General features: G+C 46.1%; 6 protein-coding genes and 1 long non-coding RNA gene across 13 annotated transcripts; 4 read left to right on the top strand and 3 right to left on the bottom strand.

Moving 5' to 3' along the window:
* Positions 1 to 8,522: 8,522 nt before the first annotated feature.
* On the top strand, positions 8,523 to 9,457 carry LOC101286278 (olfactory receptor 4D1-like). The gene is given in 2 exon segments (XM_012533755.3): positions 8,523 to 9,156; positions 9,159 to 9,457. Coding segments are annotated over 2 exon segments (933 nt in total).
* Positions 9,458 to 23,737: 14,280 nt separating this feature from the next.
* Positions 23,738 to 25,347, top strand: LOC101286026 (olfactory receptor 4D2). Its single transcript, XM_033431796.1, is given in 3 exon segments — positions 23,738 to 23,741; positions 24,438 to 24,572; positions 24,575 to 25,347. Coding segments are annotated over 3 exon segments (912 nt in total).
* A 19,094-nt stretch (positions 25,348 to 44,441) lies between these two features.
* Positions 44,442 to 59,237, top strand: EPX (eosinophil peroxidase). The gene is made up of 13 exons (XM_004271777.3): positions 44,442 to 44,568; positions 44,676 to 44,769; positions 45,027 to 45,202; positions 45,347 to 45,464; positions 45,555 to 45,684; positions 46,546 to 46,752; positions 51,930 to 52,248; positions 53,742 to 53,902; positions 54,258 to 54,513; positions 54,927 to 55,097; positions 57,462 to 57,699; positions 58,266 to 58,478; positions 58,790 to 59,237. Exons 1-12 carry the CDS (start codon positions 44,493 to 44,495, stop codon positions 58,465 to 58,467), a joined length of 2,148 nt encoding a protein of 715 aa, XP_004271825.1. The 5' UTR covers positions 44,442 to 44,492; the 3' UTR covers positions 58,468 to 58,478; positions 58,790 to 59,237.
* LOC125962136 (uncharacterized) lies at positions 55,810 to 58,270 on the bottom strand. Its single transcript, XR_007473605.1, has 2 exons — positions 58,142 to 58,270; positions 55,810 to 56,753 (listed from the first exon to the last, which is right to left on the bottom strand). It is a non-coding gene; the product is annotated as an uncharacterized LOC125962136 (long non-coding RNA).
* Positions 59,238 to 59,500: 263 nt separating the features above from the next.
* On the bottom strand, positions 59,501 to 70,859 carry MKS1 (MKS transition zone complex subunit 1). 6 transcript variants are annotated; one of them, XM_004271776.4, is made up of 18 exons: positions 70,716 to 70,859; positions 70,193 to 70,302; positions 69,000 to 69,070; positions 68,371 to 68,526; positions 67,272 to 67,369; positions 66,956 to 67,084; positions 66,588 to 66,692; positions 66,039 to 66,147; positions 65,452 to 65,508; positions 64,331 to 64,373; positions 64,009 to 64,074; positions 62,460 to 62,530; positions 62,056 to 62,125; positions 61,850 to 61,957; positions 61,038 to 61,171; positions 60,466 to 60,548; positions 60,282 to 60,379; positions 59,501 to 60,174 (listed from the first exon to the last, which is right to left on the bottom strand). In XM_004271776.4, exons 1-18 carry the CDS (start codon positions 70,793 to 70,795, stop codon positions 60,083 to 60,085), a joined length of 1,680 nt encoding a protein of 559 aa, XP_004271824.2. In that variant the 5' UTR covers positions 70,796 to 70,859; the 3' UTR covers positions 59,501 to 60,082. The 6 variants fall into 6 exon arrangements, 5 of the variants coding, with proteins under 5 accessions (XP_004271824.2, XP_049558289.1, XP_033287619.1 ...); XM_049702332.1 differs by lacking the exon at positions 60,466 to 60,548 and having other exon boundaries at positions 70,716 to 70,826; XM_033431728.2 differs by lacking the exon at positions 70,716 to 70,859 and having other exon boundaries at positions 70,189 to 70,709.
* Positions 70,860 to 94,010: 23,151 nt separating this feature from the next.
* On the top strand, positions 94,011 to 126,425 carry LPO (lactoperoxidase). 2 transcript variants are annotated; one of them, XM_004271773.3, is made up of 14 exons: positions 94,011 to 94,021; positions 102,724 to 102,792; positions 106,564 to 106,641; positions 107,873 to 107,960; positions 112,356 to 112,516; positions 113,829 to 113,946; positions 114,389 to 114,518; positions 115,269 to 115,475; positions 116,700 to 117,024; positions 118,876 to 119,036; positions 123,295 to 123,547; positions 124,390 to 124,563; positions 125,335 to 125,572; positions 125,759 to 126,425. In XM_004271773.3, exons 3-14 carry the CDS (start codon positions 106,566 to 106,568, stop codon positions 125,964 to 125,966), a joined length of 2,139 nt encoding a protein of 712 aa, XP_004271821.1. In that variant the 5' UTR covers positions 94,011 to 94,021; positions 102,724 to 102,792; positions 106,564 to 106,565; the 3' UTR covers positions 125,967 to 126,425. The 2 variants fall into 2 exon arrangements, with proteins under 2 accessions (XP_004271821.1, XP_004271823.1); XM_004271775.3 differs by lacking the exons at positions 94,011 to 94,021; positions 107,873 to 107,960; positions 112,356 to 112,516 and having other exon boundaries at positions 102,764 to 102,792.
* A 1,405-nt stretch (positions 126,426 to 127,830) lies between these two features.
* Positions 127,831 to 137,899, bottom strand: MPO (myeloperoxidase). Its single transcript, XM_033431800.2, has 14 exons — positions 137,875 to 137,899; positions 137,638 to 137,715; positions 137,395 to 137,488; positions 136,674 to 136,849; positions 136,354 to 136,477; positions 136,125 to 136,254; positions 135,848 to 136,054; positions 134,707 to 135,025; positions 132,740 to 132,900; positions 131,117 to 131,372; positions 130,484 to 130,654; positions 129,472 to 129,709; positions 128,543 to 128,757; positions 127,831 to 127,920 (listed from the first exon to the last, which is right to left on the bottom strand). Exons 2-13 carry the CDS (start codon positions 137,711 to 137,713, stop codon positions 128,550 to 128,552), a joined length of 2,160 nt encoding a protein of 719 aa, XP_033287691.1. The 5' UTR covers positions 137,714 to 137,715; positions 137,875 to 137,899; the 3' UTR covers positions 127,831 to 127,920; positions 128,543 to 128,549.
* Positions 137,900 to 141,646: the final 3,747 nt, after the last annotated feature.

The following is a 141,646-nucleotide window of genomic DNA, read 5'->3' as shown; positions in this document are numbered from 1 at the left end:
ATACATTCTTAAACAACAAATGAATCAAAGAGGAAATCACTTGGGAAATTAGAAAATACTTTGAGATAAGTGAAAGCAAAAGCATAACAACCAAAACTTATGGGGTGCATTGAAAGCAGTACTTATAGGGAAGTTTATTGCTCTAAATGTCTACATTAAAAAAGAAGAAAGGTCTCAAATCAACAATCTAACTTTACCCTGTAAGGAACTACAAAAAGAAGAAAAACTAAGTCCAAAGCCAGCAGAAAAAAGGAAATTATATAGATTAGAGCAGAAATAAATGAAATAGAGAGTAGAAAAACAATAGAAAGAATCAACAAAACCAAAAATTGATTCTTTGAAAAATGAACAGGGACTTAATGGTGGTACAGTCGTTAAGAATCTGCCTGCTAATGCAGGGGACACAGGTTCAAGCCCTGGTCTGGGAAGATCCCACATGCTGTGGAGCAACTAAGCCTGTGTGCCACAACTACTGAGCCTGCACTCTAGAGCCTGTGAGGCACAACTACTGAAGCCTGCACACCTAGAGTCTGTGCTCCGCAGCAAAGACAAGCCATCGCAATGGAAGCCCGTGCACCACCACGAAGAGTAGCCCCAGCTCGCTGCAACTTGAGAAATCCCGCTTGCAGCAACAAAGACCCAACACAGACAAAAATAAATAAACTTATAAAAAAATATATTTAGAATGTTTTCAAGATAATAGAGATTTAAAGCTTCAGCAGACTGAGGAATTTGTACAAATTCAACATAGTACCTTCTTTAAAAAAAAAAGAAAAGAAAAATGAGCAAAATTTACAAGGCTTTAACAAAACTGACTAAGAAAAAAGAAGACACAAATGAACAAAATCAGAAATGAAAGTGGGAAGGTTACTACAACCATATAGAAATGAAAAGGGTTATAATGGAATAATACAAGCAATTACATACCAACAAATTAGATAATCTAAATTAAATGGACAAATTCCTAGAAAAACACAAATTACCAAAGAAATTACTCAAGAAGTAATAGAAAATCTCAACAGACCTATAGCAAGTAAAAATTGTATTTAGCAGCCTCCCAACAAAGAAAAGTCGAGGACCAAATGGCTTCGCTGGTGAGTTCTATCATTTAAAGGAGAAGTAATGCCAGTACTGCTCAAATGTTCCCAAGAAATAGAAGCAAAGGGAACACTTTCCAACACATTCTACAAGGTCAACATTACCCTGATACCGAAGTCAAACAAAGATACCACAAGGAAAGAAAACTATAGACCAATATTCCTTATAAATATAGATGCAAAAATCAATAAAATACTAGCAAACCAAATCCAAAGGCACATTAAAAGGATTATACGCCGTGACCAAGTAGGATTTATCCCATAAATGCAAATATGATTCAACATAAGAAAAAAATCATCAATGTAATACAACATATTAATAAAACAAAGGTACAACGCACATAATCATCTCAATAGATGCAGAAGGAGCATTTGAAAAAATTCAACACAGTTTCATGATAAATACACTCAGCAAATTAGGAATACAAGGGGGAAATTTATGAAAAACCCACAGCTAAGCATCATACTCAATGGTGAAAAACTGAAAACGTTCCCCCACTAAGATCAAGAAAAAGAAGACCACTTTCCCCGCTGCTATTCAATATTATATTGGAAGTTCTGGCCGTAGCATTTAGGTAAGAAAAAAAAATAACAGGCATCTACATCAGACAGGAAGAAGTAAAAGAAGTAGTATTTCTATCTTCAGATGACATGATTGTATATATACAGAAAATCCCATAGAATCCACAAAAAACTATTAGAGCTAATGAACAAATTTGGCAAAGCAGGGTCCAAGATCAACATACAAATGTAGGTTTTGCTTCTATAAACTGGTAAACAATCAAAAAAAGAAGTTAAGAAAACAATTCAATTTACAATAGCATCCAAAAGAATAAAATACCTAGGAAAAAGTTAACCAAAAAGATGAAAGACTTATGTACTGAAAACTACAAAACATTGCTGAAAGAAATTAATGAAGACCTGGGCTTCCCTGGTGGCTCAGTGGTTAAGGATCCACCGGCCAATGCAGGGGACATGGGTTTGAGCCCTGGTCCAGGAAGATCTCACATGCCGCGAAGCAACTAAGCCCATGCACCACAACTACTGAGCCTGTGCTCTAGAGCCTGCGAGGCACAACTACTGAGCCCATGCCCCACAGCTATTGAAGCCCATGCACCTAGAGCCCATGCTCTGAAACAAAGATAAGCCACCACAATGAGAAGCCCACACACCACAACGAAGAGTAGCCCTTGCTCACTGCAACTAGAGAAAGCCCACGTTCAGCAACGAAGACCCAAAGCAGCCAAAAATAAAATAAATAAATTTTTTTAAAAAGAAATTAATGAAGACCTAAATAAATGAAAGGACATCCTGTGTTCATAGATTGGAAGGCTTTAATGTTGTTAAGATGGCAATACTCCCCAAAGTGATCTATAGATTCAGTACCATCCCTATCAAAATTTCAAATATCTTTTTTGCAGAAATGGAATAGCCAATTCTCAAATTCATATGCAATTACAAGGGGTCCCAAAGAGCCAAAACAACTTTGAAAAGGAAAAACAAAGTTGGAGGACTCACACTTGCTAATTTCAAAACTTACTATAAAGCTACAGTTAATCGAAACAGTGTTGTGTCAGAATAAGGATAAACTTATAGACCAGTGGAATAGCATTGAGTGTCCAGAAGTTAACCAAAGGCATCTATGGTCAATTGATTTGTTTTATAATGGTGCCAAGACCATTCAATGGAGAAAGAATAGCCTCTTCAAAAAATGGGACAACTGGATAACCACATGCAAAATGATAAAGTTGGGCCCCTACTTCACTCTCTATATAAAAATGAATTCCACATGAATCAACTACCTAAATATAAGAGCTAAAAAACTATATAACTCTTAGAAGAAGTAAATCTTCCTGACCTCAAATTTGGCAACAGAGTTTTAAAATTTGACACCAAAAGCATGAGCAAAAAATGAAAAAATAAATATATTAGACTTCATAAAAATAAAAAACTTCTGTGCATCAAAGCACTTATCAAGAATGTGAAGAGACAACCTACAGAGTGGGAGACAATATCTGTAAATCACACATCTTATAAGAGTTTAATATCCAGAATTTGAAAAGAACTCAAAAAAAACAAAAAGACATCTCAATTTAAAAATGGACAAAGGACTTGAATAGACTTTTCTCCCAAGAAGATATACAAATGGCCAACAATGAAAAGATGTTCAATACCACTGATCATTAAGGAAATGCAAATCAAAACCACAATGAGACACCATTTTACTCCCACAAAGGTGGCTAAAGTAAAAAGACAGATTATAAGTGTTGACAATGATATGGAGAAATCATCACTGCTCATACAGTACCGGTGGGAATATAAAATGGTGCAGCCACTGGAAAACAAACTGGCAGTTCTTTAAAAGGTTAAACATAGAGTTACCATGAGCCAGTACTTCTACTCCTGGGTATATACCCAAGATAAGTGAAAACATATGTCCGTACATAAACTTGTGTACAGATGTTATAGCAGCATTATTCATAATAGCCAAAAAGGAGAAACAACCCAAATGTCCAAGAACTGATTACTGGATAAACAAAAGTGGTATCCATGCAATAGAATATTATTTGGTCATAAAAAGGAATGAAGTACAGGCTACAATATGGATGAAACTTGAAAACATTATGCTAAGTGAAAGAAGCAAGACATAAGAGACAACGTATCGTATGATTCCATTTACATGAAATGTCCAGAGTAGGTAAATCCGTAGGAACAAAGAGTAGGTTAGTGGTTTTGCCCAGGACCGAGGAGAGAACAGAACGGGTAGTGACTGCTAAAGCGTACGAAGTTTCTTTTTGGAGTGATGAAAATATTTTGGAGTCAATGCTGATGGTTACACAAGTTTGTGAATATACTAAAACCCACTGAACTGTGCATTTTAAAATGATGAATTTTATGGTATGTGAATTCTATCTTGAGAGTAAACTTAGTTGATTTATATTGAGAAATTCACTCTGGCTGAAAGGACAGCAGATCAGAGGCTGGGGTGAGAGATACCTAAACAGTTGTACATGTGAAAAACGCTTCAGAGTTTACTCTCTAGAGGGTGTGACCTGGACCAGGTCCTAGGACCTAGCTCACTTTTTCACTGACTGGTGGTAGGAGAGGGTGGAGCACTGCCCATGGTGCTGACCTCAGGGAATTTGGCTCTTGTAAAACTCCCTGGGAATTTATTTCCTTTAAGCACTCTTATCCTTCTTCATCTTGGTCCTATGATCAGAGCCCCTGAAGTATTTTGTCCCAAGACAGTTTCTTAATGATAATATACATCTGATGTAATAGTTCACATACTTTTTAATAACTCCCATTGCTCTCGCCCTCAGCAGCCTGAGCCCAGCTATATTTCATGAATTAAGCTTGAGTTTTGTCCCCCGAGGAATGTCCCTCTGCTTAAGACCAATCCTATATGTGTTCCTGGTCTGAGAGAGGCCAAGAGAAAAATGGAGCTGCAGGAGAAGGCTGGCCTGGATGATGGGAAGCTCTAAGTCCCCTTGGCCTCTTTGGGCTGGAGGTTGGTGATGGCTCCGGGGTCCTTCCCATGGACCAATCAGCCTTGAGAAGGTTCTTGCCAAAGCCCATTGTAACACAGGCATGGGGTGGAGGGAAGCTATGGGGAAGTCTTTGGGCAGAATGCTGGGGAATGGGATTTGAGGAACAGTTGATTTTATGTGGAGCTAAGACTTTTGTCTGTACTGGGGTATGTGTTGGGTGGAATTTAGGACAGAGTGGGAGGGAGAGCAGTATATAAATGTGAACGGTTTCTCCTTCACCTCCCACACATGTACTACAGCTTCTTCCCACACCTAAGAGAAAACAAACCAGGGCTTTCTCTCTCCCTTCCCGCCCTCTAATGTTTCCCTTTTAATCTCTTTTCTCCCTCTTCCTCCTGCTTGCTGCCTCTCCCACTCACTTCAGGTTTTTATTCCTTCTCTGTTGCTATTCCTCCATGTTTTCCTTCCTCTTAAACCTTGTGTTTAATAAAAACTCTTAATGTTTCCAAGATGACCACAGAGTAGATTCACCCCCATTTTTGGAACCACTTATATCTCCTCCCCTCCTCTCTCTTTGTCCTGTGTCAACTAATTTCCTGAGAGCAAGTCAGGTGGGAGACAGGACTGAGTAATAACAGAAAAGGGTCTGGAATCCTTGCCTTACCCCACACATGTCCATGCCCCTCCTTCATGTTTCTTTATTTTCTTTCCCATCTAGAATCCCTCTAAATCTATTCTCTAGACATGTAGGTGAAACAATCATTTCCAAAGATTATTTATGAGTCTGTAGAAAGAATTCTGGCCATGCTAAGATGATGCTTCTAGGATTGTAAACCTGGTGTTGCTGGGAACTAGGATGCCTGGATGCCCTTCCAGGTCCCTTAAATTGAACCCCTCTGTTCAGTGGCTACTCTCTCTCCTCACCTCTCACAGAGGTCTGCCCATCTCTCCGCCCACTATCAAGCATTCTTTTTTTTTTTTTTTTTTTTCCGGTACGCGGGCCTCTCACTGCCGCGGCCTCTCATGTTGCGGAGCACAGGCTCCGGACGCGCAGGCTCAGCGGCCATGGCTCACGGGCCCAGCCGCTCCGCGGCATGTGGGATCCTCTCGGACCGGGACACGAACCCGTGTCCCCTGCATCGGCAGGCGGACTCTCAACCACTGCGCTACCAGGGAAGCCCAATTTAACCCTTTTAAGTCTCAGTTTACTTATCTGTAAAGTGGGGATAATTAATAGTACTTAAGCATGAGAATAATATATGAGAATTAAACAGGATAATGCTTATAAAATGCTTAGCATAGTGCCTAGCACATAATAAACACACAGTAAATGTTAACAATCATTACCACTCAGAGAGGCCAAACCATGCTATTGAAGCTGCTGCCTACCCAGTCTGACCTTGACACCATGTGGAGGAGCGAAGACACAAAGCCAGACTAAAGCGTATTACCCTTTGTAGGGGTTGCTCTGACAACGCCCCAGAAGTGCTGTTCCGCTCTTGCCTGTCTCAGGGCTTCCTGCCCTACTGTGCTAGGATAAACCCATTTTAACCCTGTTTCATCACATCACTTCCCTCCAAAAGTCTTGCGGGGGTCTCAATGGCCCATGGGGATGCTTTTCCAATGGTACTATTCAGAGAGTAGATGCAGCCTGCATAAACAATAAAGGGCATCTTCCTGGAACATCATTTTTACACAAATATTTGAGGATAAATGTGAGTTTTAGATGAGATAAACGTGGTAATATTTTGAGTACTGTAATATCTCACAGATAATTTTAGAGAGAATTGTTTTATATTTGTCTACAGAAGTTGATAGAAATCTTTTTACATGTATTCATTCAGTTCCCTTGTAAAAAGAACTTCAGTGCATTTGCTGCTGCCCTTCCCATACTTCAGGTGGGGATCTTTCTATGTTCTATTATCTTTGCAGGGTGGGGCCTCAGGGCAAAATTTCCTGAACAATTACAGAAAACAATTCTGGAAAAGTGTAATCTGAGGGAATGGATTTTAACACCAAAGAACTCAGTTTAAGTGGATGTCCTCTAGAACTTTCACTTACTGAACTAAAGAAACATGTTTCTTCCTTGTCATATATATTTTCCATATCAATGACCAAACTTTAATGAAATAACACGCTTCACCAGCATTATTTCTAGGTCAATTCAGTGATGATTCAACAAAATGAACAGCTCATTTAAAAGGATGCATAGTATTACTATAGAGGAAAGAAGTACGTAATATTGAAGAACATTTACTTTTTAATCACATGAATACAAACCTTACCACGTGTGAGTTTGGTGTTGCCCACTATGTCTCTACTCTCTCTGATAGAAATCTCTCAAATATAAAACGTGAAGAGTCCCTACTTCCCTGTGTCATTATAAAGACAAAATAAGATCACATCTGCAAAGCCCTTGACAAAATTGGACATGTTATGAAAACTCAATAAATGGAAACTCTTAATTATTGTAGACTCTTCTATTTCTTCTATTGTTAGATTTTAGATTATTTCCTATTTTTTCTAGAAATAACAGTGAACTATACATCTATTTTCATAAGTGTTTGTTTACATTTTATAGTATATTTACAGGCTCAAGTTCCTGAAGTCACAATACATATTTTTAAAACTCAGACATAGGTTAATAAGTTGCATTCTAGATAAAGTATATTAATTTATACTTTTGCCGCCAGGGTGTGAGAAGGCCTATCTCAATAATCCTTTACAAGTGGATTTTTTTAAGCTGATTTGAATTTGAATTTCTTTGATTACTAGAGAATATGCATCATTTATTTTTAATGTATCAGTCAATGATACTTCACCTTTCGTTTTTGTCCTTTTTCTCAGAGTGTTATTTACAAATATATATTTTTAAATGTTCTTGACAGTTGTGATTTCCAGTTTGTATTTATTAATTGAATATCATTTACCGGTTACATGGGGGTTTTCTTGTCTTTTCGGATGTCTGAGGTCTTCCGTCAGCGTTCAATAGCTGTTCCGTGTGAATCGTTCCACTGTAGATGTATTTTCAATGTTTTTGTGGGAGAAGGTGAACTCCACATCCTACTCCTCTGCCATATTGATCCCCCTCCCTCCCCTATCCTATATTTTCTTTAACACCTTGGTCTTACAAAGTTTTACAAGCCACAATACTTAAATTTTAAGCCTCCCAAAGATTGTCTAGAGATATATGTTTAATAGAAAATTCACATAAGTTTTAAAATATAAAACATGAGAGTTCAAGGAGATTTTGCACTTGTCCTGGGCTGCTTTGAGTTACCCCTACAGATGGCCCCATGGCAACAAATGCCATTCAAGAAGTATTTATGTGGAAAAGTTTCAGAAGCTCTAATCATCTCAGCTTCACTACAGCCAAAATCATCTGCTTGTTTTTCTTCACATTTGCCTCTGAATTTGTACATGACAATTTCTTCTAATACACATCTCTCTTCCTTCAGCAATGAACCATAGGCAGCCCCTCAAATGTTCACTGAAAAGAAGTCTCTATTTGTTTATCTAAAATCATTAACCTCTATATCCCTCAAGATTGATGCACCTAGGTTGATGATGTTTGTGGTCATAGGTACTTGGTGACATGTGTATTCATCCATTGATTGGTTCATCTATATCTGTAGAGCCTGTGGTTCACAGGCACAGCAAGTGTGAGACATGAAACCCATGGACAAGGACAGCATGGTACAAAGGGAAAAAGACCCATAAACGCCATACGATGTAGGGTATGGTTAGGGAGATAAGTCTGTGAAAGCCTTGAAAATGTATTTATCTCCATGGAAGGCTCTTCTAAGCTCCATTTGGGAATGGTACTCAACCAAGACTTTGATTAACTCAATCCTGACTCTCCAAAGGAGAACGATTAAATTTTTATGGTTTTTGTTTTGAATAGTTTCTCTTCTAGGCATGTGGGGAAGATCCCATGGAACGACAGAACATCACACAGGTGTCAGAGTTTGTCCTCTTGGGGTTCTCACAGACCAAGGAGTTCCAGAAATTCCTGTTTGTGGTATTCCTATTTGTCTATGTCACCACCGTTGTGGGAACCCTCCTTATCATTGTCACAGTGACTTTTGACTCTCAGCTCCACACACCCATGTATTTTCTGCTCTGAAATCAGTCTGTCATAGACATCTGCTCTTCTACAGTCACTTCCCCAGAGATGCTAGTGGACTTCTTACATGAGACCAAGATCATCTCCTACCAGGGCTGCATGGCCCAGATCTTCTTCTTCCACTTACTGGGGAGTGGGACTGTCTTCTTCCTCACAGTATTGGCCTATGACCGCTACATAGCCATCTCCCGGCCCCTCCACTATGTCTCCATCATGAACACTCAAATGTGTGTGGGGCTGGTGGTGACCGCTTGGGTAGGGGGCTTTCTCCACTCCATTGTCCAGCTGGTTCTGATGCTCCCATTGCCTTTTGGTGGCCCCAACATCCTGGATAACTTCTACTGTGATGTTCCACAAGTGCTAAGACTTGCCTGCAAGGACACCTCCCTCCTGGAGTTCCGTATGATCTCCAACAGTGGGATGTTGGTCCTCATCTGGTTCCTTTCCTTCTGCTCTCTTACACTGTCATCCTGATGATGCTGAGGTCCCACTCAGGGCAGGCGAGGAGGAAGGCAGCTTCCACCTGCACCACCCACATCATCGTCATGTCTATGGTCTTCATTCCCTGTATCTATATCTATGCCTGGCCCTTCACCTCCTTCCCCATGGACAAGGCTGTGCCCATCAGCCAAACTGTCATGTTCCCCATGCTCAACCCCATCATCTAAACCCTGAGGAACCAGGAGATGCAGGCGGCCATGAAGAGATTAGGCAAGCACCTAGTGATTTTCAGCAGGAAGTGAACTTAAAATAGGTTGACTTTAAATGACAAATCTTCTCTCTGAACTTTTGTTTTCCCATGTGAGAAGTGGAGGAAAGTCTTTATTGAGTGTAGCCGTTGAGGTTAAACTAATATTTCTATGGACCTACTCCTGTGGCAGGTATTGTGTTAGGCACTTTCGCACTTTTATCTCATTCTCACAAAACTGACAATGGATATGTTCTTTTATATTAAACAGTTTTACAAATGAGAAAACTCAGAGAGAAGTGACCTGCTCAATGATGAACAGCAAGGGAGGGGCAGAGCTTGGCCATGAGATTGTTCCTCTGACTCCAAGTTTCGAGGCAGGAGATATGGGTGTGGTTTGAAACTCAGGGTCTCCCACAATCACAAGGGGAAACTTAGAGAGTTCCTCATCTATGGATGAATATCTGTGATGAATGCTCAACACTTTCATCTTTTTTTTTATAGCCTCCATTAGGACTTTATTAATAGATTTTTGTCTTTACAATACTAGGTAAAGACCAAGGAGTTCCAGAAATTCCTGTTTGTGGTATTCCTACAGCCAAACATAATATCCATTTCCATAAAATACTCAGTTAAAAAGACACACAACTTCTTTATATAAAACCTGTTTAAGTGTTCCAACTTTAATAATCCTATCAACTCTTACATTTTAATGTTCTCTCAATTGAATTGCAGCCTAACACTTTCATCTCAACTTTGGAACAATCACATTCTTTTCTGCTCCCTGCCTCTCTGCCTCCTTCACCGCGGTATTTGGGAAGTGTTCTCACTTTTAACATTTTTCTAAATATTTCCCATAAAAGTATTTTCCCTTTGGATTTATTCCTTTTCTAGAAAAATTCTTTGGATAATCTGAAAAGTATTCTACTTTCCCAACCTAATCTTTACATCATTTGGATGATATGGCTGAGAAGAAGATGCTAATAGTATGGTTGGGGAACCAAGGTCAGAGGGCAGGGCCATGTCTATTAGTGGTCCAGATTTGAGGCATGGGTTCAGTCCAAAGCTGTCACCTCATGGGTTTTTGCCTTTCTCTTTGACTTTCTTCCCTGGGATGAGGGCTTCTTGAGGGCAAAGGTGTGTTTTATTCATCTTTATATCCTCCCAGCACCTTGAACAGTATTTTATACAGAGAGGCATTTCTGCTTTTTCTTGCACCCTATTCTTTCCCTGTCGAGTTCAGATCTACTTTTTATTTCTCTCTCTGTAACTTATATTTCTTTACTCCATCTTTTATTTTCAAATTGGAAATTATCATGAATATTCAGATTTTTTTGCTGTACATTTTAATACAGTATAATAATTATTACAAGCAAAAGATTATGTGTACAATGCATGTAAGCTATAAAACACTATATTGTATGGACACTCACGTGCACACTACTCAGTTCAAGAACCATATGGCACCAATAGCTTATACCTGCCTGTAGGTACTCTCCATCACATCATTGCTCCCCGGATGAAACTATATTGTTGAATTTTGTGTTTATCATTTCATTGCTTATAAAAATAATTTCATCACATTTTTACATAATCAGTGTATTGTTTTGTTTTGCTTTTTTTGAACTTGATAAACATATCAGACTGTACTTAATATTCTGAGGGTGTTTTTCACTCAACATTATGTTTCTAAACACCCATATTGCTCTGTTTGACTGTGGTTCATTCATTTGCGCTGCTATATTATATTCCATTGTGAGAATAAGTTATTGGGGTTGCTCCCAGTTTTTGCTCTAGCAAACAGTGCTCTTTTGAATATTTTTTCTGTTTGTCTCCAGTTGTTATATTGTGGAGCTATGGCTCATTAACTTGAAGTGGAATTGCTGAGTCATGAGATCTTCAAAGACTTACCTTTACAAAATCGTGCCAAATTATTTTCCAAAGTTGTAACACATTACATGTTCATCAGCAGAGTTGAAGTGTTCCTATTGATTCACATCCTCCTAACAGCTGATATTGTCAGACGTCTTCATTTTTGCCAGTGTATGGGTAAACGATGATATTTCACTGTAGTCAATTTGTATTCCTCTAACATTTCTTTCCATATTTTTTACTGCATTCAGGTTTCCCATGAATGCCTTTTGTTCACTTTTCTACTGACTTTTTCTAGTTAATGTAGGAGTTCTTATATAATTTGCTGATCTATTCTCAGCTATATTTATTACAATACCTTCTCCTAGTTTGTGGTTTGTCTTCTTTATTTTTGGTGTTAGTGTTCATGTAGTCAGGTATATCAATCTTTTATTTTGGTATTACCTCTTACTGAGATCTAATTTTTAAAAATTGCTTCTTATCCAGAGGACAAAAAGATATTCTGCTACATATAATAGTTCTTTTTTTAAATATAAAGTTTGTTTATTTATTTATTTTTATTTGGGCTGCGTTGGGTCTTCGTTGCTGTGTGTGGGCTTTCTCTGGTTGTGGCGAGCGGGGGCTACTCTTCGTTGCGGTTCACGGGCTTCTCAGTTCAGTGGCTTCTCTTATTGCAGAGCACGGGCTCTAGGCACGCGGGCTTCAGTAGTTGTGGCATGTGGGCTCAGTAGTTGTGGCACGCGGGCTCTAGAGCGCAGGCTCAGTAGTTGTGGCGCACGGGCTTAGCTGCTCCGCGGCACGTGGGATCTTCCTGGGCCAGGGCTCGAACCCGTGTCCCCTGCGTTGGTAGGCGGATTCTTAACCACTGCGCCACCAGGGAAGCCACATATAATAGTTCTTCTATTTTAACTTTTTTAAAAATTTAACTTTAAACACCTTTTTAACTTTTTGAAAAATCTCAAACTTACACTAAAGTCGCAAGTATAGTATAAAGGACTTTTTTTTCCCCTGACGGTTTGAGGAAACCGGGTAAGTTGCCAACCTGATGTCCACCTTAATATTTGTGTGTATTTTCTACAAAGACATTCCCTCCAATACTGCCATACAGTCACTAAAATTGATACACATCAATACATTGTTAGAATCAAATCTTTAGCCTCTACTCAAGTTTTGCCATATGTCCCAAGAAAGTCTCATAGAAAGAGAATCTGCTTCAAAAACATGTGTTGTGGGTCTTCCCTGGTGGTCCAGTGGTTAAGACTTCGCCTTCCAATGCAGGGGGTGCCAGTTCGATCCCTGGATGGGGAGCTAAGATCCCACATGCCTCGTGGCCGGAAAAAAAAAAAACCACCCAAACATAAAACAGAAGCAATATTGTAACAAATTCAATAATGATCCACATCAAAAAAACCTTAAACAAACAAACAAACAAAAAGACCATGTGTTGCATTTAGTCGTCATGTGTCTTTAGGCTCTTTTGATCTGGAAGAGTTTCTCCTTGATTTTGATTATCTTGGAACTTTAAAAAATTATTGGCCAATTATTTTGTAGAATGTCCTTCAGTTTGGATTTGTCAGATGTTTCATGATGATGAGACTCAGGTGATGCATCTTTGTCAGTTTGCCAGGAATATCGCAGAAGTCATGCTGTGTTCTTATTACAACCTATGAGGGATGAGTGATTTTGCTTTGTCTCTTTACTAGTGTCCCATCACTCTTTTTTTTTGTTGTCCCATCACTTTGATTACTTGACTAAGAAGTGTTCATTAGGCTTCTCACCTAAGTTATTCATTTTCCCTTGGAAATTAGTAAATATTTTGTGGAAAGGTACTTTGAGACTATGTCAATATCTGGTTTCTTATCAAACTTCCAATTTATTTATTTATTTATTATCTGTGTGAACTTGTATTTTCCTTTTTTTATTCATTAAGTTATAATCCATTATTATCATTATTTACTTTGATGCTCAATTTACCCCAGATTTGGCCAGTCATAGTCTCTTCAGGCTGGCTTCTATGTTCTTTTTTTTTTTTAATATTTATTTGGCTGCATCATTGTGGCACGTGGGCTCTAGAGCACGCAGGCTTAGCTGCGGCATGCATATGGGATCTTAGTTCCCTGACCAGGGATTGAACCTGTATCCCCTACGAAGGCGGATTCCTAACCACTGGACCACCAGAGAAGTCCCATATGTTCTTTCTATTCTTTGAGCACTTCCTTTCTTACCGGCCCAATGAAATGCCCCATGCTTATCTTGTACTTTCTGTGCTCCAGCTCTGGAATCAGCTATTTCAGTAAACAGTCCTGCTTCCTTTGAGTGGAGAATGGTATTTAGAAGGCAAACTTGGGTGCTGGGTGTGCTCACTGTTTCATTCATATATATATATATATATATATACATTTCTCCTTTCCCAATCCAGCATCACAGAACTTAGAACTTATTCTGTTTTTCCCTTTCCACACTTATAACTATTTTCTCTGCTGAGGAACCTGGCTCTCATAATCCTTTATATAAATATATGAAATTCACTTCACCTAAAATTAACTTTTTCAAGTGTACAATTTAGTGGCATTTAGTATTTTCACAGTGTTGTGCAGCCATCACCTCTGTCTTGTTCCCAAACATTTCATGCCCCCGAAAGGATTTCCCATACCCACTAAGCAGTCATTCCCCATCCTCTCCCCTCTCCTCAGCTCCTGGAAACCACTAGTCCGCTTTATGGACTTACCTCTATGGACTTACCTCTATATTTCATAAAGTAGAATGATAAAATATTTGTGTCTGGCTTCTTGCACTTAGCACAGTGTCAGTAAGGTTAGTTTACACTGTAGTATGTATTAATACTTCATTCTTTTCTGGCCATGACGCATGGCTTGAGGGATCTTAGTTCCCCCATAAGGATTGAATCTGCGCCCTCAGCAGTGAAAGCATGGAGTCCTAACAACTGGACTGCAAGGGAATTCCCTGTACTCCATTCTTTTTTATGGCTGAATACTATTCCATTGTCTGGATACAGCACATTTTGTTTACCCATTCATCTGATGAAAGACATTTTAGTTGTTTACATCTTTTGCCTATTGTGTGTGGTGCTGCTGTTAGCCTTTGTAAGCATTTGTTTGAGTACCTGTTTTCAGGACTTTCAAGTATATACCTAGGAGTAGAGTTGCTAGGTCATATGGTTAATTCTATATGTAACTTGTTGAAGAACTGCCAAAGTGTTTTCCACAGCAGCAGTACCCTTTTTTGTTCCCACTAGTAATTATGAGGCTTCTAAATTCCTCACATCTTCTCTAACACTTGTAATTTTCTATTGTTATTATTATTACCATCCTATCATGTATGAAGTGGTATCTCATTGTGATTTTGATTTTCATTTCCCTAATTACTAATGACGTTGAGCATCTTTTCATGTTGAGCATTTTTTCTTGTTGGACATTTGTATATCTTCTTTGCAGAAATGTATATTCAAATCCATTGCCTATTTTTTTTAAATTGGGTTGTCTTTTTTGTTGTCAAGTTGTAGCAGTTCATTACATATTCTGGATAATAGATCCTTGTCAAATTTTGATTTGCAAATACTTTCTCCCATTCTTTGGAAGAAATCTTTTCACTTTTTTCATAAGGGTCTTTGATGCACACATTTTTAAATTAGGATGAAGTCCAATTTATCATAATTTCTTTTGTTGCTTGTGTTCTTGTTATCATACCTGAGTATGCCTTGCCAAATCCAAGTTCATAAAGATTTACCTCTATGTTTGCTTCTAAGATTTTTATAGTTTTGTCTCTTACATTTAGGACTTTGATCCACTTTGAGTTAATTTTTTGTAGATGGTATGAGGTAGTGGTCCAACTTTATTCTTTTGCATGTGGATATCCAGTTGTCCCAGCACAATTAATGAAGAGACAATTCTTTCCCCATTGAATAATCTTGGCACTCTCGGTGAAAATCAATTGACCATAAAAATATGGTTTATTTCTGGACTCTCAATTCTATTCTCAATTCTATTCTGTGTAGGGATGGGCCCTTGGAGTTCCCTACTCTGCCATTTTCTCTGACATCACTCTATCCTTAATTTTTTAACTTGTTTCATTCATCCCCCTGTATACAACCATCTCCCATAGCAGTTCTGTCCATGTTTCCACTCTCTCTCCTGATGCTTTCCTCACTCCAGTTGGGCTTTGGTATCATACAGCAGACCAGCCCCCTGCTCAGACACTTTCCTTACCCTACTCGTGCTCCAACACCCCCATCAGAATATCCCCCATGTGGAAACCCTCCTCACCCTGCTTGGGCTCTGACACCTGACATCAGGGTGCACCTGTGCATAGACACCCTTCTCATCCATTTGGAGTTTTGCTCCCCACACTGAGTCATCCCACTATGGGAATATTCTTCTCACTGTGCTTTAATGTTCACAACTGGTGGCTCCCAAAAGGGATATCCAGGCTCTGACAACCCATGCTGGGCCCCATCCTGTGGAAACTCTATTCAAACTGTGTTTTTATTCTACACTAGGAGGATTTTCTCAACTCTACCTTCCAATCTCTCTATTAAAGTTTTCATTTCTGTCAACATATTTTAATATCCAAGAACCCTTTTTTGTTCTATGATTTTTAATACCATCTTGTTCTTATTTATGGATCCTATGTCTTCTTGTTTCTCTGAAAGGATGTTAATTATATAAACTTTTCTTCTATTTCCTATGTCATTTCTGTTTGCGTCTCATTTATTTTTCTATTTATTTTTTTTCCCTTTTGTATTAGTGGTCTTCCTGTTGATCCTTAGCTATCTACATTTAAGAGTAAGGGAATAAAATATGAATTCATACCTCTATGTATTAAAGCTTTTAAACTTTACCTTAGGGGTTCAGATGGAAATCAGCTCTTTACTGGAGGACACCCAAGTACCAATACATGGAGATCTATTTTTCAGGAGTTGTTGTTTCTGCAAAGAAAAATCTTGATTTCCTGTCTTTGGCTTAGATGCTCAAATTTTGTTCTGGGGTGAGGAGCGTGATGATCCTCAGTACTTCTTAGACAGAGAAATTACCGCTGACCTCCTTTTCTTATTTGAGTGTGTGACCTCACATTTGAGTTCATGACCTCTACTGTTAGAAGAGTTATCCTACATACGACAGACTTTGCATCCCTGTCAGTATTCTCTTGCCTCTGGTCCATCATGTTCATCCCCGTTTCCAGGTGCTTTATAAGAAGATAGCCTTGTTCTTGGGTGTCTACCCAAAGCCATTGCCAACCACCTCCCCCTTGCTTGTCCCCTATCATAAGTGTTCACCTTCCCAGAACACTTAGAAGCCAGGAGTGCTCATGTGTTCATGTGATCCGGTTCATGTGATCACAACAAACAGTGTGTTAGCCTAGGAGATTCTGGGAAAGATTTCTCCTCCAGGAGTAGAGGCAAGAGATGCAGGAGGAGAAAGAAACTGCCCTCCACCCGTTTCCTCCCCACCAACCTTTGAATGAGATCTGTGAGGACTTACACCATAAGGAAGCATGGAGGCCATCTCGGCTCATGAGGGAGAGGCCAAGGGCACCACAGACCCACTGAATCAGGGTCTTGATATCACTGAGCCATGGGTCCTTGTTGGCTCGTCGGCTTTCACACTCTGAATTTTCTTAATTACCTATTTATCCTCCTCCTTCTGTTCTTAGCTCCCATCTCCTTTTCCCTTTCTCCTCTAGCTCTTCACCCTCCTCACATCTTTAATGATTTTGAAGCTGGGATGGGCTGGGTAACGAACACAGAACACTTATAAGCTCCTAACTGCCCTCACGAAGTCTCTTCTGAAACAGGATGGGGTATGAATAAACAGAGGAGCTGCACCGCTATGTTCATCCTCTCAACTCTCTCATCTCTCTTCCTCCCTGCTGCCAGAGAGGCCCGCATCTGTAGGTCATTCTTCTGCATAACGTCCTCCACCGGCTTCTCACCTCCCTCAAGGTAAAACTTAAGTGTATGAGCCTGATCTCTTAACACTATTCACAGTGATTCCTGCCTCCTTTCTACCCTAATGTCCCTTCACTTCCCCTGTGCTCCAACCTTGCCAAGGCCCTGAGGGCTCTTGGAGTGTATGCTGTGCCAGTTCATCCCTGGACCTCTGGTCTTCCTGTCAGAAACACACTTTCCCTCCTTTGTCTGCCTAACACATTTGAACTTTACCTCTGTAAAGTTCATCCCTGAGCATTTTTTCTTGTTGGACATTTGTATATCCAACAAGATATTTGTATAGTCTCCATGTGTTTTGTATAGTCTCCATGTGTTAAGACTCCGAAGTCTTCCTTCTCTTCCAGTCATGGTTAGCTGCTCAGCCTTTTAACCGTTGGCCATTCTGCTAGTAGAGGTATCTCCTCTCTGAAGTGCCTTTATGTGTTCCTGGGTCTGTTTTTCGCATCAACCTGTGAGTTCCTTGAGAGGAGAATGGATTTCTTATTTTTGTATCCGCAACATTGTGCATTGAGGTGTACCCAACCTTCCTTTTACTGCTCTCCTATTCTTAAAAAAGGATAACTTTCAGTTATGCTAACAAATAGACTGCCAAATATTTCCCAGCAAAGATGGGTTTATTCAGGATCAGCAGAGAATTGCAATTCAGGGTCTGCACCCATAGTGAGCAACGTGCAAGTCCCCAGTGGGAAGGGAACTTCTTTCTTTAGAGAGAAAAAAGAAGGTGGCAGGCTTTAGTAAAAAAAGAGCCCATGGCTTTTCTTTGGCTGAGTTCTTGCCAGGAAAGAAGTAGAGTCTTTCTTTTTCCTGTTGGGCTCTGCTATTGTCACAAGGTTTGAGAGCTCCCTCTTCTGGTCTCTCAACACTATTTAATTGAAGCTTCTGTTTATTAATTTTTACACATTTATTGAATGTTCACAACGGCCCAAGTACAATAACTCCAAAACAATAAGCCACATTGTAATCAATTTCTAAAACAGATAACTCGTCCACAATCATGCTCTGAGGAATCAACTTTGGGGTTGAAATGTGTTTACAAACATTTATGTGACTTGAGAGGAGAAATATATAAAGTAGAAGATATAATGGCTTTCTTATTGAAAACCAAATCAGAATTATAATGAATTAGTCCAGGTAATTTAATTAGTTATTGTTAATAATGTTACAGTTAGTGACATCTGACAGTCAAGGAGATTGATAAGACCTAGTCCCTTCCCCAGCCTCAACCCAGGCTATTTTAACGGGTGGTTGGTTTTTAAGTGGAATAAAGCTCTAAATGTTGGGAAGAATTCATGTTTTTTTAAATCTATATCTCTTGTATTTGGACAAAACCAGAGCTTCAGATAGTGTTTTTCTATGTTCTTGCTAAGTATAAATATTTGTAACAAAATAACTCAGATCATCCTGGAAATCTCATGTAGAAAGGAAAGCTACTGGACACCAAGATTAGAAGTTCCAATTCTGGTTCATCATAATAAGAAAATATATGCACTTCCTGTACTAGTCCTTGTATGAAAGGAAGGATCTTACTGAGTAATAATTCATATATAAAGGGTACTAGAATGTTATAGACGGTGCAATAGAATTGGATATGGATGGGGAATCAACCTTGGGATCCGGTTGACAAAATAAAAGACAGATTTATAGGTTTTGTTTCCAATGTAGTATACAAATATCTTCCCACCTATAATGTTGTCCAAGTCAAGGTCAATTAATTCTTTTTAAAAAAGTAAACTATTAAACCAGTCGCCTTGATGATGCTGTGAGAAAGAACTGTTCATTCTGCTGACAAGAACAGTGAAACTCAAAGTCAGTGGTTCTCAAACTTTGAGATAAGCAGCATCAGCATCACCTGAAAACTTGTTAGAAATGTGAATTCTCAGGCTCCACCCAAACCTACTAAGTCAAAAATTCTGCATGGGAGTGTCTGTGTTTTGACATTCCCTCCAGGTGATTCTAATGCATGTTTAAGTGTGTGAACCACTGGTCTATGAAGTGGGTCCTTCCAAAAATCCCAGAAATTTTGAGAGTTTCTGGCCTTTCTAACCTTGATCTCCTAATCTTACATGTCATGAATCGCTACAATTTTCATTGTCATTGGTGGGTTTTTGTTTTGTTGTTTTTTGTGGGTTTTTAAAAAAAATTTTGTTTGCTTGCTTGCTTTTTGCCCTCAAGGCAGACCTTTCAAATAGTAAGTGTTATTTTTTGTTGCTGTGTTGTTTTGTTTTTGGAGTTTTCATATAGAATTATTTTATTTGCACTTAAGCAGATGCATTAACAGAAGGTAGTTTGGTTATAGTCTCCATGTGTTAAATTATTTGCTCATGCGTTAATTCAGTTAATATTCATTAAGCTTCCAATATGTTCCAGGTATTCTTTTTCTGGGGGGAAAGGGAGTTTGCAATTTTTTAAATTTTATTTTTTATACAATTTTTCAAGGTTACACTCCCTTTACAATTATTACAAAATATTGGCTATGTTCCCCGTGTTGTACAATACATCCCCGTATCCTATCTTACACCCAATAGTTTGTACCTCCCACTCCCCATCTCTATATCACCCCTCACCCCCCTTCCCACTGATAACCACTAGTTTGTTCTCTGTGTCTGTGAATCTGCTTCTTTTTTTGCTTTTTCGCTAGTCTGTTGTACCTTTTTAGATCCCACACATAAGTGACATCACACAGCATTTGTCTTTCTCTGTCTGACTTATTTCACTCAGTGTAATGCCCTCGAAGTCCATCCATGTTACGGCAAATGGTAAAATTTCATTCTTTTTTATGGCTGATTAGTATTCTGTCGTATCTATATACTGCATCTTTATCCATTCATCTGTTGATGGGCACTTAGGTTGCTTTCATACTTTGGCAATTGTAAATAATACTGCTAGGAACATTGGGGTGCATGTATTTTTTTCAAATTAGTGCTTTTGTTTTTTACGGATATACACCTAAGGGTGGAATTGCTTGGTCATATGGTAGTTCTATTCTTAGTTTTTTGAGAAACCCGCATACCGTTTTCCACGTGGCTGCACCAATTTACAGTCCCAACAGTGTACAAGGGCTCCCTTTTCTCCACATTCTGGCCAACATTTGTTATTTCTGTTCTTTCTGATAACCATTCTGACAGGTGTGAGGTAATGTCTCATTGTGGTTTTAATTTGCATTTCCATGATGATTAGCATTGCTGAGAATCTTTTCATGTACGCGTTGGCCATCTGCATTTCCTCTTTGGAAAAAATGTCTATTAAGTTCTGCCAATTTTTAATTGGTTTTTTTGTTTTATTGATGTTGAGTTGTACGAGCTGTTTATATATGTTGGCTATTAACCCATTATTGGTCCTATCATTTGCAAATATTTTCTCCCATTCAGTAGGTTGTCTTTTCGTTTTATCGAGGGTTTCCTTTGCTCTACAAAAGCTGTGAAGTTTAATTAGGTCCCATTTGTTTATTTATTTTTTATTTTTTGCGGTACGTGGGCCTCTCACTGTTGTGGCCTCTCCCGTTACGGAGCACGAGCTCCAGACGCGCAGGTTTATTGGCCATGGCTTACGGGCCTAGCCGCTCCGCGGCATGTGGGATCTTCCTGGACCAGGGCATGAACCCGTGTCCCCTGCATCAGCAGGCAGACTGTCAACAACTGCACCACCAGGGAAGCCCCCATTTGTTTATTTTTGCTTTTATTTTCTTTACTTTAGGAGACATATCTCAAAAAATATTGTGGCAATTTATGTGAAAGAGTGTTCTGCCTATGTTATAGTATACAGTTGTACATTTATGTCTTTAATCCATTTTGTGTTTATTTTTCTATATAGTGTTAGAGAATATTCTAATTTCATTCTTTTATATGTAGCTATCCAGTTTTCCCAGCACCAATTATTGAAGAGCCTGTCTTTCCTCCATTGTATTGCCTCCTCTGTTGGAGATTAATTGACTATAAGTGCATGGGTTTATTTCTGGCTATCCTGTTCCATTGATCTGTGTGTCTGTTTTTGCGCCCATACCATTCTGTATTGATTACTATAGCTTTGTAGTATAGTCTGGAGTCAGAGTGCATAATTCCTCCAACCCTGATCTTCATTCTCAAGATTGTTTTGGCTATTTGAGGTCTTTTGTGGTTCCATACAAATTTTTAAATTATTTGTTCTAGTACTGTGAAAAATGCCTTTGGTACTTTGATAGGGATTGCATTGAATCTGTAGGTTGCCTTGGGGAGTATGGTCAAATAGCAAGTGTTTCTGAAAGACTTAGAAACTTTTCTTTTTTTGCGGTACGCGGGCCTCTCACTGTTGTGGCCTCTCCTGTTGCAGAGCACAGGCTCGGGACGCGCAGGCTCAGCGGCCATGGCTCACGGGCCCAGCCGCTCTGCGGCATGTGGGATCTTCCTGGACTGGGGCACGAACCCGTGTCCTATGCATCGGCAGGCGGACTCTCAACCACTGCGCCACCAGGGAAGCCCGACTTAGAAACTTTTTAGCAACTCCCATTGTTCCCTTGTCCCCAGCAAGACTCATTCCAGCTCTGCTTCCTGTTCCCAGTCCAATAATTTCTCCCTAAGGATATCCCTTCGTCCCCAGGGTCATGCCGATGAGTTGTGTGTGTGAGGTATGGGCAGAGATCAGAAAGCTGTGAAGCTGCATAGAGAGGACCTCCCAGAAATATGTAAGACCTGAACTCTCTTCCCCCATTCGGGGCTGAAGGAAGGTGAGAGCCTGAGGGTTTCCACACTTCCGAATAGGTCAATAGTAGCTAGGTTCTTGAAAACACCTGCTGGAGGCTGGAGAGAATAAAAAAGTGATATAGACTTGATGGTACTAAGTTTAAAGTTGGAGGAGAGCCTTGGGAAGTAATTGAGGGGATGTGCTTTTAAGCAGCTGCTTTAGGTTGCATGTAAAACCCAGTAATTTTAACAACCAGTTATAGATGTGGCTTTATGAGATAGGGAACATAGGATAAGTAAATTCACTTTAAAAATCTCCACATAATCAATTACCTCCTTAATACATTAACTTGACAATATTTACTGAGCATGTGCTGTATCAGAGTGGCTGTTCCAAGTCCTGGGGTTGCCAAGATATTGAAATTACGATGTAGTAAGTTGAGGAGAGAAGCTGAAAAAATGAATGATGATAAACCTATAGCAGAGTATGTTTTCGATGTTTAAGAACACTGAAAAATGGGGAATTTGTTCTGTATGGGAGAAATGGTGACAGGAATGACAGAGAGGGTGATATTTTAGTGGGCCTTTTCTAGGGTTGAGAAGGTATGAACAGAATTCCAGGGAACCAACATGGAAATAAATAAATATGGAGTGTGTTTAAGACTTTAATCCATCAAAGAGCTAGTGGTTCATCAGAGGCGGAGATACCGATTAGAAAGGCAAATGGAGCTTACGTTTTACAGCCCTGTATGACATGCTGTGTTGCATGCACGTGTACGTGTATCCACCCTGACTTGATCCACAAAGTATTGGATGTGGCTCCTAAGGGGCTCTGGTGAGCATCACTACAAGGATAGAAGTGAGGGGAATGTGATCATTTCAGCATTTAGAAAGGTCTCATGGACAGCTGTGTAGAAAGTGGACTGGAGTGAAAACAAATTGAAGTGAAAAATAAGGGAGTGATCTCTCAGACATAGAGAATAAATGTATGGATACCAAGGGGGGGTGGGATGAATTGGGAGATTGGGATTGAAATATATACACTGCTGTGTATAAAATAGATAACTGGTGGGAACCTACTGTGTAGCACAGGAAACTCTACTTGGTGCTCTGTGGTGACCTAGATGGGAGGGAAATCCAGGAAAGAGGAAATATGTGTATACGTATGGCTGATTCACTTTGCTGTACAGTGGAAACTAACACAACATTGTAAAGCAACTGTACTCCAACAAAAATTAATTAAAAAAAATAAGGGAGTGGTCTCTGATAGATAATGGATTGCATGAGGTCAGAGTGGGAGATGAGACGAGGCAGGGGGAGTGGGGAGGGCACTTAACCCTCACCTGTCACCTCTATCTCTCAACCTCTATGTCCTTCTTCCCCTTTGTTCCCATTCCCTCCCCTGCCCACCATCTTTCCATCTCTTCTTCCTTCACTCATTCTATTCCCCCATTTTCCTTCCTTATAATTTCCTTCCTCCTTTAATTCTTCATCTATTTCCATTTCTTCTCCTTCAATATTTTTTTCTCTTCTACTCTTGGATTCAATAACATCTTCTGAAATTGCTGTCCTTTCAGAAGAGCTCTAAGTCTCCTCCAAACAATATATTCATCATCTATTTCTTCACTAATGATAGTTACCCCTCTGCCTCTTGTCTCCACCTCTGATCTGGGGAGCCTCACCTAGTAAGGGACCACCTACTGTGAAGGATGGAAAGAAATGGAATGCCCCAGATGTCCAGCTGTATCCAGAGGCTCCCCTGCATGGACCTGCACACGCAATAGCTTTTCACCCACTCAGCAGTTAACACCAGCTATTTATTAAGTACTGACTATGAGCAAGGATGGGTACTGCAGGGCACAAATAAATTATGAATCAAGACTTATGTCTCTAGCATATTATGAATTGTGGAGGAAAAATATAGACACATGAAAAATTCATTAACATTATGATGTGCTAACTGTTGTATGAAAAATGTTTGGTACAAAAATGTATTAGAGACTGGAAAGGGGAGGAGGTCTTTAGAGCAGGAGACTACACAGAGGAGAGTGATTACCATTTATTATTCCAGGCACTGTTCTAGGAACCTTATGTGTTATTTTATTTAATCCCCTAGACAATTTCTATAAAGAAAACATTTTCCTTATAGATGTGGAAACTGAGATTAAGAGAGATTAAGTAACTAGCTCAAGGCCAAATCTCAAGGAAATAGAGGCTTTGAAATTTGACTGCAGGTCCGTTGGACTCCAAGAGCCTTCCCACCACTATATTACACTGAATCTTGGAAAGGCAGGTTGCATGTGTCTCTGGATGGCTTTAAGATATCTCAAGAATGTGTATTCCAGCACCAACTAGTGAACTCTCCAGAGACAAGGCCATTTAATCAGAACTGGTATTACGATCTGCACATAAATTTCCATCAGCTAGACCTGGACACTGAAAGCACTAAATGGGCAAGTAGTGACTTCATGCATCTCTGTCTGTGGTTTGTGTTGTTTAGGTGTATGGAGAAAACACAGTGGAATCAGGGAACCTCACGTGAGTATCAGAATTTGTCTTTCTGGGGCTCTCACAGACTCAGGAGCTCCAGCTCTTCTTGTTTCTGGTGTTCCTGTTTGTCTCCACCTCCACTGTCATGGGAAACCTCCTCATCATGGTCACAGTGACCTTTGATTCCCACTCCAAACACCCATGTATTTTCTGTTCTGAAATCTGGCTGTGTTAGAGCTCTGTTTCTCCACAGTCACTGCCCCAAAGACGGTGGTGGACCTCCTTGCTGAGAAGAAGGCCATCTCCTATCAGGGCTGCATGGCCCAGATCTTCTCCTTCCACTCTGTGGGAGGGTCCATGGTTTTCTTCCTCTCATTTATGGCCTATGATTGCCTTGTTGCCATCTCTCAGCCCCTCCACTATGTCACCATCATGAACACTCAGAGCTGTGTGGGGCTGGTGGTGACTAACTGGGTGGGAGGCTTCATCCATTCCATTTCCCAACTGACTCTGATGATCCCCCTGCCCTTCTGTGGCCCCAGTGTCCTAAATAATTTCTACTGTGATGTTCCACAAGTGCTGAGACTTGGCAGCACGGACACTTCCCTCCTGGAGTTCCTTATCATTTCCAATAGTGGGGTGCTGGTCCTCATCTGGTTCCTCCTTCTGCTGACCTCCTACTCAGCGATCCTGGTGATCCTGAGGTCTCATTCAGGGCAAGTGAGGAGGAAGACAGCTTCTACCTGCACCACTCACATCGTCGTGGTGTCTATGGTCTTTGTTCCAAGCATTTACCTCTACACCCAGCCCTTTACCTCCTTCTCCATTGACAAGGCTGTATCCATTAGCCAAACTGTCATGACCCCCATGCTCAAACCCATGATCTACACCCTGAGAAACAAGGAGATGCAGGCAGCAGTGAAAAGATTAAGGAGGTACCAGCTGGTTTATAAAAGGGAGTGACAGTGGGCGGATCACTTCTCTTTGGCTTTGTTTTCTATTTATAAGGTGGAGTGACAGCCACTGTTTACTGCTTCATAGCTTTGGAAATGTTGTGAAGTTCATCTTAGAACTTAATAATTTTGAAATTAAGCAACTCAGTTTTTTAGGAAAAAGGAAAATATCTTTATTTTTTGTGTGTGTGAAGGTTGATTTGAACACTTCTATGACAGTAAGATATGTTCCCTTGGAAATATGTTGGAAAGCCACACTCTCCTTTATGCCTCTGGTGGACAGTTTTCCCTTAGGATGACAGCATTTCCCCAGAAGAGCCGTTCTGTTTTCTGCCTTTTGATCTCTTTTCCCGATAACCCTTTTGTTCTTTGTCCAGAGTGATAGAGAAAGTGCAGAACTTGGAGACTTGGCCCTAAACTGGGAGCCTTTGTCCCATTACTTACCAAACTAGTAACCTTGAATGAGCCACCTGACCTCTCTTGCATTCATGGATTCTTCCTCACCAAACTAGCATAAAACAATATCTGTCTCAATAATCTCACTTTTGTTATAAGATTCAAATTTTAAAAATGTGTAAGAATATTTTGTAAACCATGGAAACTACGTAAGGATTATTGTTGTCATTATTCCTGACATTTATTCTTCCATCAGTTGAGTAGTGTTTTGGAAGTAGGGCAGATATTCCTAAGTGCAGTGACGGAGGCATGGAGAGGGTGGGGGCTGAACTCCAAAGGGGTCATGCAACATGCCCCAGGGTGAAACTGAGACTAGAGAGTGACATAAATTCAGGGGCATGCAGACACTATCAAACTCTTAGAGGAAAACATAGGCAGAACACTCTATGACATAAATCACAGCAAGATCCTTTTTGACCCACCTCCTAGAGAAATGGAAATAAAAACAAAAATAAACAAACGGGACCTAATGAAACTTAAAAGCTTTTGCATAGCAAAGGAAACCATAAACAAGATGAAAAGACAACCCTCAGAATGGGAGAAAATATTTGCAAATGAAACAACTGACAAAGGGTTAATCTCCAAAATTTACAAGCAGCTCATGCAGCTCAATATCAAAAAAAACCAAACAACCCAATCCGACACAGGTGGAAGTCTGCGAGGGCAGAACCCAGGGCACGCAGATCCAATAGTGCCTGGTTCAGGTTCTTCTCCCTAATAATGGCGACTTCGACAGCGTCCTGGGTTTTATTCCACTCATCTTGAGAAGGCTTCTGCACATCCTGGTAGAGGGCGCGGCCGCAGCACTGGTTTTGCATTTTCAAGAGACACTGGGCGTCCTCACGTTTCTCCTCGGCCAATTGGTGAAAAAGGTGGCCCACACCATCCAGAGTCCCATTGTTGCTGTTGAAATAGAAGCTCAAACAGAGCCACGTGGAGGACAGGCTCTTGGTGCTCCAGCCAGGCATCAGGGCTGTGCCACTGAGGTGGAACAGCCAAGTTCAGGACACTGGTCCACAAGAGACCTCCCAGCTCCACGTAATATCAAATGGTGAAAATCTCCCAGAGATTTCCATCTCAACGCCAAGACCCAGCTCCACTCAACAACCAGCAAAATACAGTGCAGGACACCCTATTCCAAACAAACAACTAGCAAGACAGGAACACAACCCCACCCATTAGCACAGAGGCTGCCTAAAATCATAATAAACCACAGACACCCCAAAACACACCTCCAGACATGGACCTGCCCACCAGAAAGACAAGATCCAGCCTCATCCAGAACATGGGCACCAGTCCCCACCACCAGGAAGCCTACACAACCCACTGAACCAACCTTAGCCACTGGGGACAGACACAAAAAACAACAGAAACTACGAACGTGCAGCCTGCAAAAAGGAGACCCCAAACACAGTAAGTTAAGTAAAATGAGAAGACAGAGAAAAACACAGTGGATGAAGGAGCAAGGCAAAAACCCAGCTAACAAATGAAGAGGAAATAGGCAGTCTACCTGAAAAAGAATTCAGAATAATGATAGTAAAGATGATACAAAATCTTGGAAATAGAATGAAGAAAATACAAGAAACGTTTAACAAGGACCTAGAAGAACTAAAGAGCAAACAAACAGTGATGAACAACACAATAAATGAAATTAAAAATTTTCCAGAAGGGATCAATAGCAGAATAACTGAGGCAGAAGAACGGATAAGTGACCTAGAAGATAAAATAGTGGAAATAACTACTGCAGAGAAGAATAAAGAAAAAAGAATGAAAAGAATTCAGGACAGTCTCAGAGACCTCTTGGACAACATTAAGTGCACCAACATTTGAATTATAGGGGTCCCAGAAGAAGAAGAGAAAAAGAAAGGGACTGAGAAAATATTTGAAGAGATTATAGTTGAAAACTTCCCTAACATGGGAAAGGAAATAGTTAATCAAGTCCAGGAAGCACAGAGAGTCCCATACAGGATAAATCCAAGGAGAAACACGCCAAGACACATATTAATCAAACTATCAAAAATTAAATACAAAGATCAAGTATTAAAAGCAGCAAGGGAAAAATAACACAAAAGGGAATCCCCATAAGGTTAACAGCTGATCTTTCAGCAGAAACTCTGCAAGCCAGAAGGGAGTGGCAGGACATAATTAAAGTGATGATGGACAAAAATCCACAACCAAGATTACTCTACCCAACAAGGATCTCATTCAGATTTGACAGAGAAATTAAAAGCTTTACAGACAAGCAAAAGCTAAGAGAATTCAGCACCACCAAACCAGCTTTACAACAAAGACTAAAGGAACTTCTCTAGGCAGGAAACACAAGAGAAGGAAAAGACCTACAATAATAAACCCAAAACAATTAAGAAAATGGTAATAGGAACATACATATTGATAATTACCTTAAACGTAAATGGATTAAATGCTCCAACCAAAAGACACAGACTGGCTGAATGGATACAAAAACAAGACCCATATATATGCTGTCTACAAGAAACCCACTTCAGGCCTAGGGACACATATAGACTGAAAGTGAGGGGATGGAAAAAGATATTCCATGCAAATGGAAATCATAGCAATTCTCATATCAGACAAAATAGACTTTAAAACAAAGACTGTTACAAGAGACAAAGAAGGACACTACTAATGATCAAGGGATCAATCCAAGAAGAAGATATAACAATTGTAAATATTTATGCCCCTAACAAAGAAGCACCTCGATACATAAGGCAAACACTAACAGCCATAAAAGGGGAAATCAACAGTAACACAATCATAGTAGGGGAATCTAACACCCCACTTTCACCAATGGACAGATCATCCAAAATGAAAATAAATAAGGAAACACAAGCTTTAAATGATACATTAAACAAGATGGACTTAATTGATATTTATAGGACATTCCATTCAAAAACAACACAATACACATTCTTCTCAAGTGCTCATGGAACATTCTCCAGGATAGATCATATGTTGGGTCACAAATCAAGCCTTGGTTATTTAAGAAAATTGAAATTGTATCAAGTATCTTTTCTGACCACAACGCTATGAGACTAGATATCAATTACAGGAAAAAGTCTGTAAGAAATACAAACACATGGAGGCTAAACAACACACTACTTAATAACCAAGAAATCACTGAAGAAATCAAAGAGGAAATTAAAAAATATCTAGAAACAAATGACAATGAAAACACAATGACCCCAAACCTATGGGATGCAGGAAAAGCAGTTCTAAGAGGGAAGTTTACAGCAATACAATCCTACCTTAAGAAACAAGAAACATCTCAAATAAACAACCTAACCTTACACCTAAAGCAATTAGAGAAAGAAGAACAAAAAAACCCCAAAGTTAGTGAAGGAAAGAAATCATAAAGATCAGATCAGAAATAAATGAAAAAGAAATGAAGGAAATGATAACAAAGATCAATAAAACTAAAAGCTGGTTCTTTGAGAAGATAAACAAAATTGATAAACCATTAGCCAGACTCACCAAGAAAAAAAGGGAGAAGACTCAAATCAATAGAATTAGAAATGAAAAAGGAGAAGTAACAACTGACACTGCAGAAATACAAAGGATCATGAGAGATTACTACAAGCAACTATATGCAAATAAAAGGGACAACCTGGAAAAAATGAACAAATTCTTAGAAATGCACAACCTTCTGGGACTGAACCAGGAAGAAATAGAAAATATGAACAGACCAATCACAAGCACTGAAATTGAAACTGTGATTAAAAATCTTCCAACAAACAAAAATCCAGGACCAAATGGCTTCACAGGAGAATTCTATCAAACACTTAAAGAAGAGCTAACACCTATACTTCTCAAACTCTTCCAAATATAGCAGAGGGAGGAACACTCCCAAACTCATTCTACGAGGCCACCACCACTCTGATATCAAAACCAGACAAAGTTGTCAAAAAGAAGGAAAACTACAGGCCAATATCACTGATGAACGTAGATGCAAAAATCCTCAACAAAATACTAGCAAACGGAATCCAACAGCACATTAAAAGGATCATACATTATGATCAACTGGGGTTTATCCCAGGAATGCAAGGATTCTTCAATATACACAAATCAATCAACGTGATACACCATATTAACAAACTGAAGGAGAAAAACCATATGATCATCTCAATAGATGCAGAGAAAGCTTTTGACAAAATTCACCACGCATTTATGATAAAAACCCTCCAGAAAGTAGGCATAGAGGGAACTTTCCTCAACATAATAGAGGCCGTATATGACAAATCCACAGCCAACATCATCCTCAGTGGTGAAAAACTGAAACCATTTCCACTAAGATCAGGAACAAGACAAGGTTGCTCACTCTCACCACTCTTATTCAACATAGTTTTGGAAGTTTTAGCCACAGCAATCAGAGAAGAAAAAGAAATAAAAGACCATCTTATTATTTCTGGCTTCTCTTTCTGTATCTCAGATTAAATTTACTTATCCCTTCTCATTCTGGTCTCTATCACCTATTACCCTTTTTGGATAATTTTTCAGAAATATTTTCTGAAATATATCAGTCATTTTTCTGAAATATATAAATACACAAATATATACACATAGACATTATGTTTATATACTTAACAACTTATTATTTTTGTTACATATATTTTCTGTTTTATATATGTACATTATCACATGCATATGCATACATTGTAGTTCATTAATTCTCTTCATCTAATGTCTAATCCACCTGCTTAATTTTTAATCATATTTTTAATTGAATAGGTCATATTTGGTTATTTTACAAATCTAATATTTTCTGAAATTATGTTGGTCTTCCTGTATCTTTCAATACCACTTTAAGTCTGTAAACATTTTACACATTAAAAACGTTTTATATAGTGAAAAAAAGAAAGAAAGAAAGAAAAGGAATCCAAATTGGAAAAGAAGAAGTAAAGCTGTCACTGTTTGCAGATGACATGATACTATGCATAGAGAATCCTAAAGATGCTACTAGAAAACTACTAGAGCTAATCAATGAATTTGGTAAAGTAGCAGGATACAAAATTAATGCACAGAAATCTCTGGCATTCCTATACACTAATGATGAAAAATCGGAAAGTGAAATTAAGAAAACACTCCCATTTACCACTGCAACAAAAAAAATAAAATATCTAGGAATAAACCTACCAAAGGAGACAAAAGACCTATTGCAGAAAATTATAAGACACTGATGAAAGAAATCAAAGATGATACAAATAGATGGAGAGATATACCATGTTCTTGGATTTGAAGACCAAACATTGTGAAAATGACTATACTACCCAAAGCAATCTACAGATTCAGTGCAACCCCTATCAAACTACCAATGGCATTTTTCACAAAACGAGAACAAAAAATTTCACAATTTGTATGGAAACACAAAAGACCCGAATAGCCAAAGCAATCTTGAGAAACAAAAACGGAGCTGGAGGAATCAGGCTCCCTGACTTCAGGCTATACTACAAAGCTACAGTAATCAAGACAGTATGGTACTGGCACAAAAACAGAAGTATAGATCAGTGGAACAGGGTAGAAAGCCCAGAGATAAACCCACGCAATATGGTCACCTTATCTTTGATAAAGGAGGCAAGAATATACAGTGGAGGAAAGACAACCTCTTCAATAAGTGGTGCTTGGAAAACTGGCCAGCTACATGTAAAAGAATGAAATTAAAACACTCCCTAACACCATACACAAAAATAAACTCAAAATGGATTAAAGACCTATATGTAAGGCCAGACACCATCAAACTCTTAGAGGAAAACATAGGCAGAACACTCTATGACATAAATCACAGCAAGATCCTTTTTGACCCACCTCCTAGAGAAATGGAAATAAAAACAAAAATAAACAAATGGGACCTAATGAAACTTAAAAGCTTTTGCACAACAAAGGAAACCATAAAAAAGACAACCCTCAGAATGGAAGAAAATATTTGAAAATGAAGCAACGGACAAAGGATTAATCTCCAAAACATACAACCAACTCATGCAAGTCAATATCAAAAACACAAACAACCCAATCCAAAAATAGGCAGAAGACCTAAATAGACATTTCTCCAAAGAAGACATACAGATTGCCAACAAACAAATGAAAGAATGCTCAACATCATTAATCATTAGAGAAATGCAAATCAAAACTACAATGAGATAACATCTCACACCAGTCAGAACAGCCATCATCAAAAAATCTAGAAACAATAAATGCTGGAGAGGGTGTGGAGAAAAGGGAACCCTCTTGCACTGTTGGTGGGAATGTAAATTGATACAGCCACTATGGAGAACAGTATGGAGGTTCCTTATAAAACTAAAAATAGAACTGCCATACGACCCAGCAATCCCACTATGGGGCATATACCCTGAGAAAACCATAATTCAAAAAGAGTCACGTACCACAATGTTCATTGCAGCTCTATTTACAATAGCCGGGACAGGGAAGCAACCTAAGTGTCCATCGACAGATGAATGGATGAAGAAGATGTGACACATATATACAGTGGAATATTACTCAGCCATGAAAATAAATGAAACTGAGTTATTTGTAGTGAGGTGGATGGACCTAGAGTCTGTCATACAGAGTGAAGTAAGTCAGAAAGAGAAAAACAAATACCGTATGCTAACACATATATATGGAATCTAAAAAAAAAAATGGTCATGAAGAACCTAGGGGAAGACGGGAATAAAGACACAGACCTACTAGAGAATGGACTTGAGGACACAGGGAGGGGGAAGGGTAAGCTGAGACAAAGTGAGAGTGTCATGGACATATATACACTACCAAATGTAAAATAGCTAGTGGGAAGCAGCTGTATAGCACAGGGAGATTAGCTCGGTGCTTTGTGACCACCTAGAGGGATGGGATAGGGAGGGTGGCAGGGAGGGAGACGTAAGAGGGAAGAGATATGGGGATATATGTATATGTAGAGCTGATTCACTTTGTTATGAAGCAGAAACTAACACACCATTGTAACCAATTATACTCCAATAAAGACGTTAAAAAAAAAATTCAGGGCCATGTCTGCAAGACTCTGACTACTTACTGCTATCCCCCCACCCCCCCCCATTTTCAGACTCAACACTTCTTGCAAACAGGAATGGGAATATCCACTCATTTCCTCATTCATTTATTCATATTTGTAAATATTCCAGCATTCATTTGGGGCTTAATGCATTACTTATCCATAGAAAGTGCTCTATAATGGTTTGTTGATTATCTATCTCTATATATACCCCCCATTCCCCTTCCTCTTTCCCTCTCTCCCTCCCGACATTGATTTCTGCCAGTTTAGTCTTCCTTACATCCATCTGGGAATTTCCCCCCAATTCACTGGTGTGCCTTGCTTGCTCTTTGCCTGGACCTCCATGCCACACACCCATCATTTCTCTCCTCCACTATCACACTGGGGCTTTGGGGTTAAGCAGAGTTGAAGAGAAGAAATAGGCTATGGTTAGAGTTGCAAGGGGCTGCAAACCCAACAAGTTTAAATAAAAAGAGGGTGTTTATTTTAAGGATATAAAGCTCTTCTTGAAATAAAGTGAAATTTGGTATTACGGGAATAAGCAACTGTCAGGTCTGACACAGCAGCTGGTCCCTCCTTCTCCCCCTCTCCATTCATCAGTCCCTGCCTATGCAGTCGCCTTGTACATGGCTCACATGGGAGCCTCTGCCCCAAAACCTGACCTTTTCATGCTCCTTCATCAGTCAGCTAGGTCAGTGTCTCTGGATTCAAATTCCAAAGTTCTATGAGAATAATCTGATTGGCTGAGGTTGGACCACATATCCCATGTGGCTGAGGGATGTGCAGGTCGTGTGACATAAGTGTGGCCATCCAAGCCCACCCCTTCAGCAGGGATTGTGGGTGAGGGTTGTCCCCAGAGAAGGAGCGTGTAGGTGGACAGACTCCCCCCAAACATGTCTGGCATGAAAGGAACAAGTAACACACCTCTTCATTGGCACTATCCAGGAAACTTGTCATTAGTTATATCTAGACATTCATGTTTTTATTCATTCATTAAGTATTTATTGTGTCTACAATTTACTCCTTCTGTCCTACTTTGTTCTTTTTACCCCTAGGTTCTTGGAAAAGTTCCTGAGTTTGTTTTGTCTGAACCAAAGAAAGAAAGGACAGGAGCCTGAGGAAGCAGGGCATTCTGAGAGGACACAGGTGGCTGTGGCAGTGGCTGACCCAGGAGGAGCCATCCGCTGTTTCTGAGGGAGCTGGAATAGAGAGAGAGCTAAAAGCAGGAGAAGAGGCAGCTGGGGCACCCAAGGGCAATGACGCCTGCCTGGATGTCTACCTATGGCCGTGTCTCCTACACTGCATTGACACAGGGACATACCAAGGACAGGGCAGAGGGTGCCTGTACAGGCCATAAGGGTTTTCTTTTTCTCTGTTGAGTTTTAAAACAACAGGAGGTGCTTTTATAATTGCTATGCTCACTAAATAATGTCAGTGCTAAAATACTCCTCCCTGCCAGGTGGGTTGCTCCCTACTCTTCATAAACCTGGTACGTGTGTGTGTGTGTGAGAGAGAGACAGACAGACAGACAGGATTCGAGAAAGTGGGAGAATTAGAATTAGAGAGGGAAGAGCAGAGGCCTTATGAGGGAGGAGTGTGAGCGGTTGGAAGAGGGGATCACGTGCTCCCTTAGATTCTGCACAGGTGTAAATAAAGCAGCAAGGCTGTGGGGTGGCCGCTGAGGTGAAGGCTTGGGGGAGGGAGGAGGGTAAGCTGCAGCCTGTCTTCTATGACAGAGAATGTGCCCCAGGAGTCCCCGTATAGCTCTCCCAAGAACCTGGACACGGGGCCATGGGCCTTGGGCTAACCCCGCAGTGCGAACAGACAGAGAAGCCACGATGGCCAGGAGGCCTGCTGCTTTGCACTGGGAACTCTCATGGGGAAAGGACATATTGTCTCCGCTTCTCATCCTCCCCACCTCAATACCAGACGGGAGGGGCTGGAAAGAGGAAGGAAGAAATGTGAGGAGATACACAAGTAACAAATGGACAAATAAATAAATAAGATAATTTCATAGAATAAAAGCTATGAAGGAAATGCAGGGGGTAGTGTGACTGATAGGATGGGCAGCATTGTAAAATGTGGCTGGTGACGCAATCTCTGAGGAGGGGCTAATTCGGCAAAGACCTGGGCAATGAGAAGGAGACAGTCAGACAAAGATCCAGGTGACGGGCAAGCATTCCAGAAAGAAGAAACAGCTCGTGCAGAGGTCCTGGAGGTTAGAATGAACTTTTTGCCCAGAGGAAAAAGAAAAGGGGACAGTGTAACTGGAGTGTTATGAACAAAAATGATCTTGGTAGGAGGTGAGGCCTGAGGTGTTATGTTAGTTATCTACTACTGCCTAACAAGTCAACCTCAAACCTAACAGCTTAAAACAAAGCGATCATGTATCATCTGTCACAGGTTCTGTGGGCCAGGAATTCTGGCAGGGCATGGGGGAGACAGCTCATCCCTGCTTCCAGATGTCTGGAGCCTCAGCTGGAAGACTCAAAGGCCAGGGATGGAATCGTTTGCACTTTCACTCACTTACGTCTGGCTGTTCATGTTGGTGTCAACTGGATGCCTAGGTGAGGCTATTGACTAGTTTCTCCATGTGGCCTGGGACTCCTCACAACATGGTAGTTTCCAAGGACAAGTGTCCTAAGAGAGAGAAGGAGGTGGGAGCTGAATTCTTTCTACATCTAGCCTCAGACATCCCATAGCATCACTTCTACCACGTTCTATTAGACAGAAGTGAGCATTCAAGGGAGGGGAATTAGACTCCATCTTTTAGATGAGGAGACTCAAAGAATTTGTGGGCATACCTTTAAATTACCACCGATGTTGATAGGAACCAGATCATGAAAGCGTTTGAATTTTATTCTAACTGCAATGAAAGTCTTTGGAGGGTTTGGGTGTAGAAGGGAGTAGTGGCATGATATAACTTATAATTTAAAGAGGTCGTGTTGGCTGCTAGGCAGAGAATGGTTACAGAGGTCAAACCTGGCGGAGTGGGTTAAGAAGTCGACTTGGATTCAACTTCAAGTTCTCGCACTCATCAGCCGTTACCTTGGGCAAGTCTCCTAACAGTGGAGGGTAGGAGTATGCGTTTACATTTACATGGATTTACGTAGAGGTTTTTCCTCCTTCAGACCTACAGGGGCGTGTGTTTCATGCCTTGCCTCTGTTAGATGCCTGTTTTTGTTCACCACCGTAGCCCTAGCACCCAGGGCAGGCCCTGGATTGTAAAGGCTGTCCATAAATTTTTGTTGAAAGCACAACCAAACAAATAATATTGTAAAACCCCGCATTAGTCCTTGAAGACAGTATCCACCAACCCAATAAGCCTTTAGTAACTGGGAGGAGTATCGGGGGAGCACCTGACTCCGTCTCTTCTGGGATAATCCTGTACCCATTCTGGATGTGAGGCCTGATTCCATTCAGAACCATTATCACTGCCTAGATAGACACAAAGAGAGCCAAGAGCCCAGCACAAGTGGCAGACCCAGGACAGCCCACTCTGGCATCCAGTCGTGGTGCATTCATGGGACGACGTGCCTTCCAGGGACGAGGGGGGAGGAGCAGGGCAGAGCCTTATTCCCTCCCGTGAGCATCTCAGAAGACTGTATTGGGGGCGTAGGACAGCAAGAGGGGCGAGAGAGAGGAACCCTCACTTAGCACAAAGGGCTCTGGCTAGTGGACTTTCTGTCCTTGACACTGGACGCTGGCTCCAGCCACCTCCAGGGCTGCCAAGGGGCTGGGACCACAGACCCGCAGACGCATCACCTCACCAGTGAGAAGCTGAAGAGGCTGTGGCTGGCGGGACGGGGATAAAACCCGCACGATCGTTCAAGTCTTTGTTTGCATTTCTGAACCTTCTAAATGGTAAGCGCCCCACGCAAGAGACTATTGCATTCAACAGGGGGTCTAAATTCCTACCGCTTTCAGGCATTCATTCCTTCTGGATGCATTGAGGTGCCAGGAGGCAAAAATGGATGCGTGTGGGCTCTTTCTGGTGGAGAAACTGCGCAGCAGTCCCTCTCAGGCTCTGGGACCCCGCCCACCCCCCTTGCTCCAGACTGGCTCCCATCCCCGTGCTGCAGCGGCCACCCTAGAGGTGGGGAGCTGAGGAGAGACAATCGGAGCAGCCAGGGCGGCCTGTCAGGCCCTCCTCCAGTCCCACCCGTGGGGCAACCTTCTCAGGCCTGAGGCACCTGCCAGCCTGTGTGGAGGCTTCTCTCATCAGGTCACACCCATGCCCTTGGGAGCCTGGGGCAGAAGGAAGCAGCTTGTAGAGTCAGACCCAGGCTGAGATCCCTTCCTGGCTCCAAGATGGTGACACCTTCTTTCCTCTGTACCCCAACAATAAAACTGAGGTCCCGGGCGGTAGCAGCTGCCTCGTAGGGGTGTTGTGAGCACTCAGATGAGTGCAGTAAAGCACAGAGCACAGGCTGGCGAGCAGCAAGGACTATGGACCACCCCGAGCCAGCCGCAGTGCCCCCCGCCCCTGCTGGAACCCGCACCTCCCGGCCTGTTACCCTGCAAGCAGCAGTGCCCGGCGGCTCATATGTCCCACTGAGTCCTCTCACTCATGACGTCGCTCAGGCAAAACACAGTCTGCCGGTTGTGCAAGCCCACGGTCCTCCTCCCCTAGCCCCGCGCCTGCCCCTGGGAGTCCCCAGTCTGATGGAGGAGGTGAGGTACAGCTCTCAGGTAAGGCCAAGGCAGGCGGGAGGGGAAGGGATGGCCCTCAGCTGCCCCCACCCCCAGCCTGGACCTGCACATCTCAAGTGCTCACCAGGGACCACCCCTGCCTCCTGAACATCCCTGCCCTTCGCTGATTTTACCAGCTGATCAGAGAGGTCAAGCAGCCAGGGTGGCACTGGGCTCCCAGGCCAGCTGGCCAAAGCCCCATGGTGTTTTTCCCGGCTTCCCAAAAAACAGAACACTCTGAGCTGCCTCCCTCTGGGAGCCCTCAGCTCCGGTGCATACCCATACACACAGGACTACACGTTCACACACCCTTGGCCTGCCCCGGCCTCTGGCCCGGGGTGCAGCCGCTGTCGTTTGAGCCAAGCCCCTTAGTCTCCCTGCAGACCTCAGTGTTCTTGTTATGAGAACAGAGCCAAGCGCCCCATTCCCAGGCACCCCTGGGAACAGGAGCAGGCCCTGGGCCCCGCTCCACTGCAGCTGTCCCCACGGGGGCCGTTGGAGCTGAGCAGATAAAGAGATCCAATCAGGCCTGTGGCCAGCAGCTCCACCGTGGCTGGCAGACGGTTCTTGTGAAAGCAGTTGCAGAATCTTGAGGTTTCAAGATGGCCAGAGGAGGGCAGGAAGGAAGTTTCTTTGGTATTGGCAGCTGAAAGATGCCAGGGTTGGAAGGCTCCCTCGCGGTCCAGGGTCTGGGCGTCAGCCTGGTAGGGCCAGGCCTGCAACAGTATCCACTGACCCAGGGCTTGCCTGGCCCTGACCAGAGGCACAGGTCCTAATAGATGTACAGGCACAAATCCACCCCCTGACCCGAGAGCTGTGACAGGCGAGGCCGTAGATGTGTCCATTCCACACATATGTATTAAAGCCCTGCCAGGCGGTGGGTTAGAGGCTGAGGCTACAGTGAGCAACAGAGCAGGTATGTATCTTCTCTGTGTGGCTCTCACAGACCTGCAGGGAGCTGGGGCTTAATAAAATTCAAGCACAGAAATACATGTATAATCACAGCTCTGCTAAGCTCTAGGAACGCAGCTGCAAGAGTAAGGAACAGGAAGACCTGGCCACCCGAGTCATGGCCAATGGGACCGGGACAATAAAAGCTCCGTGTGGATGGGGCCTGGAGGGTCAGCAGGAGTCACCAGGCACAAAGGAGAGGGGCCTTTTTGGTTGAGACCCATCGCACGTGGCGGGAGGCCTGTCTCAGGAGTCGATGCCAGCGGGGGCAGAGGAACAGAGAGAGGAGACGGAACTCTGGAGAAAGGGGGTGGCTCACCCAGTCTGGCTCCTTAGGAGACGCTGCTTGGAGGGCCAAGATGAGTCCCAGAGGGGACAGCATGCTGGGACCAGTGTGCCAAGTCCCCCAGGGCCTCATACTCCCATGGTCACCAGGGAGGGAGCTGGTGGAACACAGTTGAGGAGCTGGCTGGTCAGGGCCCCAGTCCCCAGGTGTTCCCAACCCTTCTTATGGCCCCCTTATTCCTAGTAGCCTCATCTCCTGTCACCCCAAATGGTCTTTTTTTTTTTTTTCCAAGTGGTCTTTTTGACGGGTCTCACTACAAAGCTTTTCCTCCTGTGGGGCCCCATCTTGGACTCTTATTTTGCCCATTTCTCTTTCAGAGGAAGAGCTCTCCCACAGCTCCCCAGCCGCTGAGGTCCAGCCAGGCCCCCGGCCTGTAAGGAGCCTGGTTCATCCCCAGCAGCGGGTTCTTGACTCCGCCTATAGAGGCAGGAGCTCACGCAGGCCTTGCAGGGAGCTGAGCTTCTCAGACACCCAACCCAGGGGGGCATCCCACCCTGGCCTCCATGCTCAGTGGGCTGCCCGTTCTCACACCCTTCCTGCAGCTCCCACTTCAACCGCCTGCAGCTCCAGCTCCTGGCCTCTTGGCCTTGCACCAGGAATAGTCATGGGGCCCACCTAGTGCCCACCCGAAGGCTCCATGTCTCCACCATGGTGGCACTCAACCCCCTGCCCCACTCCACCTACCTGGCCTATTGGGGTCAGGACCCTGGGAGCTCCAAACTCTCATCCGGGAAAGGAAGAGGAAATCGCATCTGGTGGGGGAAGGGACATGTCCTCCTTTGCGGGGTGAAAGAGGGCGCGTGGACTCATGGAGCTAAATCAGGACATGACACAGTTCACTCATGCTCCACAAACATTTCTGAGCACTGGCCAGGCCCCGTGTGTTGGGTCCACAGGTGCAAACAAGATCGGGTCTGGGGTCCCCGTGGTCAGTCCAGGAGGGGGACAAGGTGAGAGCATGCCTTCAGTACAGCCCATTTTGTGCTGACAGAGCATCAGCATAGGTTGCTCTGCAAACAGAACACAGACCATGTTGAGGGGTGAACGGGAAAGGGATGAGGGAAGGCTTCCTGGACGAAGTGGTGTCTCAGCTGGGCTGTGAAGATGAGTAGAGGTGAGTCAGGCAAAGGGAAAGTGTAGGAGGACCCAGAGGCGAGGGAGAACATGGTGCATTCAGAAAGCTTCTGGGAAGTCAAGGCTGGAGTGTGGTGGGCAGTGGGGAGGGGTGAGTGGAGGCTGGAGAGGTCCTACGGGGCATGGGAGAGTGGAAGGATTGGGGGGTCCCTGGGCTGCTGCTGAAGGGACATTGTGCATAGGCCCTGCGGACCATGGCTGTGCACACTAGGATCCTGGAAGGGCCCGGGCTCATCCCAGGTTCAGCACATGAGCAGCCCCTCCCCCACCCTCAGGCACTCAGAGCCCGGTGCTCCCCCTCGACCCCCTCCCCAGGGACCCAAACTTGGGATGTGTGTGGAAGGATTTGAAAGCTTCCTGACTTGGCATTTAGTGAGGGCAAGAGGAAGGGGCAAAATGCCAGTACCAAGGCCAGGGCAGAGGACGAGCAGGAGATGGGGGGCATCGTCTGTAGGGAATTTAAAAGTACCAACAGCACGGATGAAGTGTTGGACTGCTTCCTGTGCTCGTCACGTGTCAGCAATTCTGAACAATGTCAGTGATGAAACGCTTCTCCCCAAAGACATCTTTCGTTGGTCTAGATTCTAAACAATTGCTGCAATTACCGTTGCTTTAACAATTCTATGTGTAAGCTTCAAATGAATGCATTTTTATTGCTTATCCTTTTTTTTTTTTTTCCTGCTGTACGTGGGCCTCTCACTGTTGTGGCCTCTCCCGTTGCGGAGCGGCCATGGCTCACGGGCCCAGCCGTTCCACGGCATGTGGGATCTTCCCGGACCGGGGCACGAACCTGCGTCCTCTGCATCGGCAGGCGGACTCCCAACCACTGCGCCACCAGGGAAGCCCTATTGCTTATCCTTTAATATGTACTGTGTTCCACGTGGAAGTCAATTTGCAGAATTCCCAGTTATACGGTGGCTCCCTCAGTTACCTGCATTGGCTTCGAGGGTAAGTTCTAAGGGTTCAGAATCATCCGAGCTGGCTCTCGCTGTGCTTTGTGCCCCTCATCCCCTGTAGCATCACATATTCTTGCTTTTAAACGGTTGGCTTAACATAAACAGTGTTAACTACTGTGATTGCGAAGAATGAAGAGACAGAACTTGACTTTCTTCCATTCTGTCACTCTTTGTGACCATTTGGAATGAGAATTTGTGTTTAAGATTTAAAACAGTGAAACAGTGCAAATTGTGAAGTATAATAGTTTTAAAGTGAAAATTTAAATTATTATGTGACTATTTTACTGAATTTGAATATCGTTAACGTTGAGATTTGTTCTTTAAATTTTTTTTATAACTAAAAAAACGCATCACGAAAACAGAAACTGTAATGATACATTAAGTATTAAAGCCACCAATACGTAGGTAGTTTTTTCCCTTTATTTAAACACATTCATGTCATTAAAAAGTATTAATCCACTACTCTCTTCCTTTTTATATTGTAGTATTTTATTTTTATTTCATTACTGGGATAATTATGTCCAAATTTAATAAGTGAGAATTTCCACACATTTCCTTTCTAGCCATTATTATTGCTTTTTTTCATTTAATGAGTGTTACTGAAAATAATTTTGCGGTGGAGAGGAGGAGGTATCAAAAACGAATCTGCTCCCATATCAGATACTCCAGGTCGCCACTGGGCAACACTTAGCCCCGAGGAAAATCTCTCCAGTGAGGTCCCAGTGGGCATTATGAAAAGCCCATGGGGGCTTCTGAGGGACCTGTGGCCCTTGCCCACACTCCTCTCCTGTTGTCTGTGTGGTTGACCCTGACCACAGAAAAAAAGCAGATGACACAGCTGACCACTGTGAGACCTGGCGAGGGCCACGCATGTCCAGGCCTGCCCCCCAGGGAAGGTCAAAGCGGGAGAGGGGGCGGATCCCCCCAGGAGGGCTTCTCCCTCCATCACTGTCGCTCCACTCAGTTTCCAGTGGCCCTGGCTTGGGCAGCCGGCACGCCCACTCCGACGGGAGGGTGCTCGGAGACCAGGATCTGAACAACCCTGACTTTGGAGGCCTCCCTTCCTTTCTTCCTGCCCTCCTTCTTCCCAGGCACCGGGGCCTGGATGCTCTGCAAAGCTCTTGCACTCACTGCCCCCCACCCTTCCACCTCATGGTAGCTGCTGGAGTAGGCTCAGCAAAGGAAGCAGCAATAGGGCAGGATGACAAGGCTTGTCAGACAAACACCGTCCAGCACCTGCTGCATGCCTGGCCCTGGTAGCGTTTCACCTCTATTCCATAACAGCTCTGCAAGGTAAACAGAGAAAGGCCTTCTGTTAGACAGTGAGGAGGCAGGCTCTGAAGCTGAGCAGCTGAGCCAGGTGAATGACGGTGCTGGGATCTGGACCCAGGCCAGGTCTCTCTCACCTCTCTGTACTGCTCTCAACAAGCTCCTGGGTGCTAAGTGCTGTGGCTCCCAGAGGGAGCTTCCTGCAGCATCAGCAGAAGCCTGGGAGCAGACAAGAGGGTCAAGGTGGTTGCAGAAGAGGGGCAGGGTCCCTTGCCTGGACACCGCCTGCCTGTCCAGCCCTGCAGCCCCGGGAACCCGCCTTCCATAGACTGGTTGTGCAGGGATTCTTGGCGGCTCCTTCCTATCTGCTTCCCTCCATCACCACCTGGAGCGGTCAGCACGCCAAAACCCCCCAGAGATGGGCCAACATGGCAGGGATGGGCCTAGAGCCCGGGTTCTATCTCAAGCTTGTCCCAGGGACCATGGCAGCCCGCAGCTGCGGCAAAACCCGTGCACGCCTCGCTACTGCTGAAGAATGAGAGTCCTCTCGGGGGGAGAGCAGAGCTCAGTCTGAGTCCTCTCCGGGGGGGACCCTGGAAGGAGAGCGACCTCGGTTCCATACACCCTGCCCCAGCTTCCAATCTCCCGGGCGCATCTGGGATCCTGAGGGCAGGGGAGGCGAGCACATTTGGGGAGCACTCCACATCTTTTGCAATCTCTCTCCTTCCTGAGGGTCACTGTCCCACTCTCACAGGCCTGGAAGCTGAGGTCCGGGGAGCGGTGCGGTCTACCCCGGTCACATGGCGGGTCAGCAGCAAGGAACTCGGTGGGCGTGCTGCAACTGCACGGTGACGGTCCGTCCTGACCCTGTGCAGGAGAGGGGCCCCCGCTGAAGACAAGGAGATAAGATCAGCTGGCCCAGGCCCTCAACTGGGGCTTGTGAAAGGGGTTGCTGAAGTGGCTGTTTCGAGAGCAACCGGCGGGCCGGTGCTGTTGCTGTGGGAAGAGGCTGCGGAGGGCCCGGCGGTTGCGTTAGGCGGGGCGGGGCTCGGAGGGCAGGAGGCGGGGACACCCAGCAGGCACAGCGACTGCTCCGAGGAAGGGATGGAGGAAGGGATGGACACGTCCACCCGAAGAAGGGGCGAGCGCAGGCAGGCTGCAGGGTGCAGCGAGGGTGACTCTGGGGCTGAGCGCTGTCCAGGCAGACTAGGATGGGGTCGGAGCAAAGGATGAGCTTGGCTCATCCAGTGGCAGAAACCAGGAGGAAAGGCCAAGGGGTGTGAAGGCCTGGGCCCTGGAGGGAGCGCCGACTGGGGGCGTTCTACCCTTCAGATGCAGAAATGGAGGCCCAGCCAAGGTGGTGCAGGCCGAGCGGGGTCCAAACCCAGGTGGGTCGGAGCCCACCGCCTCCCCTAAGGAAGCCACTGCTGACCAAGCCCATAGAAAGTCAGAATTTACACCGAGCAGGTGGTGCAAACCTGCTACTGACGCGCACTGAAGAAGCGCGCAGAGAAGCGCTAAGCACCAGGCAGGTCCTCAGCTTGCACGGAAGCCTGCTGCCATCACTCCGCGGGGTGCTTCCCGGTGACTTCGCACTGTGTCCCCCAGGTGGCGCATAAGGCAGCACCTTAATTTTCACTGCTAGGCCCTGCTTCCGCCATCACCTCACCTTCCCCTGCATCTTGGAGAGAGCTGGAGCAAGGGGGAGGGACCGAATCATTGACCCCACATCATTCATCCCCTCAATCAACTTACTGAGCACCTACCGAATACTAGGCCTTGTGCTGGGGGCTGGGGAGATAGGACAGTAAGACAGACCCGGCTTCTGCCCTGTTGGAGGAGGAGAGGGGCCTTTCCTATTATTTAGCCCAAGTCCCATTTTAGGAATGTGGAGACTGAGGCTCAGAGAGGGGAAGTGACTTGCCCGAGACCATACACATAGTTAGGGGCAGGACCAGGCGCAGCGCTCTTCTGAGGCACACCCAGCAAATATTCACTGAGCGACGGCTGTGTTCTAGGCACTGCTCTGGGCCCTGGGAGAAATATATCAGTGAACTCGATAACAAAGAGGCGGGGGATGGAGTGAGCAGATGAAAGAACATCTCCATGTTGGTGAGGGGTAAAGTGGGGTGTTTCAGTGTCACAAATGCCCCCCAAACGAGAGGGAAGTCCCAGAGCTCCACCTCAAGAGGCTGGGCTTCTGAGGCCCAGAGCTCCCCTCCCTCCCCCAGGACAGGCTATAAAAGTCCCTTCCCAGCTACTTCCACAGAAGAGCAGGAGGAGGTGAGAGGTGTGCTCGCTTACCCCCCTGTGGCTGGGGTCTCGCTGCAGTGATGAAGTTGCTCCTGGCCCTGGTTGGGCTCCTAGACACCCTCACCCTGGCCCGGCTCTCTGAGGGCACCACCCCAGGTAATAGCCCCTTGGACAGCCAGGGAGGAGGGCAATGGAGGGGGAAGCACTTGGGTCTGAGGGACCTGTGGCTGCCCTGGACCCTAAGCCTCCTTCCCTCTGAACAGCCTCCCCTAGGGTAGTGGAGACCTCAGTCCTCCAGAGCTGCATAACAGAGGCCAAGTTGCTAGTGGATACTGCCTACAATCAGACTGAGAGGAGGTGGGCCCGGGCCTGGGTCTGGGGACTGCATGGGCCTGGAAGGGTTGACGATGGGGGATGGATGGACTCCAGCCAAGGTCATCTCACCCATCACCTGCCCCTGGGCACCTTGGGACAGTGCCATGTCGGTAGAGAGTCTCTCTTCTATCCATCCTTCTGTCTGTTTACACCGTGCTGACTGTCCACTGCCCAGGCTAGGGCTCTGCTGGGTGTGTCTGCTTCCTCTCTCCAGCCCTCCCTTCTCCTCTTCTGGGCAGCATCAAGCAGCGGCTTCACAGTGGCTTGGCCAGCCCCATGGACCTCCTGTCCTACTTCAAACAACAAGCAGCGGCCACCAGGAGAGTCGTTCAGGCTGCCGATTATATGCATGTGGCCTTGGGACTGCTGGAAGAGAAGTTACAACTCCAGGGGCCCGGATCCTTCAAAGTCACTGGTACTGCGGAGTGGAAGGAAGCCAGGAGGGGGTTGCAGGGTGCACGCCTCGGGGTGTTGGGAGGGGAGAGGGGAAGGGGATGGGAGGTACAGAACAGACCAGCTCTAGAAGAAGCTAGAACCCTGCCCACTGTCCCACCCGCAGATGTGCTAACGAAATCCCAAATGCGGCTGCTGTCCCAGGCCAGTGGCTGTGCACCCCGGGATGAAGCCGAGAAGTGCAGTAACAAGTACCGAACCATCACTGGGAGATGCAACAACAAGTGGGTGCTGGGACAGCACCTAACCTGGTGGGGCCCAGTTCCCTCCTCTCCTCCCCAACCCTGCTAACCCCAGCCCACCCACCACTGCAGGAGGAGACCACAGCTGGGGGCCTCCAACCAGCCCCTGGCGCGCTGGCTGCCAGCCGAGTATGAGGACGGGCTGTCGCTCCCCTTCGGCTGGACCCCCGACAAGAAGCGCAATAGCTTCCTCCTCCCCCTTGTGAGTCAGGGCTGAGGGGCTGGAGGACGTTCCATCTCTTCTAAACGTGGGGAGTAAAAGCAAAGCCCGGAGTCAGACAGGGCTCGAACGAGGCTGTCCCACAGGCTGGCTGATGACTCTGGGCAAGGACTCCAGCTGAATCGGTTTCCTCAGCTGTAAAATGGCCGTAAAACCCACTTAATATTGCTGTTGTGACTATTAAATAAAGTCCTTGATATAAACATCCGTGTAGGATGTGATATATTAATGCTAGCCATTACAATATTGTTTTTTTCTGAACGAATTCATGTCAAAGTACCTTGCTCAACATGAGAAGCAATACATCTTAATGTAGTTCTATCTACTGACCTAAACTATTTCACGTTTAACAATTTATCAATCTTCTCCTCATATGCCAAACTAACAATCTGTCATCTACCCATCTATCAACATCTATTTATCAGTTTTTCTTCCGTTGATCTTTCCATCTATCCAATTCTCTATTTATTATCCATCGCCTAGCAACCAGTCCTTGCATCTATCAATCAGTTCTACCATCTAATTATCCATTAGTCTATAAATTGATCTATCAGTTTCATCTATTTATCTCTCTGGAGAAGCTGGTGGGGTCTGAGCCAGCCAACCTGGCCCGTCCCCTTCCTGGAATTACTCCTGGAGTCCTCAGGAGCTGGGCTGGAGAGCATCCTTGTAGGAATGACAGCCACATAGGAAGTGGGACAAAGCAGGAGAGGGGAGGGGAGGGCAGGGGAGGAGGAGGGACTGTGTTAACTCCAGCAGGGGCAACCTGCCACCCCCTGAGTCCTGGGTTGGCTCTGACACCCTGCAGAGTCAGCGCCGCACGCTGATCTATCTCCCCACCAGGTCCGAGCCGTCTCCAACCAGATCGTGCGCTTCCCCAGCGAGAGGCTAACCACCGACCGGGGCCGGTCCCTCATGTTCATGCAGTGGGGCCAGTTCATTGACCACGACTTGGACTTCGTCCCTGAGTCCCCAGCCAGAGTGGCCTTCACTGTGGGCGTCGACTGTGAGAGGACCTGTGACCAGCTGCCCCCCTGCTTCCCCATCAAGGTACTCAACCCTGACTCCCAGGCTCCTGGTGTGGCCTCCACCTCTGGCAGAGAGCTGGGGCTGGGCATCTGGTACCTAGTGCACCTGCCTTAAGGAGCTGCCTGTGACTCTGGAGTATCAGACAGAGATGCACAGTCCGGCACAGACGCCTGGTTCTGTGTGTGTTTGGGGAGGGGGCGGGGGGCAACCTGCCAGGAAGTCCCGGTGCTGGCCTCACAGAAGGGGAAGAAGTTGAGACTAGCCTTGACCCCTGGGTCCCTTTCCAACAGGGGAAGCCATTAGGGTCTCTTAGCTCTTGCCCTTCTCTCCCTCCTGGGGTGGTCTGAGGGCCCTGCAGTTCTCACCATTTCCTGGGATCGGGCTGTGAGCACGGTGCTATCCTTAAGCTGAGAGGCAAGGATGGTGAGGGACACTAGGGAAGAAAAGACGGGCTCCAGGGAGCACAGCCTCTTCTGGGGACAGAGGGGACCCTCTGTGCGCGCGCGCGCGCACACACACACACACACACACACACACACACACACACACACATTCACTCGCCCCTACTGGGTAGGGCAATGTTCTCGCGACATGACATGTGAGGGCCCCTGGCTGGCTCCTTCCTCAAGCTCCTCTGGGGAACTGTCCCTCATCTTCCTATTATACCTTTAGCTCTTGACTTTTTTTTATTTATTTAATTTTTAACATCTTTATTGGCGTATAATTGCTTTACAATGGTGTGTTAGCTTCTGCTGTATAACAAAGTGAATCAGCTATACGTATACATATATCCCCATATCTCCTCCCTCTTGCGTCTCCCTCCCACCCTCCCTAGCCCACCCCTCTAGGCAGTCACAAAGCACCGAGCTGATCTCCCTGTGCTATGCAGCTGCTTCCTACTAGCTATCTATTTTACATTTGGTAGTGTATATATGTCCATGCCACTCTGTCACTTCATCCCAGCTTATCCTTCCCCCTCCCTGTGTCCTCAAGTTCATTCTCTACATCTGCTTCTTTATTCCTGCCCTGCTGTTAGGTTCCTCAGAGCCTTTTTTTTTTTTTTTTTTTTTTTAGATTCCATATATATGTGTTAGCACACGGTATTTGTTTTTCTCTTTCTGACTTACTTCACTCTGTATGACAGACTCTAGGTCCATCCACCTCACTACAAATAACTCAATTTCGTTTCTTTTATGGCTGAGTAATATTCCATTGTATATGTGTGTCACATCTTCTTTATCCATTCATCTGTTGATGGACACTTAGGTTGCTTCCATGTCCAGGCTATTGTAAATAGAGCTGCAATGAACATTGTGGTACATGACTCCTTTTGAATTATGGTTTTCTCAGGGTATATGCCCCGTAGTGGGATTGTTGGGTTATATGGTAGTACTGTTTTTAGTTTTTAAGGAACCTCCATACCGTTCTCCATAGTGGCTGTATCAATTTACATTCCCACCAACAGTGCAAGAGGGCTCCCTTTTCTCCACACCCTCTCCAGCATTTATTGTTTGTAGATTTTTTTTGATGATGGCCATTTTTACTATTTCCTTACCCATATTAGGGAAGTTTTCAACTATAATCTCTTCAAATACTTTCTCAGTCCCTTTTTTTTCCTCTTCTTCTTCTGGGACCCCCATAATTCGAATGTTGGCGTGTTTAATGTTGTCCCAGAGGTCTCTGAGATTGTCCTCAGTTCTTTTCATTCTTTTTTCTTTATTCTGCTCTGTGGTAGTTATTTCCACTGTCTTATCTTCCAGGTCACTTATCCGTTCTTCTCCCTCAGTTATTCTGCTATTGATCCCTTCTAGAGAATTTTTAATTTCATTTATCGTGTTGTTCATCATTGTTTGGTTGCGCTTTAGTTCTTCTAGGTCCTTGTTAAACGTTTCTTGTATTTTCTCCACTCTATTTCCAAGATTTTGCATCATCTTTACTATCATTACTCTGGATTCTTTTTCAGGTAGACTGCCTATTTCCTCTTCATTTGTTAGGTCTGGTGGGTTTTACCTTGCTCCTTCATGTGCTGTGTGTTTTTCTGTCTTCTCATTTTGCTTAACTTACAGTGTTTGGGGCCTTCTTTTTGCAGGCTGTGGGTTCGTAGTTCCCGTTGTTTATGTCTGTCCCCAGTGGCTAAGGTTGGTTCAGTGGGTTGTGTAGGCTTCCTGGTGGAGGGGACTAGTGCCTGTGTTCTGGTAGATGAGGCTGGATCTTGTCTTTCTGGTGGGCAGGACCACATCCAGTGGTGTGTTTTGGAGTGTCTGTGACCTTATTAAGATTTTAGGCAGCCTCTCTGCTAATGGGTGGGGTTGTGTTCCTGTCTTGCTAGTTGTTTGGCATATGGTGTCCAGCACTGTAGCTTGCCTGTCGTTGAGTGGAGCTGGGTCTTAGCGTTGAGATGAGATCTCTGGGAGAGGTTTCGCTGTTTGATATTACATGGAGCTGGGAGGTCTCTGGTGGACCAGTGTCCTGAACTCGGCTCTCCCACCTCAGAGGCACAGGCCTGACACCCGGCCAGAGCACCAAGACCCTGTCAGCCACACGGCTCAGAGCTAAAGGGAGAAAAAAAGAAAGAAAGAAAGAGAGAGAGAAAGAAAATAAAGTTATTAAAATAAAAAATTTATTAAAAATTAAAAAGATTCTTAAGCAATAGAAAAAAAGAAAGAAATAAGAGAACAACAAACCAAAAAAACAAATCCACCAATGATAACAAGCACTTAAAACTATAGTAAAAAAAAAGAAAAAAAAAAAACTATAGTAAAAACAACAACAGGGCTTCCCTGGTGCTGCAGTGGTTGAGAGTCCGCCTGCCGATGCAGGGGACATGGGTTCGTGCCCCGGTCCGCGAAGATCCCACATGCCGTGGAGCGGCTGGGCCCGTGAGCCATGGCCGCTGAGCCTGCGCGTCCGGAGCCTGTGCTCCGCAACGGGAGAGGCCACAGCAGTGAGAGGCCCGCGTACCGCAAAACAACAACAGCAACAACAAAAACAGAGAGAACCCTAGGACAAATGGTAAAAGCAAAGCTATACAGACAAACTCACACAAAGAAGCATGCACATACACACTCACAAATAGAGAAAAAGGAAAAAATATATATATATCTATATATAAAAAAATGGAAGAGAGCAACTAAATCAATAAACAAATCTACCAATGATAATAAACTCTAAATACTAAAGTAAGATAAACATAAAACCAGAAATAAATTAGATGCAAATAGCAAACCCCAAGTCTACAGTTGCTCCCAAAGCCCACCTCCTCAATTTGGGATGATTCGTTGTCTATTCAGGTGTTCCACAGATGCAGGGTACATCAAGTTGATTGTGGAGATTTAATCCGCTGCTCCCGAGGCTGCTGGGAGAAATTTCCCTTTCTCTTCTTTGGTCGAACAGCTCCCGAGGTTCAGGTTTGGATTTGGCCCCACCTCTGCGTGTACGTCGCCTGAGGGCATCTGTTCCCGCTCAGACAGGACGGGGTTAAAGGAGCCGCTGATTCGGGGGCTCTGGCTCACTCAGGACAGGGGGAGGGAGGGGCACGAAGTGCGGGGCGAGCCTGCGGCGGCAGAGGCCAGTGTGACGTTGCACCAGCCTGAGGCGCGCCGCCCGTTCTCCCGGGGAAGTTGTCCCTGGATCCCGGGACCCTGGCAGTGGCGGGCTGCACAGGCTCCCAGGAGAGTAGGTGTGGATAGTGACCTGTGCTAGCACACAGGCTGCTTGGTGGCGGCAGCAGCAGCCTTAGCGTCTCATGCCCGTTTCTGGGGTCCTCGCCGATAGCCGCAGCTCGCGCCCATCTCGGAGCTCCTTTAAGCAGCGCTCTTAATCCCCTCTCCTCGCGCACCAGGAAACAGAGGCAAGAAAAAGTCTCTTGCCTCTTCGGCAGGTCCAGACTTTTTCCTGGACTCCCTCCCGGCTAGCCGTGGTGCATTAGCCCCCTGCAGGCTGTGTTCACGCCGACAACCCGAGTCCTCTCCCGGCGCTCCGACCGAAGCCCGAGCCTCAGCTCCCAGCCCCGCCCGCCCCGGCGGGTGAGCCAACAAGTCTCTCGGGCTGGTGAGTGCTGGTCGGCACTGATCCTCTGTGCGGGAATCTCTCCGCTTTGCCCCCCGCACCCCTGTTGCTGCGCTCTCCTCCGTGGCTCCGAAGCTTCCCCCCTCCGCCACCCGCAGTCTCCGCCCTCAAAGGGGCTTCCTAGTGTGTGGAAACCTTTCCTCCTTCACGGCTCCCTCCCACTGGTGCGGGCCCCATCCCTATTCTTTTGTTTGTTTTTTCTTTTTTCTTTTGCCCTACCCAGGTACGTGGGGAGTTTCTTGCCTTTTGGGAGGTCTGAGGTCTTCTGCTAGCGTTCAGTAGATGTTCTATAGGAGTTGTTCCACGTGTAGATGTATTTCTGATGTATTTGTGGGAAGGTGATCTCCATGTCTTACTCCTCCACCATCTTGAAGGTCTCCCTAGCTCTTGACTTTTAAGCCAAGCATAGCAAATGCCACCTCAATTTAGAGTTACATTATTCGATGTGCAGGTCTGTTTTCACGGAATTGCCAGCTTCCTGCAACCTGTCCTGGGTTTCCTCGACCTTCACCGTCTCTGAGGCACCCGGCACAGAAAGGGGCTTAGGAAATGTCTGTTGAATTGAATGGAATGAAAGGAGCACAAGCCTCATGTCAGGAGAACTAGGTTCTAATCCCTCCTCTCCCGCTAACGAGTTGTCACTTCTCCTCTCTGAGCCTCAGTTTCCCCACCTATAAAATGAAGATCTAAGGCCTCGTCCATTTTTTTTTTTTTTTTTTTTTGCGGTACACGGGCCTCTCACTGCTGTGGCCTCTCGCGTTGTGGAGCACAGGCTCCGGACGCGCAGGCTCAGCGGCCATGGCTCACGGGCCCAGCCGCTCTGCGGCATGTGGGATCCTCCCGGACCGGGGCACAAACCCGTGTCCCCTACATCGGCAGGCAGACTCTCAACCACTGCGCCACCAGGGAAGCCCCAGGCCTCGTCCATTTCTAACCTTTCATGCCTCTATGACACAACGTGCTAAGGGTGCTCGGATGACCTGGTGAGCAGCGTGAGTCTGGATGAGTCAAGGAGGGCTTCCTGGAAAAAGGGAGTTTTGAGCAAGATTTTGAAGCAGGTGGGGGATGACCAGGAGGAGTGAGCTTGCTCGGGAGGGGCCCCAGTGTCACTGGCTCCTCTTCCACCTCAGATCCCGCCCAATGACCCCCGCATCATGAACCAGCGTGACTGCATCCCCTTCTTCCGCTCGGCACCCTCGTGCCCCCAAAACAAGAACGAAGTCCGCAACCAGATCAACGCGCTCACCTCCTTCCTGGACGCCAGCATGGTGTACGGCAGCGAGGACCCCTTGGCCATGAGGCTGCGCAACCTGACCAACCAGCTGGGGCTGCTGGCCGTCAACACCCGCTTCCATGACAACGGCCGGGCCCTGCTGCCCTTTGACAACCTGCACGAAGACCCGTGCCTGCTCACCAACCGCACCGCGAACATCCCCTGCTTCCTGGCAGGTCAGACTGGGGGGACGGAAGGACGAAACAGCCAGTCCCTGGGCTCCGGGTTGGGAAAGCCTCGTGGGACTCGATGGGGGTGCGTGGCTTCAGACCTCAATGTTAGGCACGCAGATCTGTGCATAGTCATCCCAGAATCAGTAAGTTGGAAGGAGTCCCTTTGTGAACCCGGTGTGTGGCCGGAGATCACCACTTGACTCTCTTCGGTGACAAGGGGCTCACCCCCTCTGCTGTTCATCTGGTGCGGTGCTGACTGCAGACAGACCCTCCCCCCCCATTTTGATCCAATGCCCATCTGTTGCTCTTCATCATGCTTCTAGAACCTCGGAGAAAAAGCTCTATTTTTCACACAGTAATAGCCTCTTTAATAACCTGAAAGTAGCTTTCACTTTCGCCTACCTTTTTTTTCTCCTCTGGGCTAAATTCCCTTAGAACCTTCAGTTTCCCCCCTGCTCTTGCTAGACACTGTCACCTGGTCCCTTCTTCTGGAGGCATAATCTGAACTCTCCTGGGGGTCTTTGCCCCTGCCCCCCTTGCTGGTTATCATAATGATGGTCATCGCTTCTGGTTACTTACTATATTTAAATGTGCCGTCTCTAATCCTTACAGCAGCCCTGAAAGGACAGCATTAGGAGCACCCTCGTTTTGCAGATGAGACACTCATCAGGGAAGATAACTAATGTGCTCCGGAGCAGAGTGTCAGATGGCGGAGTCCACAGTGAGGACTCAAGTCAGTGTAGTGGCCAGGTCTGGGCTCTTTCCACTCTGCTCCACCACCTCCTTTGCAGGGAGTCAGCTCCAGCCCCTTTTCTAAGGACTGTATGTTTCTTTGCTCCTGGCAAGAGCGGCATGCGCCTTCACCAGAGGTTTACTTAAGAGTAGATTGAATAAGACCACATTACAAGGGCTTAGTTCAAAGCCAGCAAATGACTGTGTGTAAGGCCAACCTTCAGGAACGTACTTTCCTTCCCGGCCTCTAGGAGAAGGTCTGGCTACGGGAACAGGCTCTGCCCAACCTTCCTTCTTTCTCCTTCCATGGGGCTCCCTGGGGAGAGCAGCATGACACCAAGCCCAAGCCGGGGAGAGGTCCAGCCCCCGGGAGAGAACGTGCAGAAGGATACAACCCACAGGACAGGTTCCTAGAGTCACCCAGGACCCTCCACCAGCTGTGGATCTGGTAATCCTGCAGAGCAGAATCATTAGGCAAAAGGGTTCCTGCCCAAGACCAGCAGCTGCCCTGTGCCACCTCGCGCAAACTCATTCCCGTAACTTAGGGACCCGAGACTCCACTGTCCTCCCACTCCTGGCCCATTGTGTTTGTCAGTGGAGCCTCACAGCACAGCTGAGGAGATGGAGGTCCAGTGAGGGCCAGGAATTTGGCCCAGGTCACAAAATCCCACCACCTCTTTCTAGTCCCCAGAGCTCTGTCTGCCTTAGCAGAAAGACATTGCTCTGGGAAGGACTATGGTGACTCTGAACTTGGGGTTTTCAAGGTGACAGCCGGTCAACTGAAACCCCGAAACTGGCAGCCATGCACACCCTCTTTATGCGAGAGCACAACCGGCTGGCAACTCAGCTGAGACACCTGAATCCTCGGTGGACCAGTGACAAGCTGTACCAGGAGGCTCGGAAGATCGTGGGGGCCATGGTCCAGGTAGGGGGCCCTGGGTCTCAGCATCCCTTAGAAGGCAATCTGGCGTGAGAAGCCATCCTGGGGGATGTGCCTCAAGTCAGCTAGGTCTGCGTGATTGGGAGTGTTCCTGAGATCTGACCTGTATCCCCAATACTGCCGCAAGCTCTCTCTGTGGCCCCGTTCATGTCACCCAGCCTCTCTGGGCCTCAGTGTCTCCATCAGACAATGGGAGATTAACATCGCCACATTTGACATACTGCCAATAAAGAATCAATATGTCTGAGCAGCGCTTCGAAAAGCAAAAGGTCTGTCCAAAGGCAGGGGAGTGGGGTGGGTGGCCACTGAGGTAACGTTCCTCCTCCATCTTTTCTTCCAGATCATCACCTACCGGGACTTTCTGCCCTTGGTTCTGGGCAAGGCCAGGGCCAGGAAAACCCTGGGGTCCTACCAGGGGTACTACCGCAATGTAGACCCCCGCGTGGCCAACGTCTTCACGCTGGCCTTCCGCTTCGGCCACACCATGATCCAGCCCTTCATGTTCCGCCTGGACAGCCAGTACCAGGCCTCAGCACCCGACTCGCGGGTCCCACTCAGCTCCACCTTCTTCGCCAGCTGGCGAATCGTGCACGAAGGTGACCAGGTTTTCCAGAGGCAGACAGGGCGAGGGGGTGGGGCCCAGCTTAGTGCCGGAGGCCAGGCTACTGCTAATCATCTCCCCAAGCGAGTGCAAACAAGGCAGGCGCCACCAAGACCCTCAGTCACGGGCCTCCCGTCCCCTCCGGGATTAGAGGATTTCTAAAAGGGGAGGAGACTGGTGGTTGTGGTCCTGAAAGGAGCTTGCCTTCTCGGAGGAGTGGGGGTGATTGCTTTTCTTGCCGGCTCCAGCTCCCTTCACGTCCACCCAGGCCACCGTTTCTGGATACAAACATTATAGAATGTAAGTGACTGGCTTGTCCAGCTCTGAGCTAGCTTGGCATCATGTGATGACCCTCGGGGCTTCCAAAAGGCTGGTCTAATCTGTGTTGCTCATATTCCCCGCCACCAGGTGGCATCGACCCCATCCTCCGAGGCCTCATGGCCACCCCTGCCAAGCTGAACTGTCAAAATTCCATGTTAGTGGATGAGCTCCGAGACCGGCTGTTTCAGCAAGTGAGAAGGATCGGGCTGGACCTGGCAGCTCTCAACATGCAACGCAGCCGGGACCATGGCCTCCCAGGTGAGGGGGCTGCCCGCCCCTTCCCAGGCTTCCCCAGAGCAGGGTTGCTGGTGATGGTTGGTTGGGGGGAGGGTTCAGAGAAGACCCTTGGCGCCTCCTTTCTGACTGGGACTGTCTACAGGATGCGCTGAGGCTGATGCCACAAAGCATCCCTGAGGCCTCCTTGTTGCTGTTCTACCACATCTTCTCCATCCTCCATAGGGTCTCTAGCTTTAGGGTCACAACAGGACCAGGACTTGGACGCAGGAGCTGAACAAAGGAGATCAGGACTTTCCACGTAGAGAAAAACAGTGGCTTTAAAAAGCAGGGAAGGGCTTCCCTGGTGGCGCAGTGGTTGAGAGTCCGCCTGCCGATGCAGGGGACACGGGTTCGTGCTCCGGTCCGGGAAGATCCCACGTGCCGCGGAGCGGCTGGGCCCGTGAGCCATGGCCGCTGAGCCTGTGCGTCGGAGCCTGTGCTCCGCAACGGGAGAGGCCACAGCAGTGAGAGGCCCGCGTACCGCAAAAAAAAAAAAGGCAGGGAAGAGCTGCTCCATGCCCCACCACCCTGGCAAGATCCAGGGAGGCAGTTCCAGGGATATAGAAACTGGCTCTTGGCTCTAATTGGGCAAAGAGCCTGAGAGGCAGGGAACAGGTGGAGTAAAAGTAAGACTGCCTTGGTTGTTTGGTGAGGCCACAGAAAGACTTCATCTCAGGAAATAAGAAAAATTAGGCACTTTGCTAGGATCTTTAATGGATATTAACTCTTTTAGTCCTCCCAATGACCTTGAAAAGCAGCTGTGACAGACATTTTTATAAATGAGAAAATAAACTCAGAGACATCTAGTAATTGGCCCAAGCCCACATAACTAGGAAGTAGTAAAATTCGAATCAGTTTCAAAATTTCTCCTTCCATCCCCCTGTTCAATCCACGATGTTAGGGGAAGGCTTTGGCCACAGCCTCACTCATCTCTCCCTCTCCCCATCTCCTACTTCCCTGTCTAAACACAACCCGAAGCCCCATCTGCCTCTGCTAATTTTTGGCCGTGAATAATAAAGGGTGGGCAGTTTCTACTGCACCTAACACAGCCCCTGGCTAGCACACAGCAGGCGCTCAAGAACCTGAGTTTCTTTCCTTCCCTACACTTGGGTGCTCCTGACAGCTAGTGTTGTGGGCGCCCCCTGCTGGAGGTCTGATATTCCTAGCTGCCCAAGCTGCCACACAGTGAGTTTCTGTACCCCCTAAACTGTCCCAGAAATAGTGTACTGATCGCAGCTCTTGCAGTCTCCTCCAATCCCTTCCCAAATGTGGAATTGGAAGGCCTGGTCTGAACTCCACTTAATGGTGGGGTGACCTTGGAAAAGTCACAGTTGCTCAAGCTCAGCGAATATCCATTGATAACACTGGGATTACAAAGTACCTCACAAAAATGTGAGGATCCTGAGAGACAGCCGCACAGCAGTGCTCAGTAATGGTGAAACATTATGTGGTTTTCCTTTGTTCAGCTTGGGGGATGGGGTTTGGGAGCTGTAGTTCAATGGACAACGTTGGGCTGGTGTTTCTCTGAGTCATGGCAAAGCTATCTTCCTCCTATCTTAATGGTCCCCATCATATCATGTGACTTGTCATGGTGTAGGATCCTGATGGCTGAGAAATCAGTATGGTCTTTGTTAGTTTCTGAGTAGGTGAAAAAAATTTTTAATTTTAGTTAAAATTTTTAATTATATTGAGATATAATTAACATATCACAAAATTTACCAATGTAAAGCATATAATTCAATGATTTTAGTATATTTAGAGTTGTGCATCATATCTAATATCAGAACATTTTCATTACTCACAAAAGAAACCTAGTAATAATAGTCACTCCCCACCCCCACTCCAGCCCCTGACCATTACCAATCTTCTATCTCTACATATTTGCCTATTCTAGACCTTTCATATAAATGGAATCATATAGCATGTGGTCCTCTTCTGAGTAGATAAATTTTATCCATGTTCTTCATTTCTTGGCTCATTCACTCATTTATCCATTCGGGCATTCTACAAATCTGAGAGTCTTTCCTGTTCTAGATAATGTCTTACTTGTGCCTGATTAATGCCACGATAGTATCACTGTGATTGTGAGTGTTGGGTTACGACAGCTTCTTACATTAGGACACACTCCTCAGCGTGTGCGCAAAGCATGGCTGTCTGCTCGCACTGCAAATGAAGAGGGCAGTGGTTTGGTCTTTGGAAGGTTCAAGGCCTCTTCTGCCAGCAGGGGTTTTCTTCTGCCCAATATTGCCTGACCACAGAGCTCCCCCAGGAGAAATCGCGGCGAGCAGAAGCTAATGGGAATCCACAGGGGTAAGACCAAACTGCTCCTGTCCTCTCTCCCTACAGGGTACAATGCTTGGAGGCGCTTCTGCCGGCTCTCCCAGCCCCGGAATCTGACACAGCTTAGCCAGGTTCTGAAAAACCAGGGTTTGGCAAGGAAGTTCCTGAATCTCTATGGAACACCTGACAACATTGACATCTGGATTGGGGCCATCGCAGAGCCTCTTTTGCCAGGGGCCCGAGTGGGGCCTCTCCTGGCTTGTCTTTTTGAGAACCAGTTCAGAAGAGCCCGAAGTGGAGACAGGTAAGTGCCCCTACCCTAAAGGGACCAGCCCCAGAGGCAGGGCAGAAAAGCACTAGAATTTCAAGACTCAGCAATGAGAGAAAGTACTCTTTTTAGCTTCATCTCTTCCAAGTACACAGGATCTGAGACCAGGAGCTCCTCCCTGGAGAGCTTGGTAAGAGGCAGAGAGAGCACTTGCCTGAGTTGGAGGCACCTTTAACTCAGGAGAGAGACTTCTCAGCCTCACTGTTCCAGGCTTAAGGATCCCAGAAAACATGGGCACAAAAGCTAAATCTCGTTTCCCTCCAATAAGCTTGTGGTTTAAGACTTGACTTCTTATTTGGATTTGGCATTTACCTGGGTTCAAGTCCAGTCCTGGCTACTTAAATTACTGTGCAATTAATACTGGGCAATTTACTAGACTGCTGAACTTGTTTCTTCCTTTATAAAATGGGGATCATACCTATTTTGCAGGGCTTTTGGAGAATTGAATGAAATAATGTATGTAAAGTACCTCACACACAGCAGGTCCTCATTCCTGTTCATCCCTGCCAAACTTCACCCACATCTCTCCGCTGTCTTGGTAGGTTCTGGTGGCAGAAACGGGGTGTTTTCACCAAGAGACAGCGCAGGGCCCTGAGGCACATTTCCTTGTCTCGAATTGTGTGTGACAACACTGGTATCACCACCGTTCCGAGGGACATCTTCAGGGCCAACACCGACCCCCGGGGCTTTGTGCCCTGCACCCGCATCCCCAGCCTGAACCTGTCAGCCTGGAGAGGCAGATGAGGCTTCTGCAGGTAAGGGGGACCTCCTCCAACAGCCCTGGGCTGGGTCAGGCCCTCACATCCTTCCCTGGACAGGACAGCTGAGTCCTCTCAGGCCCCTAAGCAGAAACAACAGAACTTGTCTCTAGCAACAGATCACGCTTTCACAGTGGCTTCCCAGTGTGCTAGCCTCTGGGTTGATAGTTAACCCCAGGGCCCAGGACTTTGCGGGGCAATTAGGAAGTATCCAAGTAGCCTCAGCTTGGTCATCAACACCCTAAGAACAGCTCAATCTCTGGACATCCAGCAAGCTCCTCACTTGGCCACTTGTGCTGCTTCCGCAGGAGTCCATCCCAAGCCTCCGACCTTGGAGACCTTGGAGACAAGGAAACCTGGGGGAGACCACAAGGCTACCTCCTCCCCTGGAGCAACTGCTTCCTGCTGATGCTTTTGCTGGCTATAGCTCAGAGCTGGTTCTCTGGCTGGGAGTGACGGCCAGGGTTCCCAGCAGCAATGAACCCTCCTGCCATGCGAGCCTCTTATGTAATAGGTCACATGTCAGCTCCAGGTGCAAGGGCTCGTGAGCCAAGCAAGGGGGTCCTGAGGCCCAGGCAAGAGGAGTCATCTTCATCTCCAGCCACGTTCATCTATTTCCCACCCTGTCCCTGACCCCTGCCTATGACTGGGAGGCCACAGAGTCCCAGCCTCCAGCCACCCCATGGTCTTTCTCTGGAGCCTGCAGGCTGCACAGCACCCTCTGCTTCTACCAATAAAGCACCCCTGAGGGCAGAAGCTGGTTTCTGCATTGGGCTCAGGGGGGGCGGGGGCTGGACCTCAGTCCCATGCTTTGCTCCAGATGTTTAAGAGGAGTGCTGCTAAGACACAGCTGGCACTAACCTTAAAGCCTCCCCTGGGGGCTGAGTTTAGAGCATCAAAAGAAACACTGTGGAGTAGGAAAAGGCAGGGAAGGGCAGCAGCGTTAGGGGCCCTGACGTTAAGGAGAATAGCTTGGCCGTGAAAGCGACCCAAGCAGAAAACCAGCTGACAGAACGTCAGTCAGTATAAAAAGTTTTTATGTACAAAAAACACAATAAAAGATGACAGCTAGCTAGCAGAAAGGACTGGGCTTTGCCTTCAGCCTTCATTTACTACAGAAACAAGCCCCCAGCAGGAAGGGGAGGCTACCCTGGGAAGAGGAGGCTGGGGTCCCAGGCCAGGAGTGTAAGATCTCTCTCGCCTTCTTTCTCGGGCCTCCATGTGTAAAGCAGGTGTGGAGCAGGTGGTACTGCTGCCCTCTGCCACTGAGACCATGAGACAGGCCGGAAAGGAGGCTGTGTCGAGGACAGAACTAACTTTGGCCTTTCCCCAAAACTGGTCTCAAACCAAAAAGCCTGTCTTGTTGCGATGGTCACTTGCAGTGGCTGACATATGAAGACAGGGACCATATGGGGGCCACAGGGTCTTTGGCTTTGTTGCCACCCAGCAGCTGAAGACCAGGCAGGGGTCCAGCCCAGGATTCTCAGCTCTTCCGGTTCTCAGCAGGTCAGCGGGGTCTCTAATCAGAAAGACGAAGAGGGCCCAGGCCTTGGATATCACCCGTCTTGTCCTCGTGCACGGCGGGCCAGGACTGCAGTGAGCTAGGAGACCGTGGTTCCCGAGGGGCTCACGAGGTCCTGGGGAAGGCTTTCTCGGGCCTCCTGCATGCGGCGCCGGGCTCGACGGAAGGCTTCTGTGCGGGAAGCAGACACAGGAGTCAGCTGCCACGGTGTGGGGGAAATGGGGCCCACGGGGATGCTGGAGGGGGGTGTAGCTGGAATTGGGTGGGGGGAAGCCTACCTAGCACGTTGTGAATGGAACTTTGCTGGCTGAATCCCTCCAGACGGTCCAACACGCTCCTCATCCTCTTCCGGAGAGAACTTGACTCCATGAAGGCCCTGCAGGGGAGCCCGCCACGTGGCCATGGCTGCTCTTGCAGCCCTCAAGGTCAGAAGCCCCAAGGCGGAGGGCAATGGCCACTCACCTGGACTGCTGCAGACAGTGCAGGCGGAAGGTGACACTGCCTGTGGTCTCTGTGCGGAGTCCAAAGCGGCTCAGACGCTCCCCCTGCGGCACCCGGTTAACGTCAGGTTTCTGTTGGTTCCTAGACCCCAGGCACCACAGTGGCCTCACTCCCATTCTTATTCCCCTCCTTGGGGAGAACAGTTCTGTTGGAGAAACTTCATCCCAACACCCAGATTCCACCACCTCCCAACTGTAAATCAAGGAACATTCCAACCTCGTTCGAGAATCAGCAGTCTTATAAGCTGCCTGCCAATCCTCTGATTCCTGAGGACTCAGGGATGGGCTGGAAGGAGGGGCCAGTTATTCCGACAGGGACCAGGGAAAACCTCTAAGTGTACTATTTTCCAGAGCTCTCCTAGGACAGCAGTGATCTTTGTACCTGGTGCAAGATGTGGCCGAGACAGGAGGGAAGGGACTAAGCAATAATGAAGCAATGAACAATTAAGGGTCCTTAACCCAGATTCCACCTTACTCCAGAAGAGATAGGGACATAAGTTCCCAGCATGAAGTCTCCCCAAAGACAAAAGTCACCTTGAAGGTTCCTGGTATCCGCACGTAGGAGAGGTCCTCCAGTTCCAGAGAGCCACCAACGAAAAACCTCCTGAGCTCGGCCGCCGGGCCCAGCTCCAGCGGCCTCCACGTAGGGACTGTCAGCGTGTGCGAGCCTGTGCAGGAAGCGGAGAGCGGGGCCGGAAATGGCACGTGCTCCCTTGCTGCCTTCCCGGCAATGACACGGGCCTCGCCACCACCAAAACACCTGGTCTGGTAATGGCCTGCCCTCTGGTGAAGGTTATCAGAGTGGTTTAGGGTACCCACTTGAAAATCAATCAGATGGAAATTCAGATCTCAGCTCTGCCAGTTATTACCCAGGCACCAGGACAAGTTTCTCAACCTCTCTGAACCCCATTCTCCTCACCTAATAACAACACCTATGCCTCACAGAGTGGTGGGGAGAATTAAATGAGAAGCACTTAGCACACTGCCTGGCGCACAACAGAAGACAGCGGCTATTATTTCAAAAGGAGCTGACCCACTCAATACACGTCCGCCGAGAGCCCATCTTGCCACGCGGCTGCTCCCTCAAGGCCACGAGTCAGATCAGAGGAGCTGGAGGCAGAGCCCAGAGCTGCTCAGCTTCCCGGTTAGCTGTCCTTTCACCCAGTTGTCTCTAACAGAGGGGGAAAATTTCCTCAAGAGGAGCAAGGAAATCTTGCAAGTTAAGTGCTTCTAATTCCCAGTCATCCCTACTCCTCACAGGAAGTGGTCGAATCTTCTGAAGTGTTAGCCTTATTTCTAGGAGCTAGGGCACATGGGCCACATGAAGGGCAGGGATGAGCGGTCACCTGGGGTGGCAGGCAGCACCACAGCCCCGTAGCCTTCCACGCGATACCTCTGCCAGAAGTCCAGCGAGAGGACCTCGCAGTAGAGCACAGGCCATGCCGGGAGAGCACCTGCAGCAAGGGGGAGAAGCGGCCAGGTCATGGGAGGCCTTCACCAGGAGAGGGCCTGTCTGAGGGCCCCAAGGCCGAGCACCTGCCGGGCCACTCACCGGCAGATTCATCCTCGTGGAGGAAGGAGGCCTCAAACGTGAACGGGTAGGAGAAGTAAGCCACATTATCCTAAAAAAGAGGAATGGTATTTTATACTCAGTGTCATGGGGTGGACGAGGGCTCACTTGGAATTTGTTTTCCCTGTAGCCAATGACAAGGTCACCATCCCAAGGGAAAAAGAAAAACTATCACCCCAGGTAGGAAATAAAAGGCTGAGAGGTGAAGGGACACCCAAACCCGAGCTGCTACCACTCTCAAAAAGGCAGAGAGAACCCTTGGACCAGGCATCCCTGCAGAGCCCACAGCGAAGGGCCGGACCCAGCCCTGGAATCTTCCCCAGGCCGTGAGCGTGATAATCTTCAGGTGCCTTCCCCCTCCTAGGTGCCCCCTCTTGCTGCCCTACCGTTCCCAGGGACTTGGTGGCACAGGTCTGTGTTATTCCTGAGAGCTGCTGGAATGCTGGGCTTGACCAGCCTGAAAACCAAAGACCACATATAGTAAGTCAACGGGGAGGAAGGCAAGCAGTTGAGAAAAAGACAAAGTTCCTGTCTCCATTCACTCACTCATTCATTTCACATTCGCTGTGTGTCTGCCATGTGCTACGACCGATCACTGGGGACATCTTGGTGACCAGATAAAAAAGCTTCCTGTCTCTCATGGGGCTACCATTCCAGTTGGGGGTGGGAGGGGGGAACAGACAACAAACCAACCAACAAAAAGACTATCAAGTAGTAACAAATGCTAAAGTAAAAATAAAACAGGGCGAAGGGACTGAGTGGCTTGAGGCTCGTTTAGACGGGGTGGTTAGGGAACACCACTCAGAGGCGACACTGAGGCTGAGACCTAAACTAAAGCAGAACCAGTCGTGCAAAGATTGGACACAAAAGCTTTCAGACAAGAAATGGCCCTGAAAAGGCCCTCAGGTGGGAATGAACTTGGCCTGCTCAAGAACAGAAATTACAACTGCAATGCTGTAAGGGAGGGATAGGCAGGGCCCAGCTCGTTCAGAGAATGGAGTTTGGATTTGGCTCTAAGTGGGAAGGGAAGCTGTTGGGGCTTTAAGTTCAAAAGAGACACAACTGGTTTACATTTTAAAGGCTCAGTTAGGCTGTGGTGCACGTGGCAAATGAAACGTAAGACGGAGCAAGACAGGAAGTGAGAGGATAAATTAGAAACCTAATGCTTCGGCCTAAGCAAGAGATGATGGTGGCTTGGCCCAGGGTCCTCGAGAGAACAGAGGATTCAAGACATCTTCTGGAGACAGAACTGCCAAGAACTGCTGATAGAATGAATGGCGGTAGGGAGCTAGAGAAAGTGAGGAGTCAAGGATGTCTCTTAGGTTTCTGCTATCAGAAACTAAGTAGATGACATTGCCATTCTGCTAAGATGGGCAAGACCATGAGGGCAGGTGTGAGGCAAGAGGGGGAATCAAGAAGCTTTTGGTCATGTTAAACAGGAACGACAAAGAGGTAAGTGGACATGACTCTGGAGTTCAGGGGAGAGGCTAAGGCTAGAGAGGGACATCCGGGAGTCTGAGACATACAAACAGTACTGAAGCCACAGGATGTATGAGGCCACCTAGAAAGACCGTGGAGAGAGAGTAGCAGAAGGCCAGGCCCAGCCTCGGACACTCTAATAGTTTTAGATCAACAGAAGATGAGGGAACAGCCAAGAAGGCCGCTGAGCCCCCAGTGAGAGAGACGAGAGGAGCACAGAGCCAGAAGCCAAGAGGACAGTCTCAGCGAGGAAAGTGAGCTGTGGTGAATGCTGCTGAGAGGCCAAGTAGGGCGAAGGCAGAGATGTCACCACAGGATTTCACATCTTGGAAGTGATCTATGACCCTGAAAAGAACAGTAACAATTTCAGTGGAGGAGTGGGGAAGGAAGTCTGACCGAATGCCTCCAGAAAACTGTCAGAATGGGTAAAAAGAGAGACTTATGAATATTACTTACTAGTAGTTGGCAATTCCACGAAGAAGTGGACGTAAAGATTGTCAAACTCATAGCCTTGGGCTGAAACTAAGAAAACAGGAAACTGTTTCAGGTTATCCTCCTATCACCCTTAACACCCGCCCCAGTCCTAAAGGGCCTACCCACGTGTGGAAGCGAGTCCCTCAAGGGCCAGGAACTCCCTGTGCTTCCAGGAAAGACACATGCCTGAGTCTCCCGAGTGCTGCGGACAACCCAAGGGCTCTACTGGGGCGGGGAGGATTACTCCACAGCTAAATCTGACACTTGCCAGCATCAAGGGGCTTCTGTCTGGTGAGACACTCACCTACTTCTCCATTTACAAAGAGCCGGAGGGCACCTGGTACCGTCTGAGGTAGAGAGAAGTGGGGACAGATCAGGAGGTCTGAGGGAAGCGACACCTCTCCTCCAGCCTGCCCGTAAATCCCCAGAGGACCTGACGCTGGATGCCAGATCCAGGTGTGTGACTAATCCCGCTTCCTCCCCACCTGCCACTTCTCCATAAATCTGTTTCCTTCATTTCTAAAAGTGTGTAATGTAATGGAAAAAGCACCTAATTTACATGGTGGGGAAGGCAACAAAGTGTGGGGTATTTACAAGAACAGCCAAGAGAAGCAACCACAGCTGCCTGCCGCCGTAGGGCGAGAGGCTAGAGACCCCGGCTCCCTCTAGAGGGACGTCAAAAGACCAGGAAGTTTCCTTGTTAAATTATTTGTGTATCTATCTTATCTCACTTTTTAACACTGAAAGTCTGTTGCTAATACAACACAAAAATAGTGAAAGTTAATTTTTTAGAGAGAGAGAGGGAGACCACCAGGTAACTCTCTCCTTGTTTCCAGATCTAGAAATGGAACTCCTGGAATAAGAGAAGACAAAGAATAGGACCACAGGATTACGGACTTAAACTCTTTTGTTTTGTTTTAAGAGCCAAACTATTTGACAAACAGAAATGACACCCCTCCCTCTCTATGGGGCATTAGGAAAAATATCTACATGAAGAGCAAGGAAGACACTTTTCATCTTTATATTTATTTATAAAATGAATTACAAAGTAATACATGAATGCACTCCCACTGATAAAAATTCAAAACCACCTAAGTTTAGAGAATAAAAAGTAAACATTCCTGACATGTCCCTCTCACCACCCAATAGCCATCTACCATTTCCCAATCCCACCCCCTCCCCAGAGAAAGCCACCCATAGGGTGTGTGCCCTTTGAGACCTTTTCCTATGCATTAACAGTTCTATATCAATATGCAATGCTTCTAAAACATAACAAGGACTATACTCTAAATGTTGTTTTTTACTTTTTTCCACTGAGGAGTATGTCTTTGGGACCCTGAAGAGAGAACTGTCACTGAGCCGCAGTCAGAACGCTCTGGCTACAGAAACCCAGCTGGCGGAGCTGCAGGAAACCCAGCTACTCACCGTCTCAAAGTCAGTGCCCACGAGGCTGTTGAGATACTCCTTGTGCCGGCCATAGAGCTGAGGAAACAAACCACACTGAAACTCAAGGTGCGACCCCAGCCAGACCAGGGTCCAGATCTGCATGGGAGGGAGAAAAGCAGCAGGAGTGGGACGTGCCACAGAAAGCTGGGCCTAAGCATCCCAGACACTGACATCTGACAGTGAAGCACAGAGGCTCTGGAGTCCACCGGTCTGGGACCAACCTGGCTCTCGCACTTACGTGACCTCGGGCAGACTGCTTAGCTTCTTGATCTCCATTTCCTCATTTATAAAGTGGTAATAATAAAAATATTCACCTAAAGGCTTGTGGTACAGTCTAAATGAAATAAAGTATGTGAAGGGCCTAGCACAGAGCATGGCAAATGCTCAAATAAATGGTCATTATTGTGATGATCTTATAATAGGATCGAAACCTTACATCTGACATGTCAGCAGCGCTTCCCAAGTCAGGCAAGGCCTCTAAGAGCAAGGCCTTGCAGCTGCTGACCCAACCTCGGCCGCGGCCTCGGCTCCCAGCTCTCTGGTTCCCAGACTGAACCAGCACTTACGTCCCTGAGCGCACGCTGCTCCCGCTCTTCCTCCTCAGGCTGTGCAAGGGAGGACACGCTGTCAATTGTATACTTCCACAGCTCCTGCTTCTCCCCGTCTGTCTCGATTCTGTAAGGTCAAAGCCACAAAGGGACTAACTCAGCAAACAGGAGGTGGGGCCCTCCAGACCCAGCCCAGGGAGGAGCCGATTTACAGTTCTGTTATTCTAAGACGTAAGATGAGGAACAGTCAGGCCAGAGGAGAAGACCTGGCTAGTTCATCTCTCCCAGTTTTGATTAGTCCCTACACGCAGCAGCACAGAGAATTATTTTCACTTGACGACACTGATGAAGGTATCACTTTCAAATCCGGGTAGGTGCATATTTTCTGAGAAAAGGTTGCCCAGTGTCCTAAGGGTCTATGACCTGGAACAGAATATGAACCACTGGCTCGGAATTTAAAAGTTAGAACACATGAAGGGCTTTCAGAGAATCTCCTCAACTTGGGGCAAGAAGTGAAGCCAAGGAAAGCAATGCCAGTCTCCGCCATCCCTTTCTTCCTCTTCTCACCTGTAGGGTCCTCTGGAGCCAGTGAAGTCAGGTTTTACTGTGATCACACCATTACTGTCCACCTTCAGAGTACAGAGGACATGTTCATACTTCTTATAGCCAAGCCTAGAAACCAGGGAATTAACACCAGGGTTCAAGACTGCTGCCCCACCTCCAGGGAAAGAGGAAGAGGTGTTCAGGACATATCAGGGGAGAGGACAGAGGCTGGAGTGAGAATTGTCATGGTAAAATACTCTCTTCCAAAGAAAAAGTAGAAGGAAAACATCCCTCCCTCCCATATACCTGGGATGACCATAACAGGAGAGTGATGGTTAGTGACAGGAGAAGAGAATGAAGGTCTGAGCTGGGCAGTAAGAAGCTTCACTCACTTTCCATAGGGACCCAGGTCTGCCATGATGTACATTGTCTGAAGAGGGGTGTTGATGACATGGCTGTTCCGGATGAACTCTTCTGAGGGTTCCCAGGTGACGATTCGTGACTTAAGGATGCCACCCTCCCTGGGAGACACCACAGGAAGGGTCACTTCCCTGGCACCCCCCGAACAGCCTGAAGGAGTAGCTCTGGGGAGCACACGAAGGTGGAGGCCCGCTGCAGGATGGGACGCTCGAGTTGGTGGGCATACGGGGAACACAGGCATGGACGGACCACAGAGGCCGCCACGGCCCTGTACACACTTGCACTCACATCCCTCGCCTGTCCTGCCGTCGCCGCCTGACATTTGCCATTCGCTCGACCAAGAATGACGGCATTTCGCTGGCTGCGGTGGTCATTTTCTGACAGTGCTGGGAAAACAGAGCAGCCCAGTGTAAGCCTGCTCAGGGCCGTGTGGGACCAAGGACCTGGAGGGAAGTCTTCCTTCTGAAACTTCACACAGAACCTGAACCTCAGCGCACGGCCACCTCACAATCACACTGACGGCGGGCACAGTGGCACAAACAGCCCAAGGAAGAGCCCAACCAAGCCTTGGTTTGCCCGAAGGTTACAGCAGCACATTATCCTTGAGAAATGAGTTTATTTATGCTCATCTTAAAATGAGCCTGCAATCTCTAAACACATACCAACAAAAGGTTTGGTGAGTCTGCCTGGTATCCTGTGGAAAACCCTCCCATGGGTAACTGAACACTATCTGTAATTTTCTTTTGTTTACCAAAACAGACAACCCAAATTTTATATGCTACCAACCCACAGCTTTCCTGATATAAGCATCAATCTTTCAAAAACATTCACTTAACACCTGGCTCCTTGCAGAGATCTACAAGGTCACAGACAAAAATCAGATAATATAGGCACTCCCCTCCCTCAGGAGAGTGATGGTTAGTGATGGTTAGAATATCCAGAAGAAAATGTAAAACAAGTCCATGAGGGTATAGCTGTCATAGGCAAACTGAGGATATAAGCCATTCCCCACGCAGTACTGAATCCTTCTTCAAACCCATATATTCAGTTTCGGCTGAATCCGTGATGAATTTTATCTAAATGGCTCTAGACTCCATCCACCTGTCTGATCTCATGATGCACAGAGGAAGCCAAACCCAGTGGTTGCTTCTCCCAGTCTGTAGGCTGCAAGCCTGTGATTAGAGACACTGCCGGCTCCCCCAGGCCCTCCAGCAGATGGAGCCGGGAGCAGCAGCCTCACCACCCGCAGACTGTGCCCACCTACTCCAGCTTGGCTGCCAGAAGGTCTGTATCCCCTTAACAGGCTTCCGAGTTAACATACAGAGAGGCCGGAAAGCTAGGGCAGACAAAGGTGAAGGGAGCTACGGTGCTTGGGGAAGAATGCTACCTCCTCCAAATTGGTGTATCTATCAGAGTCAGTGTAGGTAAAGATTCGTCGGTTCTTCCTGCCATCCAGATCCTCCAGCTTCAGAATCTCTTGGCGGTACTGATGATCCAAAGGGCTCTGACAGGCTGCTTCATTTTGGTACAGATCTACTTCGAACTGAGGTCACAAAGAAACAAAGTTCTACTGAGAATATGTCAAATTTTGCTCCTGTAACAGTTTGGTCAAATTAGTTCTATAGAGCTGATGCAACTTGACATGTTCTCATAGCCAACTGTCGTTTATCTAAACTAATGGAGGACAGGAGAGCCAACGAATGTTAGAGCTAAAAGGAACCACAATGATAGTCTAATTCAATTCTGCTATTACAGAATTGACATACCAAAACAGTAATTCTGCTGTTTTGGTATGTGGCCCAGAGATGAAAAGTGTCTTACCCAGGATTATAAAACTGGGTAGTGGCAGGCACTATATTCCATTGACCCCATAAGCACAACAGTGGAAAGTATAAACTGTTACAAGCTTTCTGGAAATCAGTTTAGCCATATGTATCAAGAATCCTTCCCTGTGACTAGTCAGGTGGAGGTGGACCAGGGGGAGGCAGACTGAGCAGACAAGGGACACTGGCTCACCTGGCTGAAGAGCTTCTCTTGCCACCCAATCACGACCTCCTCCTCTTCATCTACCTCCGGGCGGTGTCCACCTCCAAAGACAACAGAGTGAGTCAAATGTTTGAGCCAAACTAGCACCACTTCTCACTCTGTGGTTGGTTATAACCAAAGTCCCTGCTCTTATATTTGCCACAAAATCAGTTGGAGTTCACTGATCTATGAAGCACTCACTCTAGACTTACTCTATAGAGGCTGTGGATATGTGTAGAAGCCAAGATTAGGACCCAAGAAGTCTTAATCACTACTCTGATTTGAATAAAAGGAAGTCATGCCTTCCAGGAATTATTTGATCTAATTCAGTGTCAAGAGCTGACATTTATTAGATACAGGCTAAATAGCTCTTCCTCAATCCCAACTGCCTACATTTGCTAGACAGGAACTGTGGCATTTTTATCTTCACTATTCCTGAAGCCATATATCTAGAATCACTAACACTATAACCTTAAGAGACCAAGTATCAGGAGAGAAAAGGAAAGACATACAACTGATTTTTTTTTTTTAAGAACCAAATCTAATACACACACTCCTAGCTGAGTGTGCCTTTTCCAAAGACACATGCTTCACAACCTGCCAGCTCACACTCTTGCCCAGGAATATTTTTGAACAGAAACAACAAAAGCAGAGAGACCAGTGACCTAACGCAAACACACTGTCGTCTCTTCCTCACTTTTCTGGCTTCCCAGATAAGGAAAACTGCCAGAACACAGATGGTGGTAATATGTACATTTTCCAAGCAGACCCCAATTTTTAAGCTGTTTTAAAAAGTGTTTAGTTGTATGTTTCAAGCTTGGAGTGATATTTTCTCTTAGGAAAAAAATGCCACAAATTTGTATTTAGGTTGACAGGCAAATTTATAACGTATCTAAAGTATGGTATTTGCTATTTCCCTACATTTGACCACAATTCGGATCAGCATCTTGACGGCAGGAATCAAGCCTTATTCAATTTTACACAACGTAATGTAGTAGTTAAAATTGCCTGGGATCAAATCCTGGCTTCAACATTTACCAGCCCTGTGACCTTGGACAATAAACCCATCCTCTCTATACCTTTTCTCAGACTATAGACCTGGGTCTACTCTGTCTTAAGAGGTAACCTCCACCCTAGGCCCTTCCCCAGATCCCCACGCGGCCACATCACCACCATTCACCCACTGGTGGATGGGTGAGGCCTAAAAGTGGCCAAGTCTATGAGGTCCTTCCCAGGCTGGGCAGCAGGCTGGCAATGGAGGTAGCTGCTTGATGTGATTCTTTGCAGGTGGACTCTGCCAGGAAAAGAGAAGCCCAAAATTCTCGTTACAAAACACTCAACCAGGAGATGAACGCAGAGCAAAGATGGAGAAACAAAACTCAGAAGAGGGTACGGCTACCAAGAATGTGGCGGGGTGTAGGCGACAGAGGGGATGTGAGTGGGGCACAGGGACCTAAGGAGAAGACGATGGGAGAGTGTACTGGAGACACAGGGCCTCGAGAAACTTGGGAGGGGCAGGGTCCTGAAAGGGTGGGTCTGGAAGTTGTGAGTGAAGAGGGTGCCGGGTAGTGAGGGAGACGCGGGGAGACGAGGTGACCGCGGTCAGTACTGCAAACCCAAGTGAGGGTCCCAGCAAACAAGAAGCGAAGTTCAGGCTCTAATTATCTGACAGCATAAAAGCACGGGGCTCTGGGGTGATGCGACTACCGGAGGCGGAGGTTGCGCACGGGGTCCCAAGAGCGATACACGGCCTCTCCGGTGTCAGTGCTCCAGACGGCCTCCGCCATGACAGCTGCGCTGCGCGCGACTGCGCCGGAAAGCGCGCCGCCCCAGTTCCCCTGGCAACGGAAACGCTGGGTTAGGGAGGCGGGAACCCGGTTCCCTACGCGGCGCGGCAGAGCCCCGCCCGTTGCAGGCGCAGGCCAGTTGGTGCCAGCGCACGCTTCGGCTGGGGCTCGTGCGGGGTTGCCGCTGATCCTGAGTGGGAACGAAGCTCGCTCATACCCAAGGCCAGACTTGATGCACTTTACAAATGAGGAAACTAAAGCAGCGCTGGAGGCCGCTTTTATGCAGATTCAGACAGAAATGGTGATGGACACCAAACCCAAGCGTCCTGAGTTCTCAACTACTACTTTTTCCACCACACGACACAGCCTTCCACTGAATCCTGGGAAACTTTGGCCTCCTAATCGGTGGAGGTGACTCACAGAATGCACCCATTCTTCCCAAAGGAGTCAGGGGAGGTGATGACGGTTACCCAGACATGAAAATATATTCTTGGAAGAAGGCAAAAAAGTGTCAAGATTTATTAATCCTTGTGTTGGCATTCACTGAACCAGAGAAAGAAGAAACAAGGAAGCTAACAGTAAGGAAGGAAAAGATGTCATTATTGCACTGGGTTTTCCCCTGCGTGTGTTATTTCCGGATTTTTAAGCCACCTTAGTTAGATACCTCACTGGCCTTGGGAAAAGTCAACAAAATGCCATTATGAAGACGTGCTTCACTGGACTGCCAAAGGCAGGACACACCATAACCTTCAGTCTAGCTCCCTGACACCTTGGGGATGTCAACAATTTTCAGCCTTTGACATTTGCTGCTTCCTCAACAGAGTAGGCAATTGTCCCCTGAACTCAAGAATCTCATGCCAGTTTCATTATATGGCATTGGGAGCCGTAAGCAACAAAGCTGCTGTTGTGTAACACTAAGGACTCACTGTAACAATAGCCCTATTTATTTAAGATCTGATACAGCCTGGGTGCTTTGTTTGTATTGTCCCCAATCCTCCTAGAAACCCCTTAAGTAGGTATTTGTTATTCTCATTTAATCAATGAAGTTATTGAAGGCCAGAGCTTGAAGGCTGAGCTCTAGTAAGTGGTGAAGGAGCTGAGATTCCAGGCCAGGTCTGTCTTTTGAAGCCTGAACACCTTCCACTCTGCTTCACGACCTCTCACCTACCGATTTATTCTATAAGAGCACACAGTTGCCAATCTGGGAAATAATTATTTCGACAGGTGAAACCATGGAGGCAGAATATTAGCTTTTAAGAGAAAAGCCACTCTAATTTTTTCTTTTAAAGTTGTGCATAGGCAACACTGTGCCACATGAACAGCAAATGATAAAGGTGGAGCCAGGACCAACAGTTTAGTTTTATACCAAATCAAACTTATAGCAAAGTCAATCTGACATAGACAAAATAGGTACTGTACCACATGGTATGGAAATATAAGTTATTTGTCTAACCATAGTTGAATTATTTTTATACAGGTAAACTAGATTTTTATTCTCCTTATTTACTGGTATAAGTCAGGATTCTTAAAATTGGGATCCATGAGGAGAGTTCAAGGGGTCTATTGACTCTTTCCCTTACCAGTAGGGGGTACCAGTATGAGATTAAGAGATACAAAGTACTATGTATAAAATAAATAAGCAGCAGAGATATACTTTACAGCACAGGGAAATATAGCCATTATTTTGTAATAACTTTAACTGGAGTATCTATAAAAAATATTGAATCCCTATGTTGTACACCTGAACTAATATGTTCTAACTCAACTCTACGTCAATTAAAAAAAACCTCCCTAGATTTTTGTGGGGGCCATTTTCTGGAAAGAGTCCATGGCTTTTATCAGATTCTGGAAGGAGTTTGTACCTGATATCAAGAGTAGCCTGATCCCCACTACATTTATATACTGACATCTTCTTAAACATCAAAAGTTTGGATTATATAGCATAAAGGCCAAAATCCCTTGTACCACCCCCCGCAACCCTTCCTCCCCCATCCCCAGTCAGGAAGGTTCAGAGTTGACATTTAATGTGTTCTCCCTAAAATGGAACCATTATTTGGAGGTTTTTTGTTTTTTTGGCTAGAAAACACTTACACAAACCATCACAAAGGGTAGATACGGCCTCCATTTCACATATTGATAAACCAAGACATTAATTGTGCTACTCAGTCTTATGACCAAGAAGTATAGAGCCTGGACTTATGTTCAGGATGTTTTGACTCAAACCTATGGACTCTCCTTTGAACTGTGCTGCCTCCTTACATCTACTCCCACCCCCAACCCCCATTTTTTCTTTCTTAAACCAGCCACATCTGAGCTATATCATAACAGCCCAATTGCTCTCTCTTTCCCCTCTCCAGTTGGTACTTTATAACTTACTTGGGCTCTCCCCACTACAAGACTTTAGGAAAGCAGTTCTTCAAAAATTCTTCTGGGTCCCACAGTGTCTATGCTTTATGCCTAATTACTATCCCTTGAACTCACCTTGGTCCAGAGAAGAGATCCTACTGAAATGGAACAATCTTATGAGGAGTAACAGACTTGACTCTTGCTTTTCTCTCTTTCTCCCTGACTTTGAAGATGGAGGACGGGGCCATAAACACACCATAAAGCAGAAATTGTCAGATTGGATAAAAAGCAAGATCCAACTATATGCTGTCCACAAGAAGCTCACTTTAAATATAAAGACATTGATACTTTAAAAGTTAAAAAAATGGAACGAAATCTTGCCATTTGTGACAACAGGATGGATACAGAGGGTATTTTGCTAAGGGAAAAAAGTCAGAGAAAGAAAATTACTTCATGATTTCATTTATATGTGGAATCTAAAAAATAAAACAAGTGAACAAACAATGAAACAGAGATATAGATACAGAGAACAAATAGGAGGTTGCCAGAGGGGAGGGAGGTGGGGAGAGGAAAGAAATAGATGAGGGAGATTAAGAAGTACAAACTTCTAGTTGCAAAATAAATGTCATGGGTATGAAATGTACTTTGTGGAGAATATAGTAAATAATTTTGTAATATCCTTGTATGGTGACAGATCAAAACTAGACTTACCATGGTGATCATTTTGAAATGTATAGAAATATCACATCACTATGTTGTATAACATAATGTTGTAGGTCAGTTATACTCCAAAAACAAACAAACCCATAGAAGAAAGATCAGATTTGTGGTTACCAGATGTGGGGGGTGGGGGGAGAGGGAATTGGATGAAGACAGTCAAAAGGTGCAAATTTCCAGTTATAATAAAAATAAGTACTAGGTATGTAAGGTACAACATGATAAATATAATTAACACTGCTGTATGTTACACGTGAAAGTTGTTAAGAAGGTAAATCCTAAGCATCCTCATTGCAAGGAAAAATATTTTTTTCTATTTCTTTAATTTCGTATGTGTATTTTTGTATTCTGTAATTTTGTATGAGATTATGGATGTCTACTAAACTTACTGTGATAATCATTTCATGACATATGTAAGTCAAATCATTATGCTATACACTTTAAATTTACACAGTGCTGTATGTCAATTATATCTCAATAAAACTGGGAGAAAACAAAAGTAGGAAAAGAAAAAAAATGTTTTTAAAAGTTAAAGGATGGAAAAAGATATACCAAACAAACACTGATCAAAAGAAAGCTAGAGTGGCTATATTAATAACAGACAAAATAGACTTCAAAACAAGGGATATTATCAAGAATAAAGAGGTATATTTTGTAATGATAAATGCATCGATTCATCAAGAGGATATAAGAAACCTAAATATTTATGCAGTTAATAACAGAGCTTCAAAATACATGAAGCAAAAATTGGTAGAAATGAAAGAAATCCACAATTATAGTTGGAGATATCAACACTTTTTTCTTTTTGTTTGTAATACAAGCATTTATTTTTTTTCTTTTTAAAAAATATTACAATATTATATTAATTTCAGGTGTACAGCATAGTGACTCAATATTTTTATAGATTATACACCATACAAAGTTATTACAATATTATTGACCATACTACTTGTGCTGGACATTTATCCCTGTGACTTTTATTTTTTAAGTGGTAGTTTGTACCTCTTAATCCCCTTCACCTATTTTGCCCATCCCTGCACGCTCCTCCCTTCTGGCAGCCACAAGTTTGTTCTCTGTATCTGTGAGTCTGTTTCTGTTTTTTTATGTTTTATTATACTTTTTTCTTTTTTAGGTCTCACATATAAGTGAAAATGTTCAGTATTTGACTTTCTCTAACTTATGTCACTTAGCATAATACCCTGTAAGCCCATGCATGCTGTTGCATATGGCAAGATTTCATTCTTTTTATGGCTAATATTCCATTGTGTATAATATTCCACATCTTCTTTATCCATTCATCTATCAATGAACTCTTAGGTTGCTTCCATACCTTGGCTATTGTAAATAATGCTGCAATGAACATTGCAGTGCATATATCTTTTTGAATTAGTGTTTTCATTTTCTTCAGATAAATACTCAGGAGTGGAATTGCTGAATCATATGGTAGTTCTATATTTAAGTTTTTGAGGACCCTCCATATTGTTTTCCACACCAGCTATACCAATTTACATTCCCACCAAAAGTGCATTAGGGTTCCCTTTTTACCACATCCTCACCAACACTTGTTATTTGTTCTCTTTTTGATAATAGCCATTCTGAAAGGTGTGAGGTGATGTTTCATTGTGGTTTTGATTTGCATTTCCCTGATGATTAGTAATGTTAAGTATCTTTTTTTTTTTTTTTTTTTGTGGTACGCGGGCCTCTCACTGTTGTGGCCTCTCCCGGTGCGGAGCACAGGCTCCGGACGCGCAGGCCCAGTGGCCATGGCTCACGGCCCAGCCGCTCCGCGGCATGTGGGATCTTCCCGGACCGGAGCACGAACCCGTGTCCTCTGCATCGGCAGGCGGACTCTCAACCACTGCGGCACCAGGGAAGCCCTGTTAAGTATCTTTTCATGTGTCTGTTGACCATCTGCATGTTTTCTTTGGAAAACTGCCAATTCAGGTCCTTTGCCCACTTTTAAATCAGATTTTTTTTAATATATTGAGTTGTATGAATTCTTTATATATTTTGGATATTTACTGTTAACCTCTTTTTGGACATATCATTTGCAAATATATTCTCCCATTCAATATGCTGTCTTTTCATTTTGTTGATGATTTCTTTCACTGTGCAAAAGGTTTTCAGTTCGATGTGGTCTCATTTGTTTATTTTTACTTTTGCTGCCCTGGCCTGAGGAATCAGATCCAAAAAAATATTGTTAAGACCAATGTCAAAGAATGTACTGCCTATGTTTTCATGGGAGTTTTATGGTTTCAGGTCTTATATTTATGTCTTTAATCCATTTTGAGCTTATTTTTGTATATGGTGTGAGAAAACGGTCTAGTTTCATTCTTTTACATGTAGCTGTTCAGTTTTCCCAACACCACTTATTGGAGAGACTATCTTTTCCCCATTGATTGATTTGTGGATATTGAACCACCGTATTGTCCCTGGAATAAATCTCACTTGATCATGATGTATGGTTCTTTTAATGTATCATTGAATTTGGTTTGCTAATACTTTGTTGAGAATTTTTGTGACTGTGGTCATCAGGGATATTGGCCCATAATTTTTTTTTTGGTAGTGTCTTTGGTTTTGATATCAGTGTAATGCTGGCTTCATAGAATGCATTTGAAAGCATTCCCTCTTCTTGGAAGATTATATGTTTCCAGAAATTTATCCATTTCTTCTAGGTTGTCCAATTTGTTGGCATATAGTTGTTCATAATATTGTCTTATGATTGTTTGTATTTCTGTGTTATTGATTATAACTTCTTTCTCTTCATTTCTGATTTTACTTGGGTTCTCTATTTTTCTCAATGAGTCTGGCTAAAGTTTATCAATTTTGTTTATCTTTTCAAAAAAGAGCTCTTAGATTTGCTGAAATTTTCTATTGTTTTGTTTTTTCAGTCTCTTTCATTTATTTCTGCTGTGATCTCTATTATTTCTTTCATTCTACTAACTTTGGGCTTTGTTTGTTCTTTTTCTAATTCCTTTAGGTATAAAGTTGGGTTCTTTATTTGAGATTTTTCTTGTTTCTTGAGGTAGGCCTGAATTGCTATGAACTTCCTTCTTAGAACTGCTTTTGCTGTGTCCCATAGATTTTGGAAAGTTGTGTTTCTATTTTCATTCATCTCACAGAATTTTTAAAATTTCATCTTTAATTTCTTCAGTGATCCGTTGGCTTTTTAGTAGCATGTGGTTTAGTTTCCATGTGTCTGTAGTTTTTCCAGTTTTCTTCGTGTAACTGATTTCTAGTTTCATACCATTGTGGTTGGAAAATATGACTGATACGATTCCAATCTTCTTAAATATATTGAGACTTGTTTTGTGACCTAGCACATGATCTATCCTGGAGAATGTTTCATGTGCACTTGAAAAGAATGTGTAGTCTTTTTTTGTGGATGGAATGTTCTATCAATGTCTATTAAGTCCATCTGGTTTAATTTATTGTTTAAGGCCAATGTTTCTTTTTAATTTTATTTATTTATTTATTTATTTATGGCTGTGTTGGGTCTTTGTTGCTGTGTGCAGGCTTTCTCTTCTTGTGGTGAGTGGGGACTACTCTTCATTGCGGTGTGCAGGCTTCTCATTGCAGTGGCTTCTCTTGTTGCAGAGCACAGGCTCTAGGCTTGCGGGCTTCAGTAGCTGTGGCACACAGGCTCACTAGTTGTGGCTCCCGGGCTTAGTTGCTCCATGGCATGTGGGATCTTCCCTGACCAGGAATCCAACTCACGTCCCCTGCATTGGCAGGCAGATTCTTAACCACTGTGCCACCAGGGAAGTCCCAAGGCCAATGTTTCTTTATTGATTTTCTGTCTGCATGATACATCCATTGATGTAAATAGGGCATTAAAGTTCTCTATTATTATTGTATTACTGTCAACGTCTCCCTTTATACCTGTTAATATTTGCTTAATATATTTAGATGCCCCATGTGTATATATGTTTACAAATGTTATATCGTCTTCTTCTATTGACACCTTATTCAGTATGTAATGCACCTCTTTGTATTTTCGTATAGTCTTTGTTTTAAAGTTTACTTTGTCTGATATGAATATTGCTACCCCAGGTTTTTTTTCATTTCTATTTGCATGGAACGTCTTTTTCCCATCCCTTCTCTTTCAGTCTGTGTGTGTCTTTAGCTCTGAAGTGAGTCTCTTATAGGCAGCATATAGATGAGTCTTGCTTTTTTTTTTTTTTGACCCATTCAGCCACTCTGTCTTTTGATTGGGGTATTTAGTCCATTTACGCATAGAGTGATTAGTGATAGGTATGTACTTATTGCTATTTTGTTACTTGTTTTCTGGTTGTTTTTGTAGTTCTCTGTTTTTTTCTTCTTTTAGTCTCTTCTCTTGTGATTTGATGATTTTTTTTTTTTTTTTAGTGTTATGTTCGGGCTCCTTTCTCTTTGTTGTTGTTGGGGTTTCTTTGGCATTTATTGAAAGTTTTTGGTTTCTGGTTACCATGAGTTTCATGTATATTGACTTCTACATGTATCTGTTTTAGTTGATAGTTGTTTAAATTTGAACACATTCTAAAAGATCTATATTTTTTATTCCGCCCTCTACGTTTTATGTTTTGATGTCATATTTTACATTTTTTGTATCCCTTAACTACTTATTGTAGTAATAGTTGATTTTATGACTTTTGTGTTTTAATCTTCATCCTAGGTTTTTTGGTGGTTAATCCACTTCCTTTATATATATTTCCCTTTACCAGTGAGATTTTTTTTCTTCGTGTATTTTCTTATTTCTTGTTATTGTCTTTTCTTTTTCACTTAAAGAAGGCACTTTAACATTTCTTTTAAGGCCAGTTTTGTAGATGAACTCTTTAGTTTTTGCTTGTCTGGGAAACTACCTCTCCTTCAATTCTGAATAATAACCTTGCTGGGTAGAGTACCCTTGGTTGTAGGTTTTTTCCTTTCAGCACTTTAAATATATCATGCCACTCCCTTCTGACCTGCAAACTTTTCGCTGAAAAATCAGTTGATACCCTTAAGAGGGTTCCCTTGAATGTGACTCTTTGTTTTTCTCTTTCTGCCTTTAAAATTCTCTCTTTATCTTTAACTTTTGGTATTGTAATTATGATATGTCTTGGTGTGTATCTCTTTGGGTTCTTCTTGTGTGAGACTCTCTATGATTACTGGAAATAATTATCTGTTTCCAAGTTAAGGAAATTTACAGCCATTATTTCATCAAATACATTTCCTGCCCACTTCTCTCTCTTGCTCCTCTCCTTTTGGTACTGCTATAATGTAGTGTTAATTTGTTTGATGTCCTTTAAGGTATCCTTATTTAAAAAAACACATTTGTTTATTTATTTACACTGTTCTGATCAGGTAATTTCCACTATTCTGTCTTCCAGTGTCCTGTATCACCATTCTTCTGTATCACCTAATCTGCTGTTGATTCCCTCTAGTGTATTTTTCATTCCAGTTACTGTATTCTTCACCTCTGACTCAGTTCTTTTTTATATTTTCTAATTCTTTGTTGAAGTTCTCACTGTGTTCCTCTGTTCTTTTCTTGAGTTCAGTGGGCATTTTTATGACCATTGCTTTGAACTCTTTATCAGGTAAACTACTTACCTCTATTTATTAGTGTTTTTTCCTGGGGTTTTATCTTGTCTTTCCATTTAGAACATATATCTCTGTCTTCTCATTTTGTTTAACTTTCTGTGTTTTTATCTCTATGAATTAGGTGAAACAGTTACCTCTACCAGTCTTGAAGGCGTGTCTTTGTGTAGGAGCATCCCTTTGCAGACTGTGTGCGACTGGTGGCTTTGGTGGGAGGGCTGAAACTGAAGCAGGTATGGGCCAGGGCTTTCTCTGGGGTGTGCTGGAAGCTGCAGCTTGGCAGGGGGCAGAGGGCAGGAGGCTGGGGCTAGAGCCCTGCACAGGCTGGGCTTCTCCTGGTGCATGCCAGGGGCCACTGCCTTGACAGTTGAGGTGGAGATGTTGGAGCTGGAGCCCAGTGCAGGCTGCAGGAGAAGCTGGTGTATTCTTGACAGGCCAGCAGAGAACCAGGTGCTTTTCAATCTGCTGCCTCTGTACTGGGACTTGGATTGAGTGAGTTTATATGTGATCCCTTTAAAAGTGGAGTCTTGGTTTCCTACAGCCCTACAGCCCTCCAGCTCTCCTGGTCATAAGTTCCACTTGTTTTCAAAACCAGTTAAGGGGGCTCATTTTCCTGGTGCCAGTCCCTATGGCTGGGGTTCCTGAGTGAGGCTCGAACCCCTCACTCCTTGGGGAGGATCTCTGAGTTTGTGATATCCCCTTCTGCTTTTGGGTTGCCTGGTGTGGGTGTGGGCCCTGACTAGATTGTGCCTCTGTCCCTCTTACCCATTTTGATGTGTTTTTTTTCTCTTTATATCCTTAATTGTAGAAGTGCTGTCCTGTTAGTCTTGAGGTCATTCTCAAAGAGAGTTGTTCTACATGTAGTTGTAGTTTTGGTGTGACTGTGGGAGGAGGTGTGCTCCAGCTCTTCCTACTCTGCCATCTTGATCCCTCTTTCTCAACACTTTTTCTTAGTACATGATGAAACACATGGACAGAAAATCAGTAAGTATATAGACTTGAACAACATTATCAACAAATTTGACCAAATTGACATTTGTAGAATGTCAACAGACATTCTCTAGAGCAGAAAGCATATTCTTTATAAGTGCACAAGGAATACTAAGATAGATGATTTCTGGGCTATAAAACAAATTCTAATAAATTTAAAAGGACTGAAATCATATGAAATAAATTCCCAGAACACAACAGAATTAAACTAGAAATCAAAAACAGAAAGGTGTCTGGAAAATTCCCAAGTATTTGGTTTATAACAACATACTTTTAAATAATCCATTTTTCAAGAGAGAAATCATAATGGAAATTAGAAAATGAGTTGAGTGAAAAAGAAGACATGATATATCAAAATGTTGGGTATGCAGCTAAAGCAGTGCTTGGAGGGAAATTTATAGCCTGAAGTGCTTCTGTAAGAAAAAAAAGCTCTCAAATCAGTTATCTAAATTTCAATTTTAATAAACTATGAGGAGAAAATCAAAGCTAAGGGAAAATAATAAACATAAGAGCATAAATTTATGAAATACAATTAAAAAACATAAAAACCAGGACTTCCCTGGTGGTCCAGTGGTTAGGACTCTGTGCTTCCACTGCAGGGGGGCACAGGTTTGATCCCTGGCTAGGGAACTGGGATCCTGCATGCCATGTGGCACCGCCAAAAAAACCCAAAGACAAAAACATAAAAAAAATTTCTAAAAAAGCCACTTCTGGAGTGGTGAAGGAAGGGCCTTTAAAAATTCACTCTTCCATAAAGCAATGAGAACCCTGGCAAAAATTATCAAACTCAACTTTTTCAAAACTCTACAAATCCTTGAAACAATCCAAGGAACATCTATTGAATAAAGAGAGCCAAATTTCAGTAAGAACAGTGAGCTTTGTGGCATTTTAGCTGTCCTATTCCTTCTCTCCTCTCCCCAGCATAAACTCATTGTGACTAGCCTTTTCCCCTGAGGGTAATGTCAAAAGGAATGAATGGCAATTGTTTAATATTGCTGCTGCTTCAGGTGATGATAATACCTGAGATAAACAAGAAACTATCAAAAAAACTTGAAAAACTGGGGAATGATAAGTTCATGGGAGTTTTCAAAAGCTCTAATATATTTTTGGGAATCTAGGTCATGCACATGTGCGGGGAGGTGTGTATGCCCAGGAAAGATATGAGATGACTGAATCTCTCATCTCTGGCTGATCTTGAGGCTCTGACAATCATGATGTGAAGGCTAAGACAGAGTTATAAAGTGTCTGCCAAAAAATTGACAGTGTACCTCAACATGTTCAGAGAGCCTTAGACAAAGGCTGAGAGACTTATTGGTTTAGGGGATTTAAGGAAATCTCTATCCAGTCATTAGTTGACCAACAAGTTAACCAACTAAGCAGACTTCAGTTGGCACACATGACAAAGAATACAGACTTTACAGAATTAGTTCAGAAAAGTCATTAAGCAAATAAGCAGCAGCATCACCACCAACAAAGAGCAACAAGAAGCCCTGGAAAGGAGGGAGGGAGTTGCCACTTTATATTATTTTAAATGTCCAGTTTTCAACTAAAACTTACAAGACAAGGAAAGTATTGTCCCTACACAGGAAGAAAAGCAGTCCATAGAAATAGTCTCTGAGAGAGCACAGATAGTTGGAATATTTATGTGCATCTAGTAATTTTTATATAAATATGTCCAAAGAACTCAAAGAAACCATATCTAAAGAACTAAAAGATCATATGAGAATGATGTTGCACCAAGTATAGAATATCAGTAAAGAAATATAACTTATTTTTTAACAAGAAACAAATATAAATTCTGGAGTTGGAAAGATTAATAAATGAAATGAAAAATTCACTAGAGAGGCTCAACAGCACATGAACACTGGCAGAAGAAAAAATCAGTAAACTTGAAGACAGTCTGATTTAAATAATTCATTCTGAGGAACAGAGAGAAAAATAGATTGAACAAAAATGAACAGAGACTCACAGACCTATAGGACACAATCAATTATACCAACAATTAAATAAGGGGAATCCCAAAAGGAGGGGAGAGAGAGAAAGGATTAGAAAAAATATTTGAAGAAATAATGGCTGAAATTTTCCCAAATTTGATGTAAAAACTATTAATCTACATTCCCAAAGAGCTTATTGAACTCCAAGTAGTATAAACTCAAATGAAAATCTGGAAAGCAGCATAAGAGAAACAATTTTCATGTACAAGGAATTCTCAATAAGATTAACAGCTGATTTCTCATCAGAAAATATGGAGACTAGAAGACAGTAGTATGACATATTTCAGGTGCTGAAAGAAAAAGATTGTCAACCAAAAATTCTATACCAGCAAAACCATCCTTTAAAAATGACAGATAGGGCTTCCCTGGTGGTGCAGTGGTTGAGAGTCGGCCTGCCAATGCAGGGGACGCGGGTTCGTGCCCTGGTCCAGGAAGATCCCACATGCCGCGAAGCGGCTGGGCCCGTGAGCCATGGCCGCTGAGCCTGCGTGTCCAGAGCCTGTGCTCCACAACGGGAGAGGCCACAACAGTGAGAGATTCGCGTACTACAAAAAAAAAAAAAAGACAGATAAATTAAGGCATACTCCAAAAAAACCCAAAAACTGAGAGAATATGTCACTAGCAGATCTTCCCTAAAAGGGAGACCTTCAGGTTTAAAGAAAAGGACACAAGACTGTAACTCAAAGTCACATGAAAATAAAGAACACCAGTAAAGGTAACCACATAGACAAATATAAGAAAGCGTAATTTTTTGTAAGTCTTTTTTTCTCATATATGATTTAAATGACAATTGTTAAAAGTGAGAATTTAAAACTGTGTTAATGATCTTATAATAACTAAAGATGCAGTTCATATGTCTAATAGTATAAAAGAGGGGGCAGAGAAAAGAGCTATATAGGAGCCAGTCTCTTGAAATTAAGCTGGAATTAATATGAACTAGATTAATTTAAGTTGTTAATTGTTAAGATTTTAATATGTTAATTGTAATCCTTAGGGCAACCACTAAGACAATAACTCGAAAGAAAAAAAGAAAGAGAGAGAGAGAAAGAAAGAAAGGGAAATGATAAGGGTACATTAGAAAATATCTAACATAAAATAAGGCTGTAATAGAGGAACAGAAAACAAAATGACAGAATACATATAGCAAACAAATAGCAAAATGGCATATGTACATTCTACCTTGTCTGTAGCTATATTAAATGTGAATGGATTAAAAACACTGATCAAAGGGCAGAGACTGGCATAATGGTTTGGAAATACATGATCCAATTGTATGCTATCAATAATAGACACTTTAGATTCAAAGACGCAAATAGGTTGAAAGTAAGGTGATAGGAGAAGATATACCATGCAAGCAGTAACCAAAAGAGAGCTAGAATGGTTCGACTAATAATATTAGGCAAAGTAAACTTTAAGACAAACATTGTTATAGAGACAAAGGACATTTTACAATGATAAAAGTGTCACTCCATCGGGGCTTCCCTGGTGGCGCAGTGGTTGAGAGTCTGCCTTCCGATGCAGGGGACACGGGTTCGTGCCCTGGTCCTGGAAGATCCCACATGCCGTGGAGCGGCTAGGCCCGTGAGCCATGGCCGCTGAGCCTGCGCACCCGGAGCCTGTGCTCCGCAACAGGAGAGGCCACAACAGTGAGAGACCTGTATGTGTACCGCAAAAAAAAAAAAAAAGTGTCACTCCATCAAGCAGACATAACAATTCCTAAATTCAAGAATAAAGTAAGGAACATTACTACTGACCTTACAGAAATAAAAAGGATAATAAGGGAGTGCTATGAAAAATTATATGTCTGTAAATTAAACGGTTTCAATGAAATGGACAAATTCCTAGAAAAACAAAAACTAAATCTTACTAAAGGATAAATAAAAAATCTAACAAGAGCTATATCAGATTGAATTGTTAATAAAAAAAATTCTTCCCTAACACACAATCCAACTTAAAAATGGGCAGAAGATTTGAATAGACATTTCTAGAGAAGACATACAGAGGCCAACAGGTACAGGATGCTCAACGTCAGTTATTATCAGGGAAATGCAAATCAAAATCACAATGAGATATCACCTCATATCTGTTAGAATGACTTCTACAAAGCCTTCTTAAATACAACGCCAAAAATACAAGCAACTAAAGGAAAAGTAAGTTGGATGCCATCAAAATTCAAAACTTCTGCACTTCAAAGGACAATATCAAGAAAGTGAAAATACAACTTACAAAATGAGAGAACATATTTTCAAACCATATATCTGACAAGAGACCTGTATCTGGAATATACACATAACTCCTACAAATCATATGTATTAAAAGATACACAACTCAAGTAAACAAATGGGCAAAGATCTGAGTATACATTTCTCCATAGAAGATATACAAATGGCCAATGAGCACATGGAAAGATGTTCAACATCATTGATCATAAAAGAAGTGCAAATCAAAACCACAAAGTGCAAATTTCACCCCACTAAGATGGTTATAATAAAAAGACAGATAATAAAAGGTGTTGGCAACAATATGAAGAAATTGGGACACTCATACACTGCTGGTGGGAATATAAAATGGTGCAGCTGCTTTGGAAAGCTGCAGTGGAATTTCCTCAACATGTTAAACATAAAGATACCATATGATGCAGAACTTCCACTCTTCGGTATTTACATGGAGAATTGAAAACATATATCCACATAAAAACAGCTAGCTTCATACTTGGTGATAAAATATTGAACACTTTCCCAAAGATTGGAAATCAAGAAGAATATTTGCTATCACAACTTCTATTTGACTTTATACTTGAAGGTCTGTCCAGTGAAATAAGGCAAAAAAAAAAAAAATGAAAAGCATAATTTGACAGGAAGAAGTAAAACTATCCTTATCTAGAAATAAAAGCAAAATTAAACAAATTGAACCTAATCAAACTTATAAGTTTTGCACAGCAAACGAAACCATAAACAAAATGAAAAGAAAACCTACAGACTGGGAGAAAATATTTGCAAATGATGTGACCGACAAGGGCTTAATTTCCAAAATATACAAACAGCCCATGTAACTAAATATCAAAAAAGCAAACAACGCAATAAAAAAAATGGGCAGAAAACCTAAATAGACATTTCTCCAGAGAAGGCATATGGATGGCCAATAGGTACCTAAAAAGATGCTCAACATCGCTAATTATTAGAGAAATGCAAATCAAAACTACAATGAAGTATCACCTCACACCAGTCAGGATGGCCATTATTTAAAAATCCACAAATAACAAATGCTGGAGAGAGTGTGGGGAAAAGGCAACCCTCCTACACTGTTGGTGGGAACGTAAATTGGTGCAACCATATGGAAAAGAGGATGGAAGTTCCTTTAAAAGTTAAAAATAGAGTTACCATATGATCCAGCACTCCAACTCCTGGGTATATATCCAGAAAAAATGAAAACTCTAATTCAAAAAGATACATGCACTCCAATGTCCACAGCAGCACTATTTACAATAGCCAAGACATGGAAGCAGCCTAAATGTCCAAAACAGATTAATGGATAAAGAATACGTTATATAGATAGATAGATAGATAGATAAACTGGGACTCATGAAATTACTAGTAGGAGTACAAAATGATACAGCTGCTTTGGAAAAATGGACACTTATAAAAGCAAAACATTTACACACACACACACACACACGAAGAACCAGATTGGAAAAAAAAAGTATTTGCAAAACACATATCTGATAAAAGTATTTGCAAAACACAGGACTTATATCCAGAAAAACAAAGAATTTTTACAACTCAGTAATCATCAGACCAACAACCTTACTTTTTTTTTTTAACATCTTTATTGGAGTATAATTGCTTTACAATGGTGTATTAGTTTCTGCTGTATAACAAAGCGAATCAGCTATACATATACATATATCCTCATATCTCCTCTTGCATCTCCCTCCTACCCTCCCTATCCACCCCTTTAGGTGGACACAAAGCACCAAGCTGGTCTCCCTGTGCTATGTGGCTGCTTCCCACTAGCTATCTATTTTACATTTGGTAGTGTATATACGTGCATGCCACTCCCTCACTTTATCCCAGCTTACACTTCCCCCTCCCTGTGTCCTCAAGTTCATTCTCTACATCTGCTTCTTTATTCCTGTCCTGCCCCTAGGTTCTTCAGAACCTTTTTTTTTAGATTCCATATATATGTGTTAGCACATGATATTTGTTTTTCTCTTTCTGACTTACTTCACTCTGTATGACAGACTCTAGGTCCATCCACCTCACTACAAGTAACTCAATTCGTTTCTTTTTATGGCTGAGTAATATTCCATTGTATATATGTGTCACATCTTCTTTATCCATTCATCTGTCGATGGACACTTAGGTTGCTTCCATGTCCTGGCTATTGTAAACAGAGTTGCAATGAACATTATGGTACATGACTCTTTTTGAATTATGGTTTTCTCAGGGTAAATGCCCAGTAGTGGGATTGCTGGGTCATATGGTAGTTCTATTTGTAGTTTTTTAAGGAACCTCCATACTGTTCTCCACAGTGGCTGTATCAATTTACATTCCCACCAACAGTGCAAGAGGTTTCCCTTTTCTCCACACCCTCTCCAGCATTTATTGTTTGTAGATTTTTTGATGATGGACATTCTGACTTGTATGAGATGATACCTCATTGTAGTTTTGATTTGCATTTCTCTAATGATTAGTGATGTTGAGCATTCTTTCATGTGTTTGTTGGCAGTCTGTATATCTTCTTTGGAGAAATGTCTGTTTAGGTCTTCTGCCCATTTTTGGATTGGGTTGTTTGTTTTTTTGATATTGAACTGCTTGTAAATTTTGGAGATTAATGCTTTGTCAGTTGCTTCATTTGCAAATACTTTCTCCCATTCTGAGGGTTGTCTTTTCGTCTTGTTTATGGTTTCCTTTGCTGTGCAAAAGCTTTTAAGTTCCATTAGGTCCCATTTGTTTATTTTTGTTTTTATTTCCATTTCTCTAGGAGGTGGGTCAAAAAGGATCTTGCTTTGATTGATGTCATAGAGTGTTCTGCCTATGTTCTCCTCTAAGAGTTTTATAGTGTCAGGCCTTACATATAGGTCTTTAATCCATTTTGAGTTTATTTTTATGTATGGTGTTAGGGAGTGTTCTAATTTCATTTTTGGCATGTAGCTGGCCAGTTTTCCCAGCACCACTTATTGAAGAGACTGTCTTTTCTCCATTGTGTATTCTTGCCTCCTTTATCAAAGATAAGGTGACCATATGTGCATGGGTTTATCTCTGGGCTTTCTATCCTATTCCATTGATCTATATTTCTGTTTTTGTGCCAGTACCATACTGTCTTGATTATTGTAGCTTTCTAGTATAGACTGAAGTCAGGGAGTCTGATTTCTCCAGCTCTGTTTTTCTTTCTCAAGATTGCTTTGGCTATTCGGGGTCTTTTGTGTTTCCATACAAATTGCGAAATTTGGGGTTCTAGTTCTGTGAAAAATGCCATTGGTAGTTTGATAGGAATTGCATTGAATCTGTAGATTGCTTTGGATAGTATAGTCATTTTCACAATGTTGGTTCTTCCAATCCAAGAACATGGTATATCTCTCCACTTGTTTGTATCATCTTTAATTTCTTTCATCAATGTCTTATACTTTTCTGCATACAGGTCTTTTGTCTCCTTAGGTAGGTTTATTCCTAGGTATTTTATTCTTTTTGTTGCAGTAGTAAATGGGAGTGTTTTCTTAATTCCTCTTTCAGATTTTTCATCATTAGTGTATAGGACTGCAAGTGATTTCTGTGTATTAATTTTGTATCCTGCTACTTTACCAAATTCATTGATTAGCTCTAGTAGTTTTCTGGTAGCATCTTTAGGATTCTTTATGTATACTATCATGTCACCTGCAAACAGTGACAGTTTTCCTTCTTCTTTTCCGGTTTGGATTCCTTTTATTTCTTTTTCGTCTCTCATTGCTGTGGCTAAAACTTCCAAACCTATGTTGAATAATAGTGGTGAGAGTGGGAAACCTTGTCTTGTTCCTGATCTTAGTGGACATGGTTTCAGTTTTTCACCATTGAGAATGATGTTGGCTGTGGGTTTGTCATGTATGGCCTTTTTAATGTTGAGCTAAGTTCCCTCTATGCTTACTTTCTGGAGGATTTTTATCATAAATCGGTGTTGAATTTTGTCGAAAGCTTTCTCTGCATCTATTGAGATGATCATATGGTTTTTCTCCTTCAGTTTGTTAATATGGTGCATCACACTGATTGATTCGCGTATATCGAAGAATCCTTGCATTCCTGGGATAAACCCCTTCATCCTTTTAATGTGCTGTTGGATTCTGTTTGCTAGTATTTTGTTGAGGATTCTTGCATCTATGTTCATCAGTGATATTGGCCTGTAGTTTTCTTTCTCTGTGACATCTTTGTCTGGTTTTGGTATCACAGTGCCGGTGACCTCGTAGAATGAGTTTGGGACTGTTCCTCCCTCTGCTATATTTTGGAAGAGTTTGAGAAGGATAGGTGTTAGCTCTTCTCTAAAGTTTGATAAAATTCGCCTGTGAAGCCATCTGTCCTGGGCTTTGGTTTGTTGGAAGATTTTTAATCACAGTTTCAATTTCAGTGCTTGTGATTGGTCTGTTCATATTTTCTATTTTAGTCTCGGAAGGTTGTGCATTTCTAAGAATTTGTCCATTTCTTCCAGGTTGTCCAATTTATTGGCATATAGTTGCTTGTAGTAATCTCTCATGATCCTTTGTATTTCTGCAGTGTCAGTTGTTACTTCTCCTTTTTCATTTCTAATTCTATTGATCTGAGTCTTCTCCCTTTTTTTCTTGATGAATCTGGCTAATGGTTTAACAATTTTGTTTATCTTCTCAAAGAAACAGCTTTTAGTTTTATTGATCTTTTCTATCGATTCCTTCATTTCTTTTTCATTTATTTCTGATCTGATCTTTATGATTTCTTTCCTTCTACTAACTTTGGGGTTTTTTTGTTCTTCTTTCTCTAATTGCTTTAGGTGTAAGGTTAGGTTGTTTATTTGAGATGTTTCTTGTTTCTTGAGGTAGGATTATATTGCTATAAACTTCCCTCTAAGAACTGCTTTTGCTGCATCCCATAGGTTTGGGGTTGTCGTGTTTTCATTGTCATTTGTTTCTAGGTATTTTTTGATTTCTTTTCTGATTTCTTCAGCAATCTCTTGGTTATTTACTAGTGTATTGCTTAGCCTCCATGCATTTGTATTTCTTACAGATTTTTTCCTGTCATTGATATCTAGTCTCATAGCATTGTGGTCAGAAAAGATACTTGATATAATTTCAATTTTCTTAAATTTACCAAGGCTTGACTTGTGACCCAAGATATGATCTATCCTGGAGAATGTTCCATGAGCACTTGAGAAGAATGTGTAATCTGCTGTTTTTCAGTGGAATGTCCTATAAATATCAATTAAGTCCATCTTGTTTAATGTATCATTTAAAGCTTGTGTTTCCTTATTTATTTTCATTTTGGATGATCTGTCCATTGGTGAAAGTGGGGTGTTAAATTCCCCTACTATGATTGTGTTACTGTCAATTTCCCCTTTTATGGCTGTTAGCATTTGCCTTATTGAGGTGCTCCTATGTTGGGTGCATAAATATTTACAATTGTTATAGCTTCTTCTTGGATTGACCACTTGATCATTATGTAGTGTCCTTCTTTGTCTCTTGTAATAGTCTTTATTTTAAAGTCTATTTTGTCTGATATGAGAATTGCTATTCCAGCTTTCTTTTGATTTCCATTTGCATGGAATATCTTTTTCCATCCCCCCTATTTTCAGTCTGTATGTGTCCCTAGTTCTGAAGTGGGTCTCTTGTAGGCAGCATATATATGGGTTTGTTTTTGTATCCACTCAGCCCGTCTATGTCTTTTGGTTGGAGCATTTAATCCATTTACATTTAAGGTAGTTATCAATACGTATGTTCCTATTACCATTTTCTTAATTGTTTTGGGTTTGTTATTGTAATCTTTTCCTTCTCTTGTGTTTCCTGCCTAGAGAAGTTCCTTTAGCATTTGTCATAAAGCTGGTTTGGTGGTGCTGAATTCTCTTAGCTTTTGCTTGTCTGTAAAGGTTTTAATTTCCCCATCGAATCTGAATGAGATCCTTGCTGGGCAGAGTAATCTTGGTTGTAGGTTTTTCTCTTTCATCACTTTTAATATGTCCTGCCACTCCCTTCTAGGTTGCAGAGTTTCTGCTGAAAGGTCAGCTGTTAACCTTATGGGGATTCCCTTGTATTTTATTTGTTGCTTTTCCCTTGCCGCTCTTAATATTTTTTCTTTGTGTTTAATTTTTGATAGTTTGATTAGTATGTGTCTTGGCGTGTTTCTCCTTGGAGTTATCCTGTATGGGACTCTCTGCACTTCCTGGACTTGACTGACTATTTCCTTACCCATATCAGGGAAGTTTTCAGCCATAATATCTTCAAATACTTTCTCAGTCCCTTATTTTTCCTCTTCTTCTTGTGGGACCCCTATAATTAGAATGTTGGTGCATTTAATGTTGTCCCAGAGCTCTCTGAGATTGTCCTCAACTCTTTTCATTCTTTTTTCTTTATTCTGCTCAGTGGTAGTTATTGCCACTATTTTATCTTCCAGGTCACTTATCCGTTCTTCCACCTCAGTTATTCTGCTATTGATTCCTTCTAGAGAATTTTTAATTTCATTTATCGTGTTGTTCATCATTGTTTGGTTGCTCTTTAGTTCTTTTATGTCCCTGTTAAACGTTTCTTGTATTTTCTCCATTCTACTTCCAAGATTTTGGATCATCTTTCCTATCATTACTCTGAATTCTTTTTCAGACAGACTGCCTATTTCCTCTTCATTTCTTTGGTCTGGTGGGTTTTTACCTTGCTCCTTCATCTGCTGTGTATTTCTCTGTCTTCTCATTTTGCTTAACTTACTTTGTTTAGGGTCTCCTTTTTGCAGGCTGTGGGTTCGTAGTTCCCATTGTTTTTGGTGTCTGCTCCCAGTGGGTAAGGTGGTTCAGTGCGTTGTGTAGGCTTCCTGGTGGAGGGGACTGGTGCCTGTGTTCTGGTGGATGAGGCTGGATCTTGTCTTTCTTGTGGGCAGGACCACGTCCGGTGGTGTGTTTTGCGGTGTCTGTGAACTTATTATGATTTTAGGCAGCCTCTCTGCTAATGGGTGGGGTTGTGTTCCTGTCTTGCTAGTTGTTTGGCATAGGGTGTCTAGCACTGTAGCTTGCCTGTCGTTGAGTGGAGGTGGGTCTTAGCATTGAGATGGAGATCTCTGGGAGAACTTTCACAGTTTGATCTTACGTGGGCCCGGGAGGCCTCTGGTCGACCAATGTCCTGAACTCAGCTCTCCCACCTCAGAGGCTCAGGCTTGACACCCGGCCAGAGCACCAAGACCAGAATGCAGACTATGACAAAGGAATCTAACTGTGTTACAAATAATTTACATAACCACACTGAAGGGATTGAGAAAGTAAGGAGCCAACCGAAATAACTCTGGAAAGCAGTGTTTTGATGGAAACTGAAAGCTGAAGACAAAAAGAACTGTCCACAAACACTGTACTCTGGTTGGTAAATTCATTTCTCAGAGGGGTATGGATTAGCAATTCTGAAACTACTTTATATGTATACTAAGGTTGAAGAAATAAGTAATCATACTGTAGAGAACAAGAGCAATGTTTCTCACTGTCTGAGAAAGAAGTTACAAAAAGGAAGGGAGGTAAAGGTGAGAATGAACCCTGTGGTGCTGGATCAGAGTTGGAGTTAATGATAAAACTCCTGGGTGTTTTTTAAAATATGTATAAAGACAGAGTCAGACATGAATAGAGGTATGTAAGTATATGTGTATGTATGCATGAGTACTATCCATCCATACATTTCCCAGCTCTGTCCACCGAGAGAGTCCAGAAGCAGTCACTCTCCAGGAGAAATGAGCATTCCCAGTACCCAGACGTGGTTTGTAACTATCATCCTTCATTATAAGGGATCAGGCTCCTTGAGGAATTGTTTTATTTCCTGGAAGAAACAGAATGGAACCTCTTAGAAACCACTGGGCTAGCTAGCTAGCCAAGGGCAATCCTGAGATGGGTGCACCTATGAGCTGTTAACAGTCAAGATGCTCAGCAGTCCATCGAGGGGACCTGGGCAGGGCACCAAGAGCATCTGCTGCAAGTATCCTTTGGAGAGGTGATCCCAGGAAATACTTGTATAACAGTGTTATTTACAGGCCAGCTTACTCAGGGCACAAAGAGCATAAGCATCCTCACCTTTCCCCAGCCCCTTCCAGGCAGTATGTCAATAGGTAGAACAGGTGGGACCACATGGGTAGTACCACACGAACATTACCAGAATCAGTAGGAGAATAAAACAGGTCAGCAGTACCCAGAAACTCAGCCTCTGAAGCAGTTGATTTGTATGTCCTAACCAGATCTCAAATGCCTTTTCTCAAGAAACATACTCAGCTTTTGATAATTAATTGCTTTTATCTTGGGCAGCCCCATTTTCCCTACAATGTGTCCCAACAAGTTAGCCCAGGTCTTCAGTGACACCTCAAGACTTGGAGCAGTAGGAGTGTTCTAAATGGTAGGACTCTGATGACATTGGCTCCTATGGTCCCTCCTCCTCCAAGAAGAGGTTTCAATTTTTGGAAACACGGGGACTTTAAAATTTACCTTCCATGCTCCTCCCTTTCTTGGTATTCTCCTGGAAATAAGAAGAAATTTATCTCTTCAATAAATTCTAATGCCAGCACTTTCTGCCAACTACAAGATTCTTTCAAGTTTAATCTCATTAAAGTCCATTGACTTTCCCCAAATCAGCAATGACCTTTTGAAAGTCTATATCTATATCTACACAATAATTATGAACCAAGTTTTTCTATTGCCTCAAAAGAATCATTTGGCTACAGCTATTAGGGTTGAAATTAAGTGGCATAGAAAGTATTTTGAGTAAGGATTCTCAGCAATCCTGTCTGAGCCCCTACCCTCCTAAGATATGGTAGTTATGAGTTTGCTCCACAATTTATTGATTAAGTCACTTAGTTCAACAGATATTTATTGCTGGTCTTCTGTGTGGGGGCCACTGTGTAAGTCCTGCAGATATGTGATATATACTAAACATTCTCTGACCTCATGAAATTTACATTCTATGTAGATAGATAGACAGTAAACAAATAAAAAAGTAAAACATGGTACAATATTTGGTGGTCAGTTCCATGAAGAAAAATAAAACAAGGAAGGATAATAAGAATTTTGGGAGGAGAAGAGTTTGAATTTTTTTTAAGGGAAATCAGGAAACACTCAATGAGATGGCCAAATTTAAGTAAACACCTGAAGATGATGAGGAAACAAGGCATGTGGAGGTCTGGAGAGTGAGCACCACAGGCAGAGGATTCAACCATTACAAAGCAGGGTCCTGGGGCATGGGTGTATGTTATATTTATTCTCAACTGTATTATAATTTATGTGAATAATTATAGTAATAGATATTGCTAAATTAAAACTAACTCCAAGCTTCCACTCAGCAAAGCTGATGAGATGTTCAGTGTCAGTCATTATTGAGCGTCCTTCCCACTCCTTAGACTCAGGGAAGAGTCCCTGTGCCCTGGAAAGGGGCCTCCAGTCCACTGCGGTCATTGCTGGAATGGTCATGGCCTGAGCTCACTGCAGAGCAAGCTGCTTTCTGCTCATGACGTCCATCTTCCTCATGACCAACTTGCCCCCCCAAGACTGTAGCCTCAGGGATCAGTCCCCGATAGGCATGTGCTATCCCCATCAGAGGTCCTGCCCCATCTAGGAATGCTACATGGGAGCTGAAGTTCCCTGCTTCTTGGACCTACATCTCGGAGCAATCCCTCCATCAACACAGGCTTCAGGAATCAAACTACTAGCCTCCTGTCTTAAGCCCTGGGGATATGTTGTATACGAAATAGTCTCTGACCTCATGAAATTTACTTTTTTTTCCTGTGTAAAAATGTTTATTTGTACTAATGCTTAGAATATAAGAACTGAAAAAAGAAAGACACCTCAACTCCAAAGGGACAGTGAATTAGGGCCTGCCTGCAGCCAAGGGGGAGCACACTCCAGGGTGTCCTGGTACGGACTGTCCACCCTACTACTGAGTGTCACCAGGCAGAAAATTGAAGAATCAGCATGTGACGATCTTACCAGCTGCTAGCAAGTGTTGAAGGAACGAAAGGGAAGCCAGGATACACAGAGCAGGGGGCCAAGGCTCCCAACTCAGTTCAGGGCAGGAGCTGAATGTCCAGGTCCAAGAAGAACAAAAGGGGATTTTGAAGGTACACTTCCATTCCTCACCCCCCAATACCTCAACGGAGCTCCCCAGCCCCTGTGAGCTAGGTTTGTTTGTCAGTTATGCTGTTGGTGGTGGTGGTAGGCTGGTTGGTTGGTTGGTTGATTTATTATTTCTTGGTTGTTAAAAGCAAAGGCTTATTAATTTCCTGGGAGGCAAGGAAAATACAGCCCTCCAGGACACAAAGCTTTTAACTGCTCTCTTGAGGGAGGGTGGAGGGAAAAGTATTTTTATCCTTTCAACAGAAGAAAATGAGTTAAGATCTTAAGCAGGTTAATCTACCACATAAACATCTTTGGAGTCTTCTCCAGGCTCTCCATCTCCAGGACCACCAGTCACTACCTTGTTCCAGGTTACTGTTATTTCTTACCTAAATGATTGCAACAGGTTCCCTCCTGATCCCTCTGTCTCCAGTCTTGTCGCCTCTAACTGTTCTCCATACTGATACCAAAGTGACCTTTCTAAGGCAATAATCTGATGAGGCTTAACATTTCTTTGCCAGTTAAGAACTGAGAAAAGATTCGCCAGGATTTCTGGGAAAACTCTTCTTTCTCTCCTGTGAGATTCTCTGCCTTCCTACGAAGGTGGTTGTGTGCCATTTTGCCTCCAAAGCAGCTTGGAGGAGGCTTGGCAGGGAGAACTGCAGGGTAAAGAAATCCAGAACCACTGAATTAAATCAACCCTGAAGTCTGCCCTATCTCTGGACTTCTTGTTAGCATTTTCTTTTTGTTTCTAATATTTCAGATGATCAAAAATATGGAACAGAGATTGCACAACGATGTGAATATACTTAATAGTGAACTGTACACTTAAAATGGTTAAGGTGTTAAATTTTATGTTGTGTATTTTACCACAGTTTTTAAAAAACATTACAAAAATGACAACAAAAATATGGAGAAATAGTATAATGACCACCTATATTGTATATTTGGATATTACAGTATCCAACTTGAAAATTTCCCTATTAGTTAAGCCAATTCGAGCTGAGTCCAGCGGCAGAAGCCAAAAAAGAAACTTTCCATTACTGCCCCCTCCTCTCCCAGCCTGTGAAATGCAACCCAGCAAGGACAACATGGGCCTTAGTTTTAGCTTCTGGCCTCCTCAGTAACTAGAGACTCAGATGAGGCTGAGAGCAGACAGCGTGATGTCTCAAGAACAAGTTCATGCAGAAGTAGCTGCTCACCTCCCATGACTAAGAATTCATCTCCATACTTATCTCTTACCTGTGATCCATGCTTTCCACGTCTGCATACAGGACCTCAAGTGGCCCTGACAGAGCCCTGTGATACAGGCTGGTGATATTGTTCCCATTGGCCAGAAAAGGAAGCCGAGGCTCAGAGACTGAGTGACTGTCTGGGGTCACACAGTGACTGAGCAGGGTTATCAGGACCCAGGGAGATGGTCTGACCCCACTCCAAGCTCACTCTCCGCAACTCTTGCCACCCAAGCTGTCTGGACATCTCCAGGGGGAGCAGGAGTAACCCAGAGAACACAGGACGCTGGCTAAGACATGGCTGGTATTCCTTGGGACGTCCGTTTTAGCTTGATGTTAAGTAAATTTAAAATTTTTATTTAGTAAAACACACACAGATGAGTTCTGGAGTAGAACACGAAAGTGCGACTTGTTAAGTTAAAATGTGAGATCTCGAACTTTTAGTTGATAATAACGTAACAATATTGGTTCATTAATTGTGACAAACGTAGCACAGTGATGTAAGATGGTAACAATAGGGAAAACTGGGTCTGGGTATATGAGAATTCTCTGTACTATCTTAGTAATAATACTGTAAATCTAAAATTGTTCTAAAGGGACTTCCCTGGGGCTCAGTGTTTAAGAATCTGCCTGCCAATGCAGGGGACATGGGTTCGATCTCCGGTCCGGGAAGATCCCACATGCCGCGGAGCAACTAAGCCCGTGCACCACAACTACTGAGCCTGCGCTCTAGAGTCCGCGTGCTGCAACTACTGGAGCCCACGCGCCTAGAGCCTGAGCTCCAAAACAAGAGAAGCCACCGCAGTGAGAAGCCTGCGCACCGCAACGAAGACTATCCCCCGCTCACTGCAGCTACAGAAAGCTCGCGCACAGCGGTGAAATAAATAAATAAAAATTTTAAAAAATAAAGCTGTTCTAAAATAAAAATTTTATTTTTAAAAATGTGAGATATCAAAGAAATTGTAGAATCTCAGTCTCCTCCAGGAATACCTGGTCACACTCCTCTTTCGTTGAAGGTATATCAGAAGCCATGTTTAAAAAGCATTGCCAGGAACCCTCCTACACTGTTGGTGGGAATGTAAATTGGTGCAGCCACTATGGAGAACAGTATGGAGGTTCCTTAAGAAACTAAAAATAGAGCTAACATATGATCCTATAATCCCACTCCTGGGCACATATCTGGAGAAAAACATGGTTCAAAAGGATACATGCACCCCAATGTTCACTGCAGTGCTGTTTACAATAGCCAAGACACGGAAGCAACCTAAATGTTTATCAACAGATGAATGGATAAAGAAGATGTGGTACACATATACAAAGGAATATTACTCAGTCATTAAAAAGAATGAAATAATGCCATTTGCAGCAACATGGATGGACCTGGAGATTATCATATTAAGTGAAGTAAGTCAGACAGACAAATATCATATGATATCACTTATATGCAGAATCTTTAAAAAATGATACAAATGAACTTATTTACAAAACGGAAACAGATCACAGAGTTAGAGAACTTATGGTTACTGGGGGGAAGGGTGGGGGGATAGACTGGGAGTTTGGGATTGACACGTACACACTGTTATATTTAAAATAGATAACCAACAAGGACCCACTGTATACCACAGGGACCTCTGCTGAATACTCTGTAATAACCTAAATGGGAAAAGCATTTGAAAAACAATGGATACACGTACATGTATAACTGAATCACTTTGCTGTACACCTGAAACTAACACAACATTGTTAACCAACTCTACTCCAATATAAAATTTAAAAATTTTTAATAAATAAATAAAGAGCATTGCCCATGCCCTGTTGTTCACAGAGTAAAAGGACATTCTACAGCATCTTGAAAACCCTGCATTTCTTAAGAGAAGGACAAGAAAGTAGGACAGCAAGGGCTCATACACTCTCCTCCCCAGGCCTCTGTCCCCTTCTTAGCACTATGAGAAGAGTGAGAGGCAAATAATCACTTAGCCCTTCCCAGGTTCCCAGGAGAGCAGAAGGGATTCTCTTACATCAAGTCCGCTCCAGCACCTCACCCCATTCCAGCCTCCACCACAATCTTCCAGAGATAATTCTATTTGCACAGCCCCAAATTATCTGGGTGGAGCCCCAGGAAGAAGTAGCGAGGTCTCAGCCATTTACGGTAAGTCCCAGAGCCTGCACACTCTGGCACCTAGTGGGCACCGTTCACTAGTTCCAGGGCTAGTCCACAGGGGAGGGGGGGTGCCTTCTCAGGAATGTCCATGCAGAATTCCAGCCTCCATCTGGCAAAGAGACCTAAGGATGGAACTTCACAAGACTAGGGCATGCGGGTTCTGTTGCTTCTGAGAGATTCTTCCGCCATCTGGAAAATAAGCATTGAAGTTTCACCTTCAGGTTGGAAAAGGGGCTCTAGCTGCTGTCTTCACCCAACTGTAAAAGGACCAAGATCCAGATGTTCCTCACAATCTCCTGGCTCTCTCTGCATTTGTGCAGCTTAAGATGGGCAGTTGGGCTCTAAGTTGGGGAAAACGGAAGAGAAGAGAAAAAATTCAGAAATTATACCCTCTAGTTACACTTTGAATAGCCACCGTGTTTTAGTTGAGCCAGAAGTGATTTCCAGAAGCAGCTTTAGGACCAACAGCCAAGACCTTGGACTTGAATGACTGAGTTAAGGCAAGGTCATTTTTCCCCCGATATCATCATCTTTATCAATCAAACAAATATCATTGATTGCCCAATACAATCCAGAGCTCTTAAGGAATTTATGATCTAATTTGGGTATCAGGAAAGATGCATAAAGAGATAATAAATAGGAAAAGCAAAGGAGAGAAAAAGAGAAGCAATATCCGATGCTCCCTGGAGGTTGGCAGATAGGGAAGTCTCCATGGACAAGAGAGGGCTTGAGACACTGGTCAGACAAGAAGGGAGACAGCCAGCCAGACATGGAGGACAGCAGTGGGAAAGGCACAGAAGCAGGACAGTGCCTGGCATGTTAGGGAAAAAAAGAGTAGGTTAATTTGGCTGGAATAAAGAGATTGGGTAGAGGAGTGATGTCTGAGGGGCTGGCAGAGATGGGAGGGTAGGCAGCCTAGAACTTTGGCTAAAACTTGAGACATTGTCCTCTGGGTAGTAGGGAGCTCAGGAGTGAAAACCTTGGTATAGAGGAGGAAGGGGTGGAGTGGACTGGTGACAGGGAGACCAGTGAGAAGGATGTGATCTTGGAGTAAAACTGAGGTGAGTCAGAGCAGAACCAGAATGTGGGGAAGGCAAGGAAGCGACCAATGCAAGTGACTGATGAAGAGCAAATGGGTAGGAATCAGTGACTGAGATGGGAGATGGGAGGAAGGCAGAGGAAGAGAAAAGAAAGAAGAGCAGAAGTACTTGGGATGACTCCCTGGTTTCCACACTTGAGTGACAGAGGGAATGATCACATTCCCAGCAGAATTTTTCTTCCCGTTTCTCGACAAGATTCCTCTCGTTCTTTTATTCTGGTTGCCCCTCAGAACTAAAGGAAACTCCATCCTAGCTGGTCCTAACAGAGAATAATATAGGATTCTGATGTCCTTTTTGTATAAAGAGAACCTGAGGATATGTGACTCGTACAAGATTGAACAGATGGGGCAGAAGCAGACAGGTACTAGGAGCTCCTAGATCTGATGATTCACAGGAGAATCTTAAACACCAGAGCCTCGGAGAACCACTACGATTATTTAGTGGACCCACTTCTCTTTACAGACAAACTGAGGTCTGCAAATGAAGAATGACCTCCCCAAGGTCACACAGCCAGTAGATAGCAAGGTAAGCCTAGAACCTGGCTTCCTGGATCTTAATCCAGAGTTCCTTGCATTTCCACTTGTTGCTTAGTGTTTTATCTCTGTGTGTGTCTGTCTGGCTGTCTGTGGTGTGCACGTGCTTGCTGAGTGACAGAGGGTATTTTATTGGAATGATATTTTCTCTGTGGATTTACTATAAAACATACCTCACCTGACTTCTCACATAATAACAATAGTAATTCAAGATTGGCTTTTGTTTAAAAGCCTGAGTTTGTGACTTATATGAGAGTTGGTTTCTCTTCCCATCTCTACCCCAACCATCTCTGGATCTATTTTAGGTCAAATGGTCTCAGCTGAGCTCTACGATCTGTCTGTCACCTTTCCCAGTTCTGTCCCTACACAATTCTGCCAAGGCATGGAACAGATATGACATCTTTTTCATTTGAAGCCAACTTTATCAAAATACACCATTTGTAAGCTAATTGGGAAGAAGGAGGATTGGGGGTAAGAAAAGGAAAAAAACAAGAACACATAATACCAGGTGCTCACTGAACATCTAAGAGGGAGATAAAAGAAAGGAAGGAGAGGTGGAACACTGATGGAAAATAGGAGAATGGCCTTGACCAAAAAGGATTTTAGATTAATGGAGAGAAGGAAGAGCATTCTGCCCACTCCAGCAGAGAGGTTCTTGGTAATTCCCTCTGCCAGCCCCACCAGAGTGGTCCCTGGAGGAACCCTGAACAAGACCCAGACCTTCCACTCCCAACATTCTGTGGCTAATTGGAAAAACTCATTGATACTTGGTTTACCAGTCAGAACCCTGATGTTATGCCAGTCTCAGAAGCCACCAAATATCCAATGAATCCTCCCACTAAAAAGTACTTACAGGAGGCAGAAGGCCTCTTCTTGCCCGCGGAGGAAGACACACAAACCATCCCAGACACTTTTCTCTTCCTCCCGAAGGGGGCTGCCTGGTAATGTTCCCATCCCTCCCAAGGCCCTGTGCTGCCAGGGACACCATTCAGAGAAACTTTGTTATCTCCACACCTGTCCCAAGGCCAGGATGGCTGACGCCAGAGCACCTGGGTTCCTTCCTTCTCTGGGGTGAGCAGCGGATGTGTCCCAAAGAGGGTAAACATTGACATGTGGAGCCACGCTGGGGTCAAGAGGTCCGTTTGTTTGGTGTTCTGAGGACCAGCAAGAGGAAATGCATTTTAGCCAGGAAAGAAAAAAATTAACGTGTCCAGCTGTGAATGACAGCCAAGCCAGCGGAAGGTGGGTGAAAACAGACAGCTGAGAGAGGGACTGGCTGGGCTTCCAAGAAGATATCACCTGAAACGGTGGAGATGGCCGGAAGGCCAGGGCCCAGTGCGAGAGCTACGGTCACCTCATACACAGTGGTCACTTTGTCACTCACTGACCGTGAATGTCCCTTGATCAGTACGCAGAATTGTACTTCCAGAAGTAAAGGAGGAAAGCCAACCATGTCTGAGGCCAGCCTTGCTTATAAACTGTGAATTCTTGGAAAGTGTATGTGTGTGTGCATGTGTGTGCGCACACGGGCACCACCATGTGCCAGTGGCAGACTTCATCTTCATTGGGTATTTCCTGCTGCCGCTATTACTAAAATACCTTGGACTCTCTGTGCTGATATATGAGAAGCTGTTGGCCTTTTTAGCTTTCTACTGGGCTACCTGTCTTCCAGTCTCCATTTCTCAGGCCAGTTCCCTCATAGGGAGACATCTAACTGTGCTAAACAGATTTAACTAAACTGAGATAAGTCCATGAATCCATGTCATCACACGTCAGCAAAGCTCTGAAAATACAAGTATTCAGAACCAACTAGGTCAAGAGCCACCTAAAAACACAGCTTCATTAACTCGTAAAGCACGAAAGCCAGAGGCGAGAGCCTTGAGAAGCATGCTCGAAAGTTCAAGGAGTGCTCAGACAAAGAAAACCTTGGCCGACAAGCAGAAATGTCTTTCAGAGAAAACAAGAAAAGCCTGATGTCTTTCCCTTACCTTTCCTGGACAGCTGCCTTCTTTTGAGATGCCCAGCTCATTTGCCTGGATTCATCACAAGAGAAGCAGATTCTAACTACCTTCCATCAGCCAGAGAAAAGGAATATTACATTTTGGAAGGTAAATTCAGGGCGCTGGTTTGGGGATGATGAAGTTCTGACAGTCCCCCAGAGTATTTTCAACCCAAAGTATAATTTTATAAAGAGGCTTATGTGTTAATTTGCCTGTCTGTAAAATACACTCTCATGAAATGTCATTTTCTTTAAACCTTCTTATTTCCTTCCCGTATGGATCTAATGAACTTGATGGTATATAACATTATACTTGGGCTTTAAGTCAATAAGTTCCTGTATAGTGGTGGTTTTTTTTTTAATGGCTCACCCTATAGAAGGTATGAAGTTGTAGAATCCTAGTAATCAAAGCCAACCATTGGCTTTGCAACTAGAGTATACGAGGAAACAGAAGGTACAGTGACTTGTCCAGAGCCACACAGTGACAGAGGCAGGGATCTAACCTACCCCTTGACAACAAGTCCAGGGCTCTTCTCACTTCTCTGGTGGCCAAAAAGGGGTAGTATTTTGAAATGTTGACCTTCCCAGAAGGGAACATTGAAAACTATTGCAAATCCCAAAGATGAAACTAGTGGCTTCCACAGTGATTGGGTGAAAGGTAAGAGAGGGATCAAAGGGCACTGAATAAACAAATGGGGAAGAAAGCCACTTAATTGTTCCTAATTTTAAGAGCTATTCAGATCCCATCAAGGGCATAGAAGGGGCAAGCCTGCTCAAAGATTAGAGGTTTACCTTCCATGACTGCAGCAAGACCACATAGTTCACCTGAAAAATAGGAAGAAGAGGATTTGCTTCATCCAGGACCAGCGATAATGCATCAACCAACCTCTGCCTTTTGACAGTTTCCTCGAGCATCTGCCCAGAGTCACAGGGTATTTCCTGCTGAACCTGAGATCCTCCTCCAAGCCACATCAGCCCCTCATAATCTTTCTTTCTGGGCCTTTCCCTAAAATTAATTCCTGATAGACAGTATAAAAGACCAGTTCCTCCAAGGAGAGAAACTCCCCTGGCTGCCACAGGAGGCCAAGGCACTTGGCAGGTAAGACTCATTAACTGGAATCTGCAAAGTTGATGATGAAATTTCCTAACGGCTTCTCAGAAAGCTTGGTACTGCCTTTGGACTTGTCTTCTTCGGGCATTTTCTGGTGCCAGATTTGGCAGGTCATCCCTGTTTGGGACAATGTGATTGAATCCATAAGGGACAATGTGATTGAATCCATAAGGGAGAATGTAATTGAATCCATTGTGGGGCAAAGAGGCTTTTCTGAGTCTGAACACCGAGCCATAGAATCATAAACTCTTAGGGCTGGAAGGTACCGTATTCCTCGCATCCATCCTGTTTAGGAACTAAGGTCTAAGGCACATCGTGTGTCCAGGTCGCACAGAAAGTTGGGGGAAGATAGTAACAGAATGATGCTCCATGTGGGGTTCTTGAGACCGATGCAATTACGATATGAACGCTAATGAAAATTCACTCTAGTGAAAAGTTTGCAGTGTTTAAGGGGTCCCCTAAGCCAGGGATCTCAGATCTTCAACCTCTTTCTAGTGTCTCATGCTATTTCCAGCAGACCTGGACATCTAGTTAGCCCTGAATGTCTAGTCCCAGGTGTCTCCAATGTCCTGTGGACACTATGTTCTCAATCAGATTTATGAATTGCATCAATATTTAAATGGGTTTCATCCTGGGAAAATTGAGTGATTGAATCATATTGTTTTTTTATGAAACTGCATATCCCGAACCCTGTGGCTAAGGGGGATTTTTTCTGCTGTAGAGAGCTTGATAAGAGCTTGTCTCTTCTCTATTTTCCTCTTGATACTGGAACTGCTCAAAAGATCAAATAGAACATTCTTGGGGGTGATGGTGAGTTCATTGGTATTCTTTCCGGCTCATCCCACTACCCTCAACAGAGCGTTCACCATTCATGGAAAAGAATCCTACTGATGGCTTCCCTTCTGAGGCCTTCCTGCCGCCCCCTTGGTGGCCTCTCAGCAAGTCTGAGAGCCGGATTCTGGGAGATCGTGGTACTCAGTGTGGTCTGCAGACCTGCAGCATCGGCGTCACCTGGAACTTGTTGGAAGTGCAGGCTCTCAGGCCCCTTCTATAACCTTCTGAGTTAGAATCTGCATTTAACAAGGTCCCCCGGTGATTAGTAGCCACACTGAGGTGGGAGAAGCCTGTTAAGGGACCATCACCACCCTCTCCCTCTGCACCATCTGGATGTTGAACTTCGCTGCCGTGGGAGTTTCATTCATTCAGCACGTACCCAACACCTATTATGTACCAACACTAGGCTTGGGCAGTGGAAGAAACAAAAATAGGACGTAGCTCTTGAGAAGCTTATGATCTGACGGGGAAACGGACATGAAAACAGTGACACGAGATGTGAGTAAAGTACTGTGGGAAGAGAGAAAAAAGAATGACCTAATTTTGCCTAGATCTGGTACACTTCACAGAGAAGGTGGCATTTGGCCTGGGTTTTAAAGAACGAATAGGAGTTCACGGGACCAAGAGGGCATTGCGTAGGAGAGTGTGAGTAAGAGGCAGGGGATTGTGGACCAGACTGGCATTTGAGAGTCAGAGGCTGTGGTTCTGTCTCCAGATAACACTTCATGTCTCAGGGAAGGCTCCAAGCTTTGATGCAAACCAAAGGGCTTGGGAAAGGGTTTCTGCACTGAGCATGATGATAAGAATGTGGGTAAATATCCCAACATCCCGGAAGCCTCTTTGCTCCGGCTGCAGCTAGGGTTCCTCCAGGATCTTTCTGAACACCCCTTTCCCAGCAGCATGACCTCGTGTTTGCTTTTCTCTGCTTTCTGTCCCACATGCTTCCTTCACACCCACCAGGAAAGATGGCCGAGACAAGGAAAATACTTTAGCTTTTGCCTTGAGGTTCCCTCCCACCACTTTGCAGTGATGGGGAGTATTAAAGAGGTTCCAAGGAAAGGAGAGGAGAAATGAGTATCTAAGGACTTTTTCCTGTTCAGATTTCTCAACTTTTATTTCTCCAGCTATGATATTTTTCTTCCTCAATCTCTTTCAGATGATGCCTATTTTCATAGACTAACCTTTCACTTTTTGTTTTTGATTTATCATGAAACACACTAGTCATTGAAAGAATAACATAATGAATACTTGTGTGCCCATCAGCTCTCTTAAAAATCAATGATATGGTGGTTGTCACGGGCTGGGCGGAGGGAGGAAGGGGGAGTTGGTGTTTAGTGGGTAGAGAGTTTCAGTTTTGCAAGATGAAATAGTTCTAAAGATCTGTTGGACATCAATGTGAATGTACTTATCACTGCTGTACTGTCTGGTTAAAATGGTTAAGGTAGTAAATTTTATCCTGTGTGTTTTCACCACAACTTAAAATAATATCAGTGATGCTTTTTACTCCAAAACCATCGTATCTGTTTGCTTAAAAGGGCAGATTTCTGCTGGCTCAGTGGTCTCCTCGAAGCACAAATAGGAGGACTACGTGGGGTCATAGAGGTGCAAGGACAGGAGCCCACTGAGGGAGGGGTCAAGCTGTTTTCCTCTTGGGGAAAAAAAAAGTGCCAGGGAGAATCTTGGCCAGAGAGGTATTTATTTGCACCTTGGTTTGTTTTTTTTTTCTACAGTTAGCTTACAAGAAGTACATTCAACAAGATAAAAATTATTAGGGGGATCATCAAAGGTCAGAGGAAAAGATTGGGGGAGTGCAAGGGAAGCTGAAATGACCTGTCCAGATACACAGTTGTCCTTTTCTGGAGAGTATCTGGAAGACCTCCTGGGTGGTCTCTTGGGCAAAACTCTAGAACCACGATTTCTCTTAGGGAGCTTTGAGTAGAGACAGAGGGGGCAGCCAATCTGAGGACGTTTCTGGGGTCCCACCATTGAATGCACACTATGGGGAGAGCCTGTGCCCTCTCGTGAAGAACATGGTCTAGACGCACGATCCTTCCATCTGTGCAGCATGGGTGCCTCCTGGGCTGGAGCGAGAACCTCCTCAAAAGACATTTTGGGTCTATCCCACCAATCCTAATGGACGCTCTGAGCTCCAAAGCCCCTCGTCAGCAAACAAAGTTGCACAATTTTAATCTGATGATTTAGGTTCAGAGTTAAAGCTCATGATGAAGGCGTTGATCCAAGAGCAGGAATCTCTTCAGGCAACCTGGGACACAGCTGTGAGCTTTGCCACAATTTTCATTCGTGTTTTCCCATCATGTCGACTCTTTGAGGGAGGGTGGCGTTCCTTGCCAGTTCCCATAGGAGGAACTGAGTGTCTGCTTCTCAGGCACACTCCCCTGGTGCTGGGCCAGAGGAGGATGGCTTTCAGGGAGCAATACATCCTGAGGGGAAAAAAGGAAGAGGAACTCCAAAGTTGTGTTTTGGGTTTGGTAAGAGCATTTGTCACCGGTGACAAGACAGGTACAGGAAGTTGGGTCACGGGGTGTCAAGGCAGAATCAGACATCCTGGATCACTTGGTCCAACCCTCTCACTCAATCAGGCCGGGGGCCCAGAGATGTCAAGTAACCTGCTCAGTGTCACAGAGCTAGTTAGAGCAAACGCATAACTACAACTCAGGACCTTCTGACCACAAAGCCTGTGTTCTTTCCCTTCCACCACTGCCTCTTTCCATCTCCCAGGACCTACCATGGGCCTGCACATATGGTAGATGCCTAGTTAGTTACTGTGGTTTCCCCTCCTCTGTTCTAATGTTAGGGTGTCTCATGTTCTCTGGGCTTTCTCTGCTTTACCACCCCCTTTCTGTGATTCAGTCCTACCCACGGGGACTCTACAAGGCTCACATCCTGATCCTGGTCTCATTTCAGCGATGAGGGTCCTCTTCCATCTCCCAGTCCTTTTGGCTTCCCTGAGCTTGTTCCAGGTTGCAGAATCTGACACAAATGGTAAGTACCACCTTGTACTGTGTTTCCTGGGGCTGCCGTAACAAAGGACCACAAACTGGGCGGCTTAAGACAACAGGAATTTATTCTCCTACAGTCCAGGAGGCTGGAATTCCTAAATCAAGGTGTTGGCTGGGTCATGCTCCCCTGAAGGCTCTAGGGGAGAATCATCCCTTGCCCCTTCCGGCCTCCGGTAGCTCCCAGAAATCCTTGGCTTATACGTGCGTCACTCCAACCTGCCTCCATCTTCACGTGGCCTTCTTCTCTGTGGTGTCCTCTGTGTGGCCTCTCCTCTTGTCATAAGACCACGAGTCATTGGATTTACAGCCCACTCTCATCCTGTACCTGTATGACTTCTTCCTAATTAGCTACATCTGCAAAGACCCTATTTCCAAATAAGGTCACATTCTCAGGTGGTAGCTGGACAAGGTTTTTGGAGGGACACTATTTAAGCCACTACACTCCCCTTGTTCAAAGACTGCATCCTCATCCCCCCACCATTCCAGACCCCAATTCGAGTAAAACAGGGAAGCCCACCTCTACTCTACACCATCCCCTTCCCTACCTCAGGGTCCTTGTGATCAGCGAAGCCTTTTGAGGGACTTGTTTTCAGATCCACTTCACCAAGAACCAAAAAAAATCCCCACAGCCCAGAGCCGAGAGCCCACCTGAGTGGTCACACGCCTTCTTAATCCCTTCACTGGGTCCAGTCAGGCCTCTGTATCCACAGGTTCTGCATCAGCGGATTCAACAAGCAGTGGATTGAAAATATTTTTTTTAAAAGATTCCAGAAAGCTCCCCGGCTCCCCCCCCCCAAAAAAAACCCACTCTGGTAACTATTTATATGGCATTTACATTGCATTAAGTATTATAAGTAATCTAGAGGCGACTCCAAGTATACAGAAAGATGCGCATAGGTTATATCCAAATACTATGCCCTTTTACATAAGGGCCTTGGGCATCCTGGGGGGTCCTGGAACCAATCCCCTGTGGATACTGAGGGACGAATGTATTCTACTGGACTCCTAAAGAGTGATATTGACACCTTACTGAGGATCAGAGAGTATTCTTCCCATTCTGGGCTTTTCCTCCTGTCGAATGTTTCCTAATCTTGATCTTCTGCCTGCTCAGGTTTGAGTGGTGGGGATAATGGTGGAGAAAGAGGGAGACAGAGCAAAGGGCTTCTCCAAAGACTGGTGTCTGATACCCTGCTCCTTGCTTCTCCCCCTCCAAGAGCAGGCCACCCGCACCTTCACCATCTCTGATGCTGTGAGTCAGGTCAAGATCCAGGTCAACAAGGCCTTCCTGGACTCCCGGACCAGGTAGGTGAGACACACATACCACATGCTTCTCTTCCTAGGCTGACGAGTGCATCTAGGCCAGTCCTGACAAGGCAATGAGCCAAAGCAATTTTACAACCTGCCCTTCCACTCCCAGCCCCTGCCCACCTGCGAGTATGGGGCAAGTATGAGTAAAAGCCAACAGTTCCTAAAGTCCTCAGCCTCTAAGTTACCTTGAAGGGGATGTCTCATCTGATCCTATAAGCACTTTCTTCCACGTGGCTAAGTGATTCCTTAGGTCATGCATTGCAGACTCTCAGAAAGCCTGTCCCTAGAAGTTCTCCGTTCATTCAACATGTCTTAGGTCAGGTCCCTTTGAGGCAGAACCTGAGACCTGGATTCACATGCGGGTGGCTTACTGGGGAGCGCTCTCACGAAAGCTGTAGCGGAGTGAGGGAGTGAGGCCAGGTAGGTAAAAAGAAGGGGTTAAGCAGGGATGTGGTTTAAGGTCTAGCCCCAGCTGACCCCACAGGTAGATCCGGAGTGTAGGCTGCACCTCAGAGCCTATCCTACCCCAAGCGAGAGAGCAGACCTTTCACCTGCCAAAAGGGTCCTTGATGTCAGCCAGACGTGCTGCAAGCTTGGCACTGGGGGGGGTGGGGGTGGGTGCGGTGTAGCACACTGTGTGATTCCCAGGCACCTCCAGCCAGGAAGCCACCCTGACTCAGAAGCAATTGCCCAGGACAGTTACAGGAGTGAGCCATCAGAGGCTAGGGTAGGGTCACGCCAAAGCTATAAATGGGCCCAAATGAACTTGAGAAACGTGCAGGACACCAGCAGAGTCAGCCACCTCCCGACCATGTGTAGGGCCTGGGTTTCCTGAAATAAGCAATGCAGACTGGGTCCCTGCCCTCAGGAAGCCCATGCTGGAGCTAGAGAGGCAGAAAAAGAAGAGTAACCACTTTACTGAGCAGAAAACAACCTTACTCGTTCCTCTTGCTGCCCCTTTACTGGACTTGGGGTTTCATTCCTCCCTGGCCCTTGCATAAACTCTCAAGAGGTCCCATAACTTTTCTGCTGACTTTTAGATGACAAGATGTGCTCTGATCACTTCTAGTCCTTTCAGGAACTCAAATGTCAGCAGAAGAAGACAAAGCCCAGAGCCTCTCACTTTCCTCCCCTCGGAGCTGCTTTAGGCTTTCATAGTGAGAGGAGGGCGCATGGTCCGCCCGTCCCTCTTTCCCAAGCTTCTCCTCATCCCCCAGCCCAGGACTGTCCCTCTTAGGGGTCAAGCTGGGGGAGGTCGGAGAGATCCAGGATGGCAAAGTCTAAGTCGCCTGGACAGCTTCGTGCCTGGGTGTTAGGGGTTGGGTCAGAAGCTCCTTCCCTCCTTGGGCGCTTTTCGGCTCTCAGAGATTCTGCTGCCAGCTCTCTGACCCAGAGGAGTTTCTGACCAGTAGCTCACAGCTCCACCCCTCAGCCCTGGAGCTCGCGGCTCCCTCCGTCACCCCTCCTCACACCATCTTGGGCCAGGTCCCCTTTAAGGATGCCGCAGAAGACTAAAAGTTTTGCTCTGCTGCTGGAGGATGTGCCGATTTGGGGCCGAGGGCTGCCCTGTCTGGCTTACTCTGCTGTTAGGTGCACAGCACGAGCCACGTCTGCTTTTCTTGTTCTCTTTGGGCTCTTGGGGCAGGGGTCAACCACCAGCCATAGCTCCAGGACACACAGCAGGGCCCTCCTCTCAAGGCCCTTGTCACTAGATTGAGTGCCAGGAAGAAGCCCCACAGTGGCAGGAGGGAACTGCCTGGTGTTTCAGCAACTACCTCCAGACGAACGTTCTCTCTCCCTCCTTAATGTCAATCCTTTTATAGCCCAAGGTCGGGGTAGAATAAAAGCCTCACGATTGGTTTTCATCACCTCCTCTGCAAGTCATGCTGCCCGGGACAACCCAGCCCTGCCTTGGAACTCATCCCCACCGATTAGTTCACAAGCACACACACAATCCAGCGACTCACAGTCTGTGATACGGAAAATGAAGGAAATAAACAGGGCAGTGGCTGCTACTCTAGGCGCAGGGAGCAGGGAAGCCTGACGGAGGATGAGAAGGAGCCAGCCATGTAGAAAGCCAGGGTCTGGGAGCAGCAAAGGCAAAGGTCCTGAGGCAGGAAAGAGCTTAGGGTGCTCAGGAAACAGAAAGAGGGCCCACGCTGGTGGCAGCAGTAGGAAAAGAGGACACACAGGTGGAGCCTGAGGGCCAGATAGTCAGAGGCACAGCAGTGGCTGACAGTGGCTGGGGGAGAAGGGGAGGGATTGGGCTGGCTGTTCATGGGTGTGGGGTCTCCTTGGAGGGTGATGAAAATGTTTGGGAACTAGATAGAGGCAAAGATCCCACAACGTCACGAGCACGTACACAGTAAGCCTGTGGATTCATGCACGTCACAGGGAGAGCCAAGAGAGTGCTTCAGGCAGAGTGGCCTGGTCTGCTTTTCATTCGAAAAAGCGCCTTCCTGCAGCCGGATGGAGAACAGATGGGAAGGACAGGAGAGGAGGCGTGAGTCCCATTAAGAGTCTGCTGTGGCCATCCAGATGGGAGAGGCTGGGGGCTAGGACAAGGGGGTAGGCCTGGAGATGGAAGCAGAGTTCCTCCAAGGCCCTGCTTGAGCCCGTGGAGCCCGGCCCTGAGGCAGAGCAGGAGGTAAGTCCCTGGCGAGTCAAGGTCAGGCAGGAGACCGCGCAGAACGCTAGCCAGGGGAGAAAGGCAGGAACAGGTAGGGCCTTGCATGGGACCTGTGGGTGGAGCCCTGGGAGGCCCAGCAACACACCTTCTCTCTTGGGTGGGGGGGGGGCCCTTTGGGACCCATGATGATGGTGATGGCACTGATGCTAACACGTGTGAGTGTTTACTCTGTGCCAGAGACAGCTCTCAGCGCTTCACACGCTTCCTCCCCCAAATCCTAGAAAGTGCTAAATCCAACTATGTGAAGTAGCTGCTTTTGAAGGTCAAAATGATCAAATAACATGATTACTACCATTATCCTCATTTTATGGGTAAGGAAATTGGGTACAGAGATGTTGAGTAACTTGCTCAAAGACACACAGCTACTAAGTGGCCGCAGGAGGCAAACCCAGCCAGCGTGTTCCAAAGGCCCTGATGTAAGTAACACAGTGAGTCCTAGCTCCCTCAGAGGTCATGTCTGTAAACCAATCCTGGGGGAACCAGGGTTCAAACTCTAGGTCAGTGCTGTCCAATACAGGAGCCACTGACTACATGTGGCTACGGAGCCCTTGAAACGTGGCTAGTGACACTGAGGAACTGAGTTTTTAATTGTATTTAATTTTAATGCATTTCCATTTAAACAGCCACATGTGGCTAGCGGTTACCATATTGGACATGCCATGCAGCAGTCTGGGCCACTGGGCCATGATGTCTCTTGTAATAGCAACAAAAGGCAGTCTGGCTTATCTTCTTGGGTCCTTTCTTACCGAGGTTGGGGGGAGGTTGGAAGGGGTCAGACCTGGTGATTACAGCTCAGTCATCGCCCATTGTTGCCCTTCAGGCTGAGCACGAGGCCCCCTCATGCTTGAAGTCGAATCGATAACCTGATCCACGGGGACAGGCCAGGAGTTACAGCCTGTGACGCATATCCCCAAAGGAGGGTTGCCTTCGTGAGAATTTGAGCCACTTCCAAAATTTCAGTCTTAGAGCCATAGAGATCATCTCATAGGACCCTTCATCTCACACACAAGAAACTGAGGCACAGGAAGGGGGAGAGGGTTCTCATGCAGGGACTTTTCTGACACCACCTTGTCCTTGGTCACCAACCTCTTAGTAGTAGAAAGGTTTGGGGCTTCTCTTTTTATAAATAGGTAATTAAGACAAAGCCCGAACATCTGGCCCAAGAAATGGTCAACAAGAGGCTAGACGCCACAGCCACAACTAAGGGCCAGATCGGAGGGAGGATGCTTTCATGGGCAGAACTGGGGCCCATGGGCATGTTATTTCCAGAATTCTCGGTGCACGAGGCCAGCTCCACGGTCAGGGGTTCCTCGGTCTGAATCGGTACATCCTGGGACTTAGGTGTTTTCAGGTTCCCCAACTGATTCGGAAGCAGCCAGCACAGCTGCAACCCTCTGACTCTAATTCAGGAAGTGCTCATGTCCATCTGTCTGCCTTCCTTGAGAACCAGACTTAACGAAGCTTAAAGACACACTGTAGCTTCCTCCTCCCAGAGGAGATTTCCCAGAGGAGATTTCCCAGAGGCATCAGAGGAGAGCTAAGAAAAGATCCTGAGAGCACAGGAGTGGGGGTCTCCTGCATGCTGCCCACACCCCCGCGGCTCTGCTGTACACACACAGCACCTCACACCCCTCACACCTCACACTACAGGGTCGGAGCCGAGGGCCCGGTCATGACTCCCACGTTGCTCTCCATTGTAGGCTGAAGACGGCCATGAGCTCTGAGGCACCCACCACCCGACAGCTCTCCAAATACCTCAAGCACGCCAAGGGCTGGACCCGCATGGCCATCCGCCATGGGCAGGTGTGGGAGGAGTCCTTAAAGAGACTGAGGCAGAAAGTGACCCTGACCAACATCACAGGTACAGAAAACCCACCAGCCCTCTGATGGCAGGAAGGGGTCATCTCTCCGCAGGAGAGAACACAAGCCACCAAAAGCCACAGTTCCTACTGGGAGCCATGTCCTCTCTTTCCATCAGAATCATGGACTGCAGAGCAAGGAGGGGCTGGGTGGACAGCCAGGCCAATGCTCCTTTTGCAGAGAAAGGAACTTGGGCCCAGCAAGGTCACACTGCCAACTCCAAATGAGGGGACATTTGTGCCTTTTGTTATAACACCATCTGTAAGGCCTCTGTCCAGAGGAAGGACTAAAGTTAATAAACACAGGCTCCCTGTCCCAAGCCACAGTGTCACCACTTCCGCCTGTGGACGGGACATTTCAGCCACCTGTGTCAGGGGGGATTTACTGGGATTACGTCACAGGTGATGAGCTGTCTCTTCTGTTCTCGGTACCGTGGAGCTGAAACAATGAGTCGATGGATTGATCGTGACCTCCTCCACCCCTCCACCCCACCCCCTACCAAATGTCACTGTTCACGGTGGGTCACGGAGGAAGGGGATTGGTCTTGACAGGAGGAAGAGGCTGCAGGTTCTCCCTGGGAAAACATCAAGCGGGGGAGGATAGCTAGCCTAGGACTTGGGCAAATTCCAAAGTTCCAAAAGGAGGAAACCAGGACAAGGTAGGGAGAAGTAGGGAGCACTTTGGACTCTGAGACTCAAAAGGTGCTGGGGCTTGAACCTCAGCCCCTGCCAACTTCCGCAGGTGAGCCCCCGAAGAAGGCCCCCAGAGCCGGATTCCCTTCAGGCTGCATTAGGACCCATTCTGTGCCCACGTGGAGGTCTCTGATGCCTGAAGCTCCCCGCTCTGTTACTCCCGCCGAGATCACAGCGCCCCTCACGTAAAGATGCCCCGTCCCTTCCCAACATCTTTCCTATCTAGATTCCTGCGTGCTTGGGACCTTAGACGTCAGTGGAGCTTTAGAAGAAAAGCAATCTTCTCAAACTAACTCATACTAACATGTACCTAACCTCTCAGGGGTATTGTTCTAAAAGAAAGATCTGTTGATTCAAAGGGTCTGATAGACAAAGAACTACTAACAATTCTGGAGACTGTTACTATCTGTGTGGCCTTGGGCAAGTCTCGTTCTCTCGTAAAATGAGAATTTAAATTCTTACCTTAATGAGTTGTCAGGATTCAATGAGAAACCCCCTGAGAAATGCTTACTTAGAACGTAAAATGTATTCCCCAAAAAATCAAGTTCAAAAAATGAACCTCCCCTCAGGGCCTCGGAATGGAGAAAGAACTCAGCCCTTTTGGCGTCCCTTCTCTTTCAGACCTTAGCCTGGACTTCACTGCACTCTCTCAGGAGGTGGGCTGTGGTGTCCCAGTTCCTTTGGTGAAATGTGATGAGAACAGCCCTTACCGCACCATCACGGGAGACTGTAATAACAGGTGAGTGGCCAGTAGGTGGGTTTAGGAGGCAGGTTCTCCCAATCACCACAGCCAACCCATCTGTCCAGCCCACCTGCCCTGCTCAGCCCAGCCAGGGGCTTTGTCCCTTGGGCATTACAGGCTTAACTCCCACCGCCTTACCCTCCTGGACTAGCGTCCCACTGGAATCTGTTCTGTTGGAACCCCGCTAACTTCCCCACCTTCTAAAGAGACCACTGTATCCCACTGGAAGGAGCATCTTTCCCCAGCGCAGAGGAGCCCCGCGCCTTCGGAGGTGGCAGTAGTTCCAACACCCCACATTTGAGAGGCCCCTCCTCCGCGCCCCCTTTCCCTTGGGCAGAAGCTCCGGGTCCTTCCCCAGGGGATCCCCGTGGGGTTTGCGGAGAAGCGGACCCCGGAGCGAACCCGCCGCCTAGGCTGAGGGCCGGTCTTGCTGTTTCAGGAGGAACCCCGCGCTGGGCGCGTCCAACAGGGCGCTGGCGCGCTGGCTGCCGGCGGAGTACGAGGACGGGCTCTCCCTGCCCTTCGGCTGGACGCCGAGGAAGAAGCGGAACGGCTTCCCTGTCCCGTTGGTGAGGGCGGACACGGGGTGGGGGCGAGCCCCGAGCAGGCGGGTGAATGATGGGAGTCAGAGGGGAAAGGATGCCCTCCCACAAACACACAAGGAAAGGAAGAAGAAATAGGTGGGAGGACAGACGCGCGGTAGAACCGCATCCGGAGAGAGAGATGGAGATTTGGACTTCCTCCCTGGTGGTGTTCCGGAAAATGCCACTAGAGAGCAGCAGAGTCCGGGTCCCGGAGCCCAGCCACGGGATGGTCACGTCCCAGCTGCCGTCAGGCCAAGTATCCTGGGGTCCCCCAGGCAGATGGCTTCCCTGCCCCATCCTGTTCGCGCTTGCCCTGCCCCAGCCCCTGGAGTGCATCAGCTGGTGCTTGCCGGGACGTCCTATCTGTTGGCCTCATCTGAGTTGGCGGGCCCTCCCCAGAGCCCCTCTTCTATTCCCAGACACCTGGCACCTCCGTGGCACTTACTTCAGGGACAGCCTGTCTTTGTGTTCCCTCTCTGAGTGGAAGGAGCACTGGCCTTGAAGCCAGCACGTCATACAGACCTGGCCCCTTGTAGCGGCAGGACCTTGGTGAGTTGACCTCACCTGTCTAGTCCTCAGTCTCCTCATCTACAAAATGGGGGTAATGCCACGTACCTCACAAGCTTGTCATGGGGATGAAGTGCACCCGTTACATCACAGGTACTCTATAAACTGCAGTTGAATCTGAATCCTCAAAGCACCTTTTCCTCCCTGTCCTTCTCTCTCCACCTGTAGGCCCGTGAGGTATCCAACAAGATTGTAGGCTACCTAAATGAAGAGGGTGTTCTGGACCCAAACAGGTCCCTGCTCTTGATGCAGTGGGGTCAAATTGTGGACCACGACCTGGATTTTGCCCCCGACACGGAACTGGAGAGCAGCGAGTACTCCAAAGTACAGTGTGATGAGCACTGTATCCAGGGAGACAACTGTTTCCCCATCATGGTAGGCCCTGCAGCTGCGGGTCCCTGGCAAGCCCCTTGCCTCCCTGATGTGGCAGACGTTCCCAGCCTGTCAGCCAGGACCTCCTGGAGATCTTGAATGTTGATTTGACAGCTTCCCAAGCCTCACACGTCTATTCATTCACTCACCCATTTATTTAGCAAATAGACATTACTCATCTACTCTGTGCCAGGCAGTACGCTAAACACTTAGAATTCAAAGGTGAACGAGACACTGTCCCTTCCGTCAAGGACAAAGGACCTGTGTGGGAAATGGACGAGTAATCACTAATGGCAAAACTGGGAAGCTCTGGGGAGTGCTGTCTTCATCCCTGGCCCAGCAGCACTGATGTCACCTGGGGTCTTATTAGACATGCAAAATCTCAAACCTCATCCCAGACACTGGGAAGCAGAATCCACATTTTATGGAATCCCCAGGAGATTCATTTTATAGACAGTGAAATTTGTGGAATGCTACCATAAGTCATCTCAGAGTCGGGAAGGCTACTCCCAGAATGGATGAGTCAGGATGAGTGGCAGGCATTTGTGGGAATTTCCAGCAGGAAGGGAAAGGAACTTGCAGTGGTGCACCTTTCTTCTTATTCATGATTTTACAGTTAGAGAATGATTTCTTCACTCAAACAAATCGGGGCTCTGTGTTGTGGTGTAAAGAACATAAGCTGTGAAGTAAGGTCAGCCTAGATCTGAATCCCACATCTTTCCCTTTCAGTTTGTAAGATCTTGGGCAAATGACTTAACCTTTCTGAGCCTCCGTTTTCTCACGTGTAAAATGGGACAGAATTGTCTACCTTACAGGGTTTTATGAGGACCAAAGTGAAATAAAGTATGCATAATGCCAAGCACACGGTAGGTCCAGAATAAATAAATGGTAGCTGTTGTTAATTATTAACAAACCCTTTCCTGCCTCATGTCCTGCTTCCTTGTGCCGGGATCTCAGGACTCTCTCTCAACCAAAAATTTGGAGGTTTTGCTATGAAAGATTGAATGATTCCCCCTCAGCCCTTTTAGTCAGCAGATGTAGTGACCTTCAGGGAGTTGGGGGCCCAGGATTTATAGCATCAGCAGGAGGCATCTGGAGCCATTGTCTGGTGCCAGGGTCCCAGGAGGGCACCATCAGCATCTTTGCCAGCTGCATCCAGACCTACCCTGGGGAGAGGTTGCCAGCTGTACCACCTCTGCCCAGTCACCCACCCCGATCTCTCTGCAGTTCCCGTGCAACGACCCCAAGGTGAAGACTCAAGGGAAATGCATGCCTTTCTTCCGGGCCGGGTTTGTCTGCCCCACTCCACCTTACCAGTCATTGGCCCGAGAGCAGATCAATGCTCTGACCTCCTTCCTGGACGCCAGTTTAGTGTACAGCCCTGAGCCGAGCCTGGCCAGCCGCCTCCGGGATCTCAGCAGCCCACTGGGCCTCATGGCCATCAACCAGGAGGCCCAGGACCACGGGCTGGCCTACCCGCCCTTTGACAACAAGAAGCCAAGCCCCTGTGAGTTCATCAACGCCACTGCCCGCGTGCCCTGCTTCCTGGCAGGTGAGTCTAGGCTGGCAACAGAGGGGCCAAAGCACAAGGGGATTATCCTGGGGCCTGAGAGCAGAGGAAGGCCAGAAGAGCTTCTCGAGGCCACTGGGCGGCTTCCAGGGAGGCTTTACCATTGCTTCTTCTCATTGTCTCCTGGAAAAACACACACCAAGACACCATTGCCGTGGGCAGTGGTCCAGGACTGGCAGAAGGGCGCAGATGAAGACAGAATCTAAGAACATGTGTTCACTGTATAAAAAAAAAAAAATTAAGGGAGTCCAGTAAAGCACAAAGAAAATAAGAAAATCCACAAAATCCCACCACTCACAGACAATCGTTAGCATTTTAGTGCCTATGTTTCCAGTTTTTTTCTGTCATACATCTAGTTCTACCTTGTTTTACACAATTGGGGTCATACTAGAAGTAATTCTCTGTCTTCTCATTGTCTGATGTCTTCTCTTAATGTATCACATCTTTAAATATTCTTCTACATCATGATCTTTAATGGCTGCCTGGTATTCCATGACATATATGTATCATACGGTATTTTATCAGCCTTACTTGGAGACATCGGTGTCATTTCTAGTTTTTCTGTGATTTTTGTTTGTGCGTTTTTGTTAAGGTCCTGAGCATCCTTGTTGATGAATTATTGTGCTCATTTTTTTTTTTTTTTTTTTTTTGCGGTACGCGGGCCTCTCACTGTTGGGGCCTCTCCCGTCACGGAGCACAGGCTCCGGACGCGCAGGCTCAGCGGCCATGGCTCACGGGCCCAGCCGCTCCGCGGCACGTGGGATCTTCCTGGACCGGGGCACGTACCCGTGTCCCCTGCATCGGCAGGTGGACTCTCAACCACTGCGCCACCAGGGAAGCCCTTGTGCTCATTTTTAATAAGTTACTAAGATAACTTCCTAGAGGAGGACGTTCTAGATTAAGAGGAATGTATATTTTTAAGGCTTTCTATAAACTTCTATAAACACAAAGTCCCCACTCCATGTATCCTGTACGCAGACAAAGCCCTCCAGTTCTCTTCATTCCGGGGGCTCATGCCCTCCAGGTGTTCTCTGCCTGTGGCTTCTGGAGGCCTTCTCTCTTCCAAAAACCCACTCTCCCAGGACAAAGCCCCAGCCCACCCAGACATGGCAGAAGACCCAGATCTCTTGGTAGAGCTCTTGGATTCTGCATCCATACACATCTCGCATCAGTCCAGACACAAAACTAAGCCCTTCCTGTTTTCCATTAAAATATCCAGTAAGACCAAGCATTCATGAATTTAATAGACTTTCCTGAAGATTAGCGGACACAAGGAGAAGTTCCCTTATGAAACAGCTGGTCTTTTACCACCTATACGACCTTCTCTTCCCAGTAGCCCCCATCTCTAGATTCTTCTCCCTTATTACACAGAGGAACTCAACCCTACCCAATCTCTTACCCTCAAACTTGCATTCCTAAAACCATCCGAATTGCTCCGCACCATAAAAAGCCCCTCGTTTATTTGTAGGTCCTGTCTTAGAAGGCAGTTGGGATTTAATTAGCCAAATTTTACTTTTTAATGTCACCTGTATGTAGCCTTTCTTTACCACAGTCTTGTGGGTTCGACCTTATTATCCCCATTTTCACAGACATGAAGACTGAGGCTTAGAAATGTTAAGTAACTTGTCCAAAGTCACAGAACTAAAAAGTGTGTGTGGAGAGCTGGGATTCAAATCTATGAATCGCAACCCCGATCTCTTTCCACCTTAAACTAACTGGAAGGAGGGGCTTAGGAGAGCTTCCCTCTGGGACACCACATTTATTCTTTGTGCATGTTACTGGGTTCTGGGGCTGCTCAGGGGGGACCCACCCTTCTGCCTTCTGGGCTTTCAGGAGATCCCCGAGCCTCGGAGCAGATCCTGCTGGCCGTTTCCCACACCCTCCTTCTCCGAGAGCACAACCGGCTGGCCAGAGAACTAAAGAGACTCAACCCTCATTGGGATGGAGAGAAGCTCTACCAGGAAGCCCGGAAAATCCTAGGAGCCTTCATACAGGTAAGAGGCTCAGGAGAACTGCCTCACGTGCCAGCCTCGCTTCTGCTCCTGGCTCTGCCCTCTGCCTGTGGCCACGCGTCCAGTGACCTCCTCGGCTTTCCCCCTTCCTCTCCTCTGCTGCTTCTTTCCCACTGTCTCATTCTTTTAAACCCTCCCTTTTGTTTCTTCAGCTTCTCGGCCCCAAAATGAATCCCTGGATTCAGGGTGTTGGAGAGTCATTCATATGTCAGTCACTCAGTATGCCCGCCCAGGGGCCATCACTGGGACCACAGGCTCCATCACTCCTGGGACTGTTACATCACAGTTATTTTGATTGTTTTGATTGGATTATCTTCTAAAATTTTCCACACCTAAGCCACATGTCACAGGCATAGTCAATTGCTATTGTTGATTGACTGATTGACTAACTAGAAGAGACTTAGAAAAATTGATATGTTGATATTAACCATACACATATTTTTTAAACATTTTATTTAAAAATAATTGTAGATGCTCAGGAAGTTGTATCAAAAAGAAAAAAAAGCACATGCACCTAGTCTCCCCCAGTGCTAACAGTTTGCATAACTATGGTACAATATCAAAAGCCAGAAGTTAACATAGATACGAACCATAAAGTTTATTCAGATTTCACCAGTTATAAGTGCAGTCAATTCATGTGGTGTGTGTGTGTGTGTGTGTGTGTGTGTGTGTGTGGCTCCATGTAAGCGTATCACATATGTAGTTTCATGTAACGACCACCACAATAACGACACTTACCTCTACCATCACCACAGACTCCCTTGTGCTACCTTTTTATAGCCACATCCACCCTCCCCCTTCCCACATCCCTAACCCCCGGCAACCACTAATCTGTTCTCCATCTGTACAGTTATGTTATTTCATGAGTATTATATAAATGAAATCATGCAGTATGTATTCTTTTGAGACTGGCTTTTTACTTTCAGCATAATTTCCTTGAGGTTCATCCAACTTGTTACATACATCAATTGTTCATTTCTTTTTGTTGTTGAGTAGTATTCCATGTTTTGTTTAACCATTCACCTATTGAATGACATTTGCATAGCTTCCAATTTGGGGCTATTATGAATAAAGCTGCTATGAACATTCGTGGATAAGTTTCTGCATGAAAATAGGTTTTTATTTCTCTGGGATATATGCCCAAGAGTGCAATTGCTGGGTTATACGCTAAGTCCATTTTTAGTTTTAAAAGGAACTGCCAAAGTATTTCTCAGAGTGGCTGTACTGTTTTTTACATTCCCACCAGCAATGTATGAATGATCCAGTTTCTCTGCATTCTGGTCATTATTTGGTGTCATCACTCATTTTTTTTTTTACCTTTTCTGATAGGTATGTAGTGATATTGCATTGTGGGTTTACTTTGCATTTATCTGATGGCTGATCATATTGAACTTCTTTTCATGTGTTTTTTGCCATCTGGATATCCTCTTCAATCAAACATCTGTTCATATATTTTGCCCATTTTCAAAATGGATTTTGTCTTTTTGTTGAGTTTTGAGAGTTCTTTATATATTCTAGATATGACTCCTTTGTCAGATATGTGACTGTAAATATTTTCTCCCAGTCTGTACTTTGTCTTTTCATTTTCTTAATAGGGTCTTTTGCAGAGTAAGAGTTTTTAATTTTGATGAGGCCAAATTTATCAGTTTTTTCCTTTCATAGATTGTGTTTTGGTGTCAAGTTTCAATTCTTTCCCTAGTCTTAGGTCCCAGAGATTTTTCTCCTGGTTTTATTTTTCTAGACATTTTATAGTTTTATCTTTTACATTTAAGCCCATGATCCATTTGAGGTTAATTTTTGTATAAAGCATAAGGTTTAGGTCAGGGTTCATTTGGGGTGGGGGGTATGGTTGTCTAATTGCTCCAGCACCACTTACTGAAAGGCTATCTTTCTCCTTTTGAACTGCTTTTGCTCCATTGTCAAAAATTATTGGGGCATTATGTGGCAGCCTGGATGGGAGAGAAGTCTGGGGAAGAATGGATACATGTATATGTATGGCTGAGTCGCTTTGCTGTGCACCTGAAACTATCACAACATTGTTAATCGGCTATACTCCAATATAAAATAAAAAGTGTAAAATAAAACTTATTTGGGCATATTTATGTCAATCTATTTCTAGGTTGTCCATTATATTCCACTAATCTATGTGTCTATTCCTACACCAGTACCACAGTGTTTAATAACTGTAGCTATACAATAAGACAACATTAAGAAGAATGACTCCTCACTTTATTCTTTTTCAAAATTATTTTGGCTATTGTAGGGTCTTTACCTTTCCACATATATTTTAAAACATGCTGATCTATGTCTACAAAGAAATCTTGCTGAGATTTTGATAAGAATTGTATTAAAACTATAGATCAATTTAGGGACAATTGACATCTTTACAATGTTGAGTTTTCCACTATATAAACATAGTATGTCTCTCCAAGTATTTAGATTTTCTTTGATTTATTTCATCAGCATTTTATAATTTTAATCAGACAGATCCTATACATGCTTATTACATTTATACCTGAGTATTTCATTTCCTTTGGAGGAATTGTAAGTGGTATTACATCTCTTATTTCAGTTTCCACTTATTCATTATCAGTGTATAAAAATATAATTGATTTTTATGTGTTGAGTCTGTATCCTGTGACCTTGTTGAATGCAATTAGTTCCAGGAGTTCTGTAGATTCCTTGGGATTTTCTACATAGTCATGTCACCTACAAATAATGACAGTTATATTCCTTCTTTTCTAATTTGTATGTTTTTCATTTCCTTTTCTTGCCTTATTACAGTGGCTACAACTTCCAGTACTATAGTGAATAAGAGTGATGAGAGCAGACATTCTTGTCTTCCCAATAGTAAAAGAAGAGCATTCAAGGTTACACCATTAAGTATAGTTAGTTGTGATTTTTTTTGGTAAATGCTCTATATGAAGTTGAGGACGTTCTGCTCTATTCCTAGCATACTGAGAGTTTTTATCATGAATAGATGTGGAATTTTGTCAAATAGTTTTTCTGCATTGATTTAGATAATCATATGACTTTTCTTCTTTAGTTTATTCTGCTTGCTTTAGGTTTACTTTGCTCTTCCTGCTAGTTTATTGAGGTAGGAGCTTAGATTATTGATTTGAGAGCTTTCTTCTTTTCTAACATAAGTGATATAAATTTCCCTCTTAGCACTGTTAGTTGTATCCCACAAATATTGATATGTTATATTTTCATTTTAATTCACTGTGTATGTTTTGTTGTTGTTGTTTCTTCGTTTCAGACTTTCTCTTTGACCTGTGGGTTATTGAGAAGTATATTGTTTTATTTCTAAGTGTTTAGAGATTTTTCTGCTGCCTTTCTGTTACTGATTTCTAATTTGATTCCATCATGGTCAGAGAATATACTCTTATGATCTCAATTCTTCCAAATTTGTTAAGGTTTATTTTATAACCCTGGTATGGTTATCTTGTTGAATGTTCCATAGGTCCTTAGAAAGTATTTGTATTCTGCTGTTGATGGGTGTAGTGTTACCCAGTACATCATTCTTCTTTCCTTTCTGGAGGTCACAGTCTTACCCCTGTGCGTGTGTCTCTCTCATCTTATCAGGACACTAGTCTTTTTGGATTAGGACTCCACCCTTATGACATCATTTAACCTTAATTACCTCTTTACAGGCCCTATCTTCAAATACAGTCAGATGAGAGGGTTAGAGCTTCAACATATGGATTTGCATCCATAATAAGGCTTCTTGGACTACAAGAAAAAGAAACCCATGCAAGCTAGTTCAGATGTTCAGTACAGGTTCACCCTATACATGTATCAACTGGAAGCTAGTAAGGGTTTCTCCCGGAACCCCCAGGCAGGGAGTGTAGTTGGGCCTCAACTAGGGTGAGAGCCAGAGACTGAAAACCATCTGGAATTAGGGCAGCTACTCTCACTCTGTCTCTCCCTCCTCTCTGCTCCTCTCTTCACTTCTCCACTCTCTTTCTCTGCAGATGGGTTTTCTCTGCTTTTCTGCACATGATAGAAAATGACAACCCATATCACCCCATCTGTCCCCTCAGATAGAGCACCGCCAAAAATAGCTTGAATAGCTATTTCTATTCTAGCTATAATTTCTTGAAGAGCTGCATTTGAAATCTAAGTTCCTGAGAGAGAATCTGACTAACCAGCTTAGTCTGGTGCCACAGCTGGGCCCGTCCACTGTGGCCAGAGGTAGGGCTTCTCACACCCTTTTCTCATGACTTGTTTCTCCTTCCAGATTATCACCTTTAGGGACTACCTACCCATTGTGCTAGGTGATGAGATGCAAAAGTGGATCCCTCCATACCAAGGCTATAACGAATCTGTGGATCCCCGAATTTCCAATGTCTTCACCTTCGCCTTCCGCTTTGGCCACTTAGAGGTCCCCTCCACTGTGTTCCGCCTGGATGAGAATTATCAGCCATGGGGTCTGGAAGCAGAGCTCCCCCTGCATACCCTCTTCTTCAACACCTGGAGGATAGTCAAAGATGGTATGTGCTTTCAGGGAAGCACTGTCACTAGGCTGTCTCACTCTGTAGCCTGCTTCTAGGGAAACCTGGCTTGGAAGTCAGACTCCAGGCACTTCCTGTGTGACCCTAGGCAAGTGAATTCACCTCACGGAGCCTCAGTTTCTTCATTTGTAAAATGGGGACAGTAATAATACCTATCTCATAGGATATTAAAAAAATAGAAAGATATGTATAAAGTGCCCTACAATGGTTCCTGACATACAGGATGTAGTTATTATTCTTTCTTTCTTCCGCTGGCCTTTAAGATGCTGAGTTTTCCCTGTTCCCTTTCCCTGCCTCAGGTTTCTCTGATCCCTGCAGAAATAATTCCTAGGTCTGGTAAAAAAAAAAAAAATTGCTCTTTTCTGCTCTCCTCTATGGCTTTCCACCTACATTAAGTGCCAAAGGTTGAAGCCAGCTCCCCTTTATACTGAGGTGGGCTGTGTTGAAACTGGCTTTACTTAAGGCCTGACAAGTCAGGGCATTTTCCAGAGATTTCTGACATCTCTTCCCAAGCTGCACAGTTCATTGGGGGAACATATGGAAGTGAAGGAGCCAGCTCTCTGAACTGGAGCTTGAAAGAAACCCTAAGCTTATGCTCATGCCATCGCCCCAGGACGGCAGGTGGTCTGGACTGACCCCCAGCTCCCAGCATACCCTGCGGGCTGCACTGTGCTCTTCTCTCCCCACTTCCAGCCTGAGAGGTGCAGTTGGCCCTTCTTTCACCTGGGAAAGAGAAAATGTCTGGTGGAGGGAGGAGCCAGCAGTGGAAGATGTCCCCAGCTGCCCCCATCCCCAACATGGCCTCTGGGTCTCCCTTGCAGGTGGAATTGACCCTCTGGTGCGGGGTCTGCTGGCCAAGAAGTCCAAATCGATGAATCAGAATAAAATGATGACGGGCGAGCTGCGCAACAAGCTTTTCCAGCCCACTCACGTGATCCACGGCTTTGACCTGGCTGCCATCAACATACAGCGTTGCCGGGACCATGGGATGCCTGGTGAGTGGGCCTAGGGTCCTGCCACCCTGGGGAACTTTTAGCTACTTTCTGGGGTTCCAAGGGACTCTTGTCTGTAGCCCTGAGGAGGTGATCACTTCTAAAACAGAAGGCAGAGATGCCCTTTTTTTTTTTTTTGACCGCGCCACACAGCATGTGGGATCTTAGTTCCCCGACCAGGGATAGAACCCATGCCCCCTGCAGTGGAAGCACAGAGTCTTAACCACTGGACCTCCATGGAAGTCCAGAGATGCCCGTTTTTAAAACTCACTTTGCTCATCTGTGAAATGGAATCTTCCATTCTCCTTAATGCAGAGACCAGAGAACACATCTGGTACTTTCTTTGAGCTCCTCAAATGAAAGAAATCAACAACTGACTTGTAAAACCAGTTTAAAAGTCCAGAAAATATTAAGAAAAGGGTAACAGAGGGAAAACAACGACTATCGGATCTTCCTAAATGTAGTACCTAAGAGCCAGACTGCCTGGGTTCAAATTCCAGCTCTGCCCTTTCTACTCATGTGACCTCAGGCAAGTTACTTGACATCTCTGTTCTTCAATTTACGTTTGTGTGTGGTGCTTAGAATAGTTCCTGGACCCGTAGTAAGCACCATATAACCTACTAGCCCCCTTGAAGCTTAAGTGCCACAGTATAAAACAATGGCTCACTGACTCCTCTATCCCAAGGGCTGCGAACACAGACTTTCTGGGGCTGATGGAGCCGGAGTGGGCACTTCTGCAAGGGGGATGAGACAGCTCCATCCTCTCTGCCCTAGGGTACAACTCCTGGAGAGGCTTCTGTGGCCTCTCACAGCCCCAAACACTGAAGCAGCTGCACGCCGTGCTGAAGAACAAGTTGCTGGCTGAGAAGTTACTGGTTCTCTACGGGACCCCTGACAACATTGACATCTGGATAGGGGCCGTCGCTGAGCCCCTGGTAGAGAGGGGCCAGGTGGGGCATCTCCTGGCCTGCCTCCTGGGAAGGCAGTTCCAGCAGATCCGTGATGGAGACAGGCAAGTGAGACCTCAGGGGGGAGGGCACGGAGGGCATCCCTTCTCGGAGGTGGGCCGTGGGCATCCTACAGGAGGACTGACGCCAGACCTTGGCATGTTCCGGTGACCCCCTCCCTTCCCCTCTGGCAGACGGGGGAGGGTCCAACAGCTGGGCTGTATGGAGAGACCCTGCTTCTGTCTCTGCAGGTTCTGGTGGGAGAACCCTGGGGTCTTCACTGAGGAGCAGCGGAACTCTCTACAGAAAATGTCCTTGTCACGCCTTGTCTGTGACAACACCCACGTCACCAAGGTCCCGCTGCACCCCTTCCAAGCCAACAGCTACCCCCAAGGCTTTGTGGATTGCTCAGCCATCGATAAGCTGGACCTCTCACCGTGGACCTCCGAGGAGAATTAGGGGCCTGGACTCCATGGCCTCACAAACTGTGCAGTAAAGCTCCCCTTGGTCCACGATGCCCCCTCAAGCAAGCTCAGTGACCCGGTCCCTTAGAGCGCCATACCTAGTCCCAGCCCTTCCTCCCAGCCGGGTCTCTCTACGCTCCCTGGATGCACACCTCGCTCAAGCCCGAAGCCAGCCCCCTCGGGCTCTCCAGCTCTTCCTCTTGAATCCATCCTCTCTGCCTGTGGAAACCCACCTTTCTGTCAAGACTCCGAGATACTCTCTGAGATACCTTCCAGTCTAGCTTGCCAGATGTCAGCCATCCTCTCCGCTGAACAAGTCAAGGCCTTTACACCCTTATCTCTCCTCCCTGTGATTGTAAACTCCCCCGTGATTATAAACTCCCCAAGATTGTAAACTCCTTGAGCCGGGGACTTCAGCCCACTTCCAAGTGTCTTCCGTGGCCCCCAGCATGTAGCTCAGCACACAGTAAGTGCCCAGTAAACATCTGGTGATTGACTACGGGTGCTGGCAATGACCTTGTTCCCCTCCCAAGGCAGGCCTTGGAATCACTGCCAAATGAGTAACTGGATGTTTACAGCTCAGACATGTCTCACCACCAACAGGTCGTGTGCACGAGTCTATGGGGTGAGAGGGCACGGTCTGGTGGGATTTCAAAGTGCTCTCAAAGAAAAAGAGGAGGCAAGGGGCTCCTGGGAAAAGAAGCCATGGCTGTGGGGTGGCAAGAGAGCCCTCAGTGCCACGGGGTCAAAGAGGGAGGAAATCCAAGCCTGGATTCCCCCAGAGCTAAAGTTAATTTCCCTTCCAGGGGCCCCTTAGGGAAAAACCCTCTTCTTCTAGGCCAGTCCTGGGAGACTGCGAGGCCTTTGACGGGCAGCTCCAGAACGTGGCTAGCGCTGCCGCCCAATACATATTCATGAGTTGTTTTAAAATGACCTTCCTGGGTAAGGTCAGCCCAGCCGGGGCCTCCAGATCCCCTGACTGGCGGGGCAGGGGTGGGAGGCGCTTAGCCATCCTGTGGGAAAAGCCCAGGAGCCACAAGGCCTGGGCTGCAGCCCTGACTCTGGCACCCTCTTCTCTGAGGCCTCAGATGAGGCCCTTAACCTCACTGAACACCCCTCTCGTCATCAGTGAAACGGAGCTGAGTAGTATTTATCCTGCTAGGGGGACGTGCCGGGGGCTCCTATGGGCATGGGCCCCCAGCATCCTGCATGCTTTCAGGCTCCAGCTGTAGGTGCCCCTCCCCAAATGTGGGAAGAAGGGAGGGAACAGGGAGGGAATCTACCAATCAGAGGGATTAAGCTCCAGGCAAGTTTATTAGGGAAGCATGCGCCTTCCCCTCCCTCAGCCCAGCCTGCTGTCCCAGTCTGGGAACCTGGCCCCGTGAAGGCAGGAGTGAGAAGGAGTCTACTGTCCTACGGCCTCCGAACCACTGTGCCAGCTGCAGGGATGCAGGATCCAGAGATGCCTTGTTATCTGGGGAGGGAACTACCTTCCCATCACCCCTCTGCTCTTCCTCTCCTGCAGTAAAAGTGTGTGTCCCCTCTATTTCCCGGCCTGACACAGAGTGAGCACATAGCAAATACTTCCCAGAGCAATGCACGAACAGAAGGGCTTGGGGACCACAATTCCTGTTCCCCGGGGAAGGTGAGCGAAGAGGGTCTGCTTGGTTTGGCCTGGCCCCTAGGCTTCTAAGAGCTGACTGCCTTCCACGTACGAATCGGCCAAAGGAGGACTCCTGGATGTCCTGACCCCCAGTTCAGAAAGGGCCCTGAAACACTGACCCCCCTGGTTCAAGTTCAGAGCCCAGAGCAAGCCTCATGCTGAGGGTCCAGCCCCACTGCAGACACAGCAAAGATCCCCATCAGTGATGTTTTATTCTCATAATCATCAGGTACAAACAAATGGTACAAAAGGGCCAGTGGGCCCCAGTCCCTCTCCAGGCAGCCTCCTGTGAAAAAGCAAGAGAAGAGAGTAAGGAGGACAAAGGGCAGCCAGGGACTGAGCCTGGCTCGCACGGGCCCGTAGCTCAGCCACCACCCACAGCCCCACTGCTGCCAGCCACTCCTCTGGGGTCGCTGGTTCACCTCTGCTACCCGGACCCTCTCAAGGTATAAGCTCCGTGAGGGCAGAGATGGTGTCTGACTTTTTCTGTATGTTTCCCATGCCTAGCACAGTGCCTGGCAGGTAGTAAGTGCTCAATAAACCGAGTACTAGAGAATGCAAATGGACCTTCTAAGGAGCCGTGATAGCTGCTATTTACAGAGAAGAAAATTCAGGCTTAGCAAAGGTTGAGGAACTTGTTCAAGGTCACATAGCTGGTGAGCTGCAGAGGCAGGATTTGAACCCAACGCACACAAAATACTACCCATGTTCACACACACACACAAAATGCAATTTATATTCACTGCGCACGTACACACACACACACACATGAATGAATGTCTAGTCATTGGTTTTTCTGGCTGGCACCCAGAACAGGGATGGGCCCACCTAGGGAAGGGAGATCTCTGTGGTTCCAATTGGCCAGCCCAGGTATGCCCAACCTTCACCTCACCACTGCACCCCCTTACCCAGCCTCTAGTCCCTGTCCCTCCAGGAGCCCAAGTCCAATGCAGGGAGTGCACTGCAGTTGACAAAGTCCCGAGGGAACGTGTTGGACTCGAAGATGTTGTTCTTGGACACGACGGTGATGCCTGTGTTGTCACAGATGATACGGGGCAAGGAGATCTTGGCCAGGGCCTGCTGTTGCTGCGGGCTGAACACGCCCTTGTTCTGCCACCAAAACCTGCACGGGAACACTGCTGGCCATCGTGCCTGAGGCCCTCCTGGGCCAGGAGGCCATCCACTGGCTGGAGATGCTCCCGGATGACAGAGGACCACGGCAGACACCGGCCCCACAGCACGGGGGAGCTCCAGGCCCTCAGGCAGCCCAGGGGGGTTCAAACAAATAGATCCCCACTCACAGCTGCCCAGCTGCCTCCCCCGCCCACGCCCCAGCAGCCTCCGGGCACCGCTGATGACAGACCGGGAGCCAGGCCCCCACTCATTCACAATGTAGCCAGGGCTACATCCACGTGGGGAGAAAGGCCCTTGGGGGTGGTTTATAATTTGTCCACCTGGAGTGGGACACCTTTTAAAAATGATCCCAAAGGCGCGATTCAGGCTAGGGTAGAACTGGGTGTGATAGATGTCAGGACCCCAGGAGCAGCCGTGGGAAAGCGAGGATGGGACCTTTCAACAGAGATCGGTGGTGCCGTGGCGGCGGCCCGGGACCCGGAGAAGAAGTGACTACGAGTGGCATTTTCTCTCTTCCCTCCTTTACAACCAGGGGTCCAGGTGCCTCCTTGCTGCGCCCCCAACAGATTCAGGGCTCATTAGGGATGACCCTGAGGCTCCCCAGAACGCACTCCTTCTAGCAGGAGGAAGCTGGGGCCCCCGAGGGTCAGGGACAGGCCCACCGCCACGCAGCGGGCCCGAGCCCCTCGGCCTCCGTCCTCACCGATCGCCATCGCGGAGCTTCCTGAACTGGGTCCCAATGAGGCAGGCGAGCAGCAGGCCCACGCGGCCTTTGCTGTTCAGGGGCTCGGCCACACCACCCATCCAGATGTCGATGTTGTTGGGCGTGCCGTACTGGGCCATCAGCTTCCTCGCCAGGTCCAGGTTCTTCAGGACCGTGCCCAGCTCGCCCACCGTGCTGGGCTGCGGAAGCCCGCAGAAGCGCCTCCAGGCATTGTAGCCTGTATGGGGGGAGGGGAGAGACGCCCGTGGGTGGGTCCCAGAAAGGCCACCTTCCCAACACAGCGAGGCCACGTACTGAGGTACCTGAGGGAGGGGAGGACACAGAGGGGCTGCTACCAGGCTATAAACCCCACAGGGAACCCTCCGGCCTCTCCAGGGGCCTGGGGACAGCTGGGTCTCTCCAGGAGCCTCTCTTTCTCCCCTTGTCCTCCCACCCTACGGTAAATCCTAAATTGCCATAACTGCTGCTGGCATCTCCCGGCCCCCTGTGGAGACCTCAGACCCGTGATGGGTGCAGTGTGTCTAGAAGGATCGGCCACACCAGCCGTCCTATGACACAGGCACGGGCGTGGCGTGAGGCTGATCTGGGCTCCAATTCCAGCTCTGTCATGGACGTGGCTGGAGAACCTGGGCAGGTTCTGAATTTCTCCAAGCCTCGGTTTCCTCATCAGTAAAATGGAGGTGATAATAATCTCTTCCCCTCAGAATTCATGTAAAATGAAGCAAAGTGAAATGAGAGGGAGACAGATTTTGAGACTGTGGGCAGGGGCTTGTGGTTATTACGATGATGCTCTAAGTTGGAGGGTTACAGCAACACAAAGGAGGTGGGAGGTGCTGGAAATGGGGCAGATGGGCCCAGGGAGAGGTAGGGGCCTGACCTCAGACCGCATCCTAAGAGCAACGTTCTGGGGGTTCGGGGGAGCCCTGGGCAGCTGGGGACACTGAAGAGGGCAGGCCCTGGAGTGGGAGGTGGGGAGGGGCGGGGCCCTCACCTGGGAGGCCGTGGTCCCGGCTGCGCTGCATGTTTAGAGCGGGCAGGTCCAGCCCGATCCTCATGACCTGCTCAAACAGCCGCTCCCGGATCTCATCCACCGCGATTTGGTTCTGCAGATTCAGCTTCGCAGGGGTGGCCATGAGGCCCCGGAGGATGGGGTCGATGCCACCTGGGGCGAGAGGAGCAAGGTTGGGGGAAGGATCTGGCTCGGTATCGGAGCTCAGACCAGAGTCAGGCAGAACCGGGGGGATTGCAGAACAGGGCTGGGCATGTGCGGCTCTGGTGCCAAGGTGTCCCCAGCGGGCAGGTCCTCACTGAGGCTTTGAGGTCTCGGGGGGGTAATGCCATTCAGACTGGCAAGGCTCAGGTTCTCCCAGCCCCTGGCCTCCTGGGTCACTGAGGATTAGTCAGTACAACACACAGGAAGGAGCCAGCTCCTACAAGCCATCTCCACCAGAGCTCACCAGAGTCAGGTGAGCTCTGCTTGAAAGTCAGAGGCTGGAAAGTCAGATCAGATCCCCAAAGATGGAAGGAAAGAGGATCTGGTCCACCCTAGCTCCCTGTGACGAAGCCCACCCCCATCCCACCCTCGGCTGCCAGCTAACTCACTCCTGGCTTAGGTCCCGCTCACCTTCCAGCACAACCCTCCAGCTGGCAAAAAAGACCTTGCTGAGCGGAACACGAGGGTTGGGCTGCATAGGCTGGTACTGATCGTTCAGGCGGAACATGAAGGGCTGGATGAGGGTGTGGCCATAGCGGAAGGCGTTGGTGAAGACGTTGGCGATGCGCGGGTCCACCGAGTCATTGTAGGAGCGGTACTCGGGCAGGTACTTCCTCATGGCCTCCGGCCCCAGCACCAGGGGCAAGTAATCTCGGTAAGTGATGATCTAAAGAAAAGTCACGCAGAGCAGCCTCTCCACTCATCCCGCCCAGCAGATTCTTCACCTGCTCCTGACTCAGGGGATCCCTCCCTTGTATAAGGCCAGAGATTTGCCTCCCACAGCACTAGAGCTGAGTCTCACAGAGTGGCACCGCATGGCATAAACAGAGCTCTAGTGCTTGCCTGCTGTGTGCCCTTGGGCCAGTTATTAACCTCTCTGAGCCCCAGTTCCTCAAATGTAAATTACGGGTAATTATGCTGCTCTCTGCCCTAAAGTATTACATAAAAAAAGGGCTTTGTTACTCCTTGCAGTAGCTCCCTTGCCCTTGTTACCCATGGTCCCATTTCTCCTACAAACTTATTAGCTCCTTGAGGGCAAGGGTGGTATCTCATTTCTCTTGAAATTACTCAGTGCCCAGCAAGTGCCTGGCTCACAGTAGGGTTCAATATATTGCCTGTAGGAGGAGGGGAAGCAAAATGGAAAAGGGCCACCCTAGATGCTTTCTCCCAGTGAAAAGAAAAGAGATGGAACAGTCCCACTCTAGATTCTAGACTCTGGAATTTCCTCTGAGGTTTAAATGAATCTCACTTTCTTAGTGCAAATTGAAAACTCATCCTCAGCTCCAGCAACTCTCTCTCCTCCAGGGTCAAGGAGTATTAACAAGGGGTGTGCATGTGCGTGTGCGTGTGTGTGTGTGTGTGTGTGTGTGTGTGTGTGTGTGTGTGTGTGTTTATGTCTTGGGGAGACAATGGGGATGCTGGAGCATCAAAAGTTGGGAGAAGGGAAATCCCCTGGAGGTCCAGTGGTTAGGACCCTCTGCTTCCACTGCAGGGGGCACGAGTTCAATCCCTGGTCGGGGAACTAAGATTCCGCAAGCCATGTAGTGCGGCCAATAAATAAATAAATAAAGCATTTAAACATTTCAAAAAAAGTTCAGAGAACACCCCCCTATGGATAAGCGAGGATAAGGAGAGCAGGTGACCTGTGATAGAGCTCTAAAGAAGAGAGAGTGTGCAAAGGAGCCAAGGGTGATGATGAGATGAAGGAAAGGAGAAGCATTTACTGAACAGCTACTGTGCGCCAGGCACATTAGAACCACCTGTTTAAACCTCCCAGTACCATTCCTGGTGGACAGGAAAGTATCAGTAGAAAGGTCAGCAAGCCTGGGAAAGAGGCGTTGGAAGGCAAGTGACCCTTGTCAGGTGCTTAGTATCTGCCAGGTGTTTTCATATGTGTCCTTTAATCCTTACAGTATCATGGATGAAGAAACTGAAGCTCATGAGGGTTAATTTGCACTGATAAGATGTGGCAAAGGCATGTCTGGATCCCAAGTCTGCCGACCCCTGGCATCACTGACGCACAGGACCGCCTACCTGGACCATGGCTCCCACGATCTTTCGGGCTTCCTGATAGAGCTTCTCTCCGTTCCAGCAGGGGTTCAGGCGCTTGAGCTCTGTGGCCAGCCGGTTGTGCTCCCGCAGAAAGAGTGTGTGCATGGAGGTGAGCTCAGGCATCTCACTTGAGCGGCTGTCCCCTTGGGGAAGCAAGAGCTACTGTCATTCCTAAGACCTCCCTCCCAGAAAGGACTTGCTCCACTGAAACCCTCTCCCAAGCCAAGGCCTCAAATGCCCCTTACCCAGCCCTCCTCTGCACCCATCTTTCCACTCCATGCTCAGTTTACACCTCCTCTAGGAAGCCTGCCTTGATGCCCTGGTCCACCATAATAGCTCTTCTTCTGTTTAGTGGCACTGCTGGTCAGAGATGCTCATTCACTAAGCACCAGATCTGACACAAGACTTGCCACCTTCCCACACCTGAGACTGGTAGCACCTTGAGGACAAGGACCATGGCTTGTGCCTTTTTGTATCTGACCCTCCCACCCAATGTATACATAGACACATGGGGTTTAACACAGTGCCTGGTACAAAATAGGAGATCCATGAATACAGCTTGATTGACTTATTCTCTTGATTCAGGGAAGGCCAGAAAGTAGCATGCACGTTGGCTCTCCCTATTTTCCTGTCCATGTGAGACACAGTGAATGATCACAGCCCTCTCTCCTGCTAAAATTGGATGCAACCTCAGAATCCTTCTTAACACAGGACTCTAGAAAGCCAGTACCATCTGTTCAGAACTGCCATCCGCACCTTACTGCATGCTAATTGTGCAGCCTGCTCAGGGCAGGGAGCCAGGGCACAGGATGTTTGAAGTCCACCCCTGAGACTGTGCAAAAGAATGAAGTGTGACCCTCTGATCCCTCAAGTCCTCCCCTAAACCTGCTCTGGAAGTGCCAGAGGGTTAGGGCCAAGCCCATTTCTGCAGGACACTGGGTTCAGTCCTCCACAGCTCTAAAGTTTGTTGAGAAGGATATTCTCTGAGAGCAGCTTTTCCTTCCCACAACCTGACAGAGGTCACGACCATCCAGGCTGGGAACATGTGGCTTAACACCATGAGGAGGCCAAGGAGTGCTGCTTTTCCCCCACTAGCCCAGAAAAGCCCACACTGGTGCTGACCTTGATTCTCCTCCCCAGGGCCCACCCATCAGGAGCCACCAGGAGGTGAGGTTGGGAGGCCAGAGAGAAAGGCCTCAGACCCACTGTTGGGTTTAAAGGTAAAGGCGTAAAATTTCTGGGCACTACCACCATCATTGCCCCAACCATATCCCCAGGAATGCCAGCTGTTTAAATCGAAAATCCCACCCTCTCTCATTACAGGGAATCAAGGTGGATAGGTGGTGATGCGCTGGAGCAGCTCTGTCCAATAGAACATGAAGATGGAAATGTTCTACATTTGAGCTGTCCTTATATGGAAGCCACTAGCCTACGAGGCTGTTGAGCATTTGAAATGTAGCTAGCGCAGTGGAGGAATCTTGTTTTTAATTTAAGTTCATTTAAATTAACTTACACGTAAATGAAAATAGCCATGTGTGGCTAGTGGCTACCATATTGGATACTGTGATTCTAGAGGGTGAGGGTGCCATGTTGCTCTCTGTCCCTTCAGTTCCCTGTTCCTGGAGGACTCAACTTTCCTCTCTCCCAGAGTCTAGAGGGAAAGAGAGCGACCGAGAAAGGGCTGAACAGAGGGACAGAGGCTCGCTCCTTGGCCATCCCTGAGTCTCCTTCTTAGGTCTGGGGTTATTGTTTTTGTTGGTTTGGGGTTTTGTTTCTGTTTCGCCTCTCTGGCTCCATCCAACTTGTTACCAAGGCAACTGGATTAATATCATGAAGCTGATGAGGACAGTCTCTCTAAATGCAAACCCACAAGGGGCTCTCAAACGGGCCCGCTGTGGCTCCGGTAGGGGGCGCCCCTGCGTCAGCCCAGGTCCCTGCCCAAGACTGACCTGCCAGGAAGCAGGGGATGTTCGCGGTGCGGTTGGTGAGCAGGCACGGGTCATCGTGCAGGTTGTCAAAGGGCAGCAGGGCCCGGCCGTTGTCATGGAAGCGGGTGTTGACGGCCAGCAGCCCCAGCTGGTTGGTCAGGTTGCGCAGCTTCATGGCCAAGGGGTCCTCGCTGCCGTACACCATGCTGGCGTCCACGAAGGAGGTGAGCGCATTGATCTGGTTGCGGACGGTGATGTTGCTCCCTTTGCAGGCCGGGCTGGAGCGGAAGAAAGGGATGCAGTCGCGTTGGTTCTTGATGCGGGGGTCATCGGACGGGATCTGCGGCACAGAGAGAGGCCCGGCGGGCGCGCCGAGGACAGGGACAGAGATCAGGAGTGGCTTTCCCCCGCCCACCCTCCTGAAGGCCTTAATTCCCACCTCGGAAGCAGCCTAGAGCCCAGGACCAGAGGGGGCAACCCAGATACTAAAACGGAGCTCCTCGGCCCCCTCGGCCGGCAGGAAGGCGTCTCAAGGCCCCCAGGGGATCAGCCTGAGTTTCCACCAGCAGAGCGCCTCCACGCTGGAGGGGTGACGAGTAGGATGCTGGCGTGGGGGATGTGGGGCCCGCTGAAGGGGGTGTGGCCAGTCCTCTGACCCCTCCCCCCAAACCTCCTTTCTCTCCTCTTTTCTGTCTCTGCTCCTCCCTCCTCTGTTCTCTAGATCTGGTCTCTACACTCTCCGGGGGCCTCCTCTCCCTTTCCCCTTCCTCTCTCTCACTCTGGCCCCTGTGTCTCTCTCCCTCTCTCTCGGATCCTACTTCCTTCTTTCTCCCCTCGTCTACCTACTCTGCACGTGCCTCGACCAACCAGCCCACTCTCAGCCCTGCTCCAACCCCAAAACCCAGCCTCTGTGTGATGTGGGCTTGGGGAGAGGGAGCCCGTGAGTGGGGAGGGAGGAGGACTGAGCCCCCGGCACCTGCACACAGAGGTTTGAGGGACGGTGGGAAGGTCCCTAGCCCAGAGTGGCGGGGGATGGGGGCTCAGGGCCAGCCTTGCTGGGAGCCAGGGAAGGAAGGCTGGGCACGGAGGGAGGTGTTCCCTTCCGGGAACGCTGCCCCTCCCGCGACCCGGCAGGCTGGCCGGTGGGGCAGGGAGGGAGTACCTTGAGCGGGAAGCAGGGAGGCTGCTGCAGGCAGCTGGTCTCGCAGTTGATGCCAGTGAGGAAGGAGACACGGGCGGCTGGCTCGGGGGTGAAGTCGAGGTCGTGGTCGAGCAGCTGGCCCCACTGCATGAACATGAGCGAGCGCTCCTGGTCCGGGGTCAGGTTCTCCGTGGGGAAGCGCACGATGTCGTTCGAGACGGCGCGAGCCTGCGGGACACGGGGAGTCAGGGGCCCTGGCCTCGGCCGGGCCTCTCCCACTCCGCGGGCCAGGGCTCACCAGGGGCACCGGGAAGCCGTTGCGCTTGACCCCGGGCGTCCAGCCGAAGGGCAGGGAGAAGCCATCCTCGTACTCCGCCGGCAGCCAGCGCGCAAAGGCGCGGTTGGAGGCCCCTAGCGTGGGGCTGCGCCTGCAGGGGTGGGGGAACAGGGCGCTGACGCCATGTGGCCGGGACCACCCCCCTCTAGCCACCACCCGCCCGCCGAGGGGAGGTCCCCAGCGGCCGCACCTGTTGTTGCACTGCCCGGTGATGGTTCGGTACTGGTCCTCCTCTGGGCACCTCACCCCCAGGTCCTGGTAGGCGCAGCCGCTAGTCTTGGACAGCAGATTCAGCTGGGCAAGTGTCAGCACGTCTGCGGGGCCGGGAAAGTAGGGGGCGAGTGGGAGCTGAGACCCTATTTTCTATCCTCTGCTGGGGAGCCTCGGTTAGGGGGTGTGATCTGAGGACATGGAGGGGAAGCTAGGATGCCTGCTGAGACCCCCTGGAAAGAGGGGTTGGGGGAGCCACTGGGATTGAGCGAGGGTCTGGGGATGTAGAGGGAATGGTACCCGTGACACTGAAGCGGCCTGGCCACAGGGGCCGCAGCTTCCTCTCCAGCAGGCCTAGGGCCACGTGCAGGTAGTCAGCTGCCCTCACCGCTGTCCTGGTGGCTGCCACTGGCTGCTTGAAGTAGGACAGGAGGTCCATGGGGCTGGCCGAGCCACTGTGAAGCCGCCGCTTGATGCTGCTTGGGGGAGGGAGGAGGGAGGGCCAGAGAAGTGAGGCAGAGACACTCAGCACAGCCCCAGCCCAGGGTTCTGGACACAGAGGACAGTGTAGACAGACCCACAGTTAGGAAGCAGGTTTCTCTTTTTAAACGGGGTTTGGACCTGGGTGTGCCCAGAGGCCAGGCCACGGGAGCCATGGTTTGGAAAATGTTCTCGCACCCAGAGCTAAAAAGACTGACAGGGCTTCCCTGGTGGCTCAGTTGTTGAGAGTCCGCCTGCCGATACAGGGGACACGGGTTCATGCCCCGGTCCGGGAAGATCCCACATGCCGCGGAGCGGCTGGGCCCGTGAGCCATGGCCGCTGAGCCTGCGCGTCCGGAGCCTGTGCTCCGCAACGGGAGAGGCCACAACGGTGAGAGGCCCGCGTACCGCAAAAAAAAAAAAAAAAAAGACTGACAGACAGAGGGCCCCACGCCCAGCCACAAATTCCCCACTGCCTGTTCCTTCTCTGAAAGGCCTGGGACAGCCTTGCCCAGAGCCACGCCGTACCCCGGCGCCCCACCTTTCCCGCCGCTCCTTGTAGGCTTTGTCCACTAGCCGCTTGGCCTCCTCCATGCAGGTCAGCACCACTGAGGTCTCCACTTCCCCCAGGACAGCTGCCCAGAACAGGGGTCACGAGGTCAGGAATGGGCCCAAAGCCCCCATCAGGCCCTAGAGCCCGGGTGGCTTACACTGAGCAAAGGCATCCCGGGGACTCAGAACCTCCCCCAACACACCACCTTTTCCCTTCCTTCTGAACTGTTACCTGGAGCGGCACCCTCAGAAGGCTGGGGCATGGCTAGAATGACCAGCAGTCCTGCTAGGCCCAGGGGCAGCTTCATCTCTGCAGCAAGACCCCAAGCCCAGTAAGTGTCCAAAGCCCACAGGGCATTTAGGGAGAAGAGAGCCCCATGTCCCTCTCCTCCCAGGCCCCTCACTCCCACCGTCACCCCCCAGTGCCCCCTCAGTGGGTTCTGCCAACAGACGGAGTCCAGGACCCTACCTCCAAAGTTCCCGTGCTCCAGCTGGCAGTGACATCACCTCTTAGCTAAATCTGGGCTTTTATGTCCTCCAAGCTGGGGGAGGGGCAGGGCAGATGAGGCCCGCCCCTGGAGACTGAACTCTCTCTCCTCCCCGCCTGGGCCCCGGGGTGCTTAGAAAGAGTTCTCTGATATGGGTGATACGGGCAGGAGAGGAGGGACCAGAACTGTCTTCAGCCTTTGAACTTAGCACCCCCAGAGTTTCTCAGCTCCCCATTGTGTGCCTAGACCAGTGCTGTCCCCAGGGGGCGCAGACAACTAACTGCACCCCCTCCAAAATTCTGGTTCAACTGAGTATCCAAGGTTCCTTTGAAAGGGACAAAAGTTAGGAACTGACAACCTAAGGAATTATGGGAAACAGAAGGTGAAGGAGAGACCTGGAGTGATGATGGCCCGATCTGCCTCAGGGCACCTTGCCCCACCCCCAACAGTAACCTGACCCCTGTGGCCAACCTTGATGGGCAGCCCTCCATTCCTGGAGAAGGCTAAAGGGACAGGAAATCTGGCTGGGGACCGTTGGGCTTCACAGGAAAGAAGACCCTGGGGGCCGTGGGCTGAGGACCAAGGTTAACTTCCTCTATCCCTCTCTTCATCCCCTTTCCTCTTGGCTTTTGGTAGGGGGCTGTCTCCAACATCCCCACCATCTGCCCCCAGATTTCAGGAACCAGGAGAGAAGCGAGCTGGTTGTGGTTAGTGATCAGTTGGGTGACACAGCCCAGTGCCTCCCAGGGACAAGATCAGTGTCGTTAGGATTTGCATTAAACTTTTGAAATAGAAGAGGGAGAAGCCCTGGGGAAGACTGGCAAAGGGACTGCCATTCCGTAGCAGGAAAAGGTACCCTACGACTAATGACTGTGTCTGTCCACCTCCCTGTGCCCTCGTCAGGCTGGGCACGTGCCAGCCGTGGCCCCCATGTCCTGTTTGGTCTACCCACACCTCCTACCTTCAGATACCCTCCTGCACTCACTCTCGCCTTCTATGCCCAGACCACATCTTGGCCAAGGAACAGGGGACAGAGACATCTTCCCAATGTGCCCAGTGATCCTGTCATCTGCCAGGAAGCAGAGTCCAGGGGCCCATGAGAGGGGAGGCCATTCTTCCAGCCTTGTTCTGCCAGGTACTTGCTATGGGTGAACTTGGACGAATGGCTCTTTGTGAATCAGGTTCTAGAATTTTATAGGCTTTTGAAAATACTTTTTTTTTCATCCTGTAAGTAACATCTATTTCCATACATGAAATGTTATAGAATAAGTAAATAAAATATTTACAATCAGGTGAGGTTATGTGTAATTTTTTTTCTTTCCAGGTTTGCCATCTTTCACATAAATAAGAAGCAGGAAGGAAAATAATTTCCCATAATCCCACCACTCACCAATAACCCCATTTCATAATTTTATATCCTATATGTAGATATAATACGTATTTTAAGCAGTGATAAGAACATACTTTAGGGGAATTCCCTGGCAGTCCAATGGTTAGGACTTGACGCTTTCATGCCATGGCCCGGGTTCAATCCCTGGTCAGGGAACTAAGATCCCACAAGCCACGTGGTGAGACCAAAAATATATATTATTTTTAATATTTACTATTACTTTAAATATTATTTTACAATCTACTTTTTTTAAAATTTTATTTATTTATTTTTGGCTGTGTTGGGTCTTCGTTGCTGTGCGCAGGCTTTCTCTAGTTGCGGCAAGCGGGGGCTACTCTCCGTTGCGGAGCACGGGCTCTAGGCGTGCGGGCTTCGGTAGTTGTGGCTCACGGGCCCTAGAGCGCAGGCTCAGTAGTTGTGATACAAGGACTTAGTTGCTCCGCAGCACGTGGGATCTTCCCAGACCAGGGCTCGAACCCGTGTCCCCTGCATTGGCAGCCGGATTCTTAACCACTGTGCCACCAGGGAAGCCCCTACAATCTACTTTTAATACGTAATTTAGCCTGGACATCTCTCTGTCAATAAAAAGATTTATTTCATTTCTATGTCTGCGTAATATTTGGTATGAAATACTATGTTTTATTCACTAATCCTCTCTTGTTAGATACTTGGGTCATTTCCTATTTTCACTGTTACAAGCAGTACTAGGGTCATTATCCATGGAGTTAAATCTCTAGTCGCATCTTCAGTTATTTCCTTAGGTAAAAAGTCCTAGAGGTAAAATTGCTGCATATTTGGGTATCCACGTTTATAAGGCTTTCACCCTCCCATCAGCCATGCGTGGGAGCACCTGTTCCCCATCGCCCTCATCAACTCTGACGATTAGTGTTCCTTTACTCTTTTAAGGGAATTGTCAGAGCCCAAGAGGTAAGAGACATTTAATACAAGTTCCTCATAGCACAGATGAGAAAGATGGAGGTCTGGGAAGGAAATAACTTTGCCTAGGGCAGCAGTGTGGCACAGCTCAGAAAACTCTAGTTGTCAGGTCTCTTGACTTACAAATGAGTGATGTTTACCCAGTGGCCTCTGCAGGTTTATTGCTGACCTTTCACTCAGGCATTTGCTCAATGAGTAGGTACCGAGCCCCCGCACATGACAGGTACTGTGCTGGCCGTTGGGTGCCCTCCGTTGAGCAAAGGCCCTTTCCTCCGTGAGCACAGGGGGATGCAGACCGATGGCAGCCCAACAACCTTGTGCAGGGTTCTTTGGGAGCATCAAAGAAGGCTTTTTTGAGGAATTGGTGCTTGAGACTGTCTTGAAGAATGTTTGTAAGTTGGACACAGGGAGGAAGAGCATTCTGGACCCAGAGGATGACACAGCAAAAGCCTTGACACAGGTGGGCTTCGTCCAGACAGTTCCAACATGGGGGACAGGGTGGGGCAGGATGAGGCTGATACGGCAGGCAGAGGCCCAGGACACAGCGCTCTTGCTGACCTCCTGAGAAGTTCTTGTCCTGAAGGCTCCAGGGAGCCGCGAAGGCCCTGAAGTGCATGGTCAGAGTTCATTTTAGGAAGCTCACTTGGGCTGCCAAGTAGAAGGTGCACTGAGGGGACAGGCCCAGAGGCCAAGTGCCAGGCAGGAGGCGTTGCAGTGATTCATGGGCGTCAAGAGACCTGCCCTGATTTCTCACGGGTGGTGTTGAGGCAATGAATGAAAAACTAAAGGCTTTTCAAAGGATGACGTTAAAATGCCCTTCACTCTCTATCCATGTGGAGGGGGTAGAATTCTCAAGATTTATAATCCCCAAGCCACCTGCCTTTGGCTCAGGGCAGGGGCTGTGGGTCTCCATTTGTGTGCAGAGGTTTGAGATGCTCTGTGATGATGTGAGATGCTCTTTATGATGTTTCCAACCAATTAGTAATGGCCCAGGTGGGACCACTGTAAGGCTGCCCAGTCTGTATCTCTGTTGATCCCTCATCTGGGCCCTGTTTGTCTGGTTCAGGTGTAATTGAGGCTCAGAGGGCTTCTCAGCACGCAGAAGAACCAGAAGGAGAATGTCTGCCCGAGGAGATATTTCAGACAAGCCTTGTCCCACAACTTACCCCCTAGCTCCCTATCCTGGGGGTGGCCTCTGGAGGGCACTGATGAGACTGCTACACCTCATGACTATAGCCCTTTGAGGGAGCCCCTCCACCCACCCACACCTACTGCCCTCCTTCTCTCCATTTGCCTTCCCAAACATCCCCACTCCTAGGGTGAAATCCAACTGTCTATGGGGTAACGGGCTCTCTCTGCTACTGCTTGCAAAACAGCTTGTTCTTTCTTAATGCTGTTTAGGAAACAGTTCAGTTGGGATTACAGCC

The sequence above is a fragment of the Orcinus orca genome, chromosome 19 (genome assembly GCF_937001465.1).
Source record: "Orcinus orca chromosome 19, mOrcOrc1.1, whole genome shotgun sequence".
Classification (NCBI taxonomy): Eukaryota; Metazoa; Chordata; class Mammalia; order Artiodactyla; family Delphinidae; genus Orcinus; species Orcinus orca.
The sequence above is the reverse complement of the archived record's forward strand: the minus strand, read 5'-3'. Positions and strand labels throughout refer to the sequence as shown.

What these genes read in the sequence shown, in the direction of transcription:
- EPX (XM_004271777.3), top strand. Translation starts at nt 44,493, where the DNA reads ATGAAGTTGCTCCTGGCCCTGGTTGGGCTCCTAGACACCCTCACCCTG. An exon ending in TACAATCAGACTGAGAGGAG is followed by an intron (nt 44,770 to 45,026) that starts GTGGGCCCGGGC and finishes TCTTCTGGGCAG; the next exon opens with CATCAAGCAGCGGCTTCACA. An exon ending in CCCCCTGCTTCCCCATCAAG is followed by an intron (nt 46,753 to 51,929) that starts GTACTCAACCCT and finishes CTTCCACCTCAG; the next exon opens with ATCCCGCCCAATGACCCCCG.
- MKS1 (XM_049702332.1), bottom strand. Translation starts at nt 70,795, where the DNA reads ATGGCGGAGGCCGTCTGGAGCACTGACACCGGAGAGGCCGTGTATCGC. An exon ending in GGCTCCAGAGGACCCTACAG is followed by an intron (nt 66,148 to 66,587) that starts GTGAGAAGAGGA and finishes TTGACCTTACAG; the next exon opens with AATCGAGACAGACGGGGAGA. An exon ending in GGATACCAGGAACCTTCAAG is followed by an intron (nt 60,380 to 61,037) that starts GTGACTTTTGTC and finishes GCTCCCCTGCAG; the next exon opens with GGCCTTCATGGAGTCAAGTT.
- LPO (XM_004271773.3), top strand. Translation starts at nt 106,566, where the DNA reads ATGAGGGTCCTCTTCCATCTCCCAGTCCTTTTGGCTTCCCTGAGCTTG. An exon ending in GACCCTGACCAACATCACAG is followed by an intron (nt 112,517 to 113,828) that starts GTACAGAAAACC and finishes CTTCTCTTTCAG; the next exon opens with ACCTTAGCCTGGACTTCACT. An exon ending in CGTGCCCTGCTTCCTGGCAG is followed by an intron (nt 117,025 to 118,875) that starts GTGAGTCTAGGC and finishes CTGGGCTTTCAG; the next exon opens with GAGATCCCCGAGCCTCGGAG.
- MPO (XM_033431800.2), bottom strand. Translation starts at nt 137,713, where the DNA reads ATGAAGCTGCCCCTGGGCCTAGCAGGACTGCTGGTCATTCTAGCCATG. An exon ending in CTCCCTGCTTCCCGCTCAAG is followed by an intron (nt 135,026 to 135,847) that starts GTACTCCCTCCC and finishes TCTGTGCCGCAG; the next exon opens with ATCCCGTCCGATGACCCCCG. An exon ending in CCGGGACCACGGCCTCCCAG is followed by an intron (nt 129,710 to 130,483) that starts GTGAGGGCCCCG and finishes CCCCCCATACAG; the next exon opens with GCTACAATGCCTGGAGGCGC.